The sequence below is a fragment of the Astatotilapia calliptera genome, chromosome 10 (assembly GCF_900246225.1).
Source record: "Astatotilapia calliptera chromosome 10, fAstCal1.2, whole genome shotgun sequence".
NCBI lineage: Eukaryota > Metazoa > Chordata > Actinopteri > Cichliformes > Cichlidae > Astatotilapia > Astatotilapia calliptera.
Window position 1 is genome coordinate 17,907,320 of NC_039311.1, and position 144,179 is coordinate 18,051,498.

At 39.9% G+C, this 144,179-nt stretch overlaps 5 protein-coding genes across 9 annotated transcripts in view; 2 read left to right on the forward strand and 3 right to left on the reverse strand.

The window, feature by feature from the left end:
• Nucleotides 1–5,145: 5,145 nt before the first annotated feature.
• On the reverse strand, nt 5,146–6,310 carry coa4 (cytochrome c oxidase assembly factor 4 homolog). 4 transcript variants are annotated; one of them, XM_026182253.1, is made up of 2 exons: nt 6,149–6,310; nt 5,146–5,523 (listed from the first exon to the last, which is right to left on the reverse strand). In XM_026182253.1, exon 2 carries the CDS (start codon nt 5,520–5,522, stop codon nt 5,277–5,279), a length of 246 nt encoding a protein of 81 aa, XP_026038038.1. In that variant the 5' UTR covers nt 5,523; nt 6,149–6,310; the 3' UTR covers nt 5,146–5,276. The 4 variants fall into 4 exon arrangements, with proteins under 4 accessions (XP_026038038.1, XP_026038037.1, XP_026038036.1 ...); XM_026182252.1 differs by having other exon boundaries at nt 5,146–5,555; XM_026182251.1 differs by having other exon boundaries at nt 5,146–5,558.
• Nucleotides 6,311–19,238: 12,928 nt separating this feature from the next.
• On the reverse strand, nt 19,239–21,302 carry tpbgl (trophoblast glycoprotein like). Its single transcript, XM_026182339.1, has one exon. The coding sequence runs from the start codon at nt 21,029–21,031 to the stop codon at nt 19,970–19,972; it is 1,062 nt and encodes a 353-aa protein (XP_026038124.1). The 5' UTR covers nt 21,032–21,302; the 3' UTR covers nt 19,239–19,969.
• Nucleotides 21,303–36,234: 14,932 nt separating this feature from the next.
• smyd4 (SET and MYND domain containing 4) lies at nt 36,235–43,788 on the reverse strand. The gene is made up of 10 exons (XM_026181180.1): nt 43,496–43,788; nt 43,143–43,287; nt 42,605–42,694; nt 39,145–40,114; nt 38,299–38,565; nt 38,003–38,190; nt 37,196–37,343; nt 36,984–37,100; nt 36,698–36,821; nt 36,235–36,430 (listed from the first exon to the last, which is right to left on the reverse strand). Exons 1-10 carry the CDS (start codon nt 43,627–43,629, stop codon nt 36,307–36,309), a joined length of 2,307 nt encoding a protein of 768 aa, XP_026036965.1. The 5' UTR covers nt 43,630–43,788; the 3' UTR covers nt 36,235–36,306.
• Nucleotides 42,700–91,628, forward strand: LOC113030088 (replication protein A 70 kDa DNA-binding subunit-like). Of its 2 annotated transcripts, none has more exons than XM_026181182.1 (17): nt 42,700–42,718; nt 45,089–45,136; nt 46,590–46,668; nt 46,836–46,944; nt 47,038–47,129; nt 47,221–47,319; nt 53,352–53,559; nt 57,301–57,403; nt 57,529–57,597; nt 66,417–66,609; nt 70,931–71,067; nt 71,654–71,802; nt 74,728–74,857; nt 83,080–83,256; nt 83,401–83,508; nt 83,626–83,712; nt 90,867–91,628. In XM_026181182.1, the coding sequence occupies exons 3-17, from the start codon at nt 46,638–46,640 to the stop codon at nt 90,966–90,968; spliced, it is 1,794 nt and encodes a 597-aa protein (XP_026036967.1). In that variant the 5' UTR covers nt 42,700–42,718; nt 45,089–45,136; nt 46,590–46,637; the 3' UTR covers nt 90,969–91,628. The 2 variants fall into 2 exon arrangements, with proteins under 2 accessions (XP_026036967.1, XP_026036966.1); XM_026181181.1 differs by lacking the exon at nt 42,700–42,718 and adding an exon at nt 44,452–44,608.
• A 50,968-nt stretch (nt 91,629–142,596) lies between these two features.
• LOC113030955 (uncharacterized protein K02A2.6-like) overlaps nt 142,597–144,179 on the forward strand; it is a 1,978-nt gene continuing 395 nt past the window's right edge. Inside the window, exon 1 of the mRNA XM_026182766.1 lies at nt 142,597–144,179. This exon is cut by the window's right edge and continues 395 nt beyond it. Within this exon, the coding sequence (XP_026038551.1) occupies nt 142,853–144,179 (1,327 nt within the window). The 5' untranslated portion in view covers nt 142,597–142,852.

Here is a 144,179-nt window from a genome sequence, read left to right on the forward strand (position 1 = left end):
CCGTAAGAAGCATTTGAAAGTCCTGGAGTGGCCTAGCCAGTCTCCAGACCTCAACCCCATAGAAAATCTGTGGCGGGAGTTGAAAGTCCGTGTTGCTCGGCGACAGCCCCAAAACATCACTGCTCTCGAGAAGATCTGCATGGAGGAATGGGCCAAAATACCAGCTACTGTGTGTGCAAACCTGGTAAAGACCTATAGTAAACGTTTGACCTCTGTTATTGCCAACAAAGGTTATGTTACAAAGTATTGAGTTGTATTTTTGTTATTGACCAAATACTTATTTTCCACCCTGATTTACGAATAAATTCTTTACAAATCCTACCATGTGAATTCATGGATTTTTTTTTTTTTTTTTTCACATTCTGTCTCTCACAGTTGAAGTGTACCTCTGGTGCAAATTACTGACCTCTGTCATCATTTTAGGTGGGGGAACTTGCACAATCGGTGGCTGACTAAATACTTTTTTGCCCCACTGTAAGTGTTTTCTATCTAACATTCACAGACATTCATACTGCAGTGGAGCAGGATACAAACCAGTGGAGAAGCAACTTGGTTTGTATGAATTACTGAGTGAAGTGTAAAAAATATATGTCCAAATGGGATGCTGAAAGAAATGCAGTTTATTAGTCTTTTGGGGGAAAAAAAACATGTGAAAAGAAGAACTATGTAAAGCTACACTCCCTGAGGCCTGTTCAACTGCCAGGCCTGGCCAAAGTTAAAAGAACTCATGGGGTCTCTGTATTTCAGCCAATATTTCCAGTGACTTTAGCACTAAAGCCTTCTGACCGAACACACTGATTTACTCATGAAATTTAATCTTTTTTCATCAACAAGCTCCTCTTCGACCTGTACTCTTCAACCACCTCCTCCACCTTCACCTAACTCAGAGCTGTTGTTCATTTAACGTCAAAACTGAATAATACTTCACTTAAATAGGACATGAAGTAAATATAACTCAAATTTGCTTACTACTCATACTTAAAAACAAGGAACGCAATTAAAATGCAGGTCACAATTTTATTAAAAATGAAACCAAACTTTAATTGTGCAGGTTGTTTGGTAAATAAAAACGGTTAAGTGCTCTCTGAATATATAAATATTCCAGAACCCAGAGAAGCTTGGAGATTGGCGAAATATATATACATCAACAATTTTCCAAGTAAATATATTGCTAAAGGTGCTGTTGACATGGAATTCTCAGCAGATGTCAGTAACAACTCATCCAATCCACACATGCAAAGCAACAAAAACCATAGATTTCCTTAAATTATTTGCAATAATGAGTAATGACAAAGGGAAAATGTACTGAACACGCTAACTGAAATTTCTTTAATATGTCATACAGAAGCCTTTGTGGACAATGACAGCTTTTAGACGCCTTCTGTATGGAGAAACTAGTCCCATGCATTGCTCGGCTGTGATTTTGGCCCATTCTTCTACACAAACAGTCTTCAAATTCTGAAGGTTGCCTCCTAAGAACTCTGACCTTTAGTTCTCTCCATAGATTTTCAGTTGAATTCAGGTCAGGTGATTGGCTTGGCCATTCTAGCAGCTTTGTTTTCTGTCTCTAAAACAAACAGAGAGGTCCCCTGGCTGTCCGCTTAGGTTCATTGTCTTGCTGAAGCTTCCACTTATGTTTCATCTTAATCATCCTGATAGAAGGCAGCAGATTTTTATAAAGAATGTCTCGTTACATTTTTCCATTCATCCTTCCTTCAGTAATGTGTCGTGTTCCAGTGCCACAGCCCAACACCATGATTTTCCCACCTCCAAATTTCACCTTCAAACTTCACAATTAGTATGATGTTTTTGGGGTGATATGTGCTGCCTTTTCTCCACCAAACATAGTGTTTATTATGGCATCCAAAGAGTTCAATTTTTGTTTAATCTGACCAGACTATATCCTCCCATTCTTTTACAGGCTTGTCCAAATGTTGTTCAGCAAACTGAAAAAGCACATGCAACATGCTTTTTCTTTAGTAATGGAATCTTGTGTCATGAGTGTGCATATAGGCCATTGTTTTCTTTGACACAATTGTACCTGCTGATTTTTTTCACTCCTCTGTGTGAAATCTTTCGGTGAGCACTTGGTCGTGGCTGGTTTATGGAGAAATTGTGTTCTTTCCACTTCCGGATTATGGCTCCAACAATGCTCGCTGGAACCTTCAGTAGTTTAGAAATTCTTTTGTAGCCAGTGCCATCTGTATCTTTTGGTGCAATAAGGTTGCAAGGGTCAAGGACTCATTGGTTTTACCCATGATGAGATGTTTCTTGTGTAGCATCAGTGGGGACTGAACCAGCTGACATTAATTTGCACAAAGTGGCAGGATTGCTTACTAATCACTGATAGATTGCAGCTGGTGTCAGGTTTTTTTGCACCTCCCTTTCGTCATGTGTTCAGTACTAGTCATTTCTAACTAATTACACATATTTTATGGACATCTGTGGTTTGATTAATTTGCATGTGTGGACTGGATGGGTTTTCCCGACATCTGCTGAGAATGTCATGTCAATAAATAAATAAATATATTTAGAAATATATTTAGAAAATGGTGACATGTTCAATACTTATTTTAACCATTGTATACATATGGAGTGTTACTTATGATGTGACAGTTAGTTTAGTTTAGTCACAAAATTAGTCTAGTTAAATTAAATGAAGCTTATGTGTAAATCTCCTTCTAACAAGCTCTCCTTATTGAAATAACAGATGTGAAATCCTGATTGGTTCATAAAAAAAACTTTCAAATTAATCCAAATTTTAAAACTTCAATATTCACATTTAAAGTTCCATAATTTATCACAATGCTACTTATTACCTCATAAAAATGGTGTAAGTATTATGAAAAAAATTCACACAAGCCACCAAATTAATAATATGAAAACATAATTAACAGAATAGTGAGATAGATGGATTTTATAAGTAGTACTTTAAGTAGTTTAAGAGTAAAGACATCACAGACTTTGTCGCTCCTCTTCTTGAATGATGTAAACATTATAGACTCAGGTTTACAGCACATTACCCTGTTGTCAGCCTTCTTGACACTGATTCTCTAAACTAAAGGTTTCAAATATAAGGTATGGGGGCACAAAACAGCATAATCCAGCCAGGCTAGAACATGTGAAGGAAGGAAAAACATTAAAACATTTTCATATGATTAACAGCTTTTCCTATTAAAAAAAAACCTCCCCTATTTCCAATCATGGTAAACCAGAAGAAGTAATAGATAAATAATTAAAAGACAGAAAAGTTCCTGTTTTTCACCACCTATAGATAACCTTTGTTTTATAAATACAGGACAGTCTGGACAATAAGGTACCAGAACTTTTTCTTTGACTCTACACATGTAGAAAACCAAGTCATACAGCTAAAATACCACCTTGTTTTCTTGTATTTAAAACTTTATACACTGAAATAAAGGACAGTTTCATTCATCTAGCCCATTTAAGAACAAAGTGCCCCATGATGTGAAATCAGTTTGACATTTCAAACTATTTCAGTCTATTTATTATGTTATGCATTAACTTTAGTTTTTCTGAACAGTTTCAGTGCTCTGGTTTTGATATCTTTGGTTTTCAAAGAATATACAATAGCAGCCTGTGCTGCTATTGTTCTGTGGTGTTCAAAGAGATGAGGCCTTTGCAAGATGTTTTTTTGTGGTGTTCAAAGAGATGAGGCCTTTGCAAGATGTTTTTTTGTGGTGTTCAAAGAGATGAGGCCTTTGCAAGATGTTTTTTTGTTTTAGAAGCCCTTCAGTCTCAGATGCCATCTGATAGTTATTGGGCTGCAGTTGGCACAGGTAACGGCCTTAATTTGGGACAAGGATCGTCCAGTGTCTTGACGAACAGCCAATTCGATCCTCTGGCTCAGTACTGGTGAAGTTTTTGGTTCTTCCACTTGACTTTTTTGTTTCATACCCCTTATGATCATTTAAGAAGTTCCAAATGACTGTCTTACTGCATCCCCCCTCAGTAGTGATGGCACGCTGCGAGAGACCCTACTTATGCATTTCAACAACCCGACCAAGTTCAAAAAGGGAACTTTTTTTTTGTCTTTCCCATCAGAACATCATGACAGTGTGACTACCTGACAGAAAATGACAATGAATCGACAGTTTTGCACAGACTTGGCATTTTAAAGGCACGCGTTCCTAAACTTTTGATCAGCTGTATTTTTTAAGTGGTCTTAAACTTTTGATAGGGACTGTACGAATACAGCTCACATTTTTTGATCCGTGCACAGATCTGTACACAGTTGATCAGATATTTACGATTTGTGTGAAATTTGTCTCAAAACTCACATTGCATGTAGGACATGCACAGAAGTGTTTTTGACAGACTCGTGAAGCCGAAATCAATAAATTGTGCGTAAATGATCTTTTTCTTACAGGCTTTGATGCACACATTTGTAAAATAGTTTTATGTGTTCAAATTGCTTTGTATTTGTGTGATGAATTGCAGCACGCATTTGTGAATCCTCAAAAGTTACACACAAATTACTGCACACATTTGTAAATCTTAGTTTGTGCTTGTGGATCACGCTGTACACATTTGTAACACTTTTGAGGCAAATTTCTCTCCAGAGAACTCTTAATAAACTCTTTATAACTCTTTTTTTTTTGGGGGGGGGGGGGGGGGGGGTTACACCCATGGCTTGAGTTAATGTTTTGCTTGTGATGCTTAGACAGTGATTTCATAGAGGAAACAAAACTTTTTCATTTCAAAGAGTTTACAGACTTCATATCTGTGGCTTGCACATTTTTGTATCTACCTAAAGCTAAACACCAAAGATTCCAAGGGTGTTTTATTGCTTTGGCTTGAAGTCATGAAAAATCCCAAAGTTTCAGATTTTCCGCTAAAAATGTATTTGTGGCAAGAGTCATGGTAATTTCATGCAACTATGAAAAGACTGAAAACAATCTTTTCATTTTTATTTAAAGAAAATACATTACTGACCAAAAATAAAGCGTTTTACCTGAAAAGATAACTTTCAAAAGCACTTTGATTCACAAATCACATAGTATGGCATCTCTTTACATACATACACGCTTAAACACAAGCTAACTGAAGTTAAGTGATATTTCATGTTGCCTATTAAATCCCAATTATCAGTCAGGCTCTAAATCACACACTTGAGACTGTAAGTAGGGATTTTATGATACTGCTAGAGCTTTATTTTCAATTCTAATGATTAAATTGGGTACAGTCTTTGCAATTTAAGGTTGTCAGTCAAGTCCCAAACACAGCACTGTATGTGTTTGCAAGATGTTCTGTATTCAGCTGGCCGCAGACTTGGTGGAGGGCGGCTGATGCTGCCTCAGCTGTTCTTTTCGGGCCTTTTGGAAATTCATCATGCAGTCTTTGAACGTCTGAACTTGGCTTTGACATGCTCGCCAGTCCTGATGTTCAGCCATGCATTCCTGGATGGCGTAGTGAAGCTCAGCGCAGCCAGTGCGCGATATCATCTGTTCAACAGGGTCATCCTCGTCATCTTTCCGGCTGCGGTCATGAGGTGAAGCCATCCTGTGTGAATACAACGTCCTGACTCAGTCACACTGCTGACAAGAATACAGGCTGTTATTAATAATGAGAACACAAAAGAGCTGCTGCTCAGGCCTGTAGGCATCTTAAAATCTGTAATGTGAGAGATCTGTATCTTAGGAGTTTTATCTAATAATATAGTTGTTAGTTTTTGTCATTTTTATGAATTATTGTGGTTACTTTTATACATCCGCCCTTTCTAAAGGTCCTTTGTAACCTATACAAATGCTTTTTTGTTTCAGAATTCAGTGTTTTGACCCGAGTTGTGAAATATCAATTCAATATTTACAGTGCTGAGAAAAAGTATTTTTGCATCTTGTCACACGTTTCAGATTATCAAACAAACTTTGAAAGAAAGATAAAAAGAGTAAATACAAAATACAAAACTTTGATTAGAACTCTTTTTCTGGTAATGTTTACCTGAGTGAAATAACACTGAACTCTTCCAACTTTAAATTAGTTAAGCAACGTTGACACTCATCAGTGTCAGGCTACCCTGGACGTTTAGCTACACTGACGTTAGAACACAGCTGTGCCGTCGTTTCGTGTTCCTGGACGACGCCTGTTAAACACCTATGAGGATAAAGAAACTACCCCTTGTACCTACCTATTAATTGTCTCTCGGCGAATGTCTCTATCGAGGCACTTTTGTCCTAATCTTCATAACTTCAGGCTTTTTACAACCAACCTGCACGGACGCTGCAGGGGGTAACATTTCAGTGACGGACGAAAGTGTATCAGTAAAGTACTTCCGTCGCTGGTGACTTTGGTTCCGCTGAGCAGCGAGAACGTGCACGTCATTGGTTTCTATCACTAATAATTAGTGATAATGCAAAAAAAAAGAAGGTCTGTTTTCAGGGTCAGCGTAGAACTGCTGATATATTATATTATGACACACCATTCTAATTCAAATAAAATGCATAATTAGTGATACATTGATTAATGTTACTGATACATTAATTAATTTCTAAGTGAAACTCCATTCAGCGTTTAGTTGAAATGTCAGCTGTACAAATATGTACAATTGTTGGCAATGTTTATGCAAAGTTTCATCAAGATCAGTGCCCTTGTCTAGGAGGAGATAGAGAACACAAAAAGGGTTATCCTGTTTGCTATGATGTTGCCAATTAGTGTAACAAAAAAGACAAATGCTGGAGGGATAATGTATATTGTTGAGATACGTCTCAAAGACACAGAAGACCCCAAGGGAAAATGGCAAGTGAATAAGAAACACTCATGGGAAGCCCTCAGCAGCCTTGACCTATTGCAGCATAACTAAGGGAGGGTTCAGGGTTACTTAAGCCAACCCTAACTATATGTGTTGTCAAAATGGAAAGTTTTAAGCCTAACAGTTTATAGCCTGTTGGTTGACATGCTTGTAAAAGCATTCTTGTAAGAATGTTCAAGTATGTTCGTAATGCCAAGGAGGAGCAGTAACCACCAATGATCCTAAATAAGCAAGTGAAAAGGGTTGTAAAGCCATTTCCAAACAATTTAGTCATTTGAAATGACAGACACTATTCAAGTAGAAAACATCCAACACAGCTACCAGTCCTCCCAGGAGTGGATGTTCCAGCAACTTGAGGTCAAAGAAAATGAAAAAAAAAAAAAAAAGCAATATTGCAGACTCTACAGGCCTCAGGTAACATGTCAATCTTAAAGCTGATGGCAGTATAATTAGAAAAAATTGTAATCATATATTTTTATATTATTAATAATGTATTAATATTTGGGGGTGGTCTCAAGGTCATTTCAAAATTACTTATAAAAGTATTCACATGACTCTGTGTAGGGAAGGGGAAAACAAATTACATATAAGTAATCAAGAGAGCAGGTATACCAGTCAGGAGCTGCTAAAATAGACTTGAAAAACTGGTCGTCAGGAAGTGCGAGCACCTCTATAAAAGCAGACATCTTGGCAGCTTTCAGGCCTGGTCTGTGTGTTAACACAACCCACAAACTTCCAAGGAGTGAACATCTCAGCAAAAAAAACAACAAAACAAAACATAGCATATTAGCACAAACAGCCTCATACTAACTATCAGCACGGTGGTGAAGGGGTAATGATTTGGTCTTGTTTTGCAGCCACAGGCAACCTGATGTCTCTGAGTACACAGAGGAGTTGACCATGAACTGATAAAATCATACAAAAAATGATTACTTTAAGTTATTGCTTCTAAACGTGGTTATATTGAAGTTACTGACTCATCAGGTGTACTTAGTTTGTTACAGAACTGGACAGAGTTCTGTACATTACTGTACTCCAGGATTGGATGGTACATTTCCTAATGTGATAGCATATAACATTTTATGAATGATTATAAAATTGTGAATTTTCTGATCTGCCCTCAAATTATGAAAAACAAAAACAAAACTCAAATTTCTAGCGAAGTTATCACTTTCTTGTAAATTCTGTCTGCAGCACATGATTTATGCCAATTGCCACCACAGCAAGTAAGTGTGAGCACAATGTAATCTTTTGCACCTATTATTTTTCACAGTCATTATAAAGACATTATAAAAAGTGTGACTTGAGAAAGCGGGTCATTGTGTGCAGCAACTGAGATTACAGGCTTATCTTCTACAGCTCTTCAAAGACGAGATGACTATTAGACAATTAGAGGTTTACTTGAGCTTTTCAAGAACACTAATGAGTCATTAATATCACTCTACATCCTTTCCCTTTACACTGCAGCTTTAATTACATGAGAGCAAAACCTTCTAATGGATGCAGATGAGATTAATTAAGCCTAAGCTTGAACAGTAAAAGCTTTGTTTGTTACAGGCAAGGTCATTAGCCAGCATCCTCTGGAAATGACATCACAAATAAGGACTCATTAGTGGGGCTCCCAGGAGTCGAGGAGGCTGGAGAGGATCATTTTTGTCTTGAGACAGAGTTTCTCGTGGGTGCAGAAATCCAAGTCCTAATGGATCTGCATTCATTGTTAGTTTTATCAGGTTTAGCCATTTAGTCATTTCATACAGACGTTTGTTTGGGCAAAATTACTGTGTTTGTATTATTTATGCAAAAATAAAAATTACATAATATTATATTTCTCAGTGTGCTCAGGCCTCAATTTTAAACCAATTTCCCTACAATTTTGAGAATTATACATATAACTGAGATTAATTACAGTCATGTGAAAAAGAAAGCAAACTATCTTTCAATTCTAGGTTTTACCTGTCACTAGATTAAAAATATCATTTGATCCTTAGCAGTGCTTAAAATTAGGTAAATACTAACAGCAACTTACATTAATGATGGGTTACAAAAATTAAGCCAAAATGCAGAAGCAGTGAAAGCAGCAGAAAAACAAAGTACACCCCATGATTCAAGAGCTTGTAGAGCCACCTTTGGAAGCAATAAGCTGAAGTGGTTGTTTTCTGTTTGACTTTGTCAGTTTCTTGTTGTGGAAGAATTTTGCTGCACAGTTTTTTCAGTTCATTGGAGTTTGGGAGCATCCAGTTATCCTGAGCTCTTAAAGTCAAGGCTGAGCTCTGGACTTTGACCAGACCATTGCAACAGTTTTATTCTTTTCTTTTTCAGCCATCCTGTTGTAGACTTGCTGCTGTGCTGAGATCATGACCCAGTGCCAGCAAAGCTGCCATGCTGGCCAAACAGCAGACCATGGCTTTGATTTCGAATGCCTACCCTTCTATGATTAGCAGCTCCTTGCTGCTACTTATCATCTTAATTCCAATGAAATAAATATGTACTTGGTTTTCCATCCATCCATCCTCGTCCTTTTATCCTTATCAGGATTGTGGGGAAGCTGGAGCCTGTCCCAGCTACTATAGCGCGAGAAGTAGGGTGCAACCTGGACAGATCATCAGTCTGATGGAGGGCTAACACAGAGAGACAAACATTCACACCTATGGGCAATTTAAAATGATCAATTAACCTAATCACGCTAACTGCATGTGTTTGAACTGTGGGAGGAAGCTAGAGGACCTGGAGAAAACTCGCGCAACCAAGAGAGAAAAAAACAAACTCTACACAGAAAGGCCAGAAGTAGAGTCGAACTCATGACCTTCTTGCTGTGAACCAACAGTTAGTTTTCAATTACATAAATACAAATATAAGGTGTGACTAATGGGATTTGAGAACCCCATTGTGACAGTAAAATAAATTCTATAATCACAAAAATGATAATGATGATCATTTATACTGGCGATTCACAAATGTTTGGTGAGGATTAAGGTGTATTTGACAACAGGAAAAATTAAAAAATGCTAAAATTTTCCTAAAATCTAATGTGAAACTCACAATAAGTAAAGGATTGGTGCTGAACTACAATTTCTATTATTTATATTTTGTATTATTTATCATTCGTACTCTGTTATTATGGGATGCTGTAATTATTACCTTCAAATGTCGAGGGTTTATTAAACAGTGTTGATGTTTGCAAGTCTGTCTCTTTGAAATACTTGCATTCCCATATCCCCTGCCACTTCTAATGAACTACAGAAGAGATTAATTAGACTACAGTGTTTGTTTCCAGTCAGGCCTTTAAGCTTCATTCCCCAGTGATGTTAAAAGAAGGGGGACTCATTAGAAAGACTCTGGGAGTTAAAGAGACACAGTCCTTTTTCATTTTTCCTCATTTAATCACTGATGATGAAATGATTCTGTTGTAAATGATTATCTTATGAAACTGTCAGACTCAAGTAAACACAGGTGGATCAGAGACAGGGCAGCTCAGTCTTTGACTAGTGAACTGACCTTAGCTAATTTATGCAATAAAACTGTGGATAATCCTAATTCAAGCAATCGTATGATGTTGGGCTTTGATTTAAGAAGGTTAATTGGTAAAAACAGATGAGTATATCTCCTGATCAGAGACATTGCTCCCCAATTAACACTGCCACAGAGGAGAGGTCCAACCCGTGTATGGGAACACTTTAGAACAGGGGTGGGCAATCTCAGTCCACGAGGGCCGGTGTCCTGCAGGTTTTAGATCTCACCTTGGGTCAACACACCTGAATCACATGATTAGTTTGTTACCAGGCCTCTGGAGAACTTCAGGACATGTTGAGGAGCTAATGTAGCCATTTAAATCAGCTGTGTTGGTTCGAGGGCACATCCAAAACCTGCAGGGACACCGGCCCTCGTGGACTGAGATTGTCCACCCCTGCTTTAGATCAATAACACGGGCCAGATGGCCGTGGGCCATGTGTTGTCAAAATGAAAGACATACTAATGTCAAAAAAGTTTAAAACGCTATCAATAGCTTAAGTATTATAAAGTAAGTATTTTTCATCTTTTGTGGTTCTAACTAGCATCATCTATGATTTATGGCAGACACTTCTCTAATTTCTCTAATCCTGACGTTGATTTATGATTCTTTTCACTCCAGGAGACCTGATATAAAATGAGCACAAAGATTAAATGAAACTGAAGCATGAAGCTCAAAAATAATTAACTTTCACTTGGGGGGATAACAGTCAGCCCAGGTGTAACTCACCCGTATTAGGCCCACACATTCCTTCTAACTCTGCTGAAATCAACACTTACAACAAAAGTTTACTTCAATGCATTGTTTGGGAAATGAAGGGTAGAAACTTGGACTTAATCACTGACGAGTACCACACATATAGACATTTTTCCACATGTAACCTAGAGTCAAGCGCAAAGAAAAGAAAAACAGCAGTAGGCTATTCAAAATTAACCAAATACAATAAAGAGAATCATTCTTTATATTTTCTTTGATGTTAAGAAAATAAATCTTAATTTTAGTCCAGTTTCTTTTGTAGAGCATTGGTGGGATGTAGCTGTTAGTGGTTAACACATAGCTAGTTAAATTAAGCTATAGCTTCTTATCTCGACTGAAGAAGTTTATAGCAAGACATATTTCTTCCTTAAATCTCTCCTTCGCATCTTTAAATGTTTGAACTTTACGATATTTTAAGCATTACATTTGACTTTGTGCAGGTGCATTTTGTCCAGCTGGCCACATGAGGATGCTAATTAACAGTTTAATGTCTGAGCTGAGTCTGAAGGATCGAGACAGATTGTTGCAGTCCTAAATGCTTTTTGTGACTGTATTATAAGATTCTGAATGACCAGTGTGTTGTTATTGTTGAAACACACCATATTTAGCATTCAGTGTTTGCTCAAGGCTACTTGAATGAAACTGGCTCTTAACTTGCACAACTTTCATTTTTTTATAATTTTTTTTGAATATATATGTAAATGCATACAAATCCATTATACTGTAAAGGCATGTACTGTGGTTGTAGCTGAAATTCATGTTGTGATAGTTGGGTTGAGCCTCTACTGAGATCAAAGAGCTTTCTTTAATACATCAAAAACCTTGATTGACAGGCTGTCAGAGCTGATGCAGTCTCAGTCTGTCCGCTAACGCACCACGCACCGTTATGACTGGTCAGAGGATCAGCAGCTTCTCCTGAGTGAAGGACAGCATGAAATATTCACACTGCTGAGACTGCTTTTTTTTTTCTTTTACGCAAGCATTTGAATAAGAAACACACACACACATGCGCACACACACGTACACTGACAGCTAATTAGCAGAGCTACTGTAGATGCTTGTGTGATGAATTGAAATGCAATTTAATGAGCGATCAGCACTCACTTCCAAGTAATTAGGATGAATAATTTTTTATATAGTAGGAGTTAAATGCTTTCTTTTGAGTGCCTCACTGATGAAAAACATAAATATTATTGTGACTTGCTGAAATTAAACCAAAGCCACAATGGTGAATTCTGCCACATTAAGCAGGAGAATTAGAAAAATACATCAAGTTGTTTGTCTGATGAAGTCAGGACTTTACACAAAATTGTTATTTTTTATTTTTTTTACATCACGGTGAAGCTTATGTAACTAGTGAATTTCACTAAATGTGTGGGCCTTTTAAGAAGGCCTTTAACTATTTGTCCTATTGAGGGTCATGTGAAGGTGAAAGGCAGTCTATCACAGCTACGACACACAGTGACACACTATTCACACCTACAGCCAGTTTAGAATCACTAATTAACTCACAATTATGTCACTGGACTGTGGGAGAGTGCTAGACAGGACCCATGCAGGGACAAGGAGAACGTGCAAACTCCACACAAAAAGTCAGCTGGTGGATTCGAACTCAAAAGGTTCTTGATGAGCTGGCACTGCAAAAAAAATTTATACTAAGCAATCAATGGCATAACTGAAAACTATGTGATTTCTATATAAGCTGAATTGGGAGTTTTATTTTTTAAGCATAATTTTTATGTGAACCACCCATTTTTTAAGCTCTAGTGGTGACTAGAGCATTTTCCACCATTTTTGAGATGTGAAAGATGTTGGTGGTCCTTGTTAACCAAATTATTGACTCTGAAGTGACCATCTGTGCCCCCGCTGGAAAGAAATTGATTGAAATTAAAGCGTGAAATCTAAGGAATTAAGGTTTGCCCTACAGTAAGGTCAAAACCTTTCCTCCTGAGCTCACTCAATACATCCAATCCATTTTTTTCACTTATCCAATTCAGGGTTGCAGGGGGGCTGGATGACATTGGGCAAAAGGCAAGGTAGACCCTGGACAGGTTGCCAGTGTGTCACAGAGCTTATGAGACAGACAACTGTTCCCATCAACAGCAAATTTAGAATCACCAATAAACCTTAACCCACGCATGTCTTTGGACTGTGGTAGGTAGCTAGAGCTCACAGAGAGAAGCTGGGGGACACATTCAAAAAGCACACAGAAATTCCCCATGCTTGCTTTTTTTTTAAAGCCAGGACTGAAATTTGGAAGGATAAAAGGAGAAATCAAGGATATCTTGCTGCAAATCAATTGTGCTAACCATTGTGGTGCCCACATTGCTGACTATTTATTGTTAAATATTAAGTAAGTATCAAAGATTTATGGTCTTAACTGGTGTAAAGATCTGACAGCTGTACAGCTTGTTAAGAAAGAATTTGTTCTCTTGGTCAAACACCAGTCGACCTTTATCTCACCTAAGTGTTTCCAATGGTTTGTAAATATAATGCAGTGTGTTCAGGAAATTTAAAAAAGATAGCTGTGGTGTGTTTAGGGTGGGATTATTGGATCGTTTAATAATTATCTGAGATATACTGTATGCATATTAATTGTGTCTCATACTAATCACATTTTACTGTACATTAGGTTTATATATACAAAGTAAGTAATTCAATGGGATACGAGATACACTGAATTCCCTGTGAGTGCATAAAAAAATCAAACAGGACACAGTGACCCTGGACAAAAAAAATCGCTTCTGCTTCTCTGACTCCTGGGATTTTCCCAAATGAGCTCCATTTGTGATGACATTACTACAGGATGCTGCCTAATGACCTTGCCTGTAACAAACAAACCTTTTGCTGTCTAAATTTTGCCTTAATTAATCTCATAAGAACCTGTTAGGATTCCCAAACCTGCTCTCTAACAATTAAAACTGGGAGGAAATATTTGGGAAGGCCACTAATGATGTGTCATTAAAAAGTGGTCATTTAAAGTAAACATAGCCATTTTTAAAAGGCTAATTATACATATTAAAAGTGTATGTTACTCTAAATCTGGAGTCACATTTCATGTGGACCTTGAAAAACTAAAAGAGATGACAGATAGAAGCGCACACTTGCTCTGAGTGAATAATGAAACCTTTTGCTACATCTTTTCTACCGCTGAATACCAAGTGAAATAAAAGCTTTCCACACTAGGATCAAGAAGATATGGCAGTCTCAGTCCTATTACAAAGGCATTAAGCAGATGTTTGTCTAAAAGAAAGAAAGAACAAAAAACATCCTAAATTAATGTGCTTGATTTGTATTTATTTAAAAAACAGAATAAAATGTGCAACATTTTAATCTCGTTCTATTTTTTGAGCAAAATTTAATGAATTTTACCTTCTTGCTAAAAAAGCACATATGGTTCATGTATCTTACAGTGGAATTAACAGCATAAAATTACAGTTCAGGTATCCCAAACTAGGTTGATTAGAGGCTGATGACTAATCTTGAACCAATTCTGCTAACAATGAAATGTAACAGATTCATCAAGCACCAGTATGGCACGAGAATATTGAGTAATCTCCTCATTTGAATTATGCCTGTTGTCACAGCACATCTGTGCTTTGCTGTTGTTCTAATCCTAAACCTTGTGCATGTCATTATCATTAATGCTGAAAAAATGCAGCAGATATTGACCCCCAAAGTATACCTGACTGAAGTGACATGCTATCAGTCAGCCAGGTATTTCCATACAACTTAATTGCATCACATGAATTAAGATATACACTTACCAACCACTTCTTTAGATAAAACTATTCACCTGCTTGTTCTTGCAAACTTTTAATGTTATCACCCAATAACATGGCAGTAACCCAGTACATTTAGCCATGTAAACGTGGGCATAAGCATGAAGCTCAAACTGAGGATCAGAACGAGGGAGAAATGTGTAGTGTGGGATGAAAGGTGAGGTGGCTTTGCAGAAACTACTACTCCTGGGATTTTTTTCTCACAAGCATCTCTAGAGTTTACAGATAATGGCCTGAAAAAGAGAGACTTGTACAGTTTAATGCATTTTTAGCATATATATTATCAATTAAATAAGTTGAAAGGATAAAAGAAGAAATCAAACTTTTAGCTGCTCAGAGTTTTCACTTTCCTGTTCTGATGTTTGACCTTCCTCCACCTCACCCCCCAAACAACAGTAAAATTCACTCCCCTTCCATAGTTTGGAGTAAAATCCTTTCTGCCTCATCCTGTCCTCTGATTCCTGCAGTATGGACATGGTTGAAAAAGTGAAGCAGTAAGTCCTGCTGTTCAATACAAAACAGAGGGACTAAAATAAAAATTTCTGAAATCCTACTAAATCAAAGTTATGACTCTCAAATTGAAGAAACAATTTGAGGTTAATCACTTGTGGCGATAAAATGTGGAAGCTACAATTCACACGGGGTCACAAAAATGTAACAATAGATTGGAAAAATGTTGTCTTGTCTGAAGAGACTCAATTTCTGTCGCAACGTTTGGATGGCAGGGTCAGATTTGACATGAACAACATTAAAGCATGGCTCCATCCCGCCATGATGCATCTGTCAGTGGCTCATATTGGTGGCAATGGTGTAATAATGGTGTGGGGAAATTTTCTTTGCACACTTTGGGTCCCTTAGTATCAACTGAGCACATTTCAATGCCATGTCACAAAGCTCAAATAAAATGAAGTACTTTCATTATCCTCAAATGTCTTCCACAGTCAACAGATATGGCACCTTTGGGATGTTGTTGAAAAGGAGATTCACATCATGGATGCAGGAACTGTGCGAGGCTATCATGTCAATATGGACCAATAATCTCTGAGGAATATTTCAGACATCTTGTTGAATTTCTGCCACCGGGAATTACGGTCATTCTAAAGACAAAGTGAACAAAGCCTGGGTGTACTAAAAAACGCTACCTATGGGTTTGAGTAGATAGCATGTATAAAACTCAGAAACAGGTAACAGCATGTCATTTTTTTCTGTTCGGTCATTATTCCACATGAGGAAAACTGCCATTCAGCACTCATTAAACACATTACCACTGAAAACCCCCTTTAGCTGCTGGACATTATAATAAGTTTAACTCGCTTGTGTTTACAGTCTACCCCAGTCTGCAGCAACATTGCTCCTTCCCATATCCTACAATCCTACAAAGCCAAACTGTTTCTCTTATATTCAAACAGAAGCAATCAATAACCAGTAATCAACAGAATACAAACTGGCAGACTCATCTCCATACACACTCAGCAGACCAGGAAACCAGTTTTACAGAGACAGGGTGCAAACATCTTATTTGATTGTGACTCATTGCATCTTGATTTTGTCACATCTAGTGATGCATTTGCAAAGCGAGACATCCAAATGCTCCTATGAAAGAATGACAGAGGTCATTTAAAAAGGTTTAGGTGCTCATGATTGAGTTAAATAATATTCAAAGATAACATTTTTGCTGTTTGGTCTCTCTTAGACAGCAGTTGTGTTTGGCTTCCCAGACATTCATATATAGAGCAAGGCGATGAGTCATCGTTTTGCATAAGGCAAGGGCATTTGTAGCCTGGACAGTAGAACTCTAATGAATCTTTTCTCTGTTCCCCTTTTCTTTATCTTTCTTCCTCTGTCCCTCCCTTTTGCTGGGCTCAGTTAAACCCTGTCTCTGCATCCTTACAAAGTCACTCAACTGGATAAAGTCATTTACCTGAATGAAGAGGAGCGGAGGGAGCGAATAGGCAGAGCGGGGAAGGGTGGGGGTGCAAGCGTACAGAGGTCTGATATTGTAAGCAGAATGTAGAAAAATGAAGAAACCAAAAAGAGGAGAAATGACGGGTAAAGAAAACTGAGAGCGCTGAGCTGTGAAGCAAGTCTGGATACTTTAATAAGACAAAATAAGATGTTTGTTGTTTCCACCTGTTTATTTATGGCCCAGGACTCCAGAAAATAGAAAAAGGTGATGGTCAAAGAGGCAGAGAACACGCAGAAGAAAGATAAAGGAGACATAGTCAAGGTCGGGATTAAACAGAAATTAGGAAGATCATTGATTTATGTTGATTTCAGTTTGGAATAAAATTAATTGCAAAGGAGATTATATTTTGACTAAATGAAGTAGCAGGACTGATCATGGGGGATATAACTGTGAATATCATAGAAATATATGATCCCAACTGGCTCTAGTCAAGTTTGTGTGGGTTTGTACTTCTGGATTTTTAAAGGCACACAAGCCCAGCATTTAAACTGAAACCAGAAGCACATACTGTAAGTTAAGAAACTCAGTTTTGTCTCATTATAACATTATCCCCTATATTCCATCAGTCTTCCTTCATTATTATTACTGTTGTTATCAAATGCTTTGTGTTCTCTAATGTCTAAGAACAGAATTAGTTTGCCCAAAGGCAACCCCCCGAACCATTAGTCTGGGGATGATTTAGCATTTCATTAGCTTTTTCACATTTATTTGCATTTGTAAACAACGGCTTAAAATCCACACATCCATTATTCATATTCTGGACCTCGTAGTAACACCACAAAGGCCTGAAAAATTCAGACAGTGTGCTTTCAGCAATCTTGCATTTCATTATGTAGCACATTGTTATGAGATTAAGCCGAATCTCTAAGAACAACTAAAAAAATTGGTTTTGACAGAATAACAACACACATTTCAAATTATGGACTTTTATAGGTTGTTACTTGTCAACAGTGCTCACTTTGAATTTAAGCCTGGATTCTTCATTTTCAGGCACAGTGGTAATGTTACTCCGGGGATGGCCTGCCCCACCACTTTCCCACAAACTGAAATGCTGGAGAGCAATAAAACATTCTTGGTCACCATCCTCCAACTTTTTATCTAATGCCAAAGATCTTAAAATGTTCATGAGTCCAGTTTGTCCTTTCATGACTCGATATACATGTAAGCAATCAAATCTACATGGTTACCATCTTCATTTTCGTGAACTCTGACAAATGCTAACGCACTAAACTAAGGTTTGTAAATATTGTAAATTATACGCGCTTGACATCAGCATCATAACAGTGAACATGTGAACTGCTGGTAGCTTTGAGCTCAAAGCGCCAATGTGTTTCAGTGCAGCCTCGCAGAGCCGCTGGCATGGCTGCAGACGTGGAACATGCATATACAGCACACAAAAGCTTTTATCCTTGAACACTGCTGTCCTGGTGATTAGCTTTATCACCTCAGACTTCATATGCAACATGACAGCGTATGGTACAGTGGCATGTCACGAAGTGGCACGGTGTCACAGTCTTTTGTTACGTAAAGGTGCGTCCTCCTGCTGACATAATAAAATGGCTTTAAAAAAATCTGTCCATGTATTCATTATCTAATCCCTTAACTGGAAGTTTACGTTAAACATGCAGATATTGTAATATTTTAATCTGTAGATGAAGACATAAATAACTGTAGCTTGTCTAGAGAGGGGGCCATCTGTATCACAGTGATCTGTCACTGCTTGATCCCTCTCTCCACCGGAAAGTGCTAATCATCACCTCGCTCCTTTTGTTAGAACTGTTCATCCAGTGCGGTGTGGATGATTCTAATTTTCTCGCCTCATTGTCTTTAATCAGGTGTATTAATCACATTTGTTATGATTTATGAGGGAGGAACAGCTGCTACACTGATTCCTTGGTTAGTTGGTATGCCCAGTACGTTGATTTACTCACTCTCTTACCTTCCACTAATGATCTGACAACGGAAAATAACCTACTGCTTGTTTAGAAATCCATAGCTACAGTTTGTTTTCATTTCATATACACACAGTGATCCACCTGGGCCCTCCCTCTACCTTGTTTTTCTTTAGTAATTGACCTTGACTGTAATGGAGACCTTTAGCTAAGAAGGTCGATCAGCCGTGAGCCATAAAGATACCGACTACCATGATCAGTCTTTACAGGTTATTAGTCACAGTCCTGATGTGATTAACACAACTGCACTTTTATGTCATATCTCTCCAGTCTTTCCCTCTAGTCCTTAAACCCCGATGACAATGTGACACCTCACTTTAGTTTGTGAAGTCACATGTTCTGCAAATTTCACCGGGAGCTTGCACACTCATTCAGAAACACAGCAGGAAAAAAATACATTTAATGTCTGACATAGTGCTGCATGAAGTCTACATTCCCTGACAGTGATGATAAAATGTACAGACACACTGCAAACTCATGATTTTTCTTTTTTTTTGTTTGGCTTTTTATTAATGTTTTGTTTGGTTTTCTATGCCTACAGGAATCACATGCACGGTTAAAATTGGTCTCTCTTTCACTTTTTCCACAGTTTTACTGATAAGCTGATCTGGTGTCAAATGACACACGTTCTTCTCTGAGATAAAAGGGTCTTCGTGAAAACATGGTGTGTAACATATTCCACAAACATGGCACTCCATAAAAAAAATGCCAAATGAGTTTCCTTCTCTGACAGTTTTCTGACAATATGCACTCCCTGGTAGATTAAAAGCAGTCTTGCTCTCTGCGCAGGTTCTCCTGAATGTAAAATATTAAGCAGGGGCCGCAGCTTTGGGTAATAACGCTGACTCAGCTTTTCAAATTGGAAATTTGATGGACCTTTACTGTGCGCTTTGGACGGTTACTGAGGGTAAATACTAAACAAGTGGGGCTGTGTAAGATAACACAACAGATGGAAAGCATTTCTGCTATGAGGAGATACTTATATACAATATGTACAACACTGCTGAGAAGATTGAAGTATTTAGTTGTGCTGGATGAACAGTTACTTATATTTAACTGCCTTTGGCTCTGTGCATCTCCCAGAGTGAATTCATGGGCTGAACGTGATGAAACTAGTTTTAAAAAACCATCAGTTGTAGTTGTGACAGGTCAAGGCCACAGTCTTTGATAAATAAGTTATCCTGGTAATATCGTCTGTCCTCACACTATGTAGCACTGGATTGATGTTTCGACTGGTTAAACAGCCACGTTGGCCAGTCTGGGGTCAGAGTCCTGCTCATAGCGGTAATGATATACCTCCATCTGGTCACGGCAGGCCTCTCTGATGTTGTTGAGCCACCGTTTGATGCCTCCCCGGTTGAGATAAAGTACCATCAGGAACACCACCCCGATGAGAGCCAACACTATACCTAGGAAAACATATGACACCGCCTCCAGGTTCTCGTTCATACAATCAACCTCCTCTCCCCGGAGCTTTTCCACGGGAATCCCCCTCTTAGCCTCTGGCTCGCTGCACAGGAGACGCCCTGCATCCAGGCACTGGGACGAGTTCTTCAGCCAGTAGTAAAACGCCTCCAGTTCACAGCTGCACCGAAACGGATTTAAAGACAAGTAGACGCGTATGCGCCTTTGTTGGTACAAACTGGTTACATTTTCCTCCCCGATGATCTCTATTGAGTTATTAATCAGCACCAACTCGTGGAGGTTAAAGACATCTAATCTCTCGAGGGGGATAGACGTCAGCTTGTTTCCCGCCAACTCCAGTCTGTGCAGGTTGCGCAAACTTTGTGTGTTGAGCGCATCTGAGAGCTGCGCGGTGGCCGCAGGAGAAACGGAGTAATTCAGGTTAAGAGAGCGCAGATCGGGTAATCCATGGAAAGCCCTGGATGAGATAAACTCCAACTGATTGTGGCTAAGATCCAACGAATGTAACCGGGAAAGCCCCAGGAAGGCGTAAGGTTCAATAGCCTGTATCCCGTTATAGGACAGAGAGAGTGTTGTCATTTCCAACTCCGTGCCGTTGGTCATGAACGCATCACGCTGTAAAGTTGAGATGTTACTCCCCGTAAGTGTCAAGGTGGACGTCCACTTTGGCATGTCTCTGGGTACCTCGGTGTAGTCCCCGTCACGGCAGGTCACCGTCCTCAAGCCCCTGGTACAGATGCAGGACGACGGGCACGCGTCGTCCATCCTTACGGGCGAAAACAACAAACACATCACTGCTGCGTAATACAAACACCACTGGTTCCAAATAGAAAAGATACACTTTGAATTGTCCGAACTGTAAAAGATCCACATCTTCTCCCTCTTTCCCCCCTTCTCTCAAAACAGGAATATGCCGATGGGTGTTGCAAAGAAGGTGACCGATCCTCTCACAGGCGTGTAAAGTCGTGTCAGTCGGACGTATTGCCTTTACTTGGAGCAGACGGGATAGAAATAAACGGCTTTCTTCATTGTCACCTTGGAGTCGTGTTTTTCTGCAGTAAAGATGAGTTTTGTTTGAGATTTGCACGCATGAGAACGGCTGAAGACGGCCAAGTGTGAAGTGTGGCTGCGTGGAAAGCTTCTGATCCGCGCTCCCTTGGTGGTATTTTTGACGTCTGTCACAGAGAGGAGGGGCGGGGGCGGGGGGGGGGGGGGGGGTAGAGGGGAAGAGAGAGAGAGATATGCACGGCAAGCTTAATGTTCTTCTGAGCCCTCTTCCTTTAGAATTCATTGTTTTGCTAAAAAGGGAATATGAAGAAGAATAGATCACATGAGTCCCTGAAAATGGTTGGAATCACTGGAAGGATGGACTTTAATGTTAATGTTAGCTTTTCTTCCTGAAGAAATACTCTCTTAAATGCTCACCAGTGAAAAATCCTCAATACCAAAAACAAAATATTAATGTTCATAACAGTAATAATCAGAACTGTTCATTGAATCCATGGAGCTCATTCTACAAATTTTAAATGGGACACTGTTTACCATTACTGGATAGCTGTACAGTCATTTATCTCCAAGGCTATTGGTTTTTTTCCCCCTCCCCATTCATGCTGTTTCCATTATTACATTATTATAGGCTTGAATTACATTTTGCATTCATTGCAAATGAGTTGCTGTAATTATGCCTGGGTAGTGCAGAATGTTTAATGGGGCCTTGGTCAGTTCCTTCCAATTAATCAATTTTCCACAAAAAGAAAACTCACTTTTGGAGAGTTGGTCACGCTCCCCACGTCTACAGTACAGAGTTGGCAAACAAATCAATAAGCCTGAATAAATAAGCAGCTCCAAAATCAGAGTTTTGCATTGGCCTGTGATGCTGGAGTGACATGCGGGACTGATCGGTCATTTTGTCTCATTACTTACCCAGAAACCAGAGGATGAAAAAACTGATGTTTACATTTATTTCTGGGACTAATGAGGATGAAGTGAATTATACTCTAATTACGCAGTAAGGAATCTGGAAACATTAGTCCTAGGGTACCATGGCAGAGTACATTGTTCAATGTAGCTTGTATATTAAGCAGAAACTGTGCAAATGTGCCAGGAGTATTTATTCTTCAGTCATAATTATGTGTTGGTCAAAAGGTTAGTTAATAAACAAACTAGAGCTTCAGCACCCTGGACAGCTCCACAGAGCAGTACTTGACTCTAAGGGATATTGTGTTGTTCTGTGTTCAAAAGGAAGTAGCCTAAGTTGAAATGATCAAAGGAAGGAGAGAACAGAGGAGGAAAGAGGTTTATTCCATTTTAAATGTTAAGAAACTAAAGATCTAAAGATGAGAAAAAGGGGAAAGTCAGAGACTGCCCAGGGGTCAGTAGCATGGATGCCTCCATACGGCAGAGCACTGCAGTAAGTTCTGTGGGCACAAACAAAGAAGGAAAGTGAGGGCAGGAAAAAAAGAAGAAAAAGAAAGAACTGGAGAGCAAAAGAAACAGAAAAATGACAAACTAGGGCAGAGAAAGAAAGAAACTCTAGTAGCATTCACTCTCCCACCTGCTGCTGTTTCTGTTCATTTCATCCGTCACAAATTTACAACAACGGCCTATCAACAACATAAAAGTTTAAATCAAACTTTGGCTTTCTTTTTCTTCTTTGTGTGTGTTTCTGTTCTTATACAGCAAAACATGTATCTGTAATCTCATTTTGATTGTAGTCTTATCCTAACAGTTGGACTCTGGCTGCGGTGATGTGTGTTCACTGCTCATCAGTTCATCTCAAGCCACTGGATGAGACTGACAGCAGGGCTATACATGACTAGAATCTTTCACACCAGTCTTAGAAAGCCAGTTCTTCGTGGACTTGGTTTGACTCTTTCTCCAAACTGACGCATAGTTGAAACCACACTCTTGCCCAAAACAACACTATGCACTTTGATATAGAACTTTACATAAAATGGAAATAAGAGTACCAACTCATGAAAAAAACAAACAAACTCCAGTTTAAAAGTAAATCAGATTATCTGAGCAAAAGCATCTGCACAGAAATTGTGTTAGTGTAAATACAATCTATTGATTATGATTGATTTTTTACCCTAAGTAAATAAAATTCAGTATAATATTGGTATTGATCTTTCCTCAAACCTGACAAGAAAATTAGATTCTCAATTTGTGATTTCACTAAATTAAAAATTACTCATTTAAGGACAGTTGGAAGACTGGTGCTTATCACAGAGACCACAGCACCAGGGGGAGTCTGGAGCTGATTGTAGTGCGCTGTCATTCTCAAGAGCACTCCATCAGCAACAAATGGACACAACTGGTTATGGTGGGGATGTAAATATAGACAGAGGGAGAGGGAGAACAAGAAACCGAGACACAGAAACAACAGGGCACAACAAGATAACAAATGTTGGAAAATGGTCTTACTGCTGTTGCTGCTGATAAGCAGAAATTAATGTCAGGTTGTTTTTTTAAAACATAGCAGACAGTATTTCCTCCAAACACACAAGGACATCTGTTCAATCCTCCTCTTATCCTCTCAAGACCTCTTTGCTTCCTCCACAACCTGGGTGTCCACTCTATCTGCCAGAGCTGAGAGCTGATTTAGTGGTGGCTGCTGTTCACAGGCTGCTGCTGGGATACGGTGCCCTCACCATGCTCTTTAATTTGACACTGAACCTCGTAATTGATTTTCTCAAGGCTGCCCATCCCTATCTCCTGACTACAGTAAGAGAGAGAGTGTGTGTGTGTGTATCTGTAAACTTGAGAGTGAGTGACCAGTTTTGGTCTAATCCTCAGGTGTGTCATTATTTCTGACAGGCCCGGCACACGTGCCAAATTAGCAGAAGCTTACTGCTGTCCTGTGTATGCATTATGCAAATCATTGCACATGCTGCAATTACATTTGATCACATGCATTGATGACTGGATACTTTTTATGATCTTGAATTGCTCTGTTTATTCGCTTCAAATGGTTCCTGCATTTACTTTGTCATTTTGGATTTCTCCTTCATCCCACCTGCATCATCTGTCATTCATTAACCTTGAGTTAAGAGCCAACCTGATCTTTCCTTCATCCTCCCTCCAGCTGGCACATGACTGACACATGCCGGACTTACTCATAATTACATATTATCCAAATAAGCCAAGTAAAGGACACAAGTGTGTGTATCTAAAGCAGGTGAGCGCTGTAAAAACAGTCCACTAAGCCTGAGGGTGTCAGTTGGTGTTAGGTGCTTAGATTTCCTATCATGACTCAACACAGCGTCTCATCACATCAAAGACATTACCTGCACCTTGATCATCTCTCTGGCAACACACAGAGAGAGGATACTGTGAGAAATGCAACTATAAAACTATTATGTTGCTTAAAATCTCCTGGTTCAAAATGGGCCTTTGTGAGAGTAAATACAATCAGCCCACATAGAGTATCCAAACCAAATCGTTACCTTGTCTGTGTTGACTTATTTCTTACAAAAGTCTAGGCATTGTCTTGTCTAGTATGTGTTTGTTAATAAAACAACAATCACATTGCTCTCTCTTAGATTTCTTTTTGTTGCATCAAAAATTCTTTTATCCAAAATATCCCTTTTTCCAACTTCTCCCACTTTAATGTTGCATTTTTAAGACATTTGTTTATTCACTAAATGGCTTTTCTCTTTTCTCTTTCACAGTGTGCAGCTTCTCTTCTTATTCCTTCTCTCTTTGATGGATGTTCATTAGTAAGTTAGCATGAAAATGACAAGCCAGTATATAAAACCATTATCTTATAGGCTTAACTCTGTTAGCTATGAAAGTGAGGAGCACAGGGAGGTTTGCACACTGCTGTACAAAATCATTACTGACTATGAGCATTCACTGCTTTGCACAGCTGCTGCCCACAGATGCGGGTGCCAGATTATGTACTGTGGTACAACTGCAATGCTCCTGGGTGATGGCAGTTCCATTTAAAATCTTATTTAATCTTTGTCCTTGCCCTGTAGCGTGGACGCTTGATATTGTCCATCACTTTAAAAAGCAGCTGGGGTAAGAAGTTGAAGGACTTTGTAGCAACTGTGAATAATGCAGTTTAAACCCACACACAGGGTTTTATACTATCTGTCTGACCCAACACAAAACTCTGCTGCGTCCGGAGGCAGGTGGAGTTCAGGGTTAATCTATCTCCCCTCCTGTGAAGATAGTCACATATCACCCACCTCGCTTTTTTTCTTTCTATCTCGCTCTCCCTCCCATCTCACATGGAGTCTGCACCTCTCTTTCTGTGTTCCACCTGCCTCTTAATCTGTCCATCAGTCTCTCCGCAGACCTGCTCCTTAAACAGTACTCCACCTCTGGATGAATAAGAGATGAGCAGAGGGCTTGGGGGGAGGAGGAGAAGATGGATGGAAGGGAGAAGCAAAGAAGTGCAGCGGCATCCAGTGAGAACCCTGAGGCGATGGGAGTGTAAATGGATCTTGAGGAGCTGGTGTCACCTGTCCCAGGACCATTAATTAGTCATTTAGACTTGTAATGGAGCGAGCTGTAGCCAGACAGGCACAATCGGCCAAACAAAGTTAGTCACTTGGGCTGAGGAGTGAGCTGTGGGTGGTGATAACACTGCGTGTCCAAAGTGGGAAAATACAATGAACACTAAGTTCATATTAGATATGTATAATACATACAGACAGGGTCTCTTTGTTGATTTATGGGACTTTACAAATACATTAAGTAAAGTATGTAGGGTCATTTATATGAGAACAGTATTACTTTACGCTTAGAATAATACAGGGCAACATAAAAGCCGCAGAAAATGAAAGGGGTTCATGAAAGGAGCATAAAAACATTCATCTTGGGAAGGTAAACACACCAATAGTGAGAAAAAATGAAAAACAATGTAAGGTATAATATTAAAAGTTAGATAAATGTGATGGTAATGACACTTGTAATTTGTTTTATTTATTTGTTTGTTACTTGAATTACATCATGCAATAATTGAATCCATTCTCTTCTGCTAATCCAGTTCAGGGTCACGAGGTGGTTAGAGCCTATCCCAGCTGCCATAGGGCACGATTTTTTTCAGAAGACATTATATTTAATTTGCAACATTACTATCTCAACAGATATTTAGAGTGAAAGGTGAATTATTCCATTTCAAGTTTGCATGTAAAGAATCTTAATAAAGCTCAGGGATCCACATTATTCACATCACTGTGCTTTCTGAAAGTATTTACTTTCATGTGAGGTATCACATTAACTCTGCACTTCAAGATTTGAAGTGTGAAGGCAATAGGATCTGGAAATTAAACAGGGAGTGCCTACGATCAGACTCTTTCGAGCTCACGAACACTGATTTCTCAACGATCAAGTAACAACTGATGCAGATACTTGACCTCTCAAGAACATATTAAGATTAAATTGCAAAGTCCATTAGAGACACCCAAGAGCCCTCTGGGGTTATTATGGCATTACACAATGTCTCTGGTCCTGAATGCAAAAAACAAAAATAGCAGCAGATTATCTGGTGTTATATGAAGTAATAAATCATCTGTAACTTTCATAATGCTCTCTTATATGTTCAACCCAAAATCATTCAAAAATGATTACAGAATAATAACTTCGTCAGCACCTGGTTGGGATTAGGATTAGTTTACACATCTTCCTGGTCCATAATGAACAATGAGTTTCCCAAGATCACATAACAAACAAATGATATGGATACTTTGCTTGCATTGCCTCTGTTTAGATTGAATTACAAAACGCTTGATATCTGATGTTCAGGTGACCGCTGTTTGTCCTTCTGGCTGTTGAACGATGATACTGAGGCCCTCGAGGCAATTCAGACACTCCTCCTGAGGGGTGAAGTGTATCAGGACATCTTGGAAAGTGAATGAGCTGCCCGAGTCAGGGCATGACACCAGGATGCTGCCAGTCTTGTTAGACGGGGTTAATCAGTCAAAGTACTTGTTGATCCTGTTTCAGAACAATGCTGAGCTTTACTTTGTGTTTTTGTTCTTCTGTGTTCTACGTTCATTCATTTTTTTCTCCTCCTATTTCAGATACAATAGTGCAACTTGTCAACTTGTAGCCATGTGGCTGTTCCTCTGAGATTATCCAACACAGTATTAAATGTTAAATGAGTTTATCTTTAATCCTTGAGGTCAGGATTAACAAGGTTAGGGTTTGGTTAAAGTTAAGAGTTCAAGTGTCTAGACTTCTCAAAGGTTATTGGTCAATCGAGCGACATGTGTTCATTACTTCATCTTTACATACTTACACTGGGTTTTCCAAATGTAGTAAAATGCGCTAACTAATAAAGAGCTACTAGAGCTGTCATTTAGAGTGCAAGTTTATGTAGTGAGTGTGGGCTGGCATCGCTCTTTCAACATCTCTCGATAAAACAATTCCTGTCATTGGGCTGTCCTCAATGGGCAAAGTCAGAGACAATATTTATGCTTGGCAGGACTGTTCAGTCACACTCACAGTACACGCAATCCATCAGCAGTGCTGCTCATCACTTCTGTCCACAGTCATGGCGAACTTTCCAGGGGCAAATAGCTGCTGTGCTGCTGTGCACTCTGGACAGCAGGATCACCGCCAGCGCTCTGGCCTCTCATTTATTCAATAATTAATGTTCGTATAGGTAGTGAGACGTGAGGTCTCCTGGATGGTGAGGGTGTGGTGTTCAGCAAAAGTTAATAGACACAAAAGGACATTTATTCAAATACTGTACATTCAGGGAGACATTATTTATTTATATTTTATGCCACTTAATATTCTGCAGAGGACTTAACTTTTTGTGTTTTTGTTTCACTCAAATTTCATTTTAAAGAAAGATGAACAGTAAAAACTCTTGAGTCATCTCTCATTGTTAAGCCACACTTACCTATGAAGCATTCAACCATAAAAAGAGTGATGAATCTAGATTTGATGCTTTTGGTTCAAATTGTTCTCAATATGTACAGGGAGTGCAGAATTATTAGGCAAGTTGTATTTTTGAGGAATAACTTTATTATTGAACAACAACCATGTTCTCAATGAACCCAAAAAAAACTCATTAATATCAAAGCTGAATGTTTTTGGAAGTAGTTTTTAGTTTGTTTTTAGTTTTAGCTATTTTAGGGGGATATCTGTGTGTGCAGGTGACTATTACTGTGCATAATTATTAGGCAACTTAACAAAAAACAAATAAATACCCATTTCAATTATTTATTTTTACCAGTGAAACCAATATAACATCTCCACATTCACAAATATACATTTCTGACATTCAAAAACAAAACAAAAACAAAACAGCGACCAATATAGCCACCTTTCTTTGCAAGGACACTCAAAAGCCTGCCATCCATGGATTCTGTCAGTGTTTTGATCTGTTCACCATCAACATTGCGTGCAGCAGCAACCACAGCCTCCCAGACACTGTTCAGAGAGGTGTACTGTTTTCCCTCCTTGTAAATCTTACATTTGATGATGGACCACAGGTTCTCAATGGGGTTCAGATCAGGTGAACAAGGTGGCCATGTCATTAGTTTTTCTTCTTTTATACCCTTTCTTGCCAGCCACGCTGTGGAGTACTTGGACGCGTGTGATGGAGCATTGTCCTGCATGAAAATCATGTTTTTCTTGAAGGATGCAGACTTCTTCCTGTACCACTGCTTGAAGAAGGTGTCTTCCAGAAACTGGCAGTAGGACTGGGAGTTGAGCTTGACTCCATCCTCAACCCAAAAAGGCCCCACAAGCTCATCTTTGATGATACCAGCCCAAACCAGTACTCCACCTCCACCTTGCTGGCGTCTGAGTCGGACTGGAGCTCTCTGCCCTTTACCAATCCAGCCACGGGCCCATCCATCTGGCCCATCAAGACTCACTCTCATTTCATCAGTCCATAAAACCTTAGAAAAATCAGTCTTGAGATATTTCTTGGCCCAGTCTTGACGTTTCAGCTTGTGTGTCTTGTTCAGTGGTGGTCGTCTTTCAGCCTTTCTTACCTTGGCCATGTCTCTGAGTATTGCACACCTTGTGCTTTTGGGCATTCCAGTGATGTTGCAGCTCTGAAATATGGCCAAACTGGTGGCAAGTGTCATCTTGGCAGCTGCACGCTTGACTTTTCTCAGTTCATGGGCAGTTATTTTGCGCTTTGGTTTTTCCACACGCTTCTTGCGACCCTGTTGACTATTTTGAATGAAACGCTTGATTATTCGATGATCACGCTTCAGAAGCTTTGCAATTTTGAGACTGCTGCATCCCTCTTCAAGATATCTCACTATTTTTGACTTTTCTGAGCCTGTCAAGTCCTTCTTTTGACCCATTTTGCCAAAGGAAAGGACGTTGCCTAATAATTATGCACACCTGATATAGGGTGTTGATGTCATTAGACCACACCCCTTCTCATTACAGAGATGCACATCACCTAATATGCTTAATTGGTAGTAGGCCTTCGAGCCTATATAGCTTGGAGTAAGACAACATGCATGAAGAGGATGATGTGGACAAAATACTCATTTGCCTAATAATTCTGCACTCCCTGTATAGAGGAGGTCATGAGAGAGGTACAACAGTGAGCATCTACAGCCATCTGTGAAGGCTCACAGTGGAGGCTCTGTCAAGGAAGCTTGAAAAACTATTCCTAAAGACTACTTAGAAAATTACAAGAAACAATGCCTAAGAAAGTTCAGGCTATGTTGAAGAATAAAGGTTGTCATATCAAATATTACGTTTCAGGCTTAGAATTGCACAAAATTTGTTTTTGCCTTCAGTGGGTGACTCAAAAGTTTTCCACATTGCTATATATCGTGCCGCACTCTTTCTACCCTATCATCAAGACTGATTTAAGGGCTTGTGTCCCCTTAGAAGTTGACTTGCCCAATGTTGATTAAGTTGCAATAACCACTGTCCAGCTGCTTAAAGTTTCTTGATATTTTGAGTACACTCTGTGCTTTCTCTCTGAATCAAAGCATTTTACTGGACAATGCTGTTTCCCTGGTATTTAATCAGTCAAGCAATGAAATCTATTTTTTGTTTTTTTTTTGGGGGGGGGGGATAATTTAGGAATAATTACAGCATAGTGACCAGTTATATTTTTCCCTCTGAAGTTGGGTGCCCTTGAACATGACACCAAATTTCTACCTTCTCTGACCCCATTCTCATCTTGTGAAGGGAGAAAATGGAAAGGAAATTTCCCTATCAAGTGCAATAACAGATCGCTTTACATTACAAGAAGGGTAGACTGATGAATGAGGAGCATGAGCAGTCACTGAGGTAAATGGCTTCATCATCCATTCATGCTCCTCCACAGTGCTGAAAATACTCGTGCCATTACAGTCGGGAACAGAGCGGGACGTTCATAAGAAAGAAAAAAAAGGAGGCTGACAAGGGGGAGGGGGAGATTATTTTACATTTATTATAGTGAGGCAAATTAAAAAGGAGAGGTCATTACTTTTATCTGGCGAGAAGAGAGAGGGGACCTATTCTTAGCTTTTTACCCCTATGACAAGATAGATTACAGTTTTATGTGAGAAAGTTTCAGAACATCAAGCTGACTCTGCCAAACTTCAGTTTCATCAAACACACGCAAAAGAGAAATAAACCTTCTTGGCTTGTCAGATGAATATACTTTTATGGCAGTTATAAAAAAAATCGGGGAGAAAAAAAAAAAGAGTTGATGGCCCTATATTTTTCACTTAACATATTTAGAGCCCCAGGTGGCAGAGGAGTATGCTGACACCACAGAATATAAACTAAGTAAATAAATAAATTTCCCCAAGGGCGACTTTCTCCTCAATATTTTTTATTTGCTTTTTAAGGTTCGAAGTATGTCGCACGCCTTATTGTTCCCTGGAGGTGGATGAATAATGTCAGCAATATTCAGCTTTCATATCTGGGAACATCATAACAAGAGAGCAGACAGCAGTCGGGGGACGGGAAAAAAGCCTTCAATCATGAAGTTCGTCAACAGCAGCTCCTCTTATTAGGATAATGTGATGGCAGTGAAACCCAAATTGTACTAAATAATACTTTACAGGTGTAAATATTAGATTATCACCTTTTTAGGAACTCAGAAGCAGCCAGAAGGTACATTTTACTTCCAGAAATGTTGAAAATAAGAAGCAGTGACAAGAGTCTTCATCCATGTGTGCAGCTCTGTGAGGCTGTGCTTGGAGCAATGATATTATGATAACAGTTTAATAATGGTGATCCTAAGCAGGACCAAAGCAGTTCATTCACAGACCAACACTGACATCCCCAGAGTCATACAGCCTGCAGATTGAAGTGTCAATCAAAACCTAACTTTGTATGTGTCGAGCTGCTTACTCATAAGTGTGTGACTGAGTTCCGGCAAGGTGAATAGGCTGTTTGGGAGAGCGATTGCCGGTGGGTCTGCTGGCTAAGCTCACCTTCACCTTGTCCTGTAGTGTGAACACCTCTAATGCACATGTGCCAAATTTAGCCTCTCCTCTATCCACAGCTCGTGATTCTTATTCAGCCCACAAGCGCTCGCTATCGCTCTCTCTCTACATCTAACAATGATTTGGATGCTGAGATGGTAGCCTGCAAAACAAGCAATAACTAATGAATGTTTCTATTTTTGGCCCAACAGAACTGGTTCCAATGCATCATCATTGTACTTAACATTCAGTCTTGATCGAGACTATGATTTACTGTCAGCGATTTTCATATTAGTTGATAATAACCTTGAGAAAGTGATGGAAATTTTATTTTTACATGAGCCCAGCCAAATTACCATCATCTGCATCATGATTCAAATTTCCTCTGCTGTAGAGAGAGGATGATAGATGGAGCATTGAAGACTGAAGGAACAAACCAGCTTAAAGGCAGACCGAGACACTGGAGAGGTTTGGAGTTTCAGAGTGAGTGCTCGTGTCAGGATGTGACAGTTTGAACATCAGGCTCTCCAAAGGGGCCAGCATCAGCAGGTTAAAACTGAAGGCTGATGAATAAGTGGGAAGGGGGGTTGATTGGATTATTCACATCCATAATGATCACAAACTTCAAACCAACTCAAAAATATTTAAGTACTGACTCTGTAATGGAATGCCTATCTATCCAGAAAGTGCCCCACCTCTCATCCAGTGTCTGTGGGGATAGGCTGACATTGGCTGGATTAATGGGATTTTATTGGGCATCGGCCCTGCTTTTGGAAGGGTAAACACTGCAAACTCAAATTAGAGCATTTGCTACGGTTCAGGGGAGGCTACGTAATGTCTGAAAAAAGAACCCCAGAGACTGAAGCTGAGAATGAAGCGTCAAGTTCACTCGTGGGCCTGCATGTGATTTTTGTTTTTGGTGCTTCTGCTTTCCCACACTGTAATTCAAATCACCACAGTGCTCCAATGGTTTTGGACTATTACATACTCTTTTTATGATAATTTATGGAATATATAAAACTGCTGAAATACTCCTGCTCCTATGATTTTGAGCATTGTCCCAGTCTATTGTGCTCTTTGTATGCTTGGGCAGTTGCATTAGCTTGCTGTCTGGCTTGTGATCATACCAATTGCTGGATTTTATGAGGGGGAAAACAGTAAACCTGACAGGAGAAAGAGACAGATCTCTTAAAAAGTCTCTTAGAGGCATTTCTTAACAACTGCAGATTCCAAGATCATTAGATCAAACAGCAACCCTCAGATAAGAGGAAATTTATACGGATGTTGAAAAACAACCCAGGAACTACCAGGGTTCAAGTCTGTCATAAACTGGAAACTGCTGGAACACCAGCATCACTGTCCAAACTGAAGAGAGTTTTACATCGCCATGGACTGAGAGGGTACAGACAAAAAAAATAGCTTTTGCTCCAAAATCAACACCTTCAAGCTTGCAGACATTTGCAGCGGTGAACATAGAAAAGCCAATTCCTTCCAGAGACAAGTTTTATGGTCCAGCAGGACAAAGATTAAGCTATCTGCCCTAATCCCAAGATGTATGTTTAGAAGCGTAAAGGTGACGATTTCAAACCTAAAAACACGGTACCAGCTGTCAAGCACGGTGGTGGTGGTAGCATCATGTTCTGGGTCTGTTTTACTGTCAGTGGTACTACTACATTGCTCAAAGTAGATGGAACAATGAAGGAGGAGGATTACAATCTCTTCAAATTAATCTCAACTGAACAGCTAGACAGTTAAAACAGGTACAGAGTTGAGTGTTCAAACAGGAAATGATCACAAACATGTTAATCAAAACTGGTTTTGGAATGAATAAATCAGTCTAGCATTAAACTTATGAAATGGTTTTCCCAAAGCCCTGACATCAACTGTATTGAAAATTTGTGGATTATGCTTAATAGCCAGGTCCATGCCAGGAAACCAACCACTTTATTCTTTCAAGAAGAGTGGTTGATCTACATGTGAGTGTATGTAAACCTCTGCCTACAACTGTAAAGCTGCATGGTTGTAATTTGGAGAGATGAGTCAGGCGTCTCAGCTGGTAGTGGCTCTGTCAGACTGTTAGAGATATCACCGAATATGCACAGCACACCACAGCTTTTTGTCTGTGGTCTGTCCATTTTTGATTGCATTATGTAGGAAAACATCTGATAAGATCGCAGCCTGTGGAAATGGGCTCAAATGGCACTGCACAGTGAAAATAACAAATCCACTATCTGATACTGCAACAGCCGGCAGACATCTGCAGACCTTTTCATGCTGATTGTGTTTGTCTTTCTTGTGCTCCTTTTCACCCCCTACCTCAAAAATATTTACCTAGCTCGTGTGATTTGTTTTGGACATGGGCTTGCATGTCTCTCTCAGCTCCTATTGAGAGTGATGTACACACAACTTATCTTACAAATGCAGAAGAAGAAGCAAACAAATTCGAAGAATTTCCCATTTGGAAATGTAAACACAGATGCAACAATGGGGACCTGAGGTATTTGATGATTAGTTACAAATAAGACAAATTTGGCTCTTTTGATACGTCTTTCTTTGGGTAACAAAGATTTTACTATTCAAGATGCATAGCTGAATTATATGTAGGATTATTATGAAAACTCTGTTATCTCTGATGTAGGGGATTTCAAGCTGCATTAGTGTAAATCTCCTATTATGCACTCCATCAGCTTCTTTTCTAAAGCCTATAAGCTGTGTTAAAGCTACAATCACTTGCATATTTGCCTTTTAACAATATCTCAGTTTACATTAGCTTATAAGAGGACAAAACATACAAAGAGACATGTTTTTCGAGACATTTGACCAAAGAGTGAGAATACTAAATTAATTTCATTTAAAAACAAGCGATTAAAATATTTGCTGCTTGATTGGCTAAACACTGAAATTTAGCATGACTAAAGATCTGAAAACTCTCATGATTATTTTGTCAAAAGGTTTCTTCTTATAGAACATGCATCACCAAATGTTTTTGACTGCTTAGTATAGATGTGGATAGATGTATAGATGTGACTGGCATAACACCCACACAGTAATGTCAAAAGTCTTTTTTTGCAGATTTAAGGTCATGCCAAAGCATCTCAATTAGATTTTAGTTCATGCTAGCTGGGCCCACGTCCTCAATTTAGGTTTGACAGCATTTTAGTAGATAATGAATGACATGAATTAAGCTGCGGTTTGGGGAAGGCCTCCAAAGGGACTGGCGGCGGCTCCCAGGCCTAGCAGATTCCCATGTACTAAATTGAAGTGAAGAAGTTAAAGAATTGGAAAGGGGAAGGTGGGTGGGGCACGTAAACCAGAATGAAAAGCTTGTAGAACTGGGGGAACATATATAGATAAGAACCGGAAGGAGCATGTTTGGAGACGTGGTCCCGCTTCTGAAATTTTGGTTCACATAAGGGCACTGTATAGATGTGGTTTAATAGTTCATTCACTCATTAAGGCCAGGCAGTCTAGACTTCTGTTGTATGATAAAATCTTTCAGATTGGCTGCTGTGTGACATCATTTATAACAAAAAAAAAAAAAGGAAAGCCATCAAAATTGATTTTGCAGACATCGGTTTCTGTTTGCAACACTGATTTTCTGTTGACCAGTATATTTGAATTTAATAAGTAGAGTGAATCTTTCGGCTCCTTTCAGGAAGTCACACGCTTTAGTCACTGACGTTTCTGATGGTTGTCAGACTTTTTGGTTTACTTTCCAGTAAATTAAACATCTAGTGGATTTGGACAGCTCAATATTATTAATGTTACTTTGTGCTCTGTGACATCCTGATGGACATTTTTCATTCTGGAATATTGTGATAAGAAATTTCTAACCACTTTCTAATGTGTTATAGAATACAGATCTGATTTTTTTTAAATCAGCACATTAATAGATGTTGAAAAGAATTTCATCTACAGTCTCAGTTTTCTACAGTTTTTAGAGAGAATTAAAAGTTGACCTGAATGAAGACGTTATTCAGACTTAACTTTCAACCTTCTTCCCACAATCATCAGCAGGAATCTGCCCCATGGACCATTCTGAGTTCACTGAGGAGTCACTGCTCCCCAGCTTCTTTCACCAGCTGCCTCACCAAAGTTTTGTCTTGACCTTGACTTGTACGCACATCTTCACATCTGTCAGATTGGCTGCCCTCCAGACACTTGTGAGGTTTTAACTGGCACATGCCTCGGGACTTCCAGCTGTGATCATGATTTTATTGTCTTTGCCCAACATGAGCTTCCGCTCCTTTTTAAAAGCTAATGAACCTTTACATCAGAGCTTACTGTGACCTGAACCCTTATTTCTTCGCTGTTGTGGTACACTAGTCTTTGTACTTCATCACTTACATGCAAGGCTTTTAATTGATTGACTGAAAGAGGAAAAATGCTCCAACACCTGAACATCACGCCTTAATGGTCCTATAAAGACTTTTAAGCTGAAGGTCTTGGAGGACATGGGCCATGTACTGTAGGTTCAGGAGTAGAAGCTACATCTTACTGTCCAGTCATTCAAGCATGAAATTGAATTAGTCACTGGACAATTGCTGCCATCTAAAGGTCAGACGGTTACCTATATTTATAGCATAGCTGAGGGTATGCACAGCACTACAGTGCTATAATATAATTTCTTCTTGTAAAAACAAGAACTTATAAAAAGACTATATGTTACCTGCAATGTAACAGCTTTTTAAAGACACAAAACAAACAAGGCCTGCAATCATGAAATTTCTCATATTTTAATGAGCTTCACAAAGTACAAAACTAATTATCGTTTGCTTTTTTTGAAAACTACCCTTGTAAGCAGTCCTCCATGGCCTTCAGCTCCTGTAATTCATGGCAGTGTGGACCGCAGTGAAGGCAGAGAAGTCGCCTGACCTTGGGGATGACGGAGAGAGCTGCCCCTCGGGAACCACTGGGAGAAGGAGAGGAAAATGACGCAAAGGTTGTTATTTCTACAAATAAAGAGAGTCAAAAACAGAACGTAGTAGAAGTTATGAGACTGTGAAGCTTTAGGCACTTGGCTCAGGTAGGGTTTGTCGTCTTATTAAACCAAGTATTCTAAGTTTAGGCAATTACTCTGACAGCTGCAGTGTGACTGCACATTTAGCACTAGACACTAAAAAAGAAGGAACGCAACCTGAAATTTTTTTCTGCCCACTCTCTGCACAACTTTTCTCACCCATTGAAGTGTAGCTGTGCTAATTTGAAGAGTTGTCGACCCAGTTCGACGCTTTCTTTTCCAAACTGGGAGGCAATGGCTACAGCGCTTCGCTCCAGATGGGATGCTGCACTATTCCAGTCACCTACAGAAACAGCAGAACACAAACAAAGCAGTAAGAAGACTGCAAAGATTATGCACAGATGCTTTTTGGAGGGGTTTTTTTAACTCCTCAGGGTGTTAAAAACACAAACACCATTAACCACACAGCTCATATGCAAATACTCCACATCATTATTATGCGTACCCAGAGAAGCATAAGCTCTGGCTGTGGCATCAGCTAGCTCCCCCTGTAGTGGGTGTGTCTCTGCAAGGATGAGACCAGACTGACACAGAGTCTTTTTTAGAAGTCTTAGGGCCTCACCTGGGGGAGGGTAGAAGAGAAGAATCACATGACAGTGATGTATTTCTATATTTGATTAGATTTGGATGTTTATTTTTTTATTTTTTTACAAGCACCTGGCCTGTCTGTCTCCATGAGTTCCACAGCCTTCTCCAGGTTAACCCTGATCTCCTGCAGACTGTTGTTCACGTCAGATAAGGACATACAATGACTGCAGGATGAGCGTGAACATACAAATCCGGCTTCTCTGTCCTCGCTCCTTTTCTGAAAAGTATTTACAGTATTTTTAAATGATTAACATGGAAATGTCAACAGACATTGGGCAAATGGCCAGAAGAATGGACGGATCGGTTTCCTTTAAAATTCTTTCATTTTCCCCCCCATCGTATCTAATTCAGGCTCATGGAGGGCTGGATATCAGCAGTCACAGGGCGAGAGGCTTGGCATACACCGGACAAGTCGTCATTTGGTCACAGGGGAGAAATAGACAACAATTCACACTCACATTCACACCTATGGTCAATTTAACATCACAAATCAATATAGCCCCGTACATGTTTTGGACTGTGGGAGCAGTTCAGAGTGCCCAGAGAAGATCCACAAGGACATGCCACACAAAAAGCCTCCAGTCGGCAAGTGGATTCAAACCCCTGTGAGCTGTGAGGCAAACCACTGCACTTATTGAATTTAGGGTCACAGAGGGGGCTGGAGTCTATTCAAGCTTTCATAGGATGAAAGAAGGGGTGCACCCTAGACAGGTTGCCAGTCCATCACAGGGCTAACACCGAGAGACACACAACCACACAATCTGACATTTAAACGTACGTCGAGAATTAGAATTAATAATTAACTAACCAGCATGTTTTCAATTGCAACACTGTGCCCCCCATTAATCCTGAAAAAAGTCAATAATGATCTCATACTTTGAGAGATCCTTTGCACTTGATGCACAGGAGTCCAAGATCTCTGCCCTCAGCGCCTGGCTCCTGCTGTCTGGGCTCCTCCACGTCCTGCTGCTGTTGGCTACAGGCCTCACACTGACACAAGAAATAGTACTGCTCTTGCAGAAGACAACGGCGTTCCTGGGTCACCATCCTGCTGCTATGAGGACCTGAAGGGAAAATAAAATGAATGGTGAAAAATTGCTTTTATACACAAGGTTATGATACCGATAACATATTGATTCTAATCTATCTAAATGTTCCATCGTACATCATACCATAGCAGTGCAGGATCTCTTGTCCAGGAGTGATGAGCTTGGCTGCTCTGACTGTTACAGTGACTCCCTGCACCTTGTGCCTCCATTCAGCTTCACCCCCACTGAAGTCTGCAGACAGAGCTGAACCAGAAGGCTCAATAATGCCTCCAGTGCTGAACACCAGGCTGGTGTTGGGGCAGCAAGAGTGATTGAGAAGACTAAGAGTCGGGAATACTGCAGTAGCAATGCGAATTTCCCTGTTGGACTGCACCGGTGAGTTTGTTGCTCCTGTGAGATGCAAAAAGCCAAAACAAAATGCAATTAGAAAAAGGGACCTCCTGCGTAGTCGACACTACAGAGTATTCACAGTTGCAAAAATCAATAAGAAAAGTTTTATATATCCTTAAAATCCTTTTGAAGCAAAAATCTCCTAAATTTTCTGGTTGTGACATCCTAAAAGTAAACCTCTGTGGTCTTCTATGATAACCTGAAACTGAATTTTTGACCCAACAAGCAGTGTAAACATGTCCCATCATCCAAGCATGTTTAAATTGAGTTCCTCTTTAACTTCATTCTCACCCACATTTTTTATTACTGTTTTCGTTCCACTGAGTTAGAAAAAGAAGCAAAGTGAGTGCACTGTAAATCTTCCTCTGAAAGCGTCTGCTGTGTTGTCACACCTGAAGCACCTAAAAAAGACTTTTATGCCAGTGGAATCGTTTTTAGTTGTGTCATCCATCAATTTCATCAAAGAGGGAACACGATTTTCTTTCTCATTTTTCTGCCTGTGACACGCAGCTGCAGCTGTTTATTCTAACTACACTCAATCTGAGCCAACTTAACAACACATTTTGCGCCTGCAGTCACCTGTGTCTTGCAGCACGACTATTGCCTGGGCGTTACACCTCAGCTGTAGGATGTGCTGTAGAACTGCACTTCCCAGCATCCATTGCTCTGCATTCCAATCAGCGTCTCCTCCCTCCTTGTTTGGTCCCTGTGGGGTATGGCTCCATGATACAGGTGGTGGTCCTGCCTTGCTGAGCTTCAGGTAGAGTGTTGCTGCGGTGACCGCACACATGAAACGCAGAGCAGGGCTGTGGTGATTCAGGTGGTGCAGCAAGTTATACACATTCAGGTAAGAGCCCCCATAGGATGATGTAGAAGGATCACTCGAGTGATTATTAAAACACTCTTTGTGCTTGTCTCTGATTGGCTCCCTTGCTAGTAGAAAGTTTTTTAACCCTGCCTTGAGAGCTAACCTCAGGGCGAGCTGTGACATAACGCCCATCGCCATCAGATCTGCTCCCAGCGCACACTCCCAGCGATGATGTTCTTCCCAGGCTTCCTGCTGACAACCAGTTGAACAGTATCGGCTGTAGCTACACCTGTCACATGGTACAAGAATCAGCGTTTCAGTCAAACACCTATGGCAACGCCTGTCCTCCACTCCAAACAACACTTCTCTCTCTCTGCCATACCGTCCCACCTTCCCTTTCACCTCCTCCATTCCTGGTAGGAGGACACAGCTGTATGGCCTGTCAGTGAGAATCACCTCCCCGGCTGCTATTCTATTTACAGCCACCAGGTGTCGACCTTTCTCCACAGTGGAGTCAACAACAACTTGAGGACAAATCCCAACTGTGAGAGGCCCAACAGATGGTGAATTTGCTGTGTCTGAACCTTTACAATCGTTTGAGGCAGGGTTTTGATCATCCTCCCTTCCCTTTTCATGTACAGAGAGATGTTTAAAGCACAGAGTGCGGCGGTCCTCCAGTTTGTGTAAAAGATGAGAGGGATAGCCATTCTTCACGGCTCTGTCAATGTCATCAAGGCATTCCTGAGGAAAACAGAAAAGCTGGAGCGTAAACAATCACAAAATCAAAGACTGTGAGCAAAACATAGAGATGACAGACTTTTTACTAACTCATGAATTCTGCACTGAACCGGAGGGGTAAGGCTTAGAAACCTGTCATAAGAAGACTGAGAAAAGGAATACTGGAGGCATTTTTAAGGACAGTAAGCAGTGCTGTGAATGCTACATACAGATTGTACACAAATAAGCACTTTTATGAATCTGACCCATTTCACACGCCTGCTAAGCTGTTGCAAGGTTTTACATATGAAGTATGATTCTGCCAGTTACAGCTCTGGCTATGGTTAGGTAGCCTAGCTATCATAATGATGGTCTGTGCACTGTCTGTCGAATAGGCAGCTGAATTAGGGGGGTCAAAGAAGGTCTAGTCCAGGGGTGCCCAATCCCAGTCCTCGAGATCTACTATCCTGCAGCTTTTAGATGCATCCCTACTCCAACACAGCTGAATCAAATGGTGTGATTACCTCTTCAGCATGCCATCAAGTTTGGCAAAGGCCTGATAACAAGCCATTCAGTTGATTCAGGTGTGTCAGAAGAAGGAATGCGTCTAAAAGCTGCAGGACGGTAGCTCTCGAGGACTGGGATTGGGCACCCCTGGTCTAGTCAATGCACTGACACACACATCATTCACAGCTCTCTATTCTCATCAAACCTGCTGTTGTCTATGTAGAGGACTCGGAAAAGAGCAGTTTAGATTTAGGCCAACATGAATTTGAGAGAATTTTAGTGTGAGGACAGCATTTGAGTTGGTGTGGTGGTTGTGATTAGGATTTGCTTTAAGTCTGATGTTGAGAGTTTGTACCACACACTTAAACCCGAGATTGACAGTCAATGTGATTCAAAAATACTTTGTTTAGTCAAGGGACTGAGTATATATTGGAGAGATAGTGTACATATACTGGATTAAGGATGTTTAAGATGGTGCACGCAGAAGGAAAAAGGTGGAAGACCACAGAGAAGATTCATGGACTGCACTGAAGAAGGATGTTTAGAGGGTTGGTGTGATAGAAAAAGGATGTCAGGGAAAGGCTGAGATGGAGACAGATGATCTGCTGCAGCAACCCCTAAAGGAAGGAGGAGTAGAAGCAGAGGAAGGAGAAGAAAAAGAATCTGCTATGATTCCAAGAAAGAAAAAAAGCAAAAGAGTTCATTTTGTTCTGCGATCTGAACCTTGGATGAATGAAATATGCAGTAGTGCATTCTTTCCTTGTTGGATAGGTTTACTGTTGACTCATGGCACAAACGTTAAAAACCACGGCGGGTTTAGACCTATAATCCCAGTGATTATGGTTAGGATAATTAACTAGTTTTGTTTTAACTCTTTCTTAATCCATTAGGAGGACCCTTTCTGAACTGAGTGGTTCCTCTCATATGTCAGGTCTGCTTATAGAACAAAATGACTGTTTGCATCAGATATTAGTGAGGGTGGTCTCTGCTTATAGAGCTACCCTTGGAAAAACCTGAAAACTATTCTAATAGTCGCCAAACCACGTCTTTATTGACATATACAGACGTGTCAAAACTCCTCATTACGGATACCGGGGAGGTTGTTAAATGTCATCTTTATTAGAGAAAAGAGTTAAAGCCAAACCAGATGGGGTTCGGTTTAGACAGTTATCAAGATTTTGCTAAACATGCACAACTTCATAAACTAGAATATCTAATTCACGCTTCCCATTTGAAGGTGTTAAAAATTTAATAAACTGATAATAACTTATTTGACATGTTAGGCTTAAACATGAGAAACTGCAGGAATTACTGCTTTTTAACTTCGCTCAGTTGAACTTTTTTAAAATCTTTTTATTCCTGTTTTTTGGTAGATTAATGTCCTCCCACAGACACTTCCTAACCATACAGGCTTATTATACATCAAGTAATGGAGAACAGGGTTGTTACTGTGGACTCAGCTGGTGCTTCAAAACTCTTACCTGACTTGTGAGGGGAGAACAGTGTGGAATTAGCAGTCAAAGGTATTTTATAACAGCTTCAAAAGTAAGTAGGATAAATGAATGCCCTGTACAGTTTTGACTTAATCCTAGTGCCTGGCACAAGTTTGAGAAATAGGATATTAAAAAATATTATAATGCCCGATATTTTTTTATTTAATGAATCATGAAAAAAATCATTATAGAAGATGAGCTCCTGGTTGCAAAGCACCCGCAGAGGTACAGTGACTTATAAATGGTTCCAGGTAAAGCTTCTGTGATGGAAACGGGTGTGATGTGAGGAACATGGGTATCCTTCCTGTTGGCCACAGCAAGAAAGTCTTCAGCATTGTTAAAAAAAGAACACTTATGCAGTCTTGTGTGCAGATCATCAACCATTTGCATGAGGATTTGAACCAGCACGTTTTTCTGTGCAAGCTTCCTACAGGCAATTGTAGCTCACACCATGACAACACTAGCCAACCAATGAGCACAGCTGGTTTTAATGGTGAAGGTGGCACAGACTCACCTGGTAGTGCTGCAGATGGTAGAGCGTAGCAGAGCGGTTGGCGTAGCACAGAGACAGCTGCTCCGAAGTACTGGGAGCAAAACAGATGCCCTGTAATAACAGGAGACAGTCGAGGTAGGGGTTTATGGTGGGCAGTGTTTTCATGTTTAAGGTGCTTAATATCAAAGGCATGCTTACACTTTTAGAGTCAAAATAAAATCCAGATACACCTCAGATGTAACAGCGATAGTCACCAGCGTAGTATTTCTTACTTAACTTACATCAGAGCTAGTATTTCACATTGTTTCACTGTCTCAGTGTTTACACACCACTCTGCATTTAATCATTGCTTATTATTAATCTCTGGCTTTATTCCACAGTGTGTCTTTTGTCCTGTCTTCCCCCCAATCACTCCATTGCAGCATATAGCCACTCTCTTACTGAGCTTGGTTCTGCCGGATGTTTCTTCCCGCTAAAAGAAAGGATTTTTTTTAACTTAATTAAAGTATCTAGGGTGCCTACCGTCCCAGAGTAAGATATAATATTGTTTCAAATTTACCTTTGAATAGTGCAGAGCAGCTGCAGTGTAGTTTTTAGTCTTGAAGCTGGAGTTTCCCCTCACCCTGCATTTGGCTGCTAGCTCTGCATCCTTCTGTACTGAATATACTGCAGATTCTTGCTGCAAGAAGTCCAGATCATCTTGTCTGCAAAAACAAAAAGAACCCTTTAATAATACACAGAAACACAAAATAGGTGCAGAGCACTGTTCAAAAGCTTTTCCTGGACTAAAGTCCAGTTCAAGTGGTCCAAGCTGTTGCAGCTGCCTCAGAACTACCAGTCAGTGTAAGGTTAATAAAATAGGTTCGTAGTCTTAAATTCATTGGTACTACATGAGCTGAACTGGGTGCTTACCTCACGAGACTTAGACCACATCTGAAAACGTCATCTATTTCAAGCAGGGACGTAAACTGTTCCTTTAGTTTGGGCTCGAGAGCGCGCCACTTCTGTGCCACGTGATCTTGCCACTGAACGCACGGCAGATCCATTATGGATTACAACAGAACCGCGTCACCCTGCTGACAGGACCGCAGGACCGGAGAGTAGTTTGGGTTTGTTTTGAATTAGTTTCACATGAGCTCTCAGCGCTCTCAGCACAGCTGTCACGTTAGAGTGGACCAAACTACAGTTCCCGGCAATATCTTTCACAATAAAATCAAAACTGCAAACCCGTGGCTGTTCAAAGACCATCCTGTATGTGAAAATTGAAAAATATTCTCCTTATTAGGTTAATGACACAATTCAAACTAATCACATTGTCGTAAAACAATATTTTTCGGTAGTATCCAAAAATAATTCTGAAGCTAGGTTTCATTTTAGAGGTTATAAAATTGCTTTTCGTGACTATTTTCAAGGCGCTTTTCACATTTTGCACCGGAATCTGATTTGCCATATGAAACAATATTCAATATTTTGATATTTGTAGTAATTCTGTGTGAGGGCAGAATTTAAATAAGTAAGTTTTGGAAACACGTGTTTAAAAGTAGTAACACAACTCTCCATACAAGTTGGATTACCTTTGGTGTTATTCAGTTTTGTTGCCCCTCGCCTTTGCAGTTTTGTTTTATTCATTTTTGGCTATTATACAAATACACACATAGTGGTGGTCACAGCTTTGTTGAATCTGTTTGTTGTATAAATACAAATAATGTAGTATGTATGTAGTATGTTTAGTTTTTAGACCAGTGCAGTAGCTACAGACTGAAACTATCAAATTAATATAATGTAACAGATTGGCAAAATAGTCAATGTCGTGCAGTGGCCTAGTATATCGTTTATTTTGAAGGCGTAAATGTGACACTTCCGGTCTTTTAACGTCTCGGCAAAGTGTCGTTTGCCTCTCTCCTATCGCGATAAGTGTCATGGCTTTTTTTGGAGCTACGTACCAGAAAAGCTAAACTCTGCAAGCTTTGAGATAAGCTTCACACGAGAGACATGAACGTACCTCTTACAAAAGGGGCGGTTGAAGTAAGCATAAACCTTAAACTGACTGAGCTGCTGTTTTCTCTTTGACTCCGTGTCTCAAGCTTGATTGTGGTGTGGTGTAACTTCAGGCTGCTACCCTGTGCGCTAATGTTTACCTTTGGTCCTAATGGTTCATCAGCTGTAGCATTACCAGATCAGTTAAAAATAAACTTTGTTACCGGTTGATTAAAAAAAAAAGCTCTAAGAGCAATATTTGTGATGAAGAGCAAAAACAATCAGGCTGGGTCAACAGAACAATCTATTTTTGGGCTATAATGACATTTTACCTCTCGACAGTTTTTCGATAATATTTGACGTCTAGAGAAAGTGTTTGTCACCATCCACATGAGAAACAGAATAGATGGCAGTTTTGTCCAATGGTTGTTACACTGTAACTTTGCCTTAGCAACACTGTAATATGTAATGAGGACAAACAGGCAGTTGTAACTAACGACGACTATGTGTGTTATTATTGATGTCTAGGCCCTGTGCAAAGGCTTAGATGTGGACAAGCCCGTGCTGCAGCTGCTGGTGAGTGGCTCTGTGGAAACCCACTTGTATTTCAGATTACATGATATGCATAGAAGCCTCTATTATAGCATAAGTACAGAGTATATGTGAGTATATATGAGTTATAATTACAATACCATCTGGAAACTAAAGAATTTAGGTCTAGTTTTAGATTACTTATATTTTTCTTTTTGCAGTGCAACTTGACTTAACATTCAAGCACAAGCACAGAATAAAGACAGCATTTCCTTTTTCAATTTTGTGAGTAAAGGTTTCATGTTAAGTATTCTACGTGTTTTATTTTGCATTATGTTTAAATACAACTATATATCATTCAGAAATTGTCACTAGTGGTCTTTTCAATGCAAACATTTGTTGTTAGTCTTTATGCAAAAACGACATAGTCAAGCAGAAGGCTCACAGTGTTTGGAGATGGAATGATCCAGTGATGTCATTGTGAAACACCTTTGCCATTGCAGATGGAGACGTAATAGAGATTGTACACGATGTATCAACAAGAACCATCTGATTTTAAAGTGCTTTAATTCCACAGCCACATACTGTTAGAAAGAGGAGATTTGTGAGTTTCATGTGGTTGCTGGTAGGTAGCAGTGACTACAGACATGCTCACAAAAGTATGAGACAAGTTTAACTCGGCAAGGAATATGTTGTATGGAATGTTACATATAGAGGGGGACACATTGAGAACTTCTCAACAGTGAAAGTTTTGTATGTAAAATTTTATGTACAGCCATGTTTTTTTAGTTACTGCAAGCTTCTATTTTCATTACTTTATAAAAGATAACCTTTAAAAATCAGATGATTCTTTTTGTTACGCTCTGTATTTTTTCAATTCTTTGTTAAATTTGTAAAATGAATGAGCTTGCATCTCATCTTCTGATTTCATTGTATGATGGGCTCATTTTGAGCTGAGGCAAAGAGTGTTAACTCTGTCTCATGTGATAATTTCCTCTTCCTCACCTCTACAGCAGATCGTTTAGCATCTCATCTGTCCTCTGCTCTCTCCTGTTCTCTCCTCCTCTCACATCTCCTACTCACTAAAACAGCACAGTCAGCACATGCAGACAAAATGCCTTTCTTTTCATTAGTCTGTGTTATGCTTGTACTTGTGTGTTAAACAAACACATTCAAACACATGTGTCCACTGTACCTGTTTTGTGATTAGAACGTTTGATAACTTCTCAGCTAGGCTAGCTAGTTAAACATTTCCCTTCTTTACCGCTCAGAGCTTACAGATGAGGCAGCAGAACCCTTAGGTCCTGACTCATCTGCTATCTCTGTGGAGATGTTCGAGGGAAAGGGCTGCGTAAATAAATGCCTGCTTGTTATAATTGATTTTATTGCTTCTTTGCTGTCATGTGTAAACAGAGCGGTTTAATGATTCCTATTAATATATCTTGGGACCTTTTGTTGTTTTGATTTTGACATCTTTCCTTCCCTCTCTGTTTGTCAGAACATCCGTCAGATCAGTAATGCCTCAAGCCCACCCAGGTTCCGACTTATGATGAGTGATGGCCAGCACTCTCTGACTTGTGAGTGTCCTCCAGTAGTACAACAACTTTTAAATTTGGAAGTGACACCAGAAATAAAAGTCAAAGATAATGTGGAGGTCTTAAATACTAAGATATAGCCAGTTAAACTGTGATATTTCTTTTTCTAGAAATTATATATGAAAATTTCTGTGTATTTTTGTGTCTAGCTTGCCTGCTTGCTACCCAGTTAAACTATTTATCTGAAGAGAACCTCCTGGTACCAAACTGTGTGTGTTTGTTGAAAAAGACCATCAACAACACTTTGGCTGATGGCAGGTATGTGTTGACTCTTTATTTCCTTTCTTCTTTTGTTTACTCATGTTTTCCCATTTGGTATAATTTTCACTTTGCTCCTTTTTTTTGTTCCAGGCGTGTGGTTGTTGTTATGGACATGGATATATTAAAGTCAGCAAAGGAAACTGGGGGGAAGATTGGAAATCCCACTCCTTATAATACAGATGGTATAGTACTTTTAAAGTGTGCATGGATGAAGGTAAGAAACTGTAATAAACAGCCTCTGGAAGCCCCTTATGGTGTTTGTTCCTCTTTTAGGTAAGACTTCATCTCCACAGAAGGTGTCATCAAGTACCTATGTTCCAGAGTCCCCTCCGTCTGCTGCCGTGCCTGGACCCTCCTATAGGAACTACAGCTGTGAGTTTTTTTGTCAAACACTTTGTATATGAATCATGGTAATATAAGATAATACTGCTGCCATTTCCTGCTTGTTATTTAGTCACTTGTGTGGCAGAAGCACCTTTTCATTGTGTTGACATCAGCACTACTTTATATCTCACTGTATCAGAATAAATCGCTTATAGTGCAAAACAATGGCTTTTGAGAACCTGAAGAAAAAGTGAGTGTACTTATTCATTTACAATATGTGCCATTAATTATATGATATGCAGCACTGTGCAGATGCTTTGAGGAACCCCTCATCTCTTCATATTTTGCCTCCAAGCAGCCAGATTTTCTTTTAGGTTTTTAAAGTGGTCTTGAGCAATAGTTCTCGTGTTTTTTTTCCTTTGGGTATTGTCTTCATTTTCTCTAATTTTTCAGTCAGTCCTTGTAGCTGAGCATTTTCAGAGGGATGTTTTTTTTTGAGCCACTTACACAGACCTATCGATCATTCATGCATAAAACAGCAACTTAGCTCAATATATGAACCAGTTTTGCATCTGCACGTGACAGGCAACTTAGCAAAGAAATAATTTTAATTAGTATTTGTAGTTGAATCCCCCCAAAAAACAAGTCAAAATTTGAGATGCATAAAGTGGTAGTTTTGCATCAGTAGACGCAGGATCCAAAAGTTTCTTCCCTCAAAGTGACTCGATCTGCTGTGTGTGTGTGTGTGTACTGCTCACACATTTGGGAAACAACAGCAGTAAAAGCTTTGCTTTCAGAATGATCAGGATGAAGCTATTAATAGTAAGGCCAAAAACATGATCCAACAAGCCGCAACATTAAGACGGCCTGCTATATATAGTGTATGATCCCGTCATGCTGTGTAAAAAGCTCTGGTGGCATCATGTGGTGTTTGGCAGGACACCACTGGGTTGTGGTTTGGGGCCTTTGTGGTTTGGGCTTGTTCTGGTGAATCCAGCAATTGCTCAACATGATTGGTTAATGCCTTAGGCCCTTTTCAGTGTTCCTGGTGTCAGTACCAAGCAGTGGGGTGCATTGTCTGGCTGGAGGAGGCCACTGCCATAAGAGGGATTATGCTTGGTCTCTAACATTATATATGTAGGTGGTGTCAAAGTGTGCCAAGGCCTGAGGTTTTCCTGCTCTTGGATTATGGATATCATTACTTGCTTTGCAGATTACAGTATTTAATTACCTCATTGATTTAAAACAAGTCCTCATTTAGCCGTACTTACCACAAGGTCTTTAATGAGCTACAAATAATTTTTGTCATCTACAATTCATATATTGTAGTGGTATAGAGCACCTAATCATGTGTGTATAATATTAACAGAGAACAAAGGAGGGTTTTGTTTTAGCTTAAACATACAATATTTGGTCCAGTTATTTCAGGGACAATTAGAATATTATTTCTTAATAAAACCTAATCTTGCCAACAGAGGGAGCCAAGCACCCTTTAAGCAAATGCTGCTGACAGTTGATTTGCAGTCTTCTCACTGTTTTCACCCCAAACTGCAGCTATAATTTGGTGGAGAACAGAGACTTGGAAAGACATTGCTAACCAAACAGTACATCCTGATGTCCATCCCTTTGATATTCATAGCAGTTCAGTGTTCAAAGGCTGTAGTCTGGGGGTGGGTTAAGAACTAGATAAAGCAGGATCATAAGGCACACTGTGGTAGCCACAGGAAATGCTAAATGAATGGTAGACTGAAGTCGCTTTAGTCTAAGTACCTTTTTTCATAACACGTTGGGTACTTAAATCATATTTACAGCTCAGCCATCAGAGCGGCAAACTATCTTGTTGCCCACTGGCCACTGGGGGAGTCCATAACTCACTTCTTCCTCTATTTTACCACCAACCAGAGTTTTGTAACATTTTAGGAGCCCCAAATGATACTCACTTTCCTGCCACAGTAGCTGTTGCCATGTATCATGCCTAAAGTAGTCTGCATTTTATTGGATCTGCTTTTATTAGCTTAGCCTTTGTTTCACTCAGTTGTTTTATACCACCACCAACTACGCTTAGCATTGACATTGATTTTGTTATGTGGCAGAAACATACCCGATAGTCCTTCTCGGTGGAGGATGTAGGCATGTGGGTGGATAATGAGTGCTTAGTATATTGCGCGTGTTTGTGCATGTGTAGGTGTGTGTCTGTGTGCTCGTGTTGTGACTGAGGGAGCTTGTGTGGGCCGGTGGCTCCTCCAGTTCATGGCTTCATGAATATTGTGTTGTGGACTGAATCCTGTTGTTGCGGTGCACACGGAGAATCGGCGCGGGGGGGTTGAGAGAGAAGTCAACTAATTTGACTCAGCAAAGACGAGGCTCCGTATTAACTAGTTCATCAGACTCCTTTCCTCATTACATCCTTTGATCTGTGTTGCTTCAGAGATTCAACCTGATAGATGAAAACTGCTCCTCTATTTAATTGTTCTGTTGATGAAGGGGTCTTGTGCATAAATTCTCAAGCCTTTTCTCCTTTTGAATGCGACTTAGTGATTGATTGTTTCATTATTTTTCTAAATTGCATTCTTACTAAGTCGATGCATTTTTGAGTGTTTCCAAGACTGCTAAATGCCACAAATCAAGCATTTCCATTGAGCTTTGGGTTATGTAATGGCTCATGGGGCTGTTGTTGTATTTGAGGGTTTTGATTCAAACCTCTGTGCAGACGTCCCAGTCTTTGAGCAACATACTGACTCCCTGGGTGCCTCCATTTGGCTAACTTGGCTCATTACTTCTTTCAATTATGTCTCTTTCTTGTACTGTAGCTCCGTGCAGCAGGGATCCTATTGGCAGAGAAGCCTAAGATGCAGGGAGGAGACACAAAGATGTAGGATATGTATTTACCAAACAGCACATCCTCTTTAACTCTTACACCATTTTCATGAGATGGCTATCACCCATGTAGACGTAAGGTTAAGAAATATTAAAACAAACATTTTAGAGGTATTAACTGAAACTCTACGACTGCTGCTCCTGTGCTTTATGTAGATATATATGTAGATATATTCATACATTAGAGCAGGGATGTCAGACTCTCTTTACATTATGAGCCACATACACTACACTTTGAACACTTAACCAGTGAAACGACATGATAAATTGTTAAAATTACAGGAAAAGTTCTAGTAGCTCCATGCCTAGACTGGTTTTCTTAATTCTCAGAAAATGTCTTTACTGTGGACCCACTAAAAATACGGAAATTTCTTTAGTTGATAGAGGACACCTTTCATGTGGGCCAGAATGAAGTCTTTGGTGGAACAATTCTGGCCTCCAGGCCTTACGTTTGACACCACTGCATTAGTGCATAATGAAACAAAACCCATTACTAAAACAATAGAAAAGGATGTCGCAGTGAAGTTTATTAATGGTTGGGCCAAACAATAATTCACTGTGCAGCTTTATACGACATGCATTTCTCCTGAATGAGCCCAAATACAAACACATACATGTTATCCATTTAAGAACTGGAACATATTTGATGATGCAAACCTAAGATCAGTTCTAAAATCACAGACCAGAGGACAGAGAGGACAGAGGAGTGAGAAACTGGAGGAAGTGTACAGTAATTGGCTGAATGGAAAGCTGCTGTAGGCATTGTGCTCTGTAGAGACTCCTGACCTTTGACACCTTGGGAGTAGGAGGATGCTGTTAGATAGACTTTTCCTGTTGAAGATTTTGTGGCATTTATTTTAAGTGTTTTGAGCGTCTAGTTGTTTGAGAGCACCTCTTAGGTTCGCAGTCCTCTCTCGCTTAAACATAACAGAACAGAAAAAACCCCAAAAAAACAGCAGTAGGTGTGAAGTCAGAGGCCACGACACAGTTGTCACAGGTAGTTCTGTGTTCCCATTTAAATATTCATCAGCAGCTATCTCTTGAAATAGTCTTCTCAAACTGCTTCGTAGATGATATTTAAATTCCAAAAAGATATCTGCACTCACTAAAGTGCGGTTAAAATAATATCCATAATTCATCACTAACCATTCTCTGTAGGTTTCTTTTTCCCCCACACAACTCTTTCCCTTTTGCCCTCACTCTGATGAACACACACACACACACACACACACACACACACACACACACACACACACACACACACACACACACACACACACACACACACACACGTTTTCATTCTTTCTCATTCACGTTCTCTTTTTTTGTTATTATTATTTCCTTTTCATCCATACTGTATATTCCCCTCTTAGTGTATACTCATCACAGTCCGCTCTTTAACAACAGGAGCTGTCGAATATGGTATTGGCATACATATTAGAAGCCTGCATTGATCTAAGCCACAGAAAACGAGCATCCTTGATAAAGCTCTGCCCCCTCTTTGCTGTTTTTCAGTCCATTCCCGATTCCCACCACCTATCATCTCCTCATCTTCTCTTTCGCCACCAGTTCTCTCTTCCTAACTCTCCATCCAGATAGCGTGTGTATGAATATTGATGTTAATTACCCCTCGGCTGAAAATAGCTGTTCAATCTGTGAATTTCCCCAAGGAATTTGATCATGAGGTGCACACACACACAGAAAGGAGGGTATCATCGAGGTGCATATTTGTTGTGCTTTACAACCGGAGCTTAAATCAGAGGGAGTGGTCTCGGTGGACCTGATTCGCTTTATCCCTGAAAATCCCCGCACACCCTCCTTTCCAAAAAATACTGCTGCTCAATATGGCATGTTATTCCTGCCAAAAGAAGCAATTGCATAAAAAATATTGTGTCAGCAGATAAGTGTTTGGGTTGAATCATACTGATGGGGCTGATGCTACTTCATTGTGGGAGGTGAGATAGCACCTTATGAGTCTGTGGGTTGGTCCAAACTGTTGTATCTTGCAAAGAAGAACACAAAACTTGTGGAGTTTTTTTTTTTTTTTTTTTTAATTTTATACAAAGAAAACTTCGTCTTAACTTAAAAAAATACAGTTGTGTTGATTTATTTCTATGTGAGGTAGTTAAATTAGTCCTGAGTTGAGTATGCACATAACAAAGACAGAAATAAGATCAACGCTGCAAAATTAAATTCCATAAATTCCATATTATGCTATTGAATCACTCTCAGCTTGAGTAATTACACATTAGCATTCATATTGATATTTTCTGACAATTTTAGCATTTAGTGGTTGAAGTAGACACAGGACGAGAAATATGCAATCATTGATTATTAACCTCCCATATTCTCTCCTACTGATCTAGAATAACTGCTCTGTCTTTGACTCAGTCTAAGTTAAAAAATAATCATGGCGCATGAACATAATTAAGGCAAGTATGTTTGCTTTCTTGGCCATGAGACCGATAGTCTGATAACTAATTCAAATTATTCTTTCTCCTATGACTGAAAGGCACGTACAGATATAGTAATTATGAAATTAATAATTGATTGGCAGCCTTACCCGAAGAAGAAAAACATTTTTATTAATTGGCACAAACCGATGTTAACAGGGAATTAAGTAACTCTGAGCATGCATCTCTGTTGGGAGAATTTAACTTTTTCAGGCGTTTTATTATTTTGGCAGCTGCTCACAGATCAGATGATAATACTACCACTAATGTTTAATCCTAGCTGAAATTTTTGGCAGCGTGTTTCAGATTGTATTGCCTAATAGCAAACTGGCAGGTGCTCTACCACTGTAGTTGGGCTAATAAATACCTCACAGTGGTTGGAGCTTTGATAGAGTTAATGAAAAACTATTAACAAGCTACTTTTGCAACATAAGAGACATAGCTTATGCAGGTATTAAATAGAATGGAAACTAATGTTTGGTAGTCTCACCGGATGTGGGATGTGGGATCGTGCTACATACGTTAATAGTCCAAGTTTTAAACCTATAAATCAACAGTAAAATAACACTGAGAAAATCAGCAAGTCTTCTCATTTCAGAAGTTTGAACCAGCCAGTGTTTGCCATTTCAGTTTGAAAATGGCTTTTGTGGTGAATCCATTTCCAAGATTGTTGATGATCTCTTTCAGCAATATTAAATTACCATGTTGTTAATGTGCAACACTCTTTTAAGTATCTTCTTTGTGTTTCAGCTCCCAGAGGCAGAGGAGGAAGTTTTACGGGAAAAACACCCATGAAAGCTTCTCCCATGAAGGCCTCAGCTATTAAAGCATCACCCAGTAAGGGCTTAACTATGAAGGTTTCACCCATGAAAGCTTCGCCCATGAAGGCCAACAGCGCTTCTCCAGGTTCTTCAGCAAAAGTGAATCCTATTGCAAGCCTCAACCCCTACCAAAGCAAGTAAGTGCAAGTGATCTCGGTCTAAATTTGCTCACTTTTATATACATCAGGGGTCTAAGACTCGTTTTAGCATGCAGCTCAAATGTATTTTAAGTTGGTCAGACCTAGGAGACAGTGACTATAAAAAAATAAAGACAACCAAATGCTTTTTAATTATTTTAGTGTGAAGATGAACCCTTAGATTGTGTGGCATTCAATTTTAACTGTCCAGTTTTGTATTTATTTCCACATTCAGTCGTATGTCATTACAAAGAAACAGAACTGTTGGAACGTGCTGACATGTCTCTGTAGCTTAACCACCTTACTTTGGTGTATTATGGTGGGCGGTAGATAGTGTTGTTGTATCTCAGAAGAATATAAAACAGATAAATCAAACATCTGGGTAAAAAAAATGAACAATTTGGACATTTTGCTGTGGGCAGGATTGGACCTTTTAGTGGCCACTTGTACCTTACATTAGACACCCTTCACATGCATGTACTGTGTGTGAGTTAAGTTCTGTAGCAGATCATTGTAAAGTTGTGAAGTTGAATCTGACTTGCCCATATTTCTTCCTAATATCCAAACAAACTTTAAGCTGTATATGTTTATGATTTCACTTTGATTTTGTTGCTTTTCTGCTCATCAGCTAAACTACTTTCTCTCACGCTGTGACTCTGCTTCCCCGCTTGCTACCATTTCTTGGTAGCACTTTGGGGCATGTGTTGACGCATGCATGTATGAGCATTCATTTTTTTTCGCTCACAATGTGTGTGGCTGTGTGAACTTGAGTGTACATATGTTATACAACCCATTTGCATGGAAATGAAATGAAATGACCGATATTGCCTTGGAAACGGACACTTTTGCAGCAGGTACTGCTGGGTCTTTATGGTCTGCTGCTGAGGTTTTGATTTTGTTATTTGGCCCGGTGGGGATTTGGCTAACCACGTTTTTTCCCTTTTCCTTCCCTCTTACAGTTTCACCTCCAGGGTTCGCTTTTACTGCACCCTCCCCCCCACCCTCATGTTTCTTATCGTTTCATTAGGCATAAGTCTCTGTCTCTGACCTTAAAGTTAGCTACAAAAAGACAAGAGCACAGAATAACAAGCTCTAGTTGTAGTGAAGGCACCCTGTCAACTCTCTCTGTGTTTGGGCACTGATAACGTAGCACTGTTTGAAATTGTAGGCTGTAAAGATAACTGTGCCTCTAGGTGTTGTAATAAACTGATGACTGTTCCTACTTTGAAGTTGGGGAGTACCTAGAGTGAGTAAAACAGATGACTTCAGCAGCTGTAGTCCTTCTATGAACATTTGGGTGAGATTAAAAGTGGAGGTTTGTTGTCGTTGTGTGACACAGTGTTACATGCAGTTGATTATATAGTGATGCTTTCTATGTGTGCAAGGTCTTTTATGGCTGTTCGCATGGCTTTCCCCGTCCCATTCTGGTATTGTTAAGTAAAAGCATCTAGAGCAGACTATAATTGGCTTTTGACTGTCATAAACCTTGGTGTAGCAGTCTTATCCATACTGAGCAGGAAATAGGGTTCACTCGAGGCCAGCAGCTGCTCTTATGATAGGGGATTTAATTGCAGGCAAAGTTATAGTAAGAATATCCTCCACTGCAAAATTATCAATGCAGTCAAAAAGAATCCTGCTTCATAAAGCGCAGAGCATGGCTGGCTGTTGTTAAAAACAGAACAAGAAGCACATCCAGGACTTGGCAGATGTACAACAACCAGTTCACTCTTTGAAAAGAAAGTTGTGATATGCTTTATTTTTCCCTTTCACTGAACTTTAAAAAAGACTGTGAGACACTCATTCAATTTCCTAGGAAATTGTTCTTTTTGTGCAGTTGTGTTACACATTGGTGACTGATGTGTGCCGAGCTGGAATGCTCATTAACAAAAAAGGAGGCTTTTTAAAGTGTCTGCCGTAGGGCTGTTCGATATAACGATATATATCGGATGACGATATAAAAACGTCTGTCGTTTCATTTTACGCTATCATTTGTTTCGTGGTGTCGCAAAATACACTGTTTACGGCAATATTTTTTTCATCGTTTTGATGGTCACTGTAGTGGCTATATTCTTAAAGTTCTCTCTTTCTCTTATATTTAATATAAACACACTACGGACGGAGAAGCGCCTGTTTTTATGGGTTGTCGTTAGCAACAACGATGGTAAAACCATCGCATGTCCACTTGTTTATTTTCCACATAAACCTTTCACAATAAAGCTCAAGATCCTGTTGAGACTTTTCAAAATAAACTGAATCACGTGAAAAAGTATGCAGAGTATTGACGGATGAGAAGCAAAAAAAGAGTCATCAGGTGCTAAAAAAATCAACCTTAGACTCAAACGTTAGAACAGGCTTTCCCCCGCAGCACGCCGTGTAATAAATACTCACAAAGAAAACGGCGGGCGTTACAACCTATGTCTAAAAATGTGTAGTTTCATGCATCGGTTAAAACACTCGACTCCAGGTACACGACGCCCAGCTGGAAACACTTCACCTACCCGAGATTCACAGAATTTACAGAAAATATTAATTCTTTTGTGATTTATATCGTTATCGGGCGATAAAGGTTTTATATCGGGATATGAGATTTTGGTCATATCGCACAGCCCTAGTCTGCAGTATTATTTACTGTTTGACCTTTAGACTTATTCCTTTAGTTAAGTTTCACACAGCTGTGCTGTTAAAGGCAACTTATTTGCAGTAATTTGTTATTTTTAACAAAGTATTTATATTAAATGTCCTGTTTGTATTTGCATAATGAATATCTGATGATGGAACACGGTGGAAGGGATTTGTGCATTTACAAGGTACAGGGCTTTAATGAACCAAGGACTTTTATTTGACAAAAATTCTCCACTTATAACATCTCATTCATTCATACAAGCACTTTTTATACAAGTGCTTTCTATCTAACATTCACAGTCTAATGAGTGCATTAGGAGCAACTTACAACACTCTTCCCTTAAAAGTAAATACTGTCCAGAAAGTGAGCTACCTTGGTGGAGGTTTGTGTGCTTAAAACAAGAGTGCTTTTTTTTTTTAAAGTGAAATCATACCAGCAGACTGAGCAATTTTTCCATTCATACAAAAAAGGAAGTTTCACATCGAGCTTGGTCTAGGTGAACCTACTTCTACCAGCAGACACTGGAGCCAGTGAAGCTGTAGCCGTAGCCTAAAGCATCAAAGATTAAAGTTGGTGGAACATCATGCAGGCTAGTTACAGTAGCTTAACTTAAATGGATCAGCTCTGTATGGTATAGATGCTTTTTTGCCTTATGAAAGTAGCACCGGTGATTTAGTGACCAATTATCGGGCCAGATGAGAGCATATTGACCAAACAATTGACAATACTTTGGTAAGTAGTTAGTGTGCCAAGGCCAGTGAGTTCTCAACAAGTCAGTTTTTTATGGTTTGTCATCTAAAATAACTTTGATCTTGTGTTAAGAGGATATATTTTTGACATACGACTGGCATCCTGTCCAGGGTGTACCCTGCCGCTCGCACTACGTGAGCTATGACAGGCTCCAGCCCCCCAATGACTCAGAATTGGATGGATGGTCGAATGGGCTTTAATACAATCACTTCCAAAGACAAAATTATCTAGCAATCAGTCTTTTTATAATATACAATAGTGTTATTTGTTTTATAGTCACAGAACAAAATTGCTCTAGGAGGTCTTGAATGATTAGTGATTTATCAGTCACTGATTAATACAGATTCATTTTTATTTTTTTTCCATAGGTGGACTATCAGAGCCAGAGTCACCAACAAGTCGAGCATTCGCACGTGGAGTAACTCCAGAGGAGAGGGCAAGCTCTTCTCCTTTGAAATAGTGGATGAGAGTGTAAGTAGAGGAGTAGAGAGGTCTTATTAAATCTGACTGTTGCATCTTAATATGGTCACACATGGCTGATTTTTGCCTTCTATGTGCAATGAAATGGTGTTAAATGGAAACGTGTTTGTCAACAGGGTGAAATCAGGATCACTGCTTTCAACAAGGAAGTGGACAAGTTTTTCTCTCTAGTGGAGCAAGGCAAGGTGAGCAGATCCCAGTCATCTGTATTCACACTTGAAGCGATAAGTGCTTCCTTGGAAATTTCAGGCAAAAAATTATACGTTTTACATGTGTTTACACTGAGTTTTATGACTCAAGAGTGTAAAGAAAGGTTTGCGCTTGCATTCGCGCCAATAAATCTGACTGAATACTCATTTTGACAAAAGAAAGATTTACACACTGCTTGCGGCTTAAGTCTCAGGTATTTATTTTGTATGCACACACAGGTCCTCAAACAACATCGGTGAAATACTGCCTAATAAAATCCTTCTGTAAAATCTTCTCATGTCTGGAGGACTTTTCGATTTTATAGAGGAGACTCCTTAAGTCATTTTTGCTAAAATAGATACCTGTGTGGTTGAGACATATTGAGCACTGTAAATATATGAAAGATACCCATGAAGCTGACATATTTCAAGAAAATCTTATGGGCTGCTAAATATTTGTGTACATTTACCTGCAGATGAATAATCTTTTAATATTTTTACGGGATGAATTGCTAGATGTTTCTTTATCTATTTGCTCCTATGTTGCTTACGATTTGTGTAGTCTTTTGTCTTATTCATCCATGCTTCTGAAAAACTGACTTGGCTACAGTTACTTGAATACATACCCAAAGGTTTACCCTTTATTTAAAGATTCAGTCTAGTGGATAAATCCTGTGGTAATTTAAGTATAAAAGAGGCTTTCGTCACACTGAGTTTCATTGCACTACAAGCAATGTCTCTTTTCGCTTCAAGTTTAGAGGGTGAGCATGATTAAAATGACCAGTAACCCCCCTCAATGTGCAAATGGGCATGTATGATTGAATACTAGAAAGTCGAGCACTGATGCTTATGTGTGTCTCTGCCAAACCAGATGGTCTTAAAGAATCTTGGAAATATCATGTGGTAATAGGATCATCTTTTGACCAGAGGGCCCTGGTTCAAACCCCGTGTCAGAGAGTATCCATATTAGAAAGAAATGCTACGCCTACAAGCTCCAGCTGCACTCACATAACTGACACAGACACTGATCCTTGGGCTTACTGCAGGGCTGCAAATCAAACAAGATATTTGATCAAATTTAAGTATGGTTATAAAAATTCCAAATGATAGTAAGGAATAATTATTTATTAATTATAAGAATTTTATTAAATCATTGCATCTTGCTTTCAAGTGGCTACATTCATAAAAACACGATCAGTGAGACAGAGTCATGTAATAGTGCTGCAGATAAGTAAAACAATCTTTCAAAAGTGGATACAAATGCCAAAATTTTCATGTTTGTCTCTATGCAGCCATTAATCTGAGAAATCCCATTAGCCACTTCAATTTTACGAATTTTAAACATTTCCAGTTTGGCTATTATTTCTATTACTATTACTACACAATTTCAGCCAATACATTTCTGAGGTTTTAGTCTTGATTTATAAGCTCTGTACTTCACTATACGTAAAAAACTTCTTCAGGCCTTTTTTTTTTCCTTTTTTTTTTTTTTTGCCTGTCCCGTTTGGTTCTTTTGCCATCAGAATTATTGTCTAAAGGCAAAGAAAGATGCCCAACGGATTTACTTTACCAAATTGACCATCCCAGCCTTGCCATAATGGTCTATTTGATTCACCTTTTATTGTTTATTTTATTTATTTTTTTATTTTCACCTGCTAGATACGGGACAGACTTGAATGAGGAAAAGAAAAGGGAGAAAGGAAGAGGGGGAAAAAACAGCGGAGAAGAGGGACGGGGATAAAGGGCAAAAAAAACAAAAACCAACTAAATAAGCAGACAAAAAAAATACATATATCAATCACCTGGATCACCTGTTGAAAAAGAAAAAAGAAAACAAGCAGAAGAAAACGAGATCAATACAATAAACAACATCATGATGATATATGGGAATATAACAGTAAATACTAAATATTAAACATTATTGTGCAGCACGTAATATCGACAGCGCACAGTGTGCTTTGAGGTAGGAGCCAAAAAGGGTGTAGTTTGTGTGTGTGAGCACCCGTGTGTACACCTGTGAGCATGGACGCGCTTGTTTTTAAAAGGTTCCTTCATGTAATGATCTGCTAGAGGGTGTGGGGAGCCACAGCCCCGTCCTCCAGGGCATGAAGCAGGTATGGAGGAGATCAAGACTCCAGACATCCAGAGGCCCCCAGAACACAAGAGACCAAGGAAACTCGGCCGGGGGCTCGGTTTCATATGCAAAAAAAAATTATTGCGCTAGCACCTCACCCCACCTCCGAAGTGGCCTGAGCGAGCCCCAGGCTCCAGTCCCCGATAAGCAGCCACCAAGGAGTGAGCCGGTGTGTACCTGGGCGCCCATCCCCGGACACAAAGAACCACCAACGCACCGACGTCTGAGGGCTTTTGCCACTGGCAGGGGAAGTGGTGGTGGGGGGAGATAGGCCTCCATATCTTAGAGGTCCTGAGATGTCCCCAGAAAGGTGGCGTCAGATACCCAACCTGACATATAGACACAGGCATACAGGCACACACAGATACAAACATCCATTCCCACCCTCATGCTCTCATATGCACTTACTCAACACTCAACCAACGTGGAGACAGACATAAAGAGACACTGTACACACGATCACACTCCCCAAGCGTACTCTAAGAACCGGGTCTAGGTACCCTTGCCCCTGCAGGGGGAAACTGCACCCAGACCCAGGTGGTGTTACCCTTTTCCCTGCGGTGGGGAGAAGCAGACCGCCCCAACTCCGCAGCAGCAGGGAGGTCCCACATTCCAGACCCCAGTCGGACGGCCAACTCCTCCTCCTGGCCCCCTGCTCCAGCAGGTCGCAGAGAACGGGGGTGTGAGAAGACTCCAAAACCTGCCTCCGCCCGCTCATATGTAGTGTTGATGCACGTGTGTTCTAAGGTGCATTTAACCCTTTAAAACCGGTCAGAGCGGGCACGCTCCGTTTTGCGTAGCTATTTTTAAATCCCGGTAGCACTGCAACCACGTGAGCTAGCACAATAATTTTTTTTGCATATGAAACCGGAGGAGTTGTACTTACATCTTATGCCATCAGCTTGTCCTAGGTCACGGTTTCCTTCCACATATAGCTTTGCAAAAACTGCATAAAAAGCGCTTGCAGCAACAAAAACATAATATTCCAGAAACTTGCTTTGCCGATCCGATCAGCTGTTCATAACACTTCCTACTCCATCAGCTTGAACTATCGCATGTCCACCATGACCTGCCCAAAACCGGAAGTGACGTCATTTTCGCGGAAATGTAGTTTTTTTTTTACCACCAGGGCCTCATGAGCCTATACTGGTGTTTTTAAAAGTTATGTTTGACTTTATGACTTTCTGTGTCGTTTCTGGGATGCTTAGGACTCATATTGCACTGCTGGAAATAGTTTATTTTGATGCATATGCTGCTTTTTTGCAAATTTGCACTATAATATTTATTTTCGTTTTTCCTGCAGTGTATAGAAATTGGTGTATTTCACAAATAAAACTATGAAGACACTCAAAATAAATTTCCTGTGGTGGGAAACTAGTTTGTGCAACTTTTTTGTATTTACAGTTTTGAGGGATAAGCCTCTTAAATTTCTCTAACTAGAAATATATGTTAAAAAACAAAAACGATTTTAAATTTTTTTTGTAGTTTATTGCACTTTTTTGCAATTTATGTAATTACTATGCACTTAATGCATGCATGTTATTAAAATTTAGGCTGTAATCGTTGTATTGATGTATAGCAACTTGAAATGCTCCCAAAAATGGCTCTATAACATGTAAAAATATAATATAAGCTCTGGTGGACTTGATTCTATGGTAGGTCTTAAAGGGTTAAAACCCAGGAGGGCATGGAGCAGCAGGTAAGCGCATAGCCCCTCCTGATAGCCCTCGATGTCTACGTGTATTTAAAATTTAGAGGTGGGCAACGACGCCAGGGGTGAGGTGTACACCCTGATGGTCTTTTGGAGTCCGTGTAGCATGCCCACCCCCAAGATCCTATATGTATGTGTGATGAGAGTGTGAGTAATGTGAATGTCTAAGTTGTGAGATAAAACTGAGGCACAAGAAGCCAGAAGGGGACAGAGGGGGGGTAGCCTCCCCTGCACCCTGGTGATACCCCAAGGCCCTGCATGTGTGGGTGATTGTGGCGGGAAGAGGGAGGCAGCTGGAGATGGGGAGGGAAGGAAGGGAGGGGCAAGTGACCCCTCCCTGGGGCCAGCTCCCCCGCTGACCCCAGTGGGCACCCCCATACTCCGCAACCCTCCAGGGAAAGGGGGCCCAGGCCCATCCGGACCGGTGTCCAGAACAGCAGCGACGCCCGGCCCCACAGAGTCCGGGACAGCCCACCCAACCCCACCACGTGCAGAAAACTGCACCCACCCCGTCATCGACTCATCTTCCAGACTACACAAGACAATAGACGCCCAGGCTGAGATCTTCCTCCACCTCTCCTGTATCTCCCCCTCCTGCAGAGTGAGTTCCTGAAGAGAGGAGAGCTCCTGCAAGGTGTAACAACCTCCCCCACCAGTTGAAGAGCCCCCCAGGTGGCTCTGTTCACTGGCGGCACCCTGCGCCAGGGCCGGGCCCCCATACACCCACCCGCCCACAACCCCAGCAACATACCAACCAGGACCCAAGCCCCCGAGGCCCGGCCAGGGCCCCAACCCAGAGACTGAGCGCCCCCAGAACCTCACGCCCGTCCCGGACCCACCCAGGGGCAGCCAGGCTACCAGGTCAGTAACCCACGTCTGTCAGCACAGACCCTCCCCTAGCCCCGCTGCCCGCAGCCACGAGGAAACCGATACCTTAGAGCCAACAGAGCCCCTAATAGGCCATGACCGCTACCCCGGGTTGAGCCCCCCAAGGAAGATGCTCCTGGGGAACCCCCCCGATGCCCTAAGCCTGTCCCTACCCACACACCAATCACAACAGCGAAGGTGGGATCAAACTATGACCCCCCACCCCCACTAGGTGATGGAGCTAATCAAAGGAGCCCAGAGCAATTGATCTGATGTGGTGGCAGAGGCTGTATCGAGACTAATGTAATCTAATAGATAATTCCTATATTGGTTAGAATTAAGATTATTTTTATTTTTCCAGTTCATGAGGACTGTTTTCTTTGCTATGCATAGGGCAGTGAAAACCATATGGGCGATATTCTTATCTGTAGTGACATTATCTAAGCTGCCCAACAAACACACTAAAGGGGAAGTTGGAATGTTCTTCAGGCCTTTTTTTGTCAAATGTTAAACAAAATAATTGCAATGAGACATTGACAGTGAAGCTCCAGTGGGCCAATAAAAATTGCACTGTGCTGTGCAAGCAAAGGGATTACCCTTTTACCTCTTTGATAGCATGCTTACGACTAGGTTCAGACATTTAACAGTCATCCGATGCCAATTTATTCTTGATTTATTCTTAATTTTTGATTGAATGAATTCCATGTGTTCAATGCATGAAGGCTTCTTTACCCTTTGCTCAGCTCTCATGCTCACACACCCTGTCGTCAATTTTCTTAATCATTTATTTTGTAACATGCTAACACAGAGATAACCTTTTACCATCACACCAAAAGCTACTTTCAGTGAACTACAGCTCTTTGGATAGATTCAAACCTAAAACCTTAATGTGAGGCAACTAATGTAACACTGTGATGCCTAGCTGTTTGTTTCTTTGGTTAACTAATGTAAGTAGTTAAAATACACTGTCAAGATTTAATGTTAGTTCATCTTCTAATGTCTCCTAGTTTAGTTCATGGGGAATGACTGTAGATTACACTTACCTAGCACCCAAGCACTTTTAAATATGCACCTACAGACACATTTTTAACACTCACATGCAATCCAGAATGGATGGGTAAGGATATACCAATCCATTCTCTATCTTATTCAATCCCGAGGCACTATAAACAACGTGATTTTTGGTGGTAGTAGGTAGGGCTGTGCGATATGAGCAAAATCTCATATCCCGATATAAAACCTCTATCGTCCTGATAACGATATAAATCACAAAAATGTAACATTTTCTGTAAATTCTGTGAATCTCGGGCAGCTCGACTTGTGGGAAGTTTTTCCAGCTGCGGGTCATGTAGCTGGAGTCGAGTGTTTTAACTGATGCATGAAACTATACATTTTTAGACATAAGTTGTAACGGCCGCCGTTTTCTTTGTGAGTATTTATTACATGGCGTGCTGCAGGGAAAAGCCTGTTCTAACGTTTGAGTCTAAGGTTGATTTTTTAGCACATGGCGGATCTTTTTTACTTCTCATCCGTAAATAATTTGCTCTTTCACGTGATTCAGTTTATTTTGAAAAGTCTCAACAGGATCTTGAGCTTTATTGTGAAAGGTTTATGTGGAACATAAACAAGCGGACACGCATGCTGTTACCGTCGTTTTTGCTAACCACAACCCATAAAAACAGGCGCTTCTCCGTCCGTAGTGTGTTTATATTAAATATAAGAGAAAGAGAGAACTTTAAGAAATGAATATAGCCACTACAGTGACCATCAAAACGATGAAAAATATATTGCCGTAAACAGTTTATTTTGCGACATCACGAAACAAATGATAACGTAAAATGAAACGATAGACGTTTTTTATATCGTCATCCGATATATATCGTTATATCGAACAGCCCTAGTAGTAGGTGAGAATTGAGTAACCAGTGAGGAGTGTAAAGGTCCATGCAGGAGATGTTTATTACTACAACCATATTTGCAAATTAAAAAAAAAAAAAACAAAACAAAAAAACAATTCTGAGTAATTTCAGCCTTCTATAGTTGACTTTGTATTCAGTCGTGTATGATTTGACATCAAGATCATTCTGTCATGGCCGTGTGCAGGCAGACGGAGAGAAAGGACCCAAAGTGCAGGACTCGAAGGCAGACATAAACTCAAAAAAAATCAGCTTTATTGCTGATAGCAACAGAACAGGAACCTCACTAAACTGGGAATACAAAAACCGAACTAGGCAGGCAGGCGAGCAGACAGAACACACAGTTAACATGAGAGTAGAAACCGTTAACGACGTGACACTGACACAAAGACACACTGGGCTTAAATACACTGAGGGAGTCATCAAGGAATTAGAGACAGAAGGGGAACACAGCCGGGAGGAATAAGGCCTAACGAGACAGGGAGAGCAAATCTGGAACACTGACATCAGACAGGAACAAGAACCTTCAAAGTAAAACAGGAAGCAAAACACACTTTACTAAGACACGGACTAGACAGAGAGAGACAGACTTGACACTAACCAAAACCTACTAAATAATAATCATAATCAAAACAGTATCACTGATTAATCAAATCATAAATCATAATTTAGAAAAACACCAAAACATGAGAAACAGAAAGCTGGGTCAACATGACCCCGAACCGTGACACATTCTTGGATTTCTAGTTTACTTTGGAAAACTGTTATGTTTTCTTGCCTTTTTTGACAGCTAACATGAAATTGTCTACCATCTTGAGTTTTCAAATAACCAATGGGCTTCATCAAAAAAGCACTTATAGGAATCTGTGTACCAGTTTTTGGATATTTTGATGTTTATCTCCACCTGTGAATAATTTCCTTGTCCTGTTAAACGTGTCAGCTGCATTGTAATGATAAATCTTTCTATAATGAGCGTAGCATATTATAAATCCTAATTCTTTTGATTTCCATGTATATATTATATTCATTGTATCACCACCCTGCAAATGTGATGTTACCTCCTCCGTTTGCGTGTGTTTGATTTATGACGTTCAGTGTACGTTACAGAACATAGGAGTCACCAAGAATTTTATCTGCAACAAAATTTTGTTTAACCCACTACTTAATACAGAAGGAAACATTTTTGCGCTTTCAGCCCTGTAAATGTTTTGTGGGTAAAAAAAATAATTGAAGACATTCATTTTGTCTCAAGAATACAAATCATTTTGGCAAGTAATATAAATATAATTTAGTTTTCTGTGTTTTAGAAGAAACCTCAAAGAACTGAGTACATTTTTAATCAAGTAAAAATAAATCTACTGCACATAGATTCCTTCTTTCTATAATCACTGACAATAATTTTTTTCTAGAAAGATTAAGTAAACACCAGTCGAAATCATCTCAGCCACCTGTTCCTGTCTTATCTACCTGTCCGATTACCTGACAGGTAGAACAGATGGTAAAGCGCTTGCGTATTTTAGTCCCGCCCACAGAGCTTAATAACTCAATTAACCCTCGCTATCATTTTGGTATTCACATTGGCTCAGGTATCAGCCACTGGCAGTGACTCCCAACACAGGCTCATATCCAATTTGTGTCCTCTGCCCTCCAAAGATAAAGGAACGAATCCATCGTCTCTTCGTGATCTGGGTATTGACAGAGCAGTGAGTGGGTGTGACTGGCTCTGAGCAGCCAGAATGCTTATCACATTGGTTTCATGCTCCCATCTCTGTGTGGGGTAAATCAGAGGGGGAAGAATGAAGGAAAAAGAAGAGAGTCACAGAGACAAACTGGGAGGCGGAAAGAGAGGGGGGATATCGGAGACTTGGGAGAGTAAATGAAGAAGTGAGCCTCGCAGATTGAGTTTAAATTATGCTGTTTAGCAGCCTCGCTCTCAGCTGCTTCTCATTTTCTGGTGAATTAGAGGACTGATGGGGCTGATATGGCACCACATTTTAGTTGGACCTGAAGGTTTTCAACTCTTATTAGGTTTTGGTTGAACACAAGCAGCCTTTTAATAATTATTTCCTTTTACACGATCAATAAATTGGTGACCCACTCAATCAATCGCATTAAATATACAGGAAACTGCAGATTTTCAAGTCAAATTTTTATGATGTCAACAACTTTGATCTAATGTTCTCGGTAGGTGTACTACATCTCCAAGGCTACACTCAAGCCGGCCAACAAACAGTACACCACGCTGAAGAACGACTACGAGATGACCCTCCACGCTTACTCATCCATCGTGCCATGTGATGACAATCAGAGCATCCCCACAGTGCACTGTGACTTTGTGCCCATCGCAGAGCTGGAAAATCGAGACAAAGATGCTATCATTGGTAGGAGACAACATTCATCACACTTTATTTATACATTTCTCCAATTTAACAGATAAAAGGAAAACTTAACAGTGAGTGAGCAGGTAGAGCTTCAGTGTCAAGGATGGTTAGAAAAAAGGCAAAAGCAGGAGACGTGACTACTTGCTTCTTTTTCTTTTTTTTAAGCCTCACAAAACCAAACTGCATCTGACAAGCTCGGTTTTTGCAATCACAGCTCAGAAACATTACTAATGAACTCATCCAGATGGGAATTTGTCACACCAATTGGCAGACTGCAGTGAGCGCTCTGATGATGACCTGACTCACAGCCCCTTCAAACTTTGTGGAACAACTGCTTAAACAGAGCGTTAAAGATAGAAACTTTAGTGTGATTCAGCAACTGTGTTGTGCGTGTGTATGTTTTACAAATCAGAAGCCAAAACAAAAAACATACCAGTGACTGTTGTGTGAGTCAATCCAGGCAAAGAATACAACACATTTCTCAACCATGAAAGAATATTTTTATATATTTTTACCTAAAACAAAATTTTAGGTAATTTTTTTTCTCTGTGATGTTATCTTGTACACCACATTCGATTGACTCCATTAACAGGAAAACCTTATGAATATTACTCATTTAATTAGGATTCATTTTTTGTCTTTAAAATCAAAAATCATTTAGATAAAGGCTTTATGACTCTGGTTCAGTTAGTGTTTTTTTGCCCATGGAGTATCATACTATCTGATTGCAATTTAAACTGGTCTGGCCCAGCCATTTTGTTTATACTTTTAATTTGAAAGAGAAATTGCTGTATGTCACAAGTGAATTTAAATTGCTTGTGAAATTAGAATGGTTTATGGTTTTTAGAAATGGGCTGTTGTTGACATGACAAGACATGATTTTCTGCTTCTACTGTTTAGGCAATTAGGCCATAGGTGTAGATGCTACAAAAAACGAATCTATTTGACAGGCACGGTCGTGTCAGTTGTAAGCCAGATTTTCTGGGAAAATTTGTTACGGCAGGATCAAAATCAAGGTTAATTCAGGCATACTGTAAGAGAAGTCATAGGAAGACGATTACGTTTATTCTGCTGTTTTTATTAAGTTTTGTTGTGGCTCCTGGACACAGTGTGCGTGACATTTAAGTTTTATCTTCATGGCAGATAAATTGGGATGATCCAAATGAAGATTAGGTTTGAGAGACAGTAATTTGGTAGTGTTGTCCTTTTTATTAGTGTCACGATGTACAGGTATGAGTGACATTTTTATAGTTAGGGTAATAGAGATTAAAAAAAAAAACTTTTTCTAGGCGGTATGCACGCTACATCCTGCAGTTTTAGAGATCTGCATCTCCACCCATAAAGGGAGGAAAAAAAAAATATATATATATATATATACACAAATATACTGTTTTCCAGGCTTTATTTTCTCTGAATGCCCTCTAGACTAATAACTATAAAAAAAACAATGCATAACATTTGTTTAATCTGCGACTTGTACAACGAGACTGAGCTCTGAATGTGAAAGCGTCACAGAAGTTGATGTTTATAGTCTGCACAAGTACAAACAAGGGCCTTCAGTTAACAATAAAACAAAATAGCAGTCAGACTGGAAGGAGTCCAGAAATGTGCAAGGACACTACCTTGAAGGGGAGATTTGTCAAATTTAAATCAGTTTTCTCTTTTGATTTTTATTGGCCTGACTTCACTTTAGTTTGTGATTTTTGATGTAATTCTCACAGGAATATGTTGTTTTTGTTGCTTAGTTGTTCTTTATTTATTCCAATACATTTTTTGTGCAAGCTAAAAACAAACAGCTTTTTAAAACAAGATTAAAGAGGAATTTTACACTAAATCCTATTTGGATGAAACCTATTCTGCTGGCGTCTGTAGGTTGAAAAGTTCAGGTCTGTTGCGTTTGTCTTATGCTAGAGCTGTGCTCTGTGTGAGATTTGATTTTTGCATTGCACAGTAATCCAGTGTTGTAGCGTCATGGGCTAACAGAGCAAGTAAGACAACTGATAGCACAGAAGCAGGCATGTTGAATCTTTTAAGTGCTGGACACACTATAAAAGAAATTAATGGTCAGAAAGAAATATAAGCAACTGGCTGTACCCTACCAATTGAAAGCTCCATGTAGGTTTACATCCTGAACAGTTATATTACATGGTTACATTATTGCAAACTACCAGCACAGCACCACACTAAAGAGTTTAGAGATGCACTGAGCAGTTTAGCTGTAGGAGTGTGTTTGCGTTGGTCACAGAGGGGCAGTGTTACATGTCCCGTGTGTCATCTGTTGACTCTCTATTCGCTCTCTCCCTCGACTGCCTCTCACTCTACTCCTTTGTTAAATAGGGGATTATAACATGGTAATGAGAACTGTCAGCCTGTTCCTGTGGTGATAATGGAGTTCAGAGGTGGATGACGTCTCAATCATAATGGAATTAAGGAGGGCTGAGAGAGCACTGACAGAAATACCGGGAGGATGGGTAGGAAGGGGAGAGTTTAGAAAAAGGCTAGCAGAGAAGGCAGAAAGGCCAGATGAGTGATCTGAAAAAAGGTGTTGTTATTCAGTGTAGTTATTTTGTTAAATACATGAACACAAATGTGTAAATCCTCAGGACACCATGAAACGTGCTACAGACCCCCCCCCCCCCGGTAGATTTTTTTGTGTTTTATTTCACGTACACAAGGAGATAAATAATGTTATAAACATCATTTATCTCAAGTGAAATGGCAACGGTCACCCGCAATGAGGCTTTTCAGAGATGGCAATATTCAAAATAGTAATAGTAAAATAGTAAAAACAGTATTTGTAACAGTATTTTGTACCAAAACTCATTTCTTCTCTTTCAGTAATGGTTAATCCACCTTTATGCACAAGCGTTTTAATTCAAATGTTGTTTTTAACACTAAAATATAATTATTGTTGTTATCTGTGCATTTTCACATTTGCTTTTTTATAAAAAACAAAAAAACCCATTGTAAACATGATTATTTTTTTATTAAAAAATAGTTTAAATGGATGGATGTCATACTTGATTAATTTCTGACTTGTCTAGAGTTTGGTATAAAACATTTATTTAGTTTGTTATTTGCTTAATGAATAAATATTTGTGTTTTCTTATGACAGGTAGTCAACGCCTGTCTGATACCTATAATCACCCATCAGAGATATGATGTAAATGTCTGATCTTGTTAATATGACAGCTTGTTGTTTTTACAGAATTTAATGCATGGAAAAGATATTTGGGGTAATTTATCAGTGGTGTCACTACATAGCAGCATTTTTATAATACTACAGTACTGTTTGCAGCACATGTAGCAGACTACACACCTCAGCAGATGCTGGTACCAAGCAGTTTCTTCACAGTGTGACGATAATTACTTTATGAAATACACTGCTGGAGACAATGACCGCAAAACACAAAATAGTACCTGATTTACATGTTGATGAGAGCTGGGTTTTGACCCAGAAGCCAAACGGCTTTATTAGCCACAACCAGAAAATGGTACACTTCAGGTACAGGTACTTCAGATTTAACTTCAGGTGTATTAGCAGGAGTATGTTTGTGCACTACCAGTTTGTCCTCCATGGTTAGACTATCAGTGCACAATTCTGTCATTTTCTGATGTATCTGAGGGAACAAATGATCTGAATGCCACAGTGAATGCCATCATGTGGCTGTTTACAGCACTTTGAAACAGACAGCTTACAGGGAGTGATCCAGTTATAGCAGGAGGAAATTGTGATGAGCTTCTTAAGAAGACTACCTAGATGGAGAAATCTGCCATATTCAGTCATGTTTTCTTTATGCTTTTTATGGGTGGAGTCATGCCATTTTGATTCCATCTTGTAAAGGAACAAAGCAATTGTTGACTCAAGTCGAACTGAAATCTGTATTTGAATATTTTGTTTTTATCATTTTTTCTTTATTATCTTAGAGCTCCTCATTGCTCCTCAGTGCAGTAATCCTGAATGAAGTGTTTAGGCCTTGACATGACAAGAAACTTGAAAGAGGGATGAGTGTGTTTGTTGTCATTTGGAAAGTGGTGCTGGGTGTTAGCCAGCCTGGTATGACATTTATGTCACTCTGCTGTAACTTGGCAATATCAGAGGGGTGTCAGCTCTGTGCTCTGTTGGGCCTTTACTGCTTATGATGTGATAACACTTCACATTATGTAGAGTATATCCAGGGGGCATTTTTAAATTCTACACTGTGTAGAGACATCTCAGGAGGTGCTCTTCACATAACGCTTTTTTTCATGCCCAACTGTAAGGATATTGTCTTCCTGTTATCAAGAGATGGAGTTGTAAAATGATTTTCTCTACCTCTAGATGTGATTGGAATATGTAAGAGTGCTGAGGATGTATCCCGTATCACCACTAAGAACAGCAGAGAAGTCTCCAAGAGGGCTCTCAGCATAATCGACGAAACAGGCAAAGTCGTGACAGTCACACTGTGGGGCGAAGAGGTAATTACTGTAATCTCTCTCTCACTCTCTGTCTTTTTGTATCCATGGATTGATTTCCAATTTGACATTAAAAAGTGTTGAGCACTCTTTAATTGAACGTGTTTATGTAGTTGCCCATGTATGTGTGTGTGCATACAGCCATGCATGTGTAGTCACACATCTCTCTTTGGGTGCTCTCGAGTACAAAAACACTCTGATTAGGTTTTCTGGGCTGTAAAATTTGGATCGGTCAAATCATTCCTGTGACCTTCAGTGATTTTTTGGACGAGAGTCTCGTATTTGAGACAGAAGGCTAAATAACTCTCGAATGTGCATGAAATAGCACTATTCTTCTCTAAGCTCATTCGATCTGCAAGAGCTAATCCCCTCCTTTTTGCAGAAATCCAAAAATGACTTTCAAATTAACTTGTAGGTTGTCCAATTATGAAAGCACACCATACCAAATATTACTTTCTGGTGTCTTCAAGCTGCAGACACAGACTAAACAAGTAAGAGACAATAACACAACTGCTTTTGCAGCCTCGCATTCTGTCTCCTGAATTACTTTCTTAGACACTTTTCTTCTTCTTTTTTTTTCTTTCTCCAGGCAGAAAATTTTGATGGCTCTACACAGCCAGTGGTTGCCATCAAAGGAGCTCGATTGTCTGATTTTGGGGGAAGATCTCTCTCTGCATTGTTCAGTTCAACAGTCATGGTCAACCCAGATATACCACAGGCCTTTAGACTGAGAGCCTGGTGAGTCACTCTGATGTGCAGCAATACACCAACAATTATACACTTGCACCGATAATCACATCAAGAAGTTCTTTGTAAAAAAAAAATACCCTACTGCATTGCTCATACAAATGAAATGAAGTATGGTAAATTCCACCAGGCGTCTCACACATGAATATAAATGTAAAGCCCCAGTGATTACTTGGCTGGAGACTGGTGGCATGTGCCCCCTCAGTCCCAGCAGGACTCGAGACAGGATGTAGACAGAAGGGCGGAAGGAGGGAGCACCACAGAAACAAAGCACAAGTATTTGTGTTTTCCAGCTCCTAACTGCTTTTGTACTTCCTCACAAAGATGGGAACGTGGTGAGCAGCATCAAACTGGATTCTTATTAGCAGCTCCTGTGGAGGGATTTTGAATTATGACTCATTCACTCATTAAGGCTGTTCCCAAGTCTGGACACTGTTGAAACAAAAATGCTTTTTCCCTTTTTCTCCCTCTGTGTGTGTGTGTGTGTTTGTGTGTACATAACAATCCTTCTGTGTGCATATGATTTCCTGTGTGCTACTCTTGAAATCTATTCGTAGGCACTAAATTGCGTCAAACAGCACTCATACCTTCAAAGTGTAAATACAGTAATTTCAGGCGTGTTCCCGAAGGCATGGTTCTGTTCACACTTTTAAATTGTTAATGACTGCATTATGAATTCTGCTAATTGTTCCATGATTGATCATTTTGGCCACTTTTACGGGTACGTTATATTAGTTATGCCAGTTACTTATGTGTGCAGGAGAAAGTGAAGGGGTAGGCTGCATTGATCTAGCTTTAATCTTGGTCTTATTGGTCTCTGGTGTTGATATTTAAAGGGCTAAATAAGTAAAAGAACAGCACCCTCCTTCCTTTCATCACTCCTTCCATTCTCCTCTAATCCGCAGCTTTTCCTCTCGATCTCAGCTGCTGTTTGGTGCTTATTCAAGTTTACATGCTGGCAGCAGTCAATGAATGACAATGAAGTTAGTCAAGTACCAGACAGTTATCCACTTCTTTTTTATATTTAGGTCTGTGCTTTAGAAAGACAAAGGAGGTCTGTCTGACTCTACTTCCTGTGGCGATGCAGTGCTATGTGGGATTGTTTGGACCAGACTTCTTTGCATAATTCAAGGAAGCTGATGAATTTGGATGATGAGTTGATTAGATTGCACTGCTTAGTTAGACTGCTGAGCAGGAGTCACACTGATCCATGAAGATTTTAGATGGTATATTAAAAAGGTAGATAAATTAATAAAAGGCATGCATAGACACTATTATGCATAGGTTTTATTTATTTGTATTTTTCACTTGGTGAATGAACTGTGTATGTGGATGCTAATGTATGCAGAGAAAAAATGATAAATGGTCTGTTAATGCATTTGGCAGCCATATGTCAGATCATATATTTTGCAGGATGTTGTGTCTGGAAATCAGTTACAAGAGCGATTCAGACATGTCTGAAGATGCTTATTTGGATTATAATTGATACAGTGCAGTTAGTGATTGAGTTTAGTTACTCCTCAAGAAAATGCCATAGAACAAACATGTAAAAAAATATACACACATTTGCTTTGACACTTTCTTTTTCACAAATAGATACACTGCTGAACATATTCAGGTCCAGTGTTTATGGAACATCTAGTGTAGTTTAATATTTTCAGTATCCAGGGATCTTTACTTTGTGTCCTCAAGCATACGGTGTGCTTTCTTTTGACTTATCAAATCCGTATTTCTTTTCCCTGCTCTCTGTATAATGTGCATGACAATTTAAAAAGAATATACCAATGTGTTTTGGTTCATAGGCATGCCTGGACATACACCCATCGGGCATAACATTATGACCACCTGTTTAATATTGTGTTGGGACCCTTTTTGCTGCCATGTAGCCCTGACTTGTCATGGATTCCACTGGATCCGTGAAGGTATGCTGTGGTATCTGGACCAAGATATTAGCCTCCATGGATCAGGCTTGTTTGTCCAGCACATCCCACAAATGCTTGATTGGATTGAGGGCTTTGAAATTTTGAGACCAAGTAAATACCTCATGCACCATTCCTGAACCATTTTCGCTTTGTGGCAGGGTGCAATGTCCTGCGGAAAGAGACTTCAAGGAATGCTATTTCACTGAAAGGGTGTACATGGTCTGCAACAGTGTCTAGGTAGCTACTACATGTAAAAGTAACATCCACATGGATGGATCCAAGGTTTCCCAGCAGAACATTGCCCAAAGCATCACCCTGCCACTGCCGACTCGCCTTATTCTCATAGTGCATCCTGGTGCCAGGTGTTTTGTGGGTAATCAATGCACACAAAGTTGGCCATCCACATGTTGTGAAAGAAAATGTGACTCATCAGACCAGGCCATCTTCTTCCATTGCTCTCTGCTCCAGTTCTGATCCTCACTTTCAGTGGTGAAGAGGGGCCATAATCACCCTAACTGTTTTGCAGCTATACAGCCCCGTACACAAGAAACTGTGATGCACTGTGTATTCGGACACTTTTTAATCAGAAATTCGCATAAATGTTTTCGGCAATTTGAGCTACAGTAGCTCATTTGTTCGCTCTCCACATGCATTAGTGAACCTTGGCCGTTAATGACCCTGTCACTGGTTCACCAGTGTTCCTTCCTTGGGCTGCTATTAATAGATTGTGACTATGAACACCCCGCTGACCCAGTCATCGAGCCATCATAATTTGGCCCTCGTCAAACTCACTGAAATCCTTAAACATGTCCATTTATCCTGCTTCTAACGCATCAACTTTGAGGACAAAATATTCAATCACTCCCTAATATATCCAGCCCACTAACAGACGCCATGATGAAGAGAGAATCAGTATTATTCACTTCACCTGTCAGTGCTTATAATGCTATGCCTAATCGACGCATATTTATTCATGTACGTGTCATCTCTATAGGTATGACCGGGAAGGCTTTGCAGTCAACAGCCAGTCGCTGACAGAGACCAGGTCAGCAGGCACAGGATTAAACATGAACTGGAAAACACTGAGCGACATTAAGAATGAAGACATGGGCCATGGAGAGAAGGTGACCTCAACACATGCAAACATACTTACACACACATTGCATTACCTTATTTCCAAAGATATTATCATTACATGCATTTAGATTTAAAAGGGAAATAAAATAAAAATCACTGATGGTTTACCCAAATAGCAGCCAATATCAGAATAAATTTCAGGAATGGGGTGGACGAGACTAAAGTAAGATCCATGGACGCCATTAAAATGTTCTTTGCAGTTAGGATTAGGTGACTTTGTTCTACAGTCTTTGATTGTTTTATGTTTTATTAACTGTTTTATGAACCACAAGCAGCTATAGTGCTTGCTACATTGAATGCACAGTGTGAGATCTGCAGTGAATCTGATCAAAATTAAACCATAAGGTGTTAAACAGCAAAAGGGTAAATCTTGTTGTTTGTGTTGCAGTTTTAGTTTGATTTCTGAGTCAGTTCTTTATGAAAATCTTGGTAGAAAGCAGATTGATATGTGAGTCAGAAAATCCTTCTCTCACTCAGGCAGCTGGCTACTGTTTGAAGAGGAATGAAAGAGACCCTGTGCAGATGATGTAACATCAGCATAGCTACAGTACAGCCAAGGTTGATAACAGAAAATCATTCCGGCGTTGTAAGACAAGCACTGTAAACATTGAGTTTTGGCACCAGCCCCAAAAAATCAAAGAGTTAAAGCTTTAATGCTTTGAAAGTTTCCAGTCACACAGGGACAAATCCATCATGTTGACGGACTTTGACGTCAGGAGTGTAATGCTGTTTTTAAATTTTTTATTTCTTAACTTTAACTTGCTTGCTCTTGTTACCTTCACAGTGTGGATTGGGCTTTCTTGAATTACGTATACAGTAGGGGTGCAACAATACTCATATCGATATTGAACCGTTCGATACAGTGCTTTTGGTTCGGTACGCATATGTATCGAACAACACAAAATTTTTTATTTATTTTATCAACTTTTCTTCTGACGATGCTGTCTGTGTTGAGCACTCACTGGTCTGCGTTCGACTACTTCGCCTAGGCTGCACTGTCGAGTGCGGATCCACTGAGCGCAGCGCAAGCTAGCAAGACAGAAGCTAAGCTCGTTGCAACATGGCAACTGCCTCAACGCTACCCGAAATTGAACCTCCCCCACCAGAGCTGGCGTTTGGTACTATCTTGGTTTTCATGTGAAGTATGACCCTGAAGGTAAGCGCGTCATGGACAAAAGTAAAACAGTATGTCGGATGTGCCACGCAATGCTCAATTTGTGAGAACTAGTGCGTTAGCACAGTTAGCTTGTTAACGTGTTGACACCGTCCAGCCCCACGCACGGGGCGATCCCTGGTAACTCGTTAACGGAGATTTGCCGCGTTATGGCGTTAATGTCATTTTAACGAGATTAACGCTGACAGCACTAGTGGGAACACAACGAATATGACTGCACATTTACGCCGACATCATCCTAGTGCAAAGACAAGTGGAAGCAGACAAAAACAACAAGCAGGCATGCTACAAACTTTACCCGAGTCATTTAGACAGCCGTTAGCACATGATTCTCCTTATGGGGACCTGATAGGTTTAATATGCTGCTGAGAATATAGACCAGAAGAAGCGTATACTATAGCTTTTATTTTGGAAAGAGCCATTTCTCTGTAATAAACTCTTTTCCAAAGATGAGTGATTTCTCGATCAGATAGATTATTATTTTTTTATTATTATTATTTTATTTTGAGTTAAAATATATATTTATAATTTTAATAAATGACAAATTAAAAAAGCATGAACATTTTTTTGTATCGAAAAAATACCGAACCGTGAATTTTGTGTATCATTGCACCCCTAGTATACAGCTGCGTCTGGAGAAATTAGAATATTGCAAAAATGATTGTGTTTTGTTTCATATATTCTGTATTCATTACACATGAATGGAAATAAATATAGTGATATGTTTATTTAGGCGATTACAGTTTTTAGGTCATGAAAATCCAAAATGCAGCATTACAGAAAGTGTATCCTTTGGTGTAGTGCATTACATTCAACTGCAGTCACTTGGAAGACTGCTGACTTAGCAGTTTTCCAGATGACAATGCTTGACCCTCCACAAAGAGAGTAAGCTACATAAGGTTACTGCTGAAAAAGCTGGCTGTTTGCAGAGTGGTGTACCAAACCGTATTAGTGAAAAGTTCATTGGAATGGGATGTCAAGCAAGGAGTTTATTAAACTTCACCGAAACAATCTGCAAATTTAATTAAACTTTAATAAACTATCATCTTGTCTTTATTTTTAGTTAGTACATACCTTAAACACTTAAAGCTGTAAGCTAATGATAGTTATATAAGAGCAGATGCATGCTGGTGCAATAAGCTGTACGTTTTACGTCCAATGGATGCACGATCTGATTAGTCGACTAATCGCAAAAATAATCGGTGACTAGTCGACTATCAAAATAATCGTTTGTGGCAGCCCTACTCACCACGCAGATGTCTTTAGGAAAGGAGGTACAACTGTTGCATTGCTAATATCAGTGATGTAAAGCCACTACTAAACCAGAGATGGCGTCAGAAGGAAAAGGAACTGGAGTGGTCCAAAGTCCTCTTTTTAGATGAAAGTACATTTTGCATTTCATTTGTAAATTAAGGTCAAAGAGTCTACTTGAAGAGTAAGGAGGCACAGAGTCCAAGGTGTTTGAAGTCCAGTGTGAAGTTTCCACAGTCTGTGATGATTTGGGTGCCATGTCATCTGCTGGTTTTGGTGGAGGTTGGTCAGGTGTATTTAATCAAAGTCCAAAGTCAATGCGGGCGTAAAACAGGAGATTTTGAAGTACGTCATACTTTGCCAAAAGCTTTGCTGACCATGTTATTACTGTGCTTCACTGACCAGCCAACTCGCCTGACCTGAACCACACAGAGAATCTATGGGGTATTTTCAAGAGGAAGATGAGGAAAATCCCAAAATCCAGATGAGCTGAAGGCAGCAAGCGATCTGGACTTTAGTAACACCTCAGCTTTGCCACAAGCGCCACTCCAATGCAGTAAAAGGAGCCCCAACATTTTTTATCTAATCGTGGAATAATAATCTGAGATACTGGATTTCTGAGCATTAAGAGCTGCAAGCCATCATCTTCAAAATTAAATTAAAAAAAGGCTTGAAATATTTCACTTTGTATGTAATTAATATGCAATGTAATACACTATATGAAAGGGAAATTGCTGAAAAATCAGGAACTCACAAAGTGCAAATAACTGACAGGGAGTTAGAAAGGAAAAGTTACATTTAATTCTGAAAACAAAAATGCTGTATTTTTTTCCCTCTCCTGTAAGAAAATAACCAGAATTTCTTTTAAATTCATGTCAGAATTCATACACAGCACAGCCGAGTCTGAATATGGTCATGCAAGTAAAGCCATTATCACTGAACTGAACCCACAAAATGCACGATGAAAGCAATCCTTACTGCTAAACATCACAGGATCATAATGTGATTGAAGGCCTCTTATTAAAAACTATCAAAGAAGCTTTTCTGTAAACAGACATGGTTCCAGCGATTTTTAGACCTGACTGCTGCTCAGCCTCATTTAAATGTAAGCATTTAGACAAACACAAATCCACAGTCAGTCTTCCATTCATTGTAAACAGAGCAGCTGTAGGCTGTGCCTTGCTATGACTTCATGGATTAGAGTCATGCTTCTCTTGTTTTAGCTGTGGGAGGGAGATAGCGATGCTTACGTATTAGCAGTAAAGCCAAACGCCATTGGATGAGCACGCAAGAACCTTCAAATTGAATGTGTGCCATTTTAAGAGGTGTCATTGCACAGAATTATCAACCTTTTGACCAAAAGCAGAGTGCATCTAAATGTGATGCGCCACTCCTAAAATTTCTAATTAATGAGATTTAGTTCAGACTAGTCTGCCTCATTCCTCGCATTTAATTGGAAGCCACTTACGGGTAGCTTCAAGATCAATGTCGCTTCTAATAAAAATTTCTAATTATGTTTTTTGAGGTGTGGGAAGCCTATAGGGCATAACATTACCAGAAGGGAAGTGGCACAGATAGAAAATGTGGGAGACTGAGAGCTGATGAGTGGAAAAAGGCAGGCAGAGCCACTCAAGCTACATGTCACTTACAAAGCTGCACTGAGGGATGTTTTTTTTCTTGGGGGAGGGCGGGGACCAAGGCCACAGAAGAAGGTGTAAAGAAAGTAGTGAAGAGTGGACTGGATAGAAGTGACAAGGGTTATTAAGAAAAGGTAAAGTCAGGATGAGGGTTGAAAGGTGAGAAATCCCTCTTTTTCCTGTTTTTCTTATTTTTTCCCCTCTTCTTATCCTCTGTCCTGTCCTCTTTTCTGTCTTCTTAGCTGTCTGCCCTGCGTACCACCTACTGATTCTGTAATTGAAAGGCTTTAAGAAGCTTGTCTCTCGCGCACTCTGAGGCTGCGGCTTTGGTTATAATAATGGAATTCAAATCATTAGCTTATAGTTTGAAGGAATCTAATTTGACATTCTACCTGTTTTCCTCCATGTAAGTGTGTGACTGTTTGCGTGTGTGTGTGCGCGCACACAGATGCAAGCATACAAGCTATTTCTAATTAATGTAGCAATGTGTGTGTTGGGGTTTGGGGACAAGCATTAAAGTTGGCATGTGCAGCCACGTCAATTATGTGAAGTAGATTTTCACTTGGTTGCCCTTCCACATACAAATTTTAATTGCATTTAGGTGCCAGAAGGTGACACAGGGATTTGGTGTGATAAGAATGAAAACTATTTTCAGAGCTATGTGTGTGTGTGTGTGTGTGTGTTAATGTTTCTGAATCTTTAGGTAAGTGTGCACACGTATTTTTGCATTGTAGTGTGTGTGTTTTTATGTGCAGCGTTAGTCATGCTACTCTTCCAGGCGCTCCTCAGTGTGCTTAAGGTTAAGACTTTGCCCCAAGGCTTTTGTGTATACACTGGAATACTGAGGGAGAGAATAAAACACAAAGGGAGAACTGGAAAGATGATGACAAATGCAGTGGGATTTATTTAGAGTGGTCTAGTTTTGTGGGAATCACTATGGTTCAGATCGCGATGACCTCTATCCGCTCATTGTCTGTAGCATCTGCCAACATTAGGAGTCCTCAACAACCCCGTGCTTTCAAAAAGCATCCTGTTTTCTTTTCTCTTGTTACGTCCACCCTTCTACCACCTTCCCCACTCATCGCCTTCCCACCTCTCCAGCCTTCCAGCGCTCCAATCTGCCCAAGTCTGCAAAACGTGATGAGGCAGGCGGAAAATGGGAGTGGAGTGTTGAGGGGGAGAGCGCTGTTGCTAACGGGAGGAATTCTCCTAATTAAAAAAAAAAAAAAAAAAGCCTTACTAAGTGTTCAAGAGGGGTTCTTGCCGTGTGGCATGTGTACTGGGTAGATGGATGGGTGGACAGATTATGAGGATGTGAGTCAGTGTTAGCTAGAGGGGGAAAAAGTGTCAAAGAGCTCCAAGTCTGACTGGCAGTATCTGTAGAGGTCATGAGGACAGAGGACATCATCAACCCTCTCATGAGTGACGCTGTGAACACAATGGCCTTTTCACATTCCATGCTCTTACTAAACAGTTTACAGCGAGTGTGGGCTGTATAACGAAGGAACAGCATTGCTCTGTCAGCGTGTGTGTGTGTGTGTGTGTGTGTGTGTGTGTGTGTGTGTGTGTGTGTGTGTGTGTGTGTGTGTGTGTGTGCACACGAATTTGGCCGGCATCCTAGAAAGAGTCTTTGATAGACTCATTTAGGCCAACATTAGTAATGAGTCTGGCCCAGCTCTAGCTTGTAGTTGTTGTTTAGAATGCATTTTAAAGCATTTCATTTTAAATTCTGGCTTCAATTCCAACATCTTGTTTAAGACCTGTTCTCCTGATAGAAGAAATACCCTCTGGTGAATCGAAGAAAAAAAAATTTCTGTGGTTTTTCCAAGCATGTGCAGGTATATCACATTCATCACCCCGTGCTTAACCGCGTGTATGTTTGCATGCAGGCACGTCCACGTGCGTGCCTTTTCCCAACGAGATGCTGTTCCTGTGCTGTGTGCATTCTTTATATTTATATTTATGGAAATCAAATGCCGAGCGTCTCCACAGGATGAGAGAATAGCCTTTTCCCCCCATAGAATTAGCATTTCTTTCCTTTTTAGCTGTTGATTTTACCAGTGTGAGTTCTGCCGCCTAAGGAGCTAATATCTGTTTAAATTACAGCAATATCGCTGCATTTTAATTTGATGCTGTTTGACTGTGTACACTTTAATTTAAATTCCTAACAGAAAGAAGTTCAGCTCATTGTATGTGTATTGCAAATGCACAAGTTTGGGTCTTTGCATATAACCTTGCACCGCATCCGTGTGTATATGTCAGCGTGCTTGTGCGCGCGCATACATTAGCACATTAGCACTATTTCAAAACTAGAGAGGAAGAGAGAAAGAGATCCGTCTCATCTTGCATTTATTATGCAAAGAATTCTCAAACTCCCTCTGCTCTCTTTTTAAACAGTTCCAAGATTGTTTGGAAGTCAAATAGAGATGTGTAAACAGCATGCATCTACCAGCTGGGCCAACTTGTTGGCAACAGTTTTACAGTTGATGCCAAATTTGATCTGAGTTTATTTTTATTTTATTTAATATTTCTCTTTCACCCTCTTTAAAACTGTCCGCTCTGAAAGGTCCACTTTTATTCCTCTCGATCTCACATTTCTTTTGGATTTTATCGTTTAATTTCATCACTTTTAAGTCACGATTTTAAAAGTAAGGCAGCTTAAAACACAAGAAAATACCAAAAGAATACTTACAATGTTTAGATGAAAACAACACATCCACTGAGGGTTATTCACCTGGAGCGCTGATGAATGTTTCTTTTAATGTGCTGCTCAATATTAATATTAGTGCACTCCTTTTTTCTTTATCAATTTAAAAATCACAAACAGTAAAAGGGATTGTGCATCAGTGCTGCTTTATAGAAGCTAACTTATTTTTAGCTTCACTCTTGATTGACTGCGTGATATTTGCATACAGATTTTGGTATTTGTTGAATTATTCCACTCCTGTGTTCTGCTGTTTTTTGTTTGTTTGTTGTTTTTTTAAATGCTGCTCCTTTTTTATTGAAAGATTACATGTTCAGTTCCCGAATGAGGTAGCAGTCCATGTTTCCTACTGATAACTTGTTTTGTGTAAGTCTTGTTTACGCATCAACACTGCACAAGGGAAAGGTGCACCACCTCTTCTCTGTCTGCTAAACCTTCCTCAAGCTCTTGTATGGGAGGTTTGTTTGTCTTTTGTGGTTAGCTTCAGTTTTAGATCTTTTGTCAGCTGCCTTAAAGCAGCCTGCAGTTGTTAATTGCTACCACAAAATGTAAGGAATTATAGAATGACAAAGCACTGGAAATGTCATCAGCTGTCAGTTTGTAATGATTATTGTTGACCTGTCTTATAAGTCCTGTTGAGTCAGGACTATTTTTATAACTTTATGAAAGAACAGTGCATTTATATTTACAATTATTTGTTTAGACTTTTGTTTCAAACTTTTGTACAGATCTGTTTTTTTTCAGTGTCCATACGCATACCTTTAACTTTAATCTTGGCTCAAGAGTCTACAAGATGGTGTAACAGTTTTATTCAACTCTAGAACTCCAAAAAAAAAAAAAGCAATCAGATGGCTTTGCTCTGAAAGCTTGAATGAAAGGAGGCAAATATGAGCCAGCTACAAGGACGGCTACAGTTAATTTCTTGTTAACATCTGCCAGCTCTGCAAACATTCAAAGGAGAAAGCTGCCAGTTAAACAGGAAAACTAAATGATCCATAACACTGGCACTGACTATTATTCTGCCATGAGTTCCTTTCTCCTCCAGCTGTATGCTGTCAATTTGCCATATTTTTACTGACACCGACTTAAATTATGCTTTTGAGGACTGGTGTTAATTAGCTGGTGAAACAATGCTAGATTGTCTCCCGGTTCCAGCAGGAATAGTTTGACTGTTGCAAAAATTGCACATTAAATGCAAAGTTCTTAAAACAAGTCTCGGGTGATTTGGTTGATTTGCCACATTCACATTTAATATGGAAGAGTAATAGACTGAAAAATATAATAGACAAAATGCAATTAAATTGCTGCTGGTTAGCACAGCACCTACAGATTAACTGCAGCTTCCGAGACAATCCGATTGCAGCAATATGATTTGGTGTTTATAGCAATCGAGCTCAACCCCTGTAATAAGATAAATATGTTTTTGTGTTCCATTTTATACAGGCACAGTATTTCAGCTGCGTGGCGACAGTGCTGTACATTCGTAAGGAGAATTGTCTGTACCAAGCTTGTCCATCTGCAGACTGCAACAAGAAGGTCATCGACCAGCAGAACGGGCTGTACCGCTGCGAAAAGTGTAACAAAGAGTTCCCCAACTTTAAATACAGGCTCTTACTTTCTGTAAGTGTGCACAGTGCACATCAATAGTGGTTGTTATACATACTGTGATGAGAATTATTGTAACCTACATGAATATGCATGACCACACATACACATATAAATAATCTCTCGCCCACTCATCATCTCGGCCTGTTCCTCTCTCAGGCCAACTTAGCTGACTTCGGGGATAACCAGTGGGTGACGTGCTTCCAGGAGACAGCTGAGGCCCTGTTGGGTCACAGCGCAGAAACTCTCGGACATCTCAGAGACACAGTAAGACACATAGGCGGACAAGAAAATTGCCTTTGCAATTTTGCCAGAAGGTTTAACTGTAAAAGACTACTTCCTGTGCTTCCTGATGTTGTATTTCCCTTGTTTTTTGTTTCTAAGGATGAAGCTGCCTTCGATGAAGTCTTCCAGAAAGCCAACTTCACAACTCACATCTTTAAAAACAGAGTCAAGCTAGAGACCTACAACGTAAGTGGCTAAAAACTGCTGTGCAATATGAAGTGGTACAGTGCAATACAATTTAGCAGCAAAGCAGAATATACTGGTACACACTAGTGCTCATCATTGTCCTACAAGCATTCTTTCAGTGATCCTGGAGGAATATTCAACGCTGATTGGCTAGTGTCACAAACAGCCGTATTATCGCTATATTCAACAAATACACCAACAAGCATCTTATTTCCCCAATACAGCAATAATAGGCTTTCAAAATGCACAAAAGGTTTGCACACAAGTCACATTGTTGTAGAAGTCAGTAAATGGTTTATCCCCTGGGTCAGTTTCACAATAAAAAGCAGCTACAATACACAGATGTGTTTGTGTGAGCTGTTTCTTTTATATGACAGCGACCAATTACAATTATGTAATTGTTTTGGGAAATTACAACATTTTCTGCTTATCAACTCCACAGCCACACATGATAATAATAATAATAATAATAATAATAATGGATACTAATCAGGAAGCCTTTGGTTTGAATCCAAACCCCTCCAGTCCGCATGTCGAAGTGTCTTTGGTGCTTTGATACTTATATAAAGCCTAATTATTAAAAAATTATATAAGGAAAAGCTTGTAGTTTTAGCAATGGACGGTATTTACTGATCAGCAGGATCCTTAAGGATGAAATTAAAAGAGGCAATATGAAGTGTTAGTGCTGACATAAACCACAATTTAACCAGCTGTGTTAACAAAGGCTTCATTTACCCAAGCATAATTGGCACTTTTCTTTATGAAGTCACGTAGAAATGAACAAATTTTCAAATTCTCATTAATGTAAAGACATATAACAGAAAAAATATTTCTGCTTAGATTAAGGGAACATGCATTATTTTTGTCAATAATAACCTATTGCAGTGCATTAATGAATGATCTGCATGCCATTCATGAGTTTGTTAAAGCACTCATCATCAGATATTGTCTTCCAGTCGGTTGCACTGCAGACCCAAGCATGTAAGGCTACATATGCAGTTGTGGTGTGAATGAGACATGGCGGGTCCAGGGATCATAGGTTTGAGCCATTTTATTCAATATTTGTCACACCACAACACCCGCCAACCCCTGAGTCCCCGTGTTTTTAACTAGGCGGGCGTGATTAAGGATGCCGTGCAGGTGTGTCCGCCCTCCCTGCACGGCACCGCAGACCACGCCCCACCACAGCAGTATAATCACGACATGCTGTCAGTCACATAACATGAATCCGAACTCATTTCAATTAGTATAAGAGTGACAGGGGAGTTGTTTTATAGCCAGTGCACTTTGGATAACAGAAAACAAATACAGCTGTGAATTCATTTCTCTTAATTAGTCGCTAATTAGCATTTAGCTATTGTCTTTCTAAGCCTAATTAGCGTAATTATTCAGAGTCTAATTTGCTGCTGGGGGCACATACCGAGAGTCTGAGTGGAATGATTGAGATGTAGGATGAGCTCTGAATGGTCTGTGTCCTGACCTCGAGAAAATCTACAAGGAAAACTATGCAGAGTTCATAAACCATAAAGTGAGGAAAGTCTAACTTCACCAACAATAATGTTTATTTCAGTAAAGTGTGATCTTTATGTAGAAAGCGGAGGAAACTGTTTACGCTCTGTTTCAGCATATCACGTCTACTTGCCAGCCTGAAGTTAGAGGAGCAAATAGAGGAGGCTGCAGTTTCCATTATATTGAACAATGCAGACGCTTTGGTCAGAACAAATAGCATTTTGATGATTTTGCTTTTCTTGCAGCCTTACCACCGGTGGGGCTTAAAATGCCGTCCTCAGGGCTGCATTACAGAAGGAGTCATAGTTTTTCAAAACAAACACTACTTCACCTTGGGAGTATGAACATTCTGTGTAAATTATCCACTGAGAACCATCAATGTCCAAAGGAAATTTCAAGGTAATCTGGGCTCAAATTGTGAGACAGAGAAAAGGGGAGTCATCGCAGTTCAGAGGGCCCTGGCTGGCAGCAAATGGAAATGAAAAATTGAATATGTCAACAGTGTTTTAGACACAGTTTAAATGATCTACTGAACAACTAAGCAGCTCTGAGAACAGCTAACTGAGCAATCAGGTTTTTTTTCCACCCTGAACGCAAATGCAGGCACAGTAAGCGCTTGTCATTACAGGCACTATTTTGCCATGCATGTCTGTGTTTGAGGCAGAGACTGATACAGATTTATTCATGTAATTCAGTGCTCTGGTTATTCAGTTAATTCAACAATATTAAAAATAAATGAATTGCAGCTGGCACTTAATAAAAAGAAAATCATTGATCACCTGTTAATTATGCATCAAAGGTGATACTGTGGAGAGACATAGAGCATTTTCACAACATGTTTTTTCAAGACCACAAATGCATCCAAATCAAGTAGCTTTTTTTTTTTTACTTTTTAGATAAATACTTATTTTTCTATTGCAGGATGTGTCAGGAAGAGTTCAAGACAAATAGGAGCACTTTTTTGATCGTTTCAGTTTTCAACAAAGTAGATATAATGAGCTCAGAATAGAAACGTGTTCTACATAAGGCTTATCACTGTATTCAGACATTTTTTCCGTCTGCATTTGGCACAGCCTGCGATTCAAAACACGAGCTGTTCACTTTGTCTTTCTACCGAAGCCTTCATTCTTACACACTTGTGTGACACAAGGCAAAAAGTCCTACCGCATTGTTTTCACAAAAATAGAACAACGCAATGAAATGTCAGAACCTAATAAGATTAATGAAGTTGTAAAGTGTGTGCTTTGTCACTTGTCATAACAGAGACACGCAGAGAGAGAACGACCTGGCTTAGGATCATATTTTAAGGTTTGTCTTATTTTTAGGAACAGAAGCGAGATGACAAACTACCAGGTTTTCGACTTAACAAGCACATGTTGTTTTTGTTCAGTCATCAACTCTACCAGTGTACTATCTATCTATCAGTCACTCTTCCTATTTAGACCATTATCCTGTTTAGACAAGGTTATGATAAATTCTTTTCTTTCTCTCACAAAGGTAATTCATATTATATAATCGCCTATTTTAGGAAAATAATATTTTAAAAAAGGGCCCGGCCAGTAAAAGCATATATATTGGCCAAGAAATGGGATCTAGAAGTAAAAAGGAGACCCTTAAAACCATCGCATGAGTCTTGGCAGTACTTAGTTTGACCACCAGGGGGCAGTCCTGAAGAATGTAAGCATGTAAATAAATAGCTACACATAAGAGATCTTAGCTAAATCTGTTTATTTCGTGTGGAAGAAAAAAATGTTTCATATGTTTTAATATCAGATTCCTTAAGCATATAGGTCACCCTAACATTATCAACCTATGAAGGCCTATAATTTTTGTAGTTGTGTCTACTTTTTCTAGAGATTTGAGGAAATTGAAGGTAACGTTTCAAAGAACCTTGAGTCCATCGTGTTCTTGAACAACGGGCAGTGTGGCATAGCCCGTTTTTCCTGATGGGGGAAATCACTGAGTTGTACCTGGTCTATAGCAGTGTTATGGACCCATGTGGGATGCTCAGAGCATTCGCCAGAGCAGCACACTCACCAAAAGCAAACACCAGCACTGACGTTATTTCCCAAAGTAAATAGCACACGAGGGATTTAAAGGAAAACAGGACTCATCAGACCAGATGACCTCCTTTCAGTTTGTTTAAGGCTTCTTTTGTTGCGTGACGATGGGTAAGGTTAGTTTTAGGGCTGTGGCAGCCGTCACGATGTGGCCAAAGTGCTCTGATTTTCAAATCCAGCAAAATGGCTCTTTAATCCCAGGACCGTAATGTATATGGTTTTGTAAGTAAACAAATATTATTCACACATAAGCATTCCAATTGCTAACTCGTGTATATGTACGCTTTTTTGTGATTAATGAGAATTACAGAGAAGCCACAATAATTGTTTAAATATGGTGATGACGGTGCTGAAGAGCATCAGTCTCTTTTAGCCCTGCTTTAAAGGTGACAGCTGTGTGAAGAATGATAATTGAGAGTTTAAGAATGAAGGTCAGACTCCCTCTGTCCCCCTTCTCACCTGGCTAATCTCTACATGAGGAAGACGTGATTGACATTTTGTTTTGTTTTTTTGAAAATTGCAGAAATTGCTTAAGGCAACTTGACTACCCCTCTGTCGGGGGGTGTAGTCTCTGAAAGCTTTGGAGTTTTTCACATTTGGCATTTAATAAATATTATATTAAGAATAGATTACTTTGCTCAAGTGAGCTCTGAAAGCAGAAAGTACAAGAAGCAAAGCAGTAACTGATAAAATTGGCCTGCTTTTATACTTTACGACAGGTATAAAAGTGGGAGACTCTTATACAGATGTTGTGATGATAAATGCACATTTATCATCACAACATCTGGTCTATATTCACAACCAGGTAAACAAATTTACAAATCCTTCACACGATGAAAAAGTCCAACGCAGCTGGCAACAGACGTAAATAAAAATGTAAATGCTGCATTTAAATAAAGTTCTGTCTTAACTGTCTGCCGAGTTTCATTAAGGTGGTGCCTTACAAAGGCAGGAGCATGTGCAGTGAATCAGAAACTAGTGCTCCAGAACTGAGTGCAGTAAAGGCTCATCTTCCTCTCCTACACACACACAATTCACAACATGGTGAATTGGATTTACGGAGCACTAAAGAGCGCTGTTTACACATAATCTTTTAATTTGCATTTGTTTAAAAGACAATCCAAAGAAATGTGTATCTGATTTCTGATTTCGAACCAGTACTCAGATGTGATAATTAAGTTCAAGTCTTAGTCTTTGAATCTGTTCCAGGCTGGCTGATTATTCATCTTAAATATGTGTTGCTGTATTAGTGCACATATATCTGTGCTTGTGTCAGAGTCCAAGTGCATCATTCTGAAGTGAATACATTGATTGTGTCTCATTTAATCTATTAGTGTCATAGGGGATCTGTTTTTCTTTCCCTGTTTTAACAGACAGGCCATTCAGAGTACACTCGTAACACAGCATTCACACCACATTACACTCAGACCTTTTTGCTGTCCTTGAGTGTGGAAAAAGATTTCTGAAAATTCTGAAAGAGAGAGAGAGAGATTGTTTCCAAGGAGCCAGACTTTCTAGAAACTTGTGTTCCTGGGCAATAGTTTTCCAGTGTTTTCTCGCAAATAGGCCAAAATAGTCCTTTTGACCCAAAAGTCCTACAGTAGAATTTAACAGAAGGTGGTTGGTGACCTTGTCAGAGGCTTAATTCACTTTCAGACAAGTTTTAAGAATCCTTTATCAAGGTTGCCTTGCATATACATTTTACTGGATATATGGGAAAAATGGTAGTAGGATTTATCCTATTCATTTCAGTTCCATAAAACCTATTGTGTGGATGTGTTAAGATATTTCAGTCTTGACCTAAGTGCTGGATTGTTAATGAATAATATTTCTCTGCAGGTAGTTTTGGGTTGTTTTTTTTGCTCAGTACAGTACAGCATCTTAATTATTCTCTTTGAAGATGTGGCATCAGTAAGTGTAAATGTTTATTGGCTAGTTGTGCGCTGTACTTTTGCATGTGTGTGTGTTCTGTTTTTTTTTCTTTTTGTCTACACATCCAGAAGTGCTGGTATTTATTCGTTCAGTGCACCGCCTGAAATTGAGTTAGAGAACAAGGGTGAATGTTTGGCTACGAAGTAATTGTTTTCTCCAGATGCGATTGCAGTATTAGTCTGTGCATATTAAATTACCAAGCTTTCTTTCTCTCAGTACCCTACCATTTGGAAAACCATTATTTTTAAATAAGTTGTCACCTTTTGTCAAGTGGAACCTCCGATTCAAACCCCCCTCCCCCCACGTATTGTTTAATTTGCCTGAGGTAGATGCAAATTGAAAATACGAGTAGAAGTGTGGAATCAACGTGTGAACAAATGTTCAATCCTTGATGCTGGTTATCCTAAGTGAATTGCTAATTCTCTCTGGATTGAACCCTTTAATAATTATCACTGATTATGACAGAAAAGAGCTTTTGACTTTATGCTTTCACTGGAAATCATGCCATTGTTTGATGGTACAGAATCTGACTTACTGATGGTGACTCTTACTGCAAACAGTTGAGACAGCTTACATCTGCGTACACAATTATCGATCTCAATTGTTGTTGTGTTTGTGAAAGTACAAGCACGCATTCACACCGATGGGTAATTTAGAATCTCCAGTTAACCTAACCAGCATGTCTTTGATCTGTGGGAGGAGGAAACCCACGCAGGCACACCGAGAACATGCAAACTTCAAACAGAAGCTGGCCTGTGGATCCAGGAAGCCTCAAGCTACGAGGCACTAAACACTGTAGCTCTGTATAATATGGCAGATTAGAATATGTTTTTATTGATATAATTGTTATTAATATAAAGGGAACAGGTGGAACATCCTTCTTTTTGCTTACTTTTGTAAATGACATGGAAAGTGTCACCTTTCCTGCTCTGCTTCCCGCCTTGGGGCCACATAGGGTCAATTTATAATCACACAGTACATTGGGTTTGAGTAATCACACGAGTTTATGCTAAATATTGCTGAAGTCTGTGATCGTGCAGTAGCCAGTGTTTGTGTTCTTGTTTATTTTTTATTTTTTTAGTCTTGCGACAGTCAGGACTCAGTCTGACTTGCTGAATTTTCATTGTTTGAGGTGAAATGCTTAAATTCATCATCAGAGGTGTCTGGTTCCCAAAGAGAGTGCTTTGATGACAAGATTCGCTTACATTATGGGGGGGGGGGGGGGGAAAGCCGCTCTCGTTTTCTTACATTTGTGAGATTTTCCAAAACAGAAGAAGCAGGCAATGCAAATTAAAATCAACATATTAAATACCATGTAAATTATGCAGCTCAGCTCGAGATGACTAACGACATCATGGCTCACACTTGCCAAAGGATCTGAAATTAGACCATACAATAAAATCTACTGGCCTTGCGGCTTTTTGCATAGATTTTGAGAAGAAGGTTGTTGGTACAAGTCTGAGCTGACAGCAAAGCTCTGTCAGTAGCAGGAAGTTTCAGTCCTAAAGCAGACTTTCCACCGCTTGGGTCTTAATTGGTTCAGTAGATTAATGATTATGTGCAGTCTTGAATCGTGCTGATCACAGAGGTTAAAGTTGTTGTTTCCTTACCCGATGCTGTGCACTGAACTCAAACTCTCTGTTTCCTCCACAGGATGAGAGTCGAGTGAAGGTAACTGTAATGGAAGTCCAGCCGGTCGACCACAGAGAATACAGCCGGAGACTCCTGCAAAACATCTACAAATTGGCTAGATGAACTCAGTCCCACCCATTCAAATGTCTGTCTGGTCATTAAACGCATCTTTCGCCATTCTGCAACCAGTGTCCGACTTTTTCCTACCTGCGAGATAACAGCATATCAGGCTGAGACAGGAAAGGGGGCGGCCAGTGATTCATCTAAATGGCAGCCAAACAAAAGACTGATATTTAGCAGATGACTTCCTTCACAGAGCGGAGGGGAAAAAGGCAAAAAGATCTGATGGAAGTGACTTCCAGCTTTATTTTAATGGCAATTTAACTTTGTGTTTTCAGTTTAAAGAATTTTTACCGTGTCCTGCTTACATTTTCACGTCTTATGCATCATGTAAATACTATGATTGTAGTGTTTTCTTTTTTCTTCATCAACGTGACTTATTTCTTCGGTTTTGTATTGGTGATGCTCAGTGTTAGTTGAGTAAGACGTAGATGAGTCACATTTATTTAATCTTTGTTTTTTTGTTTTTTTTCTTCAAACAGAGTCTTGGAAAAAATGCGTGGGGGGTGCACGTGTTTAAGCTGCGTTCACAGCGTGCGCCTTGTTCTTAAAAGATACCCTGGGTGTGTGCGTGTGCGCGCATTTGTGTTTGGTTTCCTTTTGTGCTTCCAAGAAATGTCAGACAAGAAAAAAACAGGCATTAAAAGGACATTAAAATAGAAAGTGTCTTTGTCTTTATCTGTGTTGTCTTAACAGGTAGGCTTACAAAACGAAAAATTGCATTTGCTGGGAGATCAGAAAATATTATATTTTTTAGAGATATTAAACACCTGGATTTCTTTCTGAAATATAAAGTTTTTCACCTCACCGGATAAGGTGACCTGAGGCAGCTGGCGTGCTTTGTAAATAATCAAATTGAAAGCTAAAAGTTTTAGGAAGGAGACGTAAAAACTTTTTTTCTTTTGCTTGTCAGCAGTCAACTGAGCTAAAGGCTGACGGACATTTTTCTGTGGCGTTTTATCTCAAGAACCAAAAAGGGCACTGGAAAAAAAAAATAATAATATATATATATATATATATATATATATATATATATATATATATATATATATATATATGTGTGTATAATATTTTGCCTCACAGTTTAAGAAAAATACTCTCATACTGTGACTGGCGTAGCCATGAGACAGGTGGGTGAATGCAGTGATTAAAAGTCACACTCGGTTCACTGATAAATCAGGCATTTCAGTTCGAAATTACTTTCACATTAAATGTCTCTATCAATATTAGAGAGTCCTTTTTGCTCACTGAGTATGCATTAAGACACTAGAAAGCAAGGGAAGTGCTTCAGTGGCATTCCTCCAGTAAGGTGTGGCTCAAGGCCATGACACTGATTTATGTTGGCAGCAAGCTGCCTGCTCCCTCCTCTCCCAAGCACCAGCAGTAACATCTCCTGCCTGCTGCCTGCCATGTGTGGAGATTTGGGAGATTATAATGCACACAGTAATCTTTTTATCCATGTGTCAACTCTTGCCCAACTTATTCCATTATCTCTGTATGAGTTTTTTGTTGTTTTTGTTCAGTGCTCTGATGTGTCACTCTCTAATAATCACTTTCTAAAGACATAAAAATTAGACAGCGTACATTGAATGTAGTGACATTTACTAACACAGAAAGCATTTTAAAGCCAAAGTGTGAAGGGAATTACGTGAGTGATTAAAGGTTGACTTTGAGTCATACTACTTTTTTAACAAACATAAATAGTCCCACACTGGCCAAACCACTTACAGCAGAAGTGACTCCAGCTTTTGAGGTTCACTTTACTCCCAAACTCTTCCAGGTCAAATCAAATCAAGACTTTTTTTTTTAAGTATTTTGTTATTTGCTAGATTAAGTTGGTAGAGTAAGTGTAACCCTCTGTTCTGCTCAGAAAATCTAAAAAGGAGTCCATGAGATCAGAAAGTCATTTCCAACTTAAAGCCTTGCTGATGATTGAGACTTAAGATGGAGACATGTCAATCTGGAGCCTTAGCCAGCCCCAAGGCATTGTGGGACAGAGGAGGACACAGCGAAGAGATTAGGAGAATTTTTATTATCCTTTGAGGACTTTATCTGAATGTGACGTGCGAAGAAGTAGTGAACTGAATTGCCAGTGAGGCTGGCATATCTTCTTTGTGGGAATGTGGGAGTTTCAGTCCGGTGAATACACAGTCTGTCTCTCTATCTGCGCGAGGTGTGTGAGGCAACAAGGACAGCAAATGGAAATGAGCTGCGGTTATCACGGAGGTCAAAGTCCTGATCACAGTCAATCTGTCCGCAGGCCATCCTGTCTGTGCGGATATGTGTGTGAAGTGGGGAGGGAAGGTGGGGTGTTAGAGTGCAAGAAGGGAATATTTGCACATGAATATTTCATGTGCATCTACATATTCTACATCACATGCTTGTCTATAATACTGTACTTGTGGCATTTGAAAAAAGCTATTCATTCAGCTGTTCTGGGCTAAACCTTTCTCATTATTAGTGTTCGTTGTTACAACATGAAGACCTTTGGTATGAGCCACAGATGTCATTGAAAAACAATTCCTTATTTCTGCAGCTTGTTCACTTTAGTTTTTCTTCAAATCATGACATGCAGTTTTTCATCTCAATGCACTTTACAAACAGAGGTCAACACCTTACAGTACCAAGAGAGAAAGCCGGCAGTTCATCCTTGAGGAGTAAAGCTCTCTTTGTACTGAAAGGAAACCTCCAAGACAAGATCCAGGATAAGCAGCTTTCTGCCTTGAATGGCTGGATGGAAAAGAATAGCAAAGAGAGAATATATTAGGATCTGGGAGACACCTGGAACAGCTTTCAATTCAAAAGGTGTCAAACTGGTTGCCATACTGATGATGACGACCATAATAACAAATATACTTATTGGTTTAATAGCAGTAATCTTACTATCTCCATCTGCGTGTTTGTTTGTGTCTTTGTCCTCCAACTCCTTCTAAACCACCAGGAGCTGAGCACACATGTACAATTCAGAGTCCTTGAATAAGTCGGAGTCCTATCAGTGGGGGTTCCCAATTTGGGGTCATAATGTGGGTCATGTAGCCTTCAAATAGTTCCTCCAACTGCTTAAAGGGCAGTTGAAATGTGTGCTGAGAACATACAGACTTGTTTTTTAACTTCCTATATTTTAAAATTGAATCTCAGACTGTGCTGCTATATCTCTATGGCGCACTTAGTTTATGACGCTTCCTTTGGGATCTATTGTGAGGCTCCATGAGCGGCCATTGCTGTGAAAAAGACGCAACTCTTCCATTCAATGGCTTTGGTACAACTTAGACCCTTGAAAATCCTCCACTAAATGAGATAATATGATGTCACCTTGTTGCCTTGTAACCAAATAGCAATGGACTAAAATGACAATATTTAGCATTTAGGCACCTGTAGCACCTTATAAAAACATCCTATCCCAACAGCATCTCATTTATATTCACAAAATTAGTATTACACATGATGTATTATGGCGCTATCACATTCCCTGGCAACAGGATAAAATGACTTGGTTTTAGCCTTTATGCACCTCTACCACCTCACGAAGTCATCCTGCCATTTTAATTTCACAACAATAATACCTCATTTATATCCATTAAAGTTGAATTTCACATGCCTAGCAACTACCTAGCAACAGGCTGAAATGACCCATTTTAGGCATATAAACATCCACCACTCCTATTTTTATTTTTTATTTGTTTTTACTTTTCTCAGTATGATTAAGAACAGTTTGCCAACAGCATAAACAGGCCAAACAACACTGTAGCATGGACTACTGATAATAAAAATAATGGGGATTAAGCACGACAACAAACACTGAGCAGGCTCGTGGGGCTGAAATTGGAAGTGGACAGCTCTTGAGATACAGATACCTGCTGAGAGGAACATTTAGCTAGCTAGAAGAAAAGAACAACTAATTTCACGAAGACGAACACATCAAGATCACATCACTGATACCTGTAAACCTGTTGCTTTCAACCCATGATTACTATGTAGAGATAACTAAATGACAATTAAACAATTACAGGACCTGGCATTACTTGGACCACGCCCACCTATCATTTTGATTTCACCTTACACACCTCTGGATGTTCATGACTGTATCTACCTGTGCTGTTGTGACTCTATTATATAGACAAATCTGTCCACAGTACTCAAAGCCTCCTTTGTGTTGGCATGCTGCAGGCATCTCCTAGATGACAATTTTCCAAAACACACACACACACACACACACACACACACACACACACACACACACACACACACACACACACACACACACACACACACACACACGGTGAAAAAATACCAGCTATGTTATGTCTTGTAAAAACAAGTCAACCAAAGCTCTGTGTGCAGTCTGCACGAGTGTATGTGTTAAACTCAAGGCACAGTTTCTTGTCATTTTAATAAGACAGACTGAATGACAGCAGCAATTACCAGCCGCAGTAAATGAAAGCGTGTTGGCTTAGTTCTCTCCTTATGAATCTGAGTGTGCATGTATACACACATAGACACATGCAGAGATAGACAGGACTCCAATTTTGGAAAAACAAAAGAACAACAACAACAACAAAAGCAGCCCTGGAATTTGTTGTCAATTAGCCACAATTTGATACAGTAAATGTGAAGTGACACAACATGTTTGTTAGTCCGACATCCTTAAAGAAAACTCAGAATTCCCCCTGTCTTCTTCAGGTTCATCTGATGCCTAAAGGAAAACTCATTGGGACTTGTGTGACAAGATTATCAAATATCGTTGGATTCATGAAATTCACAGTAGTAAAGGTTTAATAGTTGAACCTTGACACGGCTAGATCATGCAACACAATTGTCATTCATTCTACAGCAGTCTATCTTGCAATATACACTGAACAAAAATATAAACGCAACACTTTTGTTTTTGCTCCCATTCCCCATGGGATGGACGTAGAGACCTAAAATTCATTCCAGATACACAATATAACCATCCCTCCCAAACAGTGGTCACAAATCAGTCCAAATGTGTGGTAGTGGGCACATCTGCTATATTGAGATAATCCATCCCACCTCACAGGTGTGCCACATCAGGATGCTGATCTGACATCATGAGTAGTGCACAGGTGTACCTCAGACTGCCCACAACAAAAGGCCACCCTGGAATGTGCAGTTTTGTCTCACAGCAAAATGCCACAGATGCCACAAGCAATGAGGGAGCGTGCAATTGGCATGCTGACAGCAGGAATGTCAACCAGATCTGTCGCCCGTGCATTGAATGTTCATTTCTCAACCATAAGCCGTCTCCACAGGCGTTTCAGAGAATATACGACAGCGTGTACCAGTTCCCACGAATATCCAACAACCTCGCACAGCCATTGAAGTGGAGTGGACCAACATTCCACAGGCCACAATTGACAATCTGATAGACTCCATGCGACGATGTGTTGCACTGCATGAGGCAAATGGTGGTCACACCAGATACTGACCGGTTCTGGGTCCCCAGACCCCCAATAGCGCAAAAAACTGCACATTCCAGGGTGGCCTTTTGTTGTGGGCAGTCTGAGGTACACCTGTGCACTACTCATGATGTCAGATCAGCATCCTGATGTGGCACACCTGTGAGGTGGGATGGATTATCTCAATATAGCAGATGTGCCCACTACCACACATTTGGACTGATTTGTGACCACTGTTTGGGAGGGATGGTTATATTGTGTATCTGGAATGAATTTTAGGTCTCTACGTCCATCCCATGGGGAATGGGAGCAAAAACAAAAGTGTTGCGTTTATATTTTTGTTCAGTGTAAAAACAGGAACTGGAATGAAGCCCTCCAATCTGATCAGTTCAAGTATATCGTGCTTTAATTTTCTTACAACCCGTCATTCAATAATGCACCTCTAACTGTGTTTGCTCCAGCCTCCTCCTCCTTTGTTTCCCTTTTCTGTAGAGAGACATGTTTACCTATTTGTCTAAGTTGCAGAACAAGTGTTTAACAAATTATCTTTTATTACTGGGCTGAATACCAAATATTGTACATCAAAAACTCGCATAATTACTAAAACAAAAGAACAACCTCTAAAATCAGCTAATTAACTGGGACCAGTCGAATGTGTCACTGGTGTTTTTTGACAGTGTGAAAGCTGACTAAAGTAGCAGGGATGGATTCTGTTGTGTACAGAGATATTTTTTGTTTCAGTCAAGGACAAATGTTGCATTGCAGACAGACGGTGATGCAAAACATTCCAGGAAAGTAACATAAGAACTTATTAAGATAAATATTGGACTGTTCTTAAATGTTAAAGTAAAGTAAATACTGATCAAAAGTCCTGAGACACCTCTCATTTTTAAAAATATTTTTGCTAGGAAAAAAGGAAAAAGTGTCAAGGTTTTTATGACCATCTTTATTCTTCAACACAGCCTGAGCTCCATTGTAATATAGACTTCAGGAATAATTCTCCAGGCTTCATGAATGAAGTTTCAAAGCTCTTCTTTGGATATTGGCTGTTTTTTGTTTTGTTCTCTGTCCCGATGATCCAAGCATGCTTCAGTGTTGATGTCTGGGCTCTGGGGAAGCCAATCCATGGCTCACAGTGTTTCACTGTGTCTTTTCTAGGTACATTTGCATTGCATTGCTTGTGTGTCTGGGATCATTGTCATGATGAAAAAAGAAGCCAATCAGATGCTTTTCAGATGGAACTGCGTGATGTTTCAAAACCTGTTAGTACTTTTATGTGTTCATCACTCCATCAGTTTTGACACTGTGTCTCCAGCACTGTCTTTTCTACACTGTATCTTGTAGATGGGTGTAGACACTCACTGCTGTACGTCTCTCCTGACTTCTTTACAGTTCTTGAGTGATTTGGTATACCTCAGATGCCCTCATTGTTACCCTTCCTTAAGAATTTCTTGTTCAAAGTCACCCTTAAACTGAGGTCATTTATTATGAGGCCTCGGTGAAGAGTAGCTGGAGCACCTGAAGGGTCAGATCTCTCTATAGGAGTCTTTGTAGCCATATTTTGCCCCTAAAAATGGGGCGTTGGCCAAACAGTTAATGCAACAACTTTATTAATCTCCTTGAATGAAAGCGGAAACGCTGCACATCAATCACATTTTGACTGTTTGGTTTAAAATTCATTGTAGTGGTGTACAGAGGCAACATTAGGAAAAAACAAAGCAAACAAAAAATGCATATTGAAGTTTCTGCTGTATATATTGATCTATGTTTAACTACTAAAGCACTGGATAGTTTAATCCTCAGTGTTGTATTATATTTTATACTCATACAACATCTGTGTGATGAACATATATTTGTATCACTGCTGCTCTTTGAAAACCAAGTCTCTCCATAACAGCCCTGGTTTCTGTTCTCTGACAATGGATTTTACATCTACCTCAAGAGCTCAGTCTTCCTGTTGATCAGAAACTTCAGATCAATTAAATTTTGACATTTGTGAATTATGCATGAACAATCTAAACTAATTGGTCTAACTGCATATTTCTCTAGGGCAGGGGTCCCCAATCCCAGTCCGTGAGGGCCGGTGTCCCTGCAGGTTTTAAATCTCACCCTGAGTCAACACACCTGAATCACATGATTAGTTCATTACCAGGCCTCTAAAGAACTTCAAGAAATGTTGAGGAGGTAATTTATCCATTTAAATCAGCTGTGATGGATCAAGGACACATCTAAAACCTAACGGGACACCGGCCCTCGTGGACTGGGATTGGGGACCCCTGCTCTAGGGTATAAAACTGAAAAACTCAAAGCATGTATGCAAGTGTTTCTGGTTGACCAGTAGTTTATTTGAGTAACCTTAGTTACAGTCCATCACTGGTTTCAATGATGGTGTGCTGCTGTGGGCATATATGCTGCTACCACATACTGATTACTAATACACCTAGGAGGCTTAGGATGGTAGTTGCATATGGCTGGATTCCTCCAGCCTCCAGTTAGGTTAATAATAACTTTCCTAACCCATAACTGGCAGTGCGGGTTAGGAAACTGAGTGAATATCTTATTACCATTTGCAAAGACAAAAATATACACTCTATGAAGAGTATTTACAAAACACAGAACCAAAATGTCAGAGCATGCCAGGTAAAATATGTGTCCGAGTCAACAATCAGAACACTTTTATCTCTAGAATGAAAGTCTTTATGTTTAAATCGGCTGGACAGTCTGTACCTGAAAGCTGTGGTGACACAATAAGAGTGAACCAGGCATTTCTTTGTCTCTGCCAAAAGAAGAATGAACTTTTAATTTCACAGACTTGGTTCATAGAATGTTTATGGATGTTTGATTGATTATGTGATTTAAAAAATAAATAAAGAATTTAAAAGCAGCCTGCACACAGAACCCCATCAACTATCTACATGTTGTGCTTTGATGTGAATAACTTAAAATTTCTTTGATTAATCCACAACATGCGTCCGCTGGCAGGAAGATATTTTTCCCCCTCCGAAGCTCTGCGAACGTTCCCCTTTGGTTTGCCAACTAATTCTCTGCAGAGCTTACAGAACATTTTAACAGACAGTTTGACTGTCCGTTTCTGTTCAAGGATTTCACAGTGTTATCAAGGACACTTCATGCTCGCAAGGGTATTTATAGGCTCTGCTCTCTCTCCGTGTGTGTGTGTGTGTGTGTGTGTGTGTGTGTGTGTGTTGAAGCATGAATGCATGATCTCAGTTATCCCAGTCAAATGGAGCTCCAGAGGTAGCGGCACAGGTATTCTGCTCTACTGTCTCACCATTCATGCTATATGTTTGTTTAAGGGAGCTGTAGGTCCAGATTTCTCATTAACGGTGTCGACTTTTTTCTATTGTAGGAGGCCATTCTTTGTTTTATTCAGTCTTCCTTCATGCCTCCTTCCACTCTACATAAATTACTCAATCCCCCTTCAGCTCCCTACTCATTCCATTATTCTCCTCATCAGTCTTTTCTTCTGCCTTCCTGTCCACCTACAGTATCTGTTGTTTTTTTATACAATTTCTACAGAACCATCATCATTTCTCTCTGAGCTCCTCATCGATTTCTTTTTTTCACTCTGCGCTGCCTCTCATCTTCTCCCGTCTTTGTTTCTCTCCTACCCACCACCACTTAAATAAACCTTGCCTATTGCCCTCTCTCACTATCATAAACAGATTTGGCCTGAGGGCATCTATGTTTTTTTTCTGCTCCTCTTGAGGAGCCAGAGGCCATATCAACACCAAGGCCAGCAAGCACTGTGTGTCCGTACTTATGCATGGTAACTCTTCAGAGATGGAAAGATTTTAAATTGCCAGCATGAGCATGTTTACGACTCTGTGAACAACATTAATCAAGGAATTTGATGGATCATAACTTAAATCACCGGGTGCAGTGATGACATAAAGTTTTAGGTGCCTATCGTTGGTTAATCCCAGTAGGTAAGAAAAAACTGAAACGACACTGACATGTTTATATGGTGTGCATACCTGATCAGTTGAGGAATTTATAAGATAACATCAGATGAAGTGACACAAACTTTAAATCAAGCACTTGTAACATTGAGACCTGTTATCCAATTATAATGCATTTATACAGCATTTTGAAAATTGAGTAGGGCAAATATATGTGTATGACTGTATCAGGTGTATTCTGGTTTTGATTTAGAGAATGTCTTTCTTTATATGACTCATCTTTCTGATCTGTTTTGGAAATAAATTTGTTTCATTGCACATTCATCTCAGTGTACACACCCACTGGACACAGTATTAAGTACAACTTGCTAGAACTGCCTTCATTTTTTTTGGCATGGATTCAACAAGATGTTGGAAACATTCCTCAGAGATGATGGTCCATGTTGAAAGGACAGCATCACACAATTGATGCCGATTTGTCAGCTTCATATCCATGATGTGACTCTCCTGTTCCACCACATTCCAAAGGTGCTCTGTTGGACTGAGATCTGGTGACTGTGGAGGCAACAGTAAACTCATTGTTATGTTCAAGAAACCAGTTTGAGATGATCTGAGCTTTGTGACATGGTGCTTTACCATGCTGGAAGCAACCATCAGAAGATGGGTACAGTGTGGTCATAAAGGGATGTAGCCTGTGGTGTCTAAACAGTGTTCAGTTGGTACTAAGGGGTCCAAACTGTTCCAAGAAAACGGTCCAACCTGAACTGTCGACACAAAGCAGGCTGGATCCATGTTTTACACCAGATTCTGCCTCTGAATGTTGCTGCAGACAGCGAGACTCATCAGACCAGGCAATGTATATTAATGATGATCATCATCTGTGAATTGTAGCCTCTGTGTAAACTACCATCCAGGCCTCAGAGGGTTGATAATTTTAGTTTACATTTCTCATTGTTATGTGACTTTATTTTCAATAAATTACAACATTTAATTCATTAAAGAAGTTGAATATTTTATTCATCCAGATCTGATGTGTTATCCCAGTCTTGCCTAACTTTTTGTGAGCAGTACATAATGTATACTGGACATATGTTCAAATGGGAGAGCAATTTACTTTCCCATTTGTGTTGTAAGACCAAAAACATTACTGATATGTCAAGACCTTTTATGTTAGCAGGATTTTAAATTTAGTTTTAAATTTAACGTGGAAACAATGAAGAGAAGCTAATTTTGGAGAAATATGGTTGCTGGACCGTTCTGGGTCAACTAAAGACTTTACAAGGAGGTTTAGGAACAACCTGATAATAATGAATTACACAGTCCAGCCTAGAAGTAATACATGCATGAACTATCTTATCAGCATCACTCTAAAACAGGATGTTTCTAATTTACAAGATATTGCGCAAATGCAAGAAAAGTCCTACATATTTACTTAATATCCACACTGAAGGACAAAATGACTCCAAAAATTTTCTCACATCACTGGAGGTCAAGTTAATACCATGTTAATATCTGGTTAGCCACCACGTTTCTAACATTCTTAGGGCTGAATAAAATAACCTCAGTTTACTTAGTTAACAGAAGGCAAGACTTTTACTACTGCAAAAATAAGGCAAAAGAATCCCCAAAACTAGCATTAATTGTTTTGTGATGAGGGCTAACTAAAGCAACAATACGTATTTCTTTTATTAGAAATGCTTACATGTTGTGGATTGAATGAGCCAATCAAATTTAGTCTGAAGGACTTTTTGTGCTTTTTACACACATTTTACATAGCAGCGCAGTGACAGTAGAACATGACAAAATACAATCTTTCTTACTGAAATTACTGCCAACAACCTGCTCAGCAGTACTGTTATAGAGTGTTATAGAGTTATAGTTCATATAACTGAATGTAGACTGCTTCCTTTTTGGTTAACAGTGTAATGAATAAATTTCAGAACCCTTCAGACTTGACAAGCTGTTGCACTTTTTTATATAGAAGAAGAGCAATGACAGCAGGGGAGAGAGAAAGAGAGGGAGAGCAGAAGAATTAGAAATTTATGTGTAGCAGAATAAGAAAAATGTGTGAATGGTACACATTACTCAAAACACTGCATTGTAGTTTGGTCTATCGTGGCTGCTGTTGACGGACAAATTGGTGTCTCTGGGCTCTGTTCTAAAGAGTCAGTGGTGCAGAGTGCTGCATTCATGCTGTGGTGGTGGACTTTTTTGATATTTTATTGCTGGAGGCATGTGGTACCATTGAAGTGCAGTTGGAAACAGGGTGTGATTATCAGGATGTGATAGAGACTCACTTCAGTCAATCAAATTTGCCTTTTGCCTTTCATTTCTAGAGGATTGGTCTCTGCTTCATGGAGCTCAAGTCTGTGGCACAAAGAACAGTCAGGAGTGTATTCACAGCAAAAGTTTCTCTCAAGAGGAGACTGATGTGCTTGTGTGGGAGGTGCAGAACTGCTGTGAGTGAATATGCGACACATTAAATTTAATTAGCTTAGAAAATATAAAAATGTTCTATTCCTGAATATCTCTTTTAAGAAGATGTCTCATGATATTTGAGATTTTTGGAAGATCAAAAACACGCTCCAATGGTTACCTCATGATGTTGTCAACATTGCATATGTGATTGGAAAAAACTGGAAGAATTATTGTGCCTGGATGCCTTCCAGCAATGGCACGTAATGATGTACCATTCAGAAGGAGTTGGACTGTCTGTGCAAGCTCTGTGGGATCCAGGTATCGCCCCATGCTGCCAGTAGTGACACTGACCCTACCCCAGTGCACCTGTTTTTAATTTCATTATAACCAAAAGAGTTGAAAGTGATTAACAACCATCTCTGCTACTTAACTGACCAGATCAATATACCAGAAATTTAACTGACTTGATGCTGTACTCTGATTATAAGTGATCCTTTACCCTAGCCCAGTTTTTTAACAGTGCACAGTGCAGGTGGAGAGGTGGGGCAGCCATTCAGGGAGCAGTGTCAGGTGGGTTAATTGTTACGTTAATTGTTTGCAGATAACCTTTTCACTTAGCAATGTGCTAGGACTGCAGGACAGAGCACTTATGGCAGATGGATGTCCATTACAAATAAGTTCCCTGAGTTACTGTGGTGGAGTTGAGTGCACTGCGCCCACAGAGCAGGCTTCAGTGGGGTGCACGATTAAACCCTCTCATACTGTTTTTTGTCCATTTTTGATCTGTTGTGAAACTTGATGGCAGTATAAATACCCTAAATGGCATTCTTTTGGGCTGAAATTTGATTATTTTTGTAAAGTGACCCAAAATACACAAAAATTCAAATATCTTAAAGTTTTACACTATTGTACAGATGCTACAACTTTTTATACAGTAGGTTGTTCTGGGTCAAATTAGACCCACATCTGTTGACTGATGGATTTTAGATCCATCAAACCAAGAAAAAGTGGGGGTTTGAGGAATCTTGAAACTGTGAAGCTATACATTACAGGTCTGTGTGTATTTTTTATGGGACAGTGGTAAGTTCAAGGGGGACTTTGACACTGTCATGAGACCTGTCTGTGCTCCTACCACATTTGGCCAGGTTCCTGCAAGGACAGGCACATGCTGGTCTTTGAATGATCATGAGGGAATCTGAAAATAGCAAAACAACATAGGAGTGATGTGGTGCAAATAAGGAAAAATAAGTTATGCAGAGGCCCTGAGAGAACGACAGCAGTGTGCACCTGTAAGTATTATCGAATTAAAATTTGCTATGAAATAAGTAATTACAAAATATCTATTAACACACAAGCTCATTACATAAATAAATATGCAACTAAATACTGTTTTAATTACCTACTTAAACTTTATAAATGATACCATGAACATGTTATAAATGAGCTTATTAATCAAGAATTAAATATAAATTTTATACTAAGGAGGAGGAATGCGTTATAAATTATGAATTATTATAAAGTGTTACAGAAGAAAAAATAATAAAAGAAAAGCCAGTTTTTACCTTATAGGGTTAATGTACCAACAAACTGCTAGTTATTTATTAAAGAGCCATTTAGTTTAGATGCAAAACAAATAAGCAATCTCTCTGGAAAAATTTGTGTGCCATTTTGCTTTTCAGTCCTGAAAAATTAAACATCCCCTCGAGGGTTTTTTTTTTTGAAGACACAGTAAAATATTCTTCTTTTGAATAACACATTGGTTCATATGTTTATTCAACAGCTAATGCTTTTAAAAGTGTATGATATAAAACGTAAAATGCACATTTCTTTTCACTAATTCTTTTCATGAAAATCAGTCATTAGTATATATGGTCTGGAGCTGTTCACACTTTTAAGTTAGACATTGGACCGTTACAATCCTCGAGAGTGAATATGGATATGTGGGCACAGGCATCATTCAGTCAGTTAAGCTTAAACATTCTGACTGACAAACAAACTAAGAAACACAAGGTTTGTTTGTTTGTTTGTTCTTTGTTGGATTAAGGCTTAAATAGTCCTAATAATTAAATTGAAAGGTTTCAGAGTTCAGAGTTTCAGTTTAAATTTTGACTACATTTTGACACAGAATGCATTTGATCAGAAATGTGCTCTGCTGATTTACACCTACCATCAAGCAGTGCAGAATACCAGTGCACCAAGGAGTGAACACTGTGTTATCTTACTAAATAATAATACATGGGTATGAAAATTAGGTGACTCCTATGACCTTTATGACCTATGACTTTTATCACCATGCCTGAATTCAGACGATTACCTCCAGGAGATGTTTGACAGGATGTGCCCTTCATCCTGGAAACACTAATGCAGATGTTCCCTCCACCCCGGGGCCTGTAAGAGTGCTAAGTTCCACTGAAGCATGTCCGTGAACCCCCCCCCCCCCCTTAAAAAAAAAAAGATCAAAACAAAACGCATGCTGTGCTACTGTGTGACAGGTGGGTGGGCATGAGCACTAATACCTGTGATGCATGGCATCCAAATTGCGCTGCTTCTCATGATTGCCACCGCCGCAGCTATTCAGCCACCTCTTCTCGCTTAAGCTGCATCCAAGTTCAAAGTAATTCGGCAAAATATCAGTGGGTGGGAAAAGAAACTGTGTACAGCTAAAGAAAATGTCACTTTACTGGCATCAAATACAGACTGTCTTTCTATAAAAGCTGCTTCCTCCTACTTGTTGAACATATACTGTACATGAGGGATGTATATGACCATTCAATAATGCTCCATTGGGAAACCTGCTAATTGGGCTAATCTGTAACATCTTACTTTTGTTTAATTTACTACATAAATAATAATGATATTAATAACAATACTGAATAAAATTATTTAGTTAGATAAATACCCCCAAATAAAATGTGGACGTGCCAAGAACTGCAATTTCTAAACTTCAGGTTGACTCTAAAAACAAGTCAGTACTAACAACTTGTCCAAAACTTCAGAAGAAACAGACATGTTTAATGCCTGGTACAAAAAATGCTTTTAAACTAGCACTGTGGCTACCGTGTTCCATGTTACTGTAATCACGTTGCACTTTTTAAAAATGCAGTAATGTAACGTGTTACTGTACTAAATTCAGTAATTACATGATAATTATAATGCGTCCTTACTTGCATCACAGCGATTCTTTGGTTATCTGGAGGCTGGGAAGATACAAAAAACAATTCAAACAAACATACCTTCTTCTTCCCCTGCACTCAATCAGCTGATATCAGTTTGTGTGCCAGGCAGTCTACAGCGTTTGTGGAGAGGCAATATGGACATTACTTTTATTTTTATTCCATAATGCTGCTAACACTTTCTGCCACCATTTGCACAGACAGCATGCTAACAGAGAGCTACTGAAGAACCAAGAGTGATGGTAAAGCTGGGTGTCCACAGCCAGAGCATGAACTTCAACCGGTAACAAAGGAGGTGATGACCAGTCAGGCTTGCAGCATTATAGCCTCGGTTTCTATGGTGGCCCCTAGAGACAAAGCACGTACAACCTCCAAAACACATGCAAACTACAAAACACTTACATAATCCAAAACACATGCAAACTCCAAAACGTGTACAAACTCCAAAACACCTACAAAATCCAAAACACTCACATAATCCAAAACACATGCAAAATCCGAAACACGTGCAAAATCCAAAACACGTACAAAATCCAAAGCACTTACGAAATCCAAAACACTTACATAATCCAAAACACATGCAAACTCCAAAACGTGCACAAACTCCAAAACACCTACAAAATCCAAAACACGTACAAAATCCAAAACACTTACGAAATCCAAAACACTTACATAATCCAAAACACATGCAAAATCCAAAACACGTGCAAAATCCAAAACACGTGCAAAATCCAAAGCACTTACGAAATCCAAAACACTTACATAATCCAAAACACATGCAAACTCCAAAACGTGCACAAACTCAAAAACACCTACAAAATCCAAAACACGTACAAAATCCAAAACACTTACGAAATCCAAAACACTTACGAAATCCAAAACACTTACAAAATCCAAAACACGTGCAAATTCCAAAACACTTAAAAAATCCAAAACACTTACAAACTCCAAAACACATGCAAACTCCAAAGCACTTACGAAATCCAAAACACTTACATAATCCAAAACACATGCAAACTCCAAAACGTGCACAAACTCAAAAACACCTACAAAATCCAAAACACGTACAAAATCCAAAACACTTACGAAATCCAAAACACTTACATAATCCAAAACACTTACGAAATCCAAAACACTTACATAATCCAAAACACATGCAAAATCCAAAACACGTGCAAAATCCAAAACACGTACAAAATCCAAAACACTTACGAAATCCAAAACACTTACAAAATCCAAAACACTTACAAACTCCAAAACACATGCAAACTCCAAAAAACGTACAAACCCCAAAACACATGCAAATTCTAAAACACAGCGGAAGTGCTCCAGGACGCTAGGGGCAGTGTTGAGCTTTTGTTACCTAGTAACTACACAAGCCAGGAAGTACCAATGACCGGATTTGGGCTGCTCACCAGAACGGCCGAAGAGTAAACTTTCAAAAGTAAGTACTGAATATTATGTTCCTTATTTATGCGCAAATGTTTAATGATGAAGAACATTAAAACATTACTGTTGGCCACATGTTGGGAAAGTTATGTGACATTAGCGATGTTTGTACTAACTTGGTTTTAAAGCTTTTACTTCAAAATATACGCCGTTCAATAGTTGACTTTAATCTTACAGAGAATGTGATGATTTTATAGATAATTAAAGTCAGTCATACAGGGAGTGCAGAATTATTAGGCAAATGAGTATTTTGTCCACATCATCCTCTTCATGCATGTTGTCTTACTCCAAGCTGTATAGGCTCGAAAGCCTACTACCAATTAAGCATATTAGGTGATGTGCATCTCTGTAATGAGAAGGGGTGTGGTCTAATGACATCAACACCCTATATCAGGTGTGCATAATTATTAGACAACGTCCTTTCCTTTGGCAAAATGGGTCAAAAGAAGGACTTGACAGGCTCAGAAAAGTCAAAAATAGTGTGATATCTTGCAGAGGGATGCAGCAGTCTCAAAATTGCAAAGCTTCTGAAGCGTGATCATCGAACAATCAAGCGTTTCATTCAAAATAGTCAACAGGGTCCCAAGAAGCATGTGGAAAAACCAAGGCGCAAAATAACTGCCCATGAACGGTTGAGGATGGAGTCAAGCTCAACTCCCAGTCCTACTGCCAGTTTCTGGAAGACACCTTCTTCAAGCAGTGGTACAGGAAGAAGTCTGCATCCTTCAAGAAAAACATGATTTTCATGCAGGACAATGCTCCATCACATGCGTCCAAGTACTCCACAGTGTGGCTGGCAAGAAAAACTAATGACATGGCCACCTTGTTCACCTGATCTGAACCCCATTGAGAACCTGTGGTCCATCATCAAATGTGAGATTTACAAGGAGGGAAAACAGTACACCTCTCTGAACAGTGTCTGGGAGGCTGTGGTTGCTGCTGCATGCAATGTTGATGGTGAACAGATCAAAACACTGACAGAATCCATGGATGGCAGGCTTTTGAGTGTCCTTGCAAAGAAAGGTGGCTATATTGGTCGCTGATTTGTTTTTGTTTTGTTTTTGAATGTCAGAAATGTATATTTGTGAATGTGGAGATGTTATATTGGTTTCACTGGTAAAAATAAATAATTGAAATGGGTATATATTTGTTTTTTGTTAAGTTGCCTAATAATTATGCACAGTAATAGTCACCTGCACACACAGATATCCCCCTAAAATAGCTAGAACTAAAAACATACTAAAAACTACTTCCAAAAACATTCAGCTTTGATATTAATGAGTTTTTTGGGTTCATTGAGAACATGGTTGTTTTTCAATAATAAAATTATTCCTCAAAAATACAACTTGCCTAATAATTCTGCACTCCCTGTATATCCACAAACACAACAAGCTGAAAGTCAGTGAATGCTGCTCGGTTTGCAGTCCTGAATATCACGGCACAAGCAGGATTCACCGCACTGTTAATGTTAGCTATGTTATATTGCTGCCTCTTGTTGCGAAATCAGTTTTACCCCGGTTCTTTTCATTCCTCGAGCGTCCAGAGACGGCACCGGACTCAGTAGTTATTTTCACAAAATCTTTATTCATCCTTACTCATCTTCATTTATCTTTACTCTTCTTCATTTATCTTCATTTAAGCATGCACTTCTAGAAGGGAAGACGAGGCCGGTGTCCCTCTGCAAAAGTCTTCACTCCTTTGTTAGTTACAGCCAGCTTTATAGAGGCTGTCCCCATCATAAAACCCCCTACGATGTGCTGCAAACTCTGTGTCTGTGTCTATGTGCACGAGCACATGAATACCTACATGTGCGCGTTCCCACGTGTCTATGTGAGTGCTCGTGTGTGACTGTACGCATACCTGTGTGTATGTGTGAGTGCACATGAGTGAGTGTGCGTGTGGATGTGTGTGCATGACAGTTAAAACACTGTGGGTGTAGGTAACTCCCTAAAGGTCATAAAACCCCTCTCCCTTCCAAACCACAGTTACAAATGTTGAGACCCCCACCCTAAAACATCCTCTGGGGAATTTCCACTCAGTGGGGGAGAGGCCTCCTATAATCTACTCCTAAGTTCACGACACAGTGAGGCCTTTATACTGTAAGGGCAGTATCAATGTCTCTACAATAGTTCTACATTCTATGATAACACATTTCTAAACTCTAAAATAAGCTAAACATTCTACACTCTGTTCGGTGGTGTCGAGCCAAATGGACTTTAACGTGTGTTTGAACGAGCTGACGGTTCACTCATTAAGCTGAAAGAAAAAGCTTTAATCACAGGAGTCACACATGTGTCCACTGTACTATCTGGGAACTCTTCTTGTTTAGCACTCGTAATAACACAAACACTAAATCCTCCTTCTCTTGTGCTGTTTTGTAGCAGTGTATACACATGAGACTGTCACCTGTCTGTCTGTCCTGCACTCTCTCTCTTTTTCTTTCTCTCTGATTGTGTAATAAAAGTATGAACATGTATTTATACGTTACACTTGTGTTTGAATCCTCACTCTGGACACTTGCAGTTGTCACAAGTGTCCAGCGTGAGGACAGACTGAGGGACCCACTGCTGCACATCATCTGTGAGGCTTTGCACCCCTGATGATCCACCAGGACAAACTCAGCAGTGTGTGAGGAAGAGGAAGAGCCAGCAGCAGCTGACAGATGGAGAGAATAGACAGACTGTTCCCTGTTTGTGAAGGACTGCTAGAAAAGTTTAACATAACTAATTGTCTGTCCTGAATCAGTCTTATTAGGTAATGTTCAAATAATCTTATCATTCCAGTGTTTTCAGTGTGGGAGAAAGTACTCAGGGCCTTCAAGTTAAACACAATGAAAGGCAGCAACAAGTTTAATATTCAGAAACCTTAAGTATGTATCAGCAGCAGAATGGACCTAAAAATAAATGTTTGTTTCAGTTCTATGAAGCTTTGAGTATATAACCAGTTTTTGTCTGAGCGTGTTGCTGGGTCTGAAATACACTGGGATGTCGTGCTTGGATCCCAGTGTATTTCAGACCCAGCAACATGCTCAGACAAAAACTGGTTCACCCCAAAGACAAAACGCCAAAACACAGACTTAACAATGTGGTGTATGCTGTACAGTGCAGCGAGGAATGCCCAGACCTCTACATTGGAGAGACCAAACAGCCACTTCACAAGCGCATGGCACAACACAGAAGAGCCACCTCCACAGGACAAGACTCAGCAGTCCATCTGCATCTTAAGGATAAAGGACACTCTTTCGAGGATGCCAATGTTCACATTTTGGACAGAGAGGACAGATGGTTTGAAAGAGGAGTGAAAGAAGCCATCTATGTCCACTGTGAGCGACCATCTTTGAACAGAGGCGGTGGTTTACGACACCAACTCTCTGCCATATATAATCCAGTTTTGAGATCCCTTCCCAGACGCCTTAACGCCCACTCACATCCTGGGCGATCTGATCTCAGGAATTTGCATGATAAGGTGGGGCCAGGTTTCACAATGAACTCACCCAGTTTCACACCTTGGCTCAGGCGATTAGAGGATCATGAGGGGGTCATTTTGTCCCTCTGTGGGGGGATACTCCCACTAGGTTTATATCTGGGACTCTCCACCATTTGACCTTAGAACTGAAGAAGCTTCTCGGATGAGAGGTGAAACGTCTTCAAGCAACTTAAAGAAGTCCAGACGCTTTTCTTTGCAAGCTCCTTTGACTACGATGACCTGGATGACTGAGAACCTTCACAGACATATTTTGTACAGTTATGTTTTGTGTATGTTGCCATGGTGACGGGTGACGCCCTCTCGCTGCGACGGTGGAGGAGGAGGAGGGTGCGGTGTACCGAGGGGACCACTGCTCCAGCTTCCTGCCCATTGGCCTGGATCTGCTGAGCCGCTGGGGGGCCTGCGTCGACACCGCGAAGCTAGCTGTCACTCTTGGCGCAGAGACTTTTGCCCTCCAGCGCGGCCAAAAGCAGGGAGCGGGGACCAGACGAGTCAGGCGTCAGGCAGCTGCTGCTCAGCAGATTTCAGATGCCAGTGGCTCAGGGTCATCTCCACCCCCAGTCGCCAGATCTCCACTCGCCTCAGTCTCAGCCTCTCAGCCCGACAAACCTCCTTCGACCGAGACCATCAAGGCTGTCGATGACCTTTGGCAGCGCAGTTGCGTAGGCCTCAACGCCAACCAGCGCCAGCGGTTGAGGTGCCTCCTGGACGAGAATGTGGACATCTTTGCCGCCAGTGACAAGGACTGTAGGCAGACGAGTCTGGTCCAGCACACCATCGACACCGGCTCTGCTCAGCCCTTCCGTTTGCGCCCACACTGGCTGCCCCTCTCAAAACGGCAGGTAGCGGAGGAGAAGATCCGTGAGATGGCTGCGGCTGGGGTGATCGAGCCGTCCAATAGTCCATGGGCGGCACCCGTGGTTCTGGTGGGGAAGAAGGATGGCAGCCCGAGGTTCTGCGTGGACTTTCGCCGTCTCAATGCAGTCACCAAGAAGGACTCGTACCCGCTGCCGCGGATCGACGAGGCCCCAGATTACGTTACCGGCTCCAGTTGGTTCAGCTCCCTCGACCTACGCAGCGGTTACTGGCAGGTGGAGCTAGCCCCCGACGCAAGGCCTAAGACTGCATTCACCATTGGACAGGGGCTGTGGCAGTTCAGGGTCATGCCATTTGGGCTCTGCAATGCGCTAGCGACGTTTGAGAGGCTGATGGAGAGGGTGCTCGTGGATATCCCTCGTAGCCGCTGCATTGTGTACCTGGATGACCTGTTGGTGCACGGTGGCGACTTGTTGTGACGTTATTCTTTTGTGCGCCAAGCCATTCGTGCATTTATGAAATTCCAATGTTGCAAGGACAATATCAATTCTGCTTACTGTTTATTAAAGGGTTACGGTTAGGGTTAGGGTCAGGGTCCGTTGATCGGCGGACAGAGGCGGTTTTTCGCAGCTTAAGTACAGTTTTTTGTTTTACGCCGGTTTTTCCCGAAGTTGCAAAAGTATGACGTCACAACATTCTGATTGGTCACTTGCAATGTTGATCCTGGAACAACATTTAGTATGATGATCTGGGAACAACACCAACACGAGGATATCAGATCGTGCTGTCCATGTTTGCTCATCCACTACAACCTACCATCTGATTTGTATTCTATATGAAGGTTCCTGGTGTCAGGTTTCCATTGGATTGTTCTTTATTCTGTGAGTACTGCTAGGAAAACAAACCACACCAAATTTTTTAACACCCCACTCTGTTCAACAATGTAGGAGACAATGGTACAAGATGAAGATTTTCATTTAATATGTTTTTCAAATTTACATTTATTCTCTATTCTTCTCTGCTGAGTCACCCATCAGGTGGGGCTGCCATCCATGTGTGCCTGTAGTGCTGCTGGATGAGCCAGTAGATAACTGTCTTAAGCCTCTATCTTCATACCCTCAAATCTGATCACTGAGATACGATATGGATAACTCCCACTTGTTTGTTTTGCTTATCTACAGGATTAAATCCACCTACTGGGGAAGCTCTACTTTTCCATTACTAGGTGGAGAGAAGAAGAAAAGAGAGAGCCTTTTCCGCGATATCTCAACAAATGGCTGTCATTTATCTTATAATAAATTCATAAATGAGCAGCATGTTTTCCACGGCTCAAATAGCCTTCATCTGATAATAAAACATATGTGAAGCAAGAGTCATGAGAATACTGCATGCTTGTCAAACAGCTAACAATGCTAAACCCACTGGGGAAAATAATACAACAGCGCCCAAATGCAACAACCTTTTCTTTACTCAAGATTTAGCTCTAGATACGATTGATTTCTGTGACATATGCAAGTCTCTGCAGGAGTGGCACCTGTCCTTAAAGGAAAAGGAAGTTGTTTTGTTCTTGCAGCAAGTCAGCTCCACAGAGCTCCCTGCTGACATGTTTTCAAGGATGCGTCTGGAAAGTGTATGCCTTTCCCCAGCTGTTCCAGATGGTTTCCAACACCAGTATTGTCCTCCAGGGCTAGAAAATCAAAAATCATAAAATTTAAAAATAATGATTATAGACCCATCACTCACACAAGTCTTCTCAAGAAATGCATAAAAAGTTCAAAGTTAAACTAATGATTTCATGCAGTTTGCCTACCACACATATCGAGAACATTAATTGCTCCTTGGGGATTATGCATATTTGGACAAGGCCAATATACATGACTTTGAACTTTTTTTTATTATGTTCTTCCCTGCTTTTCAAATTTCAAAACTTACATTAACTACTGATTTTATCTACTGTTCTGATTTTATCTGTTTTGATTTTATATACTGTTTTGTTTGTTTGTTTGTTTGTTAAGTGGGTTTAGAGCTCTGGGTAGCTCCCCAGCTGGGTCTAGACTGGGTCTAGAGAGTATTTTAAATTCAGGGAATTTAAAATAGAAAGTAGCTCGTCCACAGAAGGACTGGTAGCTCCCCTTACGATAAGGGTTCAGATCGCGCGAACAGGTGTGGGATTAGAGCTCTGGGTAGCTCCCCAACTGGGTCTAGACTGGGTCTAGAGAGTATTTTAAATTCAGGGAATTTAAAATAGAAAGTAGCTCGTCCACAGAAGGACTGGTAGCTCCCCTTACGATAAGGGTTCAGATCGCGCGAACAGGTGTGAAATGTGTGTGTTTAGTTAATTTGTTTGTTTGCTTGTTTTTATCAATTTTAAATCATGCTTTTTATTTGTTTTTGTTTCTAATGTCTCTGTAAAGCACTTTGAATCACCTTGTTGTTGAATTGTGCTATACAAATAAATTTGCCTTGCCTTGACTTGCCTTGCCTTGCCTTTTAATTTTCTTCGAGCCCCATCTTTTTCCAAGGTGCCTGTGACATGAATGTCATTAGTAGACCACAAATTTGCTAAGAGAGAGAATCACACAGGCGTGTATCAATAATACTTCCAGCTGCCTTGGCCTGAACACTGGTGATCCACAGGGCTGCGTTTGTACTCCATATATATAAAGATGAGATAAAATGTAACACCAAGACTACCTTCTCATAAAGTATGTGGAGGAAATGGCCCTAGCTGCCAGTCTGTGAGTGTCACCCGCCCTTCCTACTCCTAGCACATCAACCACCTTGTCACCTGGTTTGACAGCAGCTTCCTTGAACTTAGTGTCAGCAGGTAGCAACGAGCTGAGGCTGGGAGGCAGGAGAGGAGCAAGCAGCAAAGGAGCTGTCTGCAAACCAGTTATCCTAAAAGAGCAGCAAGTCAGCCCGATCACTCAGTTTAAGTATTTGGGAAAAATCCTTGACAATAAACACACCTTTAAGATCAATGCAGACTGCACTGAATTTAAAAGAAAACCTGGCCATCTTTTCTTTCTCCTTGGGAAAAGTAGAAGCTTCAACACAACCAAAAATGATGTTCAGGATGTGTTTTCAGTTTTCTTAATACTGTTTTCTGGTATGTAAGCACAAAAATAAGCTGACCTATGTGATCAAGAAAGTCAGCAAGACCTTTGGAAACAACCAGCTGCACCTCCAGGACCTATAAGATGTGTGCATAACCATAACTACAACTCCTTGAATCCCTTGTGTTCTCTGCTGTTACCATTCTAAACAGCCCATGAGCACTACCGCTGCTGAAAATGCTTTTCAAATGTTGTCTGCCTACTGGTGCATAGTGTTAACTGTTTATATCAGTTAACACTCAAAATCGTCCTGAATGTTAACAATATTACAAGATACAGAAGTGAAATACAAGGTACTTGCCTCATATGTAAATAGTTTAGACTAGATTTGTTAAACAGGTCCTCCAAAGGGTCCAATAAGGTCCACAGGATGGCTTTAGAAAATGTGAAATTTAGAGTTTACAAATTTAGACTTTTAATTGTATTTCTCTCAATTTTATAGCCTTATTACATAGAAAGACATCATCAAAGTAAATAAGTGATTAAAAAATGGCATTATAGCAGAAACATTTCTGTTTCTCACTATTTATTATATGAATTTCTGTTGTTTCCCAGTAAAATAAATAAATAAGACATGCTATGTGAATTAACAAAACAATGTAATGTTATAAAAGTCCACAGAAAGAGCTGAATTTTCTGCAGTGAAACATATTTATTTCTTAAAGTTACAGTGTGTACATTTTGTCACCACTACATATGAGTACATTGCAGACTGCAGCAGGGGCGATTTTAACCCACTTTTGGACTCTCACAGATTTCTTACTTTTTTGACAATATTTGCTGTTTGTGTGAAACACTGCTAAAAATATAAAAAGCATACAGTACCTGGTTGAGACGTAACATTTTAACAACAAAAGTATAGATACCCCCCCCCCCCATAATGGTTTGTTCCAGCTCACCTCTCCCCTACTCTGGCTCTAGCACCGTTGCTGCTAGAGCGATGGTGGCTCAGCGGAGCAGAGGTGTAAGTGCCTGGCTTAAAACAGGACATACTAGCTACATTTAACCTGCAGTTACTCTTTATATAGTTAGGTAGGAGTCAGACCATGAAAACATTACACCCAGGTAACCTGCAGTGTTGAAAACATGTTTTCCGTCAATGTTTGCTACCCTACAATCCGTCCTGCTCTGTAGTAAAATCAGCAACATTTGACCTCCTGTTGCTCCCATTGAAATGTATACAGCCTATTTAAAATCTAAAACTTAAAATTGTCCGTAGCCTACTGTTTTTACCACTGTCCTGTTTTAAATGGATACTAACTAGCTAACTGACTGGAAGCACCAGGTAAGAAAACAGACAGGGAATAGTGACAGGCACAACAGAAACTGTTAAACTGACAAAGAGAAAAAACCTGATTTTACTCACACAATCAGGAAGTTGTGTTCTCCCTATATTAAAGCTGCTATACAGAATTTGCTAAACAAACTGGGTTGAAACATTTTTGACCCTCTTTAACAACATTCCAACATAACATTATAATTGATTGGGGAGATCAATTATTGGTTGATTGGTTCAGCCACAACCTCAGCCAGTAATAGGTAGGCTAACTTTTGGACCATCCAGTTGTCTGTATGACTGCCGCAGTACATACATCACATTTGCGCACTATCAGAAAGTGCCAAACAGAGCCCTGGTGGAGTGAGGAGCTGTAAAGAGAAGCAAAGGGCTCTGTTTATATTCTAAAAATGTTTCTGTACAGCAGCTTTAAATGTTTTCCAAAAGCACACATACACTTACCTTATCAGTGTTTCTCAAACCTTTTACAGTGTGTACCACCTGATAAAAAATGTTAAGCTCTCCTAAGTGCCACTATGAAAAAAATGAAACTCATAACTCTTACAACACAAAATTAGTATTATTAAAATAGTAAAATTAGCATCTGCAGTAAAGATTTTTTCATGCATGGTATACATTCTACCACAGGCAAAGTTGCCTCCATTTTTATATATATATTTTAAATATTTTGTAATAATTTATTTGTAATCATTTATTCTGTTTTGGGAGTATTTTTTAATGCATCTGTATTATATAATACATACACATTAAAAGTGAATCTCTGTCCAAAAAATGCACTCAGTTTACCTTTCACTCACTATGAGCATCATTCATAATTTTCCCCCAGTAATTAAGGAACTATATGTATTTTTTTTTATTCCAATCCATTCTTCTTTTGCAGCATTTAAATAACCTTTATCAGATTTGATGGTTTTGTTACAGACTTTTCAAAAAAGTGTTTTGCTTTTCTTTAACAAATGTGCGGGTTAAATTGCGTTAAAATGCACAAAACAGTGATGTCATGTTTTGTGACGAGGACCCAGGCACAGAGAGACTTGATGAATTTAAGAATCTTATGATTTAATAAAGAAATTTGCAGACTTGCACAGAGATGGTAAAATTATGATGACTGATAACGGAGACGAAGACAACACACGACGAGGACAGGGAGGATGCAGGGACTGACAGAGACAGGGAAGAAGTCTCATTGTGACGAGTAAAGTGTATGTTGGCTGGCTGGGCAGCTCTCTGGGTGCTCAGCACCCCCAAAGCTCTGATCCTAGAATCGCCCCTGGACTGCAGTCAACTGAGGTTTATTTTCTTACCCCTCCTAATGCAAGTGCATAATCCTAGCTATAGTGTCTGCTATGTGACAAATATGTATTCATCAGGAGAGAGGTTAAAACCATGACATTTAGACTCTACCCCATAATGGCTGCAGCCACATTGTGTTTTTCTACTACTCACTGGAACAGATCCAGATCCCGAGTTTTTCTCTATCTGTGTGGCTGTCAGTCCCCAGTTTACCGCAGCTGTCAATGCCGGGTGAGAAACATCCACTTTTATTTACTCTGGAAGAGGTTGTAAAACTTTGTGAAAGGTCTTCGATACAGGTCAATGAGTCAGAGAAGCACACTTCTGACCAATGACAGCTACTCGAGGTACTGAGTTGAGTTAGCTGTTAGCTACTGTTAACCTCTGTTAGCTGCTATTTGCAGGGATTAGTGAAACTATCTTTGAAGTTGATTTAACTTTGTTAGTTTTGTTGTGTGTCTCAAACTTAATAAACTCACATATGATTTGACAATGTAATAAAACTGTTTATCAGAGGAGCTGGCATAATGCTAGCTTCTAAGCAGTCATTGCGGTTGTTTAGCTGGCTCTCCAGAGACAGGACGGTCACATGCCCAATCTGATTGCAATAATAATTGCGACACTATCGTGAATAAATGAGCACCTTTATGCACGCTTTCATGTGTTAGAACCCTGACTTTACTCAGGAGATGAGGCTCAAGGAGGAAGAAGATATTTTATTAAGATGCCAGTGGTGCTGTCTCTTTCCCTTCATGTTTTAATTTCTTTGGTGAATGGGACCCCTTCTCTGATGATAAAAAATAGTGATGATCTCCACAGCAGGCAAACACCGTCAGTTCTCCTCGACATCTCTGACATAGTACATATGGAGTCTCTTGCTACATACGTAGTACACCATTACTGCCTCTGCAGTAATGAGGTGTATTGAGATGTTCAAATATGCTTAAAGAACATTGCGGCTTCCATAAACCGCAAACTCACTCCTATGTATTTAATACATGAATTACGCATTTATATGAGAATGCATCAGTTTGTTGGATGTTTTTTCCCTATTTAACGTAAAGAAAACTGCATAAAAGTAAGCCCAGAGAGCAATGCTGGCAACGTTCTTCGATTTTCTACAACTTACAGCATTTCTTTATAACGGAGAAAAACATGTAGAGTATTTCTGAAACTGCACTTCTTCCTCTTTAGACTCTTATGACGCATAAGTATACTTAAATGTCTTGACAATGAAAGAAAAAGTTTCACTGGCCTGGCAAACTGAAGACTAAACTGGGCTGTACTATATGTGGCCTGCTATGTAAAGTGAATTTAACACCCCTGTTTTATACAGTCACTGTTCAGTAGACAACACTGGGTTTCTCAGAGGATGTTTCAAAACACGAAAACATATGAATAATTTTCATTGCACTGGCATGTGGTTGTGAATGATTTGTTTAGGAACTGCATTAACTTGCTGCAGAATCAGAGTCAGCAGATGTGATGTTTCTGTCTGCTGCTTTTCTTGCTCTAAGTGGTGATGCCGCTAATTACCCAGTTTACACCACAAACATAATTATACCCCTATGAGAAGTTACATGTTGAGTACGTGGTGCACACTAAACTCAAGGAAGTGGGGTGGAAGCTCTGTACTCTATGCATGTGTGTGAGTGTGTGTGCGTATCTGTGGATTCGTCACAGGTACATCATTGTGGATTGTAGTTGGGAGGATCCTCTTAAAGCTTTCTGTTCAGTTTAATATTTAATTAAGCAGTCAAATACCCTTTAAAACAGGATTATTAAAAAAAGAAAAGAGGCTTTTGAAAGGGCCAAAATAACACAACACAGCTGCCTTTCTAGTGAGCTTCTAATTCTTCGTATCTGACTTAGAATAAAACAATGCAGCTTGAAGCTCATAAATCTCCCTCCCAGAGGGAAATAGCTAATCACAGATGCACCACATGTCTGAAGCTCAGTTATTTAGCCCGATTATCAGTGCAGGAGGTAGCCAGAAACAGTGCTGCAGACCCAGTTCCTAAACACACATCCTCAGGAGGTGGTGATAGCTGAAAGATTTTGCAACCTTCTATTAAATTAGATTTTAAAGAGGGGAAAAAAGCAGAAAGCTGTTATTAAATAGGGGTTGGAGAGTAAAGGCTGTCAGAGTGGAGTTAATATGTAAAAATGATCTTATGCTTGTCTTCTGTTATATCGATATGAATTTTGCCAACATATATATTTGCTCACACATGTAGCCATCTGTTATTCAACAGCTCAACTATTATTATTATTTATAAGTCTTGTGTGTGCTTAGGCATTTATGAATTTCACAAAAAACACAAACATAAGTGACAACAGAAATAGAAACTGGAACAACAGTGAGTGATCGAATTAGAATTAAACCTGTTAGCTCAGATTAAAATGCCGTCATCACCGCACGTAAAGTGTAAAATCGCTTCTTTGTGTTTGAGAGTGCTCGAGCCGAACCTTTCAGCTCATGTTAAAGAGGCGAGGAGAGCAAATGCAATTGTCTCTGTGGGGAAATTTGGTCTGTGTCATAGAAAAACAATTACAGTGCTCATGCAAAAATAGGTTACAGCAACGTGTTGCTCAAACCAATGCAACAGAGAGAGAAGGAAAAAGACAGATGGGTGTGTCATGTCACAGTACTACTCTCTTTTCTTTGTACCCTACATCCTTAAGTCTGCCCCTCCATCCTGCTGACCGTCCCAATATTGTAAGAAGAGGGAAAAAAAGTGTCACCTTTACTGAAGGACACATCGAGTCTCCTTTCTTAAAGTTTCCCTCCTCAAGTACAGTATTTTGGCAGCTGCAGCTACTTTAAAGGTTAAAACTAAGGCACCGTGAGGCCATAAATCACCACCATCAGTGTTGAATAGTTAAGGAACAGTTAGCTATTCACACAACACACACACACATGCGCGCACATACAAGAGGCCATATGAGCATACTGAAATGCGTCCGTATGTCATGTGGTGGCATGATCCACAGCTGATCCACAGTTGGCACAGAGGACAAACTCTGTGGTGTGAAGAGGGAAATACTTGCAAACACTCACACAGACAACAAGTGTATTTCACATGTGTGACAAGTGTGACATAAAGGAGAGAAACGTGTTTTATAAATCTTATCATTTCTCATCAATGGTGGTATTGGTTTCACTTCAAACAGCAAACAAAAACTGGGCACAGCACAAGGATTGTGCAAAGATTCCTGAGAATATGAAAACATGTTGACACAAACCCATTTAGAAGAAACCATTTACATGCAGTCTATCTATCTATCTATCTATCTATCTATCTATCTATCTATCTATCTATCTATCTATCTATCTATCTATCTATCTATCTATCTATCTATCTATCTATCTATCTATCTATCTATCTATCTATCTATCTATCTATCTATCTATCTATCTATCTATCTATCTATCTATCCTGTAGGTGCCTCCAGATGCCATACCTCAAGCTGTATAAATAAAGCTTTAGCTTAGCTTTATTGCTGAACTCCAAATAAAGTAAACCTGTATTATTATTATGTAATGTGTCATGACGGCATGTTGACTAAATTATATGATTAAGCCCTGTAAATGACAAATGGACGTTCATCTATCTTCTTGTCACCTCCTCCTCTTCCAAACTCGTAGGCTGGAGCACGGGTGTTTGTACTGACGAGGTCTGGAATCTCACTTTTCTGTATGAAGCTGCATATTAACAGTAATTTCCTCGGCTTAACAACTTCAGCTCCATTAGACTGTGACTGTCTTTCTGCTCTTTCCCTCTTCCCACAGGTAGTGCTATTATCTTGATGTTATATATAAACCAGACCTATATAATATGGACATATATAACTGTTTTTTTTTTCATGATATCCTGGCAATATTAATAAAGAATACAGCGGTGAAAAAGTATTTTATGTATCAACTCTAGTTTTGCAACCTGTACTGCTGAAGACTTGAATCTTTTCTGTTTGTATTTCTTGTAATTAAATGCAACAAGGCGTGATCCTTCTGAAGAAGGCACAAATTAGAAAGATGTTGTGCATAATGGTTGTAAGGAATGGCTCAAGGATTTTAGAAAGAACCACATCTGTTGCTTTAAAATGAGTCTATTTAACACAACTTGCAGTTTTTAAAATCCAAAAATTCATATGTAGTGCTATTTACGGCACACACGTAATGATATGCATGAAAATTTGGCTGAACAATCTGTTGTGTATACACAAGCTGTAGGACTGTGATATCCCCTCTAAGAAAAATGCATTTTCCTTCCTGGGCTGTTTATCTGCACCCTTCATTATGGAAAAAATACTTTTTTGTTTTTTATTGCAAGTCAAGTGTTACATGCAGCATTATCAGTGGAGCCCTACTGTGGTTCAGACCAGCACTTAAGTCATTTTATAAGCACATGTTCCCAACATCTTTATGTCATATGCTCTGCATCCTAAATCTGTCTCTCTCAGTAGGTGATCTCTATAAACACACAACAATGCTGAGCTCTGGCTGCTTACAAATAACAGTGGTCCTTCCTGAAGGAGATTTTCAGCGTAAGTTTTACATATTAATGACTTTTAATATGTAGTGACAGTCATCAGATGTTGTGTATCCCAGTGTGAGCTCAGTGAAAGTTAATGGCAAATTTGCAGAGTGAAAATAGGTATTAAACGGTTCAGTTTTGTCTGAATTTATTTATAAATTACTAAACAGATCAAATTTTACTCAGCCCTAAAAATCTTAGACATATGGCATCTAACCAGATACTTACTCTGAATGGCATTACCTTGGCCTCCAGTGACACTGTATATAATCATCACTGTCTCAGAGTAATGCTGAAATACTAGTTCATGCATTTATTACTTCTAGGTTGGACTATTGTAATTCATTGTTATCGGGTTGTCCTAAAAAACCCTGAAAGCCTTCAGGTGATCCAAAATGCAGTGAGTAGACATTCATTTCTGAAAACAACTGTGCACTGTGTGCTTCTATTTAAATTTTCAGTTTCCTACCATTTCTGAAAAATTCTACTTTTTGTGATTAATTCCATTAAACTTTGAATGGAGAGCCAGCCTCCCTTCTCCCTTGGTGGTTTAGTGGCAGCGTTACCACTTGCTCATTTCGCCCTTGCATGTTGCAGGTTGGGATTTTTTTTCTGTATTGTGTATTACACACACACACACAAACACATTTTTTCACCTTTTAATCTCAGACAGAAAACTGTACAAAATGATTCCATAACGCAGAGAAGCAGATTTTCTACAACAAGGTAAATGTCCCTGAACACTGAGAGTGACTATATTTTTTTATACAAAATGTGAAAGTCAGAAATTATGACAGAAACTATTAAGACCACTCAGAGCACTTCCACTAGGTAAAGAGTAACTGCTAGCTCAGTTACAGTCAGTGTTTCCTCTAATTTTTCATGTGTCTGAGCAAACACACAAACTCCTTGAGCGGTCCCTTGGACCACTGTGAGCAACAGTAGACGTGTGCACTGTGGTCACGCCAGCATCGAATCCATCCAAGTTACATGGTTTATTAAAATAATCAAATTACAGCATTTGCATTTATGTTAAACTACTTTTAATTAAGTGCTTTAGCCCACTTACAGTGAAAATTAAAAAAAATCTTGTTCATGACCTGTGTAGTATGTTAACACTATTGGAAGTAAAAATAACTTGAACTCCAATTTTGAAAACACAACTTTCTTTTTCTTTTTTTTTATATAAAGCTCTGACTTGTATTGAGTATGAGTCTGTGGTCTGGGAGAGAGTGTCTGCAAAATACAGTATATAGTGACCAATGTTGGGCAATTAATTATATAGTTACTTCTTCAAAAAAAGTTACTGAGTTTTGCAAACAACACAGTTTTTTGCAGCTGTTTACCTAAAAATGCAGCCAAGGCGTTTTTTTAAATAAACATTTCAAACTATTTACAGAACAATCAGCTGTTCTGCATCAAATTTGCCTGATACCTGCAGGCCTGACAGCAGGAGGTGTATCACTCCTGTAACACCTGTAACATTCAGCAGCCGCCTCATAGTTCTGACACACACAACAAAACTATTGACTACACTGCACACTAACTACACAAGATTTGTGCTAAACGTCGCAAATCTCTCGCATCTCAAAACACCGCCGTCACTCCAAAAACATCCCTCTTCCTAAACAACTAAATGCCATGTTGCCATATCATTTTTTGATTGGTCGACATGGTACATTTTTCCACCTATAGGAAAGAGTGGGGTTGTTTTTGGTTTTGTTTTTGCTCACAGGCGGAGAGTGCTTTCAAGTGTTTTCCTTATAAAATGCCATTTCTTCCTGCAGTAAATATAAACAACGATAGTATTCAGGAAAACAAACAAACATCCATCCATCCATCTTCATCCGCTTTATCCGGGGCCGGGTCGCGGGGGCAGCAGCCTAAGCAAAGAGGCCCAGACCTCCCTCTCCCCAGCCACCTCATCCAGCTTATCCGGGGGAATACCAAGGCGTTCCCAGGCCAGCCTTGAGATATAATCTCTCCAGCGTGTCCTGGGTCTGCCCCGGGGCCTCCTCCCGGTGGGACATGCCTGGAACACCTCACCCAGGAGGCGCCCAGGGGGCATCCTTGTCAGATGCCCGAACCACCTCAGCTGGCTCCTTTCGATGTGGAGCAGCAGCTGCTCTACTCTGAGTCCCTCCCGGATGGCCGAACTTCTCACCCTATCTCTAAGGGAGAGGCCAGCCACCCTTCGGAGGAAGCTCATTTCTGCCGCTTGTATCCGCGATCTCGTTATTTCGGTCACTACCCACAGCTCGTGGCCATAGGTGAGGGTAGGGACGTAGATCGACCGGTAAATTGAGAGCTTCGCTTTTACACTCAGCTCCCTCTTCACCACGACGGACCGGTGCAGCGTCTGCATTACTGCAGCCGCAGCCCCAATCCGTCTGTCGATCTCCGGCTCCCTTCTCCCATCACTCGCAAACAAGACCCCGAGATACTTGAACTCCTCCACTTGGGGCAGGAACTCATCCCCGACCCGGAGTGGGCACTCCACCCTTTTCCGGCTGAGAACCATGGCCTCAGATTTGGAGGTGCTGATCCTCATTCCCGCTGCTTCACACTCGGCTGCGAACCGTTCCAGTGCAAGCTGGAGGCCCTCACCCGATGAAGCCAACAGAACCACATCATCTGCAAAAATCAGAGATGAGATTCTGAGGCCACCAAAGCGAAAGCCCTCCGCCACTTGGCTGCGCCTAGAAATCCTGTCCATAAAAATTCTGAACAGAACCGGAGACAAAGGGCAGCCCTGGCGGAGCCCATCACCCACCGGGAACGAGTCCGACTTATTGCCGGCAATGCGAACCAAGCTCTTGCAACACGTTGTATAGGGATCGAATGGCCCGTAGCAATGGGCCAGACACCCCATATTCCCGCAACACCTCCCACAGGACACCCCGAGGGACACGGTCGAATGCCTTCTCCAAGTCCACAAAACACATGTAGACTGGTTGGGCAAACTCCCATGCACCCTCAAGTATCCTGGAGAGGATAAAGAGCTGGTCCAGTGTTCCGCGACCAGGACGAAAACCGCATTGTTCCTCCTGTATCCGAGGTTCGACTAGCGGACGAACTCTCCTTTCCAGCACCCTGGCATAGACTTTCCCAGGGAGGCTGAGGGAGACTGAACAAACAAACAATGCATATATTTTTTTTATCATAACTCTGGTTTTACGTGGCCTATCAACACAATGGTATAAAAACTGGTATAAAGTCCACACTTTTTTCGTCAATTGTTCCGTCTGTCCTGCTCACATCTCCAATGGTTGTACACGTTGTCATTAACATGGCTTCACTCCACATCAGCCACGCCGCTTTGCTAGCTAAAACACCGGTGTCGGCACATAAAGACGCTGTCATGGCCTGTCAACGCCTGACGTTGATTAGTTGCGTACATACGAATGTGAATCGCATCATTGACTGGAGCAGCCAGTCACCGGTCACTTACTGACTCACACTGCAAAACAGAATGAATTGTTAATGTATTTATTTTTATTTCAATTCACGTTTGATTTTTTTTTTTGTGCGCAACACAGATTTTCTGTGTGCAGAGACCGTGCCAGCAGTGCGCAATTGCGCATGCGCGCAGCTTAGAGAGATCATTGGCTACAGTACACTTGCTTCCTATTAAAGTAGGTGCCCCTCCCTGAGTCTGGTTCTGCCATTGACTGTCAATGGGTTCTGTCTGACAGGGGCACCACCAAGGGATAACTAAATAAAAAAGATAAATGAATAAAAATTTGTCCTGTGTTGGTAATAATTTTAATAAATATGAGCACAAGAGAGAGGAAGACACCCTTCAATGAGCTGAAACGTGAACTTGTTATTTAAAACAGATTATTATGGATTTCAAAATCTTATTTGGTTTTCATATGTAATTAAATTACAGTGATATAATCTTTAATAGCTGCAAATTAACTAGGCATATAATTCTTTTCTTTCTCTCTTCTTAGCACTCTCTTTCAAGTAACCCACATTTGACAACAGCATAATAAAACTGGAAATTCTGTTTTTGGGGCGCCACCCCAATATTTTTAGTGGCCCCTATATGGCTACCCCTGGTGCTGAAGGTTTCTTCCTGTTAAAAGGAGGTTTTTCCTTCCCACAGTCACCAAGTTCTTTCTCATAGGGAGTTGCTTGATTGTTGGTGCTTCTTTCTAATATTTTAGAGTCTTTACTTTACAAAGCACTTTGAGGCAACAGTTGTGATTTAATGCTATTAAAAAAACAAAAAAACAAAACAAAACAAAACAACTTTTTTTGTTATCCTAGATTTTTTTGCTTTAAAAACCCTCACAAAACCAATTTAATCAAAACTTGTGCTAAAAAGTGGCAACATTATTTTTGCCATAAAATGTCTCCCATAATTAGATGTCAACACTTATTCTAAAAGGTAAAAGTAGCTTTGGATTTTCTTCAATGGGAGGATTTACCCACTAACTCTACTGGCGTTCTTAATTCTCTGCAAGTGAGCATCTTTTTTCTCCTTTTTAAATTTAGCCTTCTTTGTAATAACATAACAGAGATTCTCTCTGGTCGTTTTGTCTTCAGTCTAATTAGAATCATTCTCTCCTCAGTTCTATGCCTTCCCATTTATCCTGCACCTTCTGCTAATGAGTTCGACCTAATCAGGCATTCCATTTCACTTAGAAACTAATGAAATGTTGAGATCATTCACAAGGAGTTTTCATTTTTAAAAAAATTCTCACTCTGCATCTCCCTCTTTCTCTAAAAAAAAAAGTACAGCTGTCTCTGTGCCTGTTCAAGAGTCGTAGTGTATTACCTCAACACAAAGAACTCTGTTCCCAGCATGTTTCTGGACATAATTGGATGGAAGGTTATCATGCTGTGGATGGCAAGCTGAAAGAGGTGTTACACAGTAGAATAACATATTTCATTACAGAAAGTCTCGCAGTGAGGATGTTCAAGGGAATAGCGACTTATTGTGTTGTCTTAAGACTACGGGTGGACATTGTTCACAAATAATATCGTTTCTTCCCTCCATCCCTTCAACCACATTCCTGAGGAAAAGAGACCCAGAAAGCGCAGGTGGAGGTCATACCATACATAATGCATTTTATGTACTGCATTCAGGAGGTCAAATGATGGGCTACTTTATGACTCTGTTGGGTTTCCATATACATTGACTCCGGGGGCAACATGTTGCGAATATGCTTTACTGGGGCACAAAATCCCTTTCCTAAATGTGGGTTTGTAAAATACAGAAAGGTGAAGAATAAGAACCAGATGTTTATTCAATGTAGCAGACAGAGGAAGATGTACTCCACTACCCTAATTCTTTATTTATAAACAAGAAACTCAAAAATAAGGTCAACATGCAGCGTTTACTGATCATCTATTTTGCTAAAGTATGCCCCCCCCCCCTTTTTTTTATGTCTTGCACAGCATTGGAGTGGTAGCTTCAGTCTTAAGTGAATCAATTCATCATCTCAATAGGAGCCATCAGCTAAATGTGAATCATTTGTGGAGTATGCAACACATTTGGAAATTTGTGGAGAGTCAGACGCTGATACTACTTAACATCAAGTGATTATGAAGAGTTCACTGAGTGCCAGGTTACGCACAAAACAGTAGAGATATGCAGTTTCTGGTTTACAATTGATCTTAACGTTGAGTGGGCTGTTTGAATAAGTGCGAGCGCTTCGTTAAAAAATCTGAGGCAATGTTTTGATTGACTAAAGGTTGTCAGCATGTAAATCTGCTCTGCAGTGTCACCAGTGTTTGAGCCCACTCTTAAGATAGAAAATAATACTGTACATCAACATCAATTTGATCCTGGGAAGAGACATGAATCTTTGGGTTTGCACCAGGAAGGACATCACATCTTTAGCTGCCTTCTGTGAATAAGGGTGCAGCTGATCTACCATACAGAAGTCAAACATGATTTCATTCATTTTTCCGTCTTCCTTTAAAAAACAAATTGATTGGGGTTTTTATGCCATCTATCCATTTTCTTCAAAGAAATGTATTATTTTTCTTCTTATTTTTAAAAATAAAACAATCACAAATCAATTGGGTTTATTAAAAAAGCAGAACAAAAAAAAAACAGCAAATTTGATTGAGACAGATTAAACAGAAGAATAAATGAAATTGAAGTGCTGTAGCAAGACACCCAAGACATTATTAATGTATTAATAATATTCCCACACTGACTTTAATAAATGTGGTAACAAAGTAAGGCCTATATCCTCTTTTCTGTACTATTGGCTCCAAAAATGTTCAGGTTCGCTTCTGGGAAGAGAACACAAACCTGGTGACCTGATGGATTGATGGGAATTATGTTCACAGTTGTATTCTCCATAAATATGAAATAAATATCAATCTTGATGTGTTTTGCTTCATGTGGAGTCCAACACACAATTTATTGTAGTCTACCTTTTATCTGTGAATTAAAGGGGATCTATTATGGTCAGTGTCAGATACACACATTTAGCCTTTGTGTGGTGTTCATATTTTTGTTACTCTGCCAATGCTGGTGGGTCTTGTGAACCCACTGCATTATGTGCTCATTAAATCAATACACCCACAAGTTATGTAAAAAATACTTACCAGCTGCTAAGTACATAACAATTCAAAGTAACACGGAGCACATATATGGTTAATATTTGGATAATATTTTACCTCTGTTAGAAGCTATTTACGTATAAATAAAAGTCCATATTACTTTTTTTGTTACAAAAACAGATAAATCTCTCACAGAATATAAATAAAGCAAAGTTTTTGATCACTGCTCATATTTACTTCTTTGAATTTAATTAGAAGTTGAACATATGCTACACAGCAGTCCCACTGAACAAAAAGCCTATTCACGCCTGTCTATTCAATATACTAGGGGCATTTTTGCTGTGTTGCATATGAATTTCTTGTTACAAGAACTACAACCTATGCATGTATTTTGTGGCCATCTTGGATCCACACACATTGCAGCTCTTCTTTTTGTTGCTACTAGATCAGGGAACTTCTCCTGATATGAAGAAGTGCCACGCTGACAGCCATGTGGGGTGACTTATTCTTTGGGCAAGAATTTCATAATTTTTTCACATCCATATTTTGGCTCTTGCTGGCTGCTGATGAGCTTGTTTTGGAGCTGCCTGATCTTCAAACTCACTGTCAGAGTCTGAATTGATGATGGTGCTATAGCTCACCTGGCTGAGCAGGTGGCCCATGTGTTGAAGGCCAGAGTGCACGCTGCGAGGGTCTGCGTGTGACCCAGACAGTTTGCTGTGTGTCATTCCTCCTCACTTTTCCCCTGCCCTCCTATCCAATGAAGGGGAAAGCCCTAATTTTCTGAAAACTATTCCTATTCATCATCTCCCATGTCTTGTCTCTCTTCAAAAAGCACTAAGGTTCTCTGAGCAGAGAATTTCACCATATTGATCGAGAAGGAGCGAGAAAGGCAAAGCTATTTATTTGTTGTGTTCCACCCCTGATTTTCAACTAGGCTAAAGTATGAGAAAATACAGAGTAGTTCCTGAAAGTCAGTGGTTATAATGTGAAGGAATGAGGGAACAGCCAGGTGTAGGTGCTTGAAGTGTAATGATGTCTGAACCTTGTGTGGGAAAAAACAGGCGCAAAAAGACAAAACACACTCCGGCTGACACATATATACAGGAGCACAGAAGCACACTAACAGCAGGCTACATTGGAGGAGGATGGAGGTGAGGGACATAGCATGTTCACACTTTTATGACACACAGGACACAAACAACAAATGTGTAAATGTGTGTTTCTTATGTTCTTCAAAGAAAATGGGCCATAGGCAAGACGGCTTCAGTTGAAATAATAATAAATCCCAGAAGTTTTCCTTTTGGTAAACACTGAAAACCCAAATGCCACACGAGGGCTAAAATAGTCAGTTCATAGTCAACTTGAGTTGATGAGTTGATAACCTTAAAGACCAGTGGTTCAATCCCTGCCTCAGTTTGCACACCAGAGTATCTTTGGGCAAGATACTAAATCCCAAGTTGCTTTCTGATAGAGTGTGTGTCTGTTAGGAGAAAAAAGTGCTTGTATGAATGGGTGAATGAGGCATGTTGTATAAAGTATTTTGAGTGCTTAAGTAGATTTTAAAAGCACTATAGAAGAACCAGTCCATTTATCATTTACCAATGACTACAAAGTGCCCAGGTCCTATGGCTGCAAAACATGCCTAAATCACTATTTATGGAGTGGCTGTAGCTCAGGGGGTAAAGTAGGGGTAAAGTCAACTAATCGGAAGGCTGGTGGTCCGATCACTGGCTGCTCCAGTCTGTGTGCCAAATATCCTCGGGCAACTGAACCCTCTCCAATGCATTCACTGGCATATGAATTAAATAGTGTGTTAGCTAGAAGAGTGCTCGGGTGAATATGGTATAAAAAAAGTCGCGTGAATGCTTGAGTAGAGGATTAAAGTGCCATATAAGAACTATTCCATGTTGACATTTGCTATGGGGGGTTTGTCTGGGTTTCTCCAAATTCAGCACTGTGAATTATGGCCAAATATCTCCACTCTGGTCTCACCTGTGCAAAGAAATTTGTTCCAGAAGTCTTGTAGTTTGTCCAGTTGGAACTTTCCAAACTTAAGCTATGCTGTCTGTCTGTGTTTTTAGAGAAACAAGGATTTCTTTTGACAACTCTTCCAACAAAGGCGTACTTGTTCCGTTTTTTTTCTAAACGTACTGTCATGAACTTTAACATTTAACATGCTAACTGATGCCTGTAGACTCTGAGACATATCTTTTGGGTATTTCACAGTTTCTCTGAGCATTGCACAGTCTGACCTTTCAGTGGATTTGCAGGAAGACCATTCTGGGAAGATTGCCTTGACTGTTTTCCATTTGTGAATAAGCTTTCTCACTGCAGAATGATGGACTTCAAATAGTTTGGAAATGTCCTTACAACTTTTACAGATTAATGAGCAATAATAATTGTTTCTCACTGATACTTGCTGCATTGTGTTAACACACACCAGAATGCTCAAAATGTCTTTACTAGATTGCAGACTGATGATCATTTAATCAAATGCATTTGATTAGCAGCACTTGGCACCTACTTATTTTCTTGATTCCTATGGAACCAGCACGAGTGTAGTTTTTCACAAACTGCCCGCATCCTGTATGTTTGAAACTTTCTTTTTCACGTGACTAAGGTGTTTTCACACCTGCTGACTTTAGCGCATTTAAATCGAACTCTAGTTTGATTTCCTGTTTGGTGCGGTTGTTTATGCAGATGAGAACACAGCAAACCCACCCGGGTGCGGAACAAAACTCCAAAGCAGCTCGTCTGTGGTGTGAATGTGAACCAACCTCAATCCCACCCAAACACCAGGTATGCTTGTTAGTTCGAGCTAAAAAAAAACCAAAACACGTCCTGTAGCAATGTATGCTTTGTATTGTAGAGTGAACTAAGGTATTATAGATGTGCAAAGGTCTGTAAGAGCTAGCACCTAGATGTGAAATGAGCATAAATGCTTTCTCAAAAGACCAGATAACAGCACCCTCTACCTGTATTTACTTTTCTTACTTGCACCCCAGACACATTTGGTCAGGCTGCACACTGACTAGTCATATGTAGTTTGTAGTGATGTGTCTTGATTCGATTAGACCTCACTTGTTTTCTTTGGTGAAAACAAACCAAAACACAGGGAAAAGCTACAAGTTATCAAACTTATCGACTGATTTGGATCAGAGTAAATGCACTATAGGTGTGAAAACGCACTAAGACTATCTGCAGATATGCTAACCTCCTTATTTGAATCTTTGGCCATGGTTAATAAGAGCAGCAACCTCTATAACAGCATATACATGACAGAAAATAAGAAAAAGCATGATAGGTCCAGTTTAACTTAGCTGTGATGTTTTATCTGTAATGAATTTAAACTGAGTGCACAAATACTTTGTCTTTGTGATTTATAAATAAAATTGAAAGTAAAAAAATAGGTTACTGGCACCAGGGATTTGCAATGTTACATGTTTTATATCCAAAAGTTAGATGTACAGTATTATTTTCTGTGTTTTATTTAGGTGGGTGGTGTGGTGATGTGTGGGTGTTCATGTGCTAATGGGGTTTTGCCAGTAGGGGGCGCTGTATTTGAGAGGGCTCATCAATGCCTCTATAAAAGAAGACTGATTTGTGAATGAGAGAATAAAAATGTTTGGAGCAGACGCTCGCGAAACACAAGTGGATGCTGTGTAATTATTCAAAGCTATACGAAGACAACACAGGTGGTGGTAGCAGGGAGTTATACAGACTATCATGAAGAAGTAGGACGCACAAATAATGTAGGTTAGCATTTATGAGGCAGCAGGACTATCTGTCTCGAACAACTCACCAGAGACAATGTCTGCATTTGTGTGTATTTCTTTTTGTGTGTGTGCATAACCTAAAGAGTAGTCCCTCTGAGGCATATATGTGGATGTATGTGTGTGGCCCTGCTACCCAGAAGAGAAAACACAAGCCAAAGTTTGCCAGCCTGTGCAGTAAGTTAGTTGTCATCAGTAAATAGCTGCCTGTGTGGTACTGGGCCAGTGGGCAGGCAAAAATAATGAGGACTGAAGATGGAGCCAGATGGAGCTTCACTTCACACAGCATGATTCTGGTCGACTTTCTAATAGACAGCTTTTTGTAATGTGAAAGAAAAAAACTGAGGGCTTTGGGTCAGTTTTCCCTCAGTTGTCCCTTATGCCCAAAATAGGGGACTTTCATTAGTGCTAAAAATGCTGATCTGGAACAACAGAATATGTTTGCAAAGGGATGGTTTAGCAGCCAGCACAAAGGGACAGCTTTGCACCTGGTCATTTTGGCAGTTTTATCACTCTTGACAGAAAAAAAGTTAAAAAAAAAAAAAAAAAAGAATAACAAAGGGCTGTCGATTCAAATACCTGTCTGACCTTGACTCTACTTTATTTTAGCTCTTATCTAATATGAACTAAAAAAAAACCCAAAAACATTCTAATACCCTTGAAAGATGTTATGTAACTGATTGTGACCCGGCTGTACTTTTTTGTTTTTGAGAAAACTTGGTCCTATGTGAGCATCTTCACGTGCATGTGGGCATGTGTGGATGTGCGCCTTTGTTTTTGTGTCTGCAGCACTGACATGTGTGCTTGCAGAACAAATGGTTTAGTGGAGTGTGCAAGCATGGCCAGCTGTATTTGTCTGCTGTAAACCCTCCAATCTGGTATCACCAGAGCACATTGTCTGAGTCACCCAAGTGTGTGTATGTGTGCTTGTGTGTGCTCGTTTGTGTGACTTAAGCCTGAACTCACTGTGAATTGCAGGAAATAGTATGAAAAGCAAGCTCTCTGTAAAATGTGAGCTAAAGCCACACCACAGTCGCATAGCATGAAGCGATTGTGGAGAATGCGGCTGTTGGATGCTGTAATACGTTGCCTGCTGTGAGGCCAAACATTACATCAGACTGAAGAGCTTAAAAACAAAGAGTGTTAGCGAGAAAAACTATTTTTACTCTGAAAAGAATCATTCGAAAGAGAAGAGATTGTGTTAAAAGACGGTATTTGGTTGGTTTGAATTTTAGGGTGGGGAAAATATGGCTGATAACCCTTAGTACTCAATGTAAACAATACAAAATAAATTACCGTTAGTCCATGACATGATACAAGGCAACAACTGGTATCAAAAAATCATAAAATTAAACATACCTTCTTTTAAAAAAAATTTAATCAGTGACAAATACACAGACCTCAGCGTCGTACTCAGCATCTGTTCATAAAGGTAATAAATCAGGGGAGGTTTCAGAGGATGGGAGAAAAAGTAGAGCACAAATCACAGAAAGTGGCTTTCTCTTGTCGTCATTATGGACCCATGTTTCCTAAAAGCTCCTTGTGTTCCCTTACTTCACAATACTGGTAGACTGATTATATGAGCCTCAATTTTAATCTAAAACATCCATGGGAAAGTCATACTATTAGCAGCTGGAAATTGTACTTTGAATAAAACCTCAAACATGAAAGGTTTTTTTTCTTTTAGGAAAAGGTTTCTTGATTTCTTTTCGTCAAATCTTGAACAGAAGTGCAAAAGAAGAGAAGCTCCAACTGTGGGTTGATAATTCAAAATGAAGACATGTTGCAAAATAAGAGTTGGCTGCCTAACCTTTCAAATCGAATCATTTCATATCGAATACAATGTGTGTGCAAAAGTCTTGAGCCACTCTTCATTTCTTTATACCAGCAAAATCCGACCATAGGGCATGTTTTTAAATGATCCATTCTTTACAAAATTCTGTCACAGATACAAATTTTGGTGTCTGTTATATATGACGTGACATGTGAAACATACCCAGATGGAGAATGTAACATTGAATTTGCAAGGGGATAATGATGAATATCAAAATATAAAAAATTGTGAGTTTTAGTTTTAAAAAAGATTGATGTTAATTGATGGTGTATGTGTGATCATGTTTGTGGAAAGGTTTGTCTAGATAAACTCAGCTTTAACAAAATTTCCAAAACCACTGACTGAAATGTAGTCCCAAATCATGACAGAGCCTCCATCGTGTTTCACAGTTGGCTGCAGACACTCACTGTTGTACCTCTCTGCTGATGTCCTCTTAGCCATCCTTCCACTGAGACCCTTTCTGGTGAGACTTCAGTGAATGCTAAATGGATCAACTTTAGGGCCAGCTGCAGGCCTCTGTCAGATCTTTGCTTGGTTATTTCCTCTTTCTTAACGATATGACTTTCAGATACTGTTCATCTGCTGTAGGCAGTTTTTTAGTCCTGCCACTTCTTTTTTGCAGGGCACCATCCCAAGCTATACCACGTTTTCAAGTCAAGTGCTAAAATACTATTAGCATTAGTTTTGTTATTTGTCGTAGAATTTTTTTTAAACTATATTAAATACTAAATTATATGCTTTTGCCACAGCAAACAAGCAAAAAGGTGCCTGAAGAAACAATTTAAAATGGGTTCTTTGCCAAGTTAACTTTTACCTGCAAACACATGAAAAAGCTTGAATAATTCATGACAGTGAATTTTATTCTACTGAAAAGGTACATGTGCTGAACTGAAATGAGAGAAAAAGCAGCCAATATCCAAAGAAAAACTTTGAAAGAGCTTCAGAACACCTGAAAAATGTTTGCTCAAAAGGACTTCAAAAATGTACAAGTTTGGCTCCTCTGAAGCAAAATATAAAAAATGAGGGGTGTCTCAAGACTTTTAACTCCATAAAATGACACACAAAGATTTAAAATGTTTAGACATGGCATGTGCCTGAAGTAGCATGCTATTTATACGCAATCACATTGGTACCTAGCAACTTGAGACTAGTTTATAATGACTTTGTCCCAGCAGAACAAAGAAAAAGTCTCACAAAGTAACAGGGAGGGGAGGAGGTGATTAACTTGACAAGGATGGGGGAAGTGATGGATCTCAGAAAGCTGCTCTGTGGAAGAAAATATGGGGGGAATCCACAAGGAGAGATGAAGAAGGACTGACATGGTGACATGGATGGGTGTTGCACCCTCCTCCATTTCTATTGGTCTCAGAGTGATGAAAGTGTCAACAGCGAAGAAAGTTATCTAAGAGGCACAGGGGGAGGCAGAAAAACAGTGGGAGAAGAAGAAGACATAAGTGACTGAAAGAGAAGGAAAAACCATGAGAATGAGGTGCAAGTGTGAAGGTGGGAGGAAAAAGAGGAGCAGCAGGAGGTATAAACACTTCGAATGTGAATCATAGGCATCTGGCAGAAAAGGAGAGGGAGGTGGAGACTGAGACGTGAGACATAAGGAGATGTGACAGAGTTGGAGAGTGGATGAGTAAGACAAAAGTAGACAGAATGATGGAGAAACTGAGAAGCAGAGACACTTTGATGGAGAGAGCAAAAAGCCACAATTGAGTGGGGATGATGGGGAAGGACCGAGAAGTAAATAGAGTGTAATACATGCAAATAAGTATGTTTATCCTTATGTCTTCCTTCATGGCTTTTTCATGCATTCGGTTAGCGCTTCTAAGTGAAGTAGGCTTCCCCTGCTTGTGTGGGAGCGAGCGTGCGTATGTGTTCGTGTGTGTGTGAGAGACAGAAAGCGAGCAAGAGGAGGGGGAGGGAGAAAAAGAGTGAAAACTGACAAATCTTGTCAACTCGCTGTCCTCCCACATAATTTCCTGACAGCTTCTCTGTCCAGTGGAGGAAAAAAAAGGGAAAAAATTCATTTCTATTCCCCTCCTCAGATATTCAAGGGCTGGAAGCAGTTTTTAGAAAGAAACAGTGACAATCAACACTGGGTGCCTTTTTTTGGAGGGGGGAGTTTTTACGAGCACTTTACAGCTTCCATTTGTTTCTGATGATATACAAGAAAGTTATGGAGCAATTCCTGCTATTTTTGGAAAAAATCTTTCTCTGTGATTAAGTCAGTCTTTTGCTCACAGTACAGGAAGAATGTAATTGTGCATGACTCACATTTAAATTCATACAGAAAGAGCACGGGGGAGCTTAAACTGTGAGGTTCCCCTTGAATGTGCTGTTGCTGGGAGCGTAACTGTTTGAATGAAGGTTGAACTCAAGTTCAGCTTCATTTAGAACTTAATGTTTTGTTAACATAATGACCATTAACTATTATGAGTTCATACAGATTTTAAGTACTAGTTTGGTCATGCATAATATTTGTCTTAATATTACAGGGCATATTTACCAAGAGAGAAACAAACCATTGCAATGGACTGTATGATGCAGTGTAATTTTCCATGGTTCCTGCTGATGTAATGTTTATTATTTGCAGAAAACAAGACAGAATAATCCTGTTTTACCAAAAGGTCAAACTAGACCGTCTTGTGACGAGATCACAGCACCTGATATGCCAGTGAGTTGTTGGACTACTCCCAGATTTGAGCTCAGCTTTCATTTGGATGTTAGCTGCACACCTGAATTTCTGTCACAGCATCTTGCACAGTTGTGCCACCAGCAGCTGACAAAATCTGTTCACAGTCATTTAAACACCTGCCAGACTCCTATAAACCACCTTTGTGGTACTTCACACGCCAGTAGACCAAATTTTGCTGTGACAAACACACACATGCAGACTCAAGACGATGAGCTGTCAAGGCTGGAAACAAGTTAACCCATTTTTGTGTCTGAATTGCTCTATCGAACCAACCACCCAGTTGGTTTTGACCCTGTGCTTTTCAGTGTGCAGATGTCAACTGACAAGATGGATAATTTGTCACTGTTCTGAAAATGCTTCGTTGGAGCATTTCCAGATGTCATCTCCCTTTTAGCTGTCTTCCAAGCCGTCATAAATCACTCTCACAACAACTAATCAGTTGGCTGTGTGACAAAATAATCCCAACTTACAATGCACTTACTAGCTGGGGAAATAATGAAAACACAAAATAAGACCAAAGGTTGAGATTAGTCACGTGCCGATACCAAGGTCAAGACTGAACTCTGTATGCTTAAGATTCAGTCATCACTTCCAGGGCTTTATGTGCTATATTTGGTTTATGTTCCACTAAAGGCAAAGTTCAAACTTGTTATGCTTTTATTTCCTCCTCAGCTCCTTGAAAACTTGGTCTTCAATGCAGGAAGCAGCAGCCTCACTCACAGTCTTACATCACAGACAGAAAGAATTTTAATTTGGTTTTAATTTCTCTATCTGAGTCTTTCTCTGTCATCCTTACAATATATTTTACACCGAGTGTACATGTTGTAGTTTTGTATTTATAGTGTATTATGTTTTTATGTGATCGAATGTTGTAAAGTTTGTTTGTCCGGTGTGAATGTAAACGCAAAGAAAGCGAAAGGGATGGAAATTAGTAACAGCTATAATCTCAGTGTGCAGCATGTAAGTTTCATGCTCTGTATTGGAAATATGTTAAACCGCATTGTCCTGTTTAAATAAATTAATTTTAATTAAAAAAAGATATTCACTCAAAAGGAAAAAGCATGCATATAAGTTATTTTATATAAATATTTTATACGTATTTATATGATTTATATGAATAGAATTACATTTCAGTCTATTTAAATATTGTTTCTATAATATTATTGCAATTCTTCTTATTGTTGTTCTTGTGTAATTTATATTTTACTCTTTTTGTCATTTATGAACAAACACTAACGGCTGGGAGAAACAGTTGATGAGCCAAGTGTGAATCTTGTGAGTGTTGCATAACTACCACCACGTTTCACACCTACACACCAACAAACAAAACAAACAAACAAACAAACAAACAAAAAAAAACCAGTTATGGAGTAAAAGGATTGTGTTAAATAATAGAAACTATTTGTGTTAACCTAAATGAAATACTCTGCATATTTTAAAAATGCACAACATTAATTACTGGTGGGAAACTGATTGTAAACACTGGTTAAAATTAAATGTAATATGTGTGAGCTAATAGTTTCTTTATTTGTTTTTTACTTTGTTTTCACTCACTGATTAGTTTTCTCCTTGATTATCACTATAATCTATAATATTTGTTATATTAAAAAATAAATGCTCTGCTTTATGAGGTGTGAACTATGTGCATAGTTAGATTAAAGTGGATAAATACACTGTTCCCTTGACCTGGAAAAGTACACAAGACCCTAATATTCTTAGAGTTGATCACTTTTTAAGAATTACTTTCTTCTCTAAATGTCTCCACCAAAAGCAACTGAGTCTCAATTTAATTGCCTGAAAAATTATATAACCATAAAGTTTTGTGTGAACTGCAGCTTTTGGACAATGAGCCATACTTTTTTGCCTCTGTTAGTCACTACAATGAACATTTTCAGAGGATTAAAAGTTTTTGGACAATTAACAGATGAACAGTTTTGTGGCCAATTTAAGCCAATCTGCCATTAAGCACTGAATTTGTGTTTAAAATGTGGGTTTTATCTAACCAAGTCAAAACACTCTATAAGCAGCAGAAGTATCACTGTAAAGGTCTTGAGTCAAGAGACATTATAATGAATGGAAATGGGGTTGCCTGTAGCTCGGGAGGTAGAGCAGGTCATCTTCTAATCGGTGGTTCGATCCCTGCCTGCTCCTATTCTGCATGCCAAATATCCTTGGGCAAGATAATAACCCCAAGTAGCATCCATCGGAGTGTGAATGTTAGATAGAAAGCACCTACTTAGAAAAGCAGGTTGTGCAGTAGCAGGATGAACTGTGTAGCATGCAGGGCTACACTGTCTGTTAAGATACAGCCAAATGCTGCAAAACTGATCAGACAGCGCTTCACAGTGCAAAGGGATAATGATCCAAAGCAAACTGCAACAGTTCTCAAAGCAAAGAAATTGGATATTTTTCAATATCAGCCAAATTAGTTATCTGATCTCAACCCAACAGAGCATGCTCTTGACTTACTGAAGACAAACTGTGGGGAGACCGACAAACAAGCAACCACTGAAGGCCTGGAAGAGTCGTCAATGTGTTTCACACTTCAGGTAGTTATTAAATGCAAAATATTTTCATTAAAGTGTTAAAAAAATTCTTTATATTTAGATTTGTGAAAATTTAAAACAAATGGCTGTAAATCATAAATACTTTATGTAATAACACGGTTTAATCCTCTTGAGATAAAGCTAAAAATCTGCATTTCAGTCACAGCTGAATTTAAAATTGTGGTGGAGAGATTAAATATATACAAAAGCTCACTTTCCAAAAACCTGTGGACCTATCTGTGTTGTGTGCCCAATCAGCTTTGCTCTGCAACACATGAAAAGTTGTTTTTCTTTACAGATCTAATCCATATAGAGTAAATGCTGGAGCCAGTCATGATCTCACTGATTTCTTACATCCAGTAGTCTCTGAAGCCTTTTCTTTTGGCCTACAAGCTGCCCACTGGACAAAATTCATATCTGTAATGATGATAAATACTGCGGAGACCCTCCCTGTGAAAGATTTGTCAATAAATACCATGGCAACATGTTGTCAGTTGAATTCCTGCCTCAAAGATTTACATTATAGCGCTGCATCAGCCCTGCTCTCTAAGGATATAGTGAATATTCTTGTGACTCGGAATCGATGACACCCAAATACACAGCATTCTTTGTTGTAACCAGCCACCTGCTATGCACAGACAGACAGACAGACAGACCGACACACACACACACACACACACACACACACACACACACACACACACACACACACACACACACACACACACGCGCGCGCGCGCAAGGCTTAGGCAGACTCATAAAAACACATTAAACCATGATGGATCAGGGAATCAGCAGCAGAAGTCAGATAAACACAGTGAGGTTATGAAAAGGAGAAGAAGAAAAGGACAAGAATGGCAAGAAGCTCTTGTGCTTCCCCTTTAATTTTCCCCCCCATGTGGCCTGTTTTCTTCCTCATCCTGACAGTTTTGCCAGCCATAATGTGAACAAAAGTGCGTGCATACACACCGACAAACACACACACACAGTTCAAGGCACAAGCCACCTACACTTAAGTCATTGTTCTTTCTTCCTTGCTCTCTCTCTCTCTGTGCGGTTTTAATTTTCCAAATACTTAGGCTTTAATTAATAAGGAAAACAGAGAAGCCTTTAATTGAAAGCATTCCTGAGAATACCAGCTACTACTCCGGAGGACTGCCCCAATTTCTCCCTCTCAACAGCATAACGCCCAACCAAAGCCTCACACTCGTGCCAGTGAATTCTTTCATCATGAATACTCACTCAGATCCTGAATCTGCGCAGGCACTGATATTAAAAATGTCACTCATGTTAGAGAGGGCTGTAGTTGTAGAAGCAGATTACCTCTCTCTAAACTGCTCTGACTTTACTCATCAAAAGATAATTATATAAAAGTCTTGCCAGTGGTCAGCCATACATTACAAACTACAAAATTTATGTCACGATGAAAATAAAATGCCTCAATCACTGATTTCCATGACACAATAAGTTGCTGAGAGAAGCTGTGTAAGCATTGTCAGAGGCAGTTTCTGAGGCAACTGATCAAAATGAAGCAGCACAGAGTTAAAACCTGCACTCCAGGCTAAGAGGATTACAGCTGAGCATCATCTGCTGTCCACGGCCAGACGAAAGTCATTTTTGACCTTAAGAAGGACAGTCTCAGTATTGTGTGCTCTGAGAGCTTGATTGGACCTATTGTGCATTAGCCTAATGCACTTTGAAATACTCACTGCTCACTACTGTTACAGTAACAGATGTGCCAAAGATCAGGGGCCCGTTCTTCGTACGTCGCTTACTACATCCAAGATCAAATGACACATCCAAGATCAAATCATCGCGCTAACCGTGAGCTCGCTAATCCGGTTCTCCGAACACACCTTCCGTTGACGATTAGTACAGCTGGACGCAGTAATGTGACATCACTGGGTGTCGTAAAAGGGGCTACGCATCGATAGTAGAAACATTGATCGGCAACCCTCTGATTGGTCGGCGAAAATGTCGAAGGAGTGCGCTCGGCTCGGTATTTTTCGGCAGCAGAGCAAGAACTCCTGAGTGAGGGATTTCAGGAGTTTCAGAGTTTAATCAGAACGCAAGGGAACACTGCAAAGGCTGCAAAAGCAAGGAGAGAGGGCTGGCAGAAAGTTGCTGACAAATTAAACTCGTAAGTAATTTAATAATAATAATAATAATATATTGGATTTATATAGCGCTTTTCAAGGCACCCAAAGCGCTTTACAATGCCACTATTCATTCACTCTCACATTCACACACTGGTGGAGGCAGCTACAGTTGTAGCCACAGCTGCCCTGGGGCAGACTGACAGAAGCCAGGCTGCCATATCGCGCCATCGGCCCCTCTGGCCAACACCAGTAGGCGGTAGGGTAGATTTATTATATTACACTATATTATCCAATATTATATTACATTATTGTGGTATCGCAAGAAATAAGTGGTTATATAAATATGAGTATACATAATAGTTATTATTCATAGATACCTACATCCTAAGTTCCTGTTAATCTTCTGAAAGAAACAGAATGAATGTGTTGTTACAATGGTAATGCCAGGAGAGGCAGTATTAGTTCTGTGTTACATTAATGTGTAAGGAAGTGGAAGAAGAGTGTGTCCTGTAGGAGGCAGTAGAAAATGGATGCTCATGTTCTGTACATGCCCTGAAAGTAAGGTTCAGTAAACCAGTGCAACGATACCCCGGTGTAAGGCTCAGTTATTGTATTTTTATTTTTTGAAGATGCAACATCTTTTTGGCGACGAGGACGTTTAGGGGGAAGGAGTTTGGGCGATCGGACTGAAAGAAAAGAGAAGAAAATAAAGTGATGGAGTCGGCTACAGGTTTGGCTAGCTTTTCAAAGAATGCAAAAGTTTTCGGCTGGAAATAGAAGGCAGTGACCTCGAAGCGGAAATGGCTACAATTGGTACGCTAGTAGCGTTCGATCCAAAGAATCAGACTTGGGATGAGTACACGGAAATACTCGAGCAGTTTTTCGCAGCTAACGGGATCGACGATGCAGAGAAACAAAGAGCGATATTAATAAGTGTCGTCGGAGCAGCGACGTACAGCTTGATGCGAAACCTTCTCAGCCCGGCCAAGCCCAAAGACAAAACCTTCCAAGAGCTGGTGCTTCTGATGAAAAATCACTTCGATCCGAAGCCCAGTGAAATTGTGCAAAGGTATAAGTTCGACTCTCGCTCCCGCAAGCCGAATGAAACCGTCGTGGAATATGTAGCGGAGCTGCGTCGCCTGGCACAGGATTGTAACTATGGCAACACGTTACAACAGATGTTGAGAGATAGGATCGTCTTAAGGATGACCGAATTCTCACTGAACTGAAAGCATACTTAGGTTTGCTAAATTACTACAACAAATTCCTTCCAAACCTGGCAACCCGGTTGGCACCCTTACATGAACTTTTGAGACACGAGGTACGGTGGACATGGCAAAAGAGACAAGAGGAAGCATTCCAGAAATCTAAGAACCTGTTGAACTCAGCAGAGGTGTTAGTTCATTATTCTGCTGACCGTGAGTTGGTTCTCTCATGTGATGCATCCCCATATGGCGTAGGCGCCGTATTGTCACATAAGATGGAGGATGGAAGCGAGAGACCTTTGGGGTTCATGTCACGCACACTCTCTCCTGCTGAGAAAAAGTATTCTCAGCTTGACAAAGAAGGTCTAGCTGTGATATTTGGCATCAAGAAATTTCACAAATACTTGTATGGCCGAGTTTTCACGATTTACACAGATCATAAACCCCTAATCTCACTGTTCAATGAAAAGAAGCCTATACCTCAGATGGGCTCACCAAGAGTACAAAGATGGGCCGTGACATTGAGTGCTTACGAGTACAACATCAGGTACAAGCCAGGAAAACATCATGAAAACGCGGATGCGCTCAGCCGGTTGCCGGTACCAGACTCAGCACCTGAGCGAGAGATGGCTGAGCAGGTTTTGATGATGGATGTACTGGATGACACATTAGTGGACACTGCACAGATCAAACGATGGACAGCTAAGGATGTCTTGTTGTCGCAAGTCCACGAGTACACCTTAAAAGCCTGGCCAACTGAGACCGACACCTGTTTAAAGCCGTATCGACAGAGAAAGCTGGAACTGAGTGTGAGGGATGGTTGCGTGCTCTGGGGAGCCCGAGTAATTATTCCCACCAAAGGCCGAGACAAAATATTGAAACTCCTGCACCAGACTCATACAGGCATGTCGAAGATGAAAGGCTTGGCAAGGTCGTATGTATGGTGGCCAGGGATGGATGAGAACATTGAAAGAGAAGTGCAGGCATGTGAGGAGTGTCAGAAACACTCCAAGTCACCACCTACTGCACCATTACACCCTTGGGAGTGGCCGGAGTCACCATGGTCCAGAATCCATGTGGACTATAAAGGGCCTTTCCTCGGGGAGATGTTTCTAATCATTGTGGATGCTCATTCCAAGTGGATGGACATTTACCCTGTGAAATCCTCTACATCACAGGTAACTATAGAGAAACTGCGCCAGAGTTTCAGTGTGTTTGGACTACCTAAAATGTTAGTTTCAGACAACGGAACATGCTTCACAAGTGCTGAATTTGAGTCATTCATGAAGCAGAATGGAATTGACCATGTAAGATCAGCACCTTTCCACCCTTCTTCAAATGGGCTGGCTGAGAGGGCGGTCCAGACCTTTAAGGAGGGGATGAAGAAAGTCAAAGGTGATACCTTGCAAACCAGACTGTCCCGATTTCTGTTCAGTTATCGCATCACACCGCATGCCACTACTGGTTTATCACCTGCAGAGTTGATGATGTCACGGAGACTCAGATCAGTTTTGGACTTGCTCATGCCTGATGTGAAAACAAAAGTGCAGCACAAACAATCGAAACAGAAAGAAAATCATGACACCAAGAAAAGACTGAGAA

Coding starts and splice junctions, on each gene's coding strand:
- coa4 (XM_026182253.1), bottom strand. CDS start 5,522: ATGGCTTCACCTCATGACCGCAGCCGGAAAGATGACGAGGATGACCCT.
- tpbgl (XM_026182339.1), bottom strand. CDS start 21,031: ATGTGGATCTTTTACAGTTCGGACAATTCAAAGTGTATCTTTTCTATT.
- LOC113030088 (XM_026181181.1), top strand. CDS start 44,576: ATGAACGTACCTCTTACAAAAGGGGCGGTTGAA. Junction 46,669..46,835: donor TGGCCAGCACTCTCTGACTT/GTGAGTGTCCTC, acceptor TTTTGTGTCTAG/CTTGCCTGCTTGCTACCCAG. Junction 47,320..53,351: donor CTCCTATAGGAACTACAGCT/GTGAGTTTTTTT, acceptor TTTGTGTTTCAG/CTCCCAGAGGCAGAGGAGGA.
- smyd4 (XM_026181180.1), bottom strand. CDS start 43,629: ATGGATCTGCCGTGCGTTCAGTGGCAAGATCACGTGGCACAGAAGTGG. Junction 40,115..42,604: donor ACCATCTGCAGCACTACCAG/GTGAGTCTGTGC, acceptor TGTTTTCCTCAG/GAATGCCTTGATGACATTGA. Junction 36,822..36,983: donor CAGAGCTTATGCTTCTCTGG/GTACGCATAATA, acceptor CTGTTTCTGTAG/GTGACTGGAATAGTGCAGCA.